At 42.8% G+C, this 106949-nt stretch overlaps 3 protein-coding genes across 4 annotated transcripts; 2 read left to right on the forward strand and 1 right to left on the reverse strand.

Annotated features, from left to right (window-relative positions):
- Nucleotides 1-6642: 6642 nt before the first annotated feature.
- On the reverse strand, nt 6643-15787 carry NKIRAS1 (NFKB inhibitor interacting Ras like 1). 2 transcript variants are annotated; one of them, XM_088463494.1, is made up of 5 exons: nt 15668-15787; nt 13164-13263; nt 11341-11582; nt 7241-7457; nt 6643-6828 (listed from the first exon to the last, which is right to left on the reverse strand). In XM_088463494.1, the coding sequence occupies exons 1-5, from the start codon at nt 15701-15703 to the stop codon at nt 6764-6766; spliced, it is 660 nt and encodes a 219-aa protein (XP_088319620.1). In that variant the 5' UTR covers nt 15704-15787; the 3' UTR covers nt 6643-6763. The 2 variants fall into 2 exon arrangements, with proteins under 2 accessions (XP_088319620.1, XP_088319627.1); XM_088463501.1 differs by lacking the exon at nt 15668-15787 and adding an exon at nt 15191-15259.
- A 9694-nt stretch (nt 15788-25481) lies between these two features.
- RPL15 (ribosomal protein L15) lies at nt 25482-32528 on the forward strand. Its single transcript, XM_088462734.1, has 4 exons — nt 25482-25566; nt 26053-26235; nt 26692-26828; nt 32174-32528. The coding sequence occupies exons 2-4, from the start codon at nt 26064-26066 to the stop codon at nt 32477-32479; spliced, it is 615 nt and encodes a 204-aa protein (XP_088318860.1). The 5' UTR covers nt 25482-25566; nt 26053-26063; the 3' UTR covers nt 32480-32528.
- Nucleotides 32529-46065: 13537 nt separating this feature from the next.
- NR1D2 (nuclear receptor subfamily 1 group D member 2) lies at nt 46066-80667 on the forward strand. Its single transcript, XM_088463504.1, has 8 exons — nt 46066-46356; nt 60844-61152; nt 63177-63265; nt 63967-64111; nt 64735-65429; nt 65766-65951; nt 67507-67717; nt 78060-80667. The coding sequence occupies exons 1-8, from the start codon at nt 46341-46343 to the stop codon at nt 78254-78256; spliced, it is 1848 nt and encodes a 615-aa protein (XP_088319630.1). The 5' UTR covers nt 46066-46340; the 3' UTR covers nt 78257-80667.
- Nucleotides 80668-106949: the final 26282 nt, after the last annotated feature.

The following is a 106949-nucleotide window of genomic DNA, read 5'->3' on the forward strand; positions in this document are numbered from 1 at the left end:
CTCCAATCAACAACTTCCCCAGTGCTTTTGTCACATATCCCATCCCCCCTATTTTGACCTGTGGGGCAGAATACCTGTAGTCCCTAAACAAAAGACACGGTGCAAAGCATCTGCATTGGCCAGTTGGCATCCAGGCCTGTGTTGCACTGTCAAGAACCATCTTGTCGTTCTCCCATTACTTTCTTTATTCTCAGACATCCATTTCAAAGGGGCATAATCAGTAATTAGCCTAAAATGTCTTTCTAATAGGTAGTACCTGAGTGTTTAATGCAAACTTAATTGCCAATGCTTCTTTACCTACTACAGTGGCATTTCTCTCATATACATTGATTCCTACTTCATTAAATAAGAGGATGCTCTCCATCATCTTTGTTCTGAGACAGAACAGCACCTATCCCTACAGCCGATGCATTTGTCTGTACTACAAATCCGCCTCTTGGTATAAAAGCTCCCCATGTTTCTCCCCAACACTATCTTTGCTGCCAATGCTCCTAGTGCCTTTTAGCAACGGACTGTGTGCTCACCCTTTGTTGGATACAAACTCATTGAGTGATGAACTACCCTCCTCTCTCAGCAACTCATCTCCACCTGCCTTTTCAGATAAAGTAAGTTTCTTCACTATCACCCCTTGTCTGCATCTGATTTTTTGGGGTTTATTGCTGTGTTTTATTCCAAATATAAGTTAACTGACAGTAAAAGTACCACAGATATGTCAAGTTACTTTGTATATACCCTGTACATCGTTAAAGCGCAATAGCTGTCATGGATACAAAACCAGATGATTCTATTTTATAATGAAACCATGTGATATTGAAACTTCAAAGGCTTTATATGCACATACAATGCTGACCCTTCTGCATACAAATGTTGGGTCATATTAAAATGTGAGGCTCCAAAAATGAAGGTTATGAGTAGTCTATACAAGCAAAGGTAGGCAAGTGATCGTAAGCTTGTGAGCAAGACCCTCTTACCTCTTTTAGGGGTATTCAATATGGGTGCGATAACATCGTTTTTTGCGTTAATATCGCACTTTTTAACGTTTTTGTGTTAATATCACTTGTTTTAGTTTTACACTGTATTCAATTTCAAAGACTTATCGCAGTTTTGAAAAGTCTTTGATAAAAAACGGTGATAACTTTTCTCCATTGAATAGGTGTCGAAAAAAAGTGCAGAATTGGGGTTTTGGGGTGCAGGCTTAAAAAAAATAGCCTGCACCCCTGAGATTGACATTTAAAAAAGAACTGTGTCAAAAAAGTTTAAAAAAAAAATAGGGACACCCCAAAAAATTAATGTAAAAATTGGGGTGCAAAAAAAAAAAAAAATAGTACAAATGGAGGTATATTGTGCACTGGACTAATGCAAAGGTAAGAGGTATGGCTGCACTTATGAAAGGGTGTCCGGCATTTCTAATATATAGAGAAAAAAACAGATATACGGAAATGCGCTCTATACCCCTACCAAAAGTTAAAGTACAAATGAGTGTAATGCATATGAGATTGACCCAATAGATTAAAAATATATATTTACTGGAAGAAAAACATACATGAATAAATGAACTATAATAACAAAGTAATGCAGTCTGTGGTAAATAAACACCAATATATACACATGCAGGTAGTGTGCAGTGTACAACTGTGTAGGGCAAGTCTCGAGGTAAATGCCTCTATATACCAGATTCAGTCCCCCACTAAAGAGTGGGATGGATGATGTGAAATTAAAGCACACTATTAGAATACCGGAGATGAATCAGTGGGGAAGAGTTAATGTGTGAGGGGGGAATATGTTGGTGCGGCGTCCCGCACGATATGGTTAGTGGACAGCGGTGTGTAGGAAGAGTATAGATGCCCGGGGTGTTGTTCTGGGGTAAGCAGTACGGGTGATTACCTGGATAGCAGAGGGAGGCGTAGGACGCTAACACCAGGTGCGCCCCTGGACTTTGCCGGAGGGCACCGGGTTACCCCCATGACCACCAGCGCGTCTCGTCGGGCAGGACTGCGCGGTGTACAGAGATGGATGAACGGAGGCGGCTCTGGTGGGAGACGATCCCCGTTCTCCAAACCTGCTAAGGAACTCACCTCCTCCTGCTTCAACAGGACTCCGCTCTTACCCCTGCCGGCTCGATGTAAACTGGGATCCTCCTCTCTGGTCTGGTGTCACTCGTTCCGTGTCCTGGCGGTTCGCGATAGTCGACACTGTGGGGATGGTGTTTCTCTCCAGTCCTCGTTTGTGTGCAAAATGGGGTAATGATATTGGTGACAACGCATTTCGACCCGCAACGGGTCTTTTTCAAGGCAATGTGGTTAATGTCCAGTCTCAAGGGTGTGTTTTTAAACGTGCAGTCCCAGTCACAAGCTGCATTGATTGGTGCTGGTGTAGTGGGGCGTGGTAACTAGATTGCTGATTAAATCCGTTCCCTTGAGTGTATATGGGCGTCAATTGTCAGCATACCGTGATTGCATGAGCAAGTCACAGACATAACTGATGAATACTGTATATACATAGCCTATGATGCATGTGGAGTAATAACCACTGAATGAAGATTAAATAAGGGATAATAGAGAACAATCTAAGGTTATATCTAATACAGACAGTATCTAACGCCAATCTAAAATTGTATAATTGACACAACATAAAGCGGTTAATATACTAATTCCTAGGAAATAAACAAATCAATTTACATATATATATATATAAATTTGAAGACAGGAAATCCCATAATTAATCATAATGGTAAACATAACCCTTACAGCATAAGGGGTTTGCGATAATAGTATGGGTCAATTATCGCATACAATCGATCTAATTTCGTTGTCCAGATTAAGACCCCTAGGGTGAAGAGTACCCATGTTGACAATGGTCCTAAATTCTTCCTTATTTATTTTTTTGAGATAATCACCCCCCCGCCAGTTGTGTCTGACTGACTTAAGTGCAGTGAACATCAGACATGTTGGATCTGAGTCATGGAATCTCTTGAAATGTAGCGAAAGGGGATGATCCTCACATCCTTTCCTTATGTTATAAAGATGTTCGTTCACCCTTATTTTTAATGAGCGAATTGTTCTGCCGATATATTGTTTATGGCAAGGGCATTGTAATAAATAAATCACCCCTTTGCTATTGCATGTTATGTTATCTTTGATGTGCCAAACCATGTTGTTACTTGTTGAATTTATGGTCCTGATGGGTTGGGTACTCCTTTGTTTGGTCGTAATGCAAGCTTATCATGTGCCAAAAAAAAATGGGAAAAAATTGTTAAACAATAGGCAAATAGGTTCAGGGCTATTCTGCAAGTATGCGGCAGATGTTTTCTAGAATAGAATTAGAGCGGCAGGTGCACAAATGCAGAATTTTTAAAAACTTACTTTAGGGACATCAAAATATGCTAGTACCCATTTTCATGTACTCCAAATTTGATGGGACCACTTAAAAAAACGAAAAAAATAACCTAAGTGCTCTTCTGCATCACTTCTTCAATGTCGGGAAAAAAATACCTGCTGCGGCTATTTAAAGCCCCGACTTTCAATTAAAGGCTAAAACGGGGGTACCCATAGTGTTCCCCCATGTTTTTACAACTTTAGGGGGGTCTTACAATTATTTTAAGGAAAAATTCGTAACTTTTACGCAAATCCAACTTCGGAGTTTCCCGTTTTCGTTAATTTGATATTGAATACGGGGATAAGCGGGAGCGCCCACCATACCTTTACACAGAAAAAAAACTCCGATATGAAACGTTAACTTCGCCAGGGAAGTTAACCTTTCATATTGAATACCCCTCTTTGTCTATTACCCAGTCTTGCTTTATTACGGTTTTGTAACCAATTTTAAAGCGTGGAATATGCTGGTGTTATATAAGTAAATAATAAAAATAATATACATAATTCTACAAGCTAGTATTCACGAACAAAAACACAATTGGTTCTTGGTGACCAACTGGTCACAAAAAGTTAAAATAACTCTTAAAAGGGATTTTGTACATGAAGTTATTTTACAACCTTAAACACTTGTAATGCAGGGTTGCCGACATTTAGCTCCCTTCCGGGAGGGAGCTGTCGGGCAACCACACCTGGGGGAGTTTTGCGGCAAAAAGAGGGCGTGTCATGGAGGATGACACACCGTTGGGTGTGAGATTAATGGCATTGTGATGCAGAGGACGGGGCTACGATGATGCAATCCAGCGCGAAACGCGTCACCATCCTCCCCGCTGCCGGGGTTTAAGCAGGTGGGTCGCTGGGGCTGGGAGACTTGCCTGTCTTTCCAGGGGGCCGGGAGCAGCACCCGATTTTCGGGAGGCTCCCGGCCAAATCGGGAGGGTAGATAATTGTAAGCTTGCGAGCAGGGCCTTCCTACCTATATATCTGTTTGTTATTACCTAGTTTTGTTCTATTAATGTTCCAATTGTAAAGCGCAACGGAATATGCTGCGCTATATAAGATACTGTTAATAAATAAATAAAATAAAGTATGTTGTAATGTCACTTTAAAGTTCCTTCCATTTCATATAATAGGCCCAAACATATGCTGTTACAGCAAAATACATGTGTGTGTTAGTGTAGAAGAGCCACCATATTGTTTGTTTGCTATAAATAACACACACTACAACCCTAGCACTGTATAGCCAACCCCTTCTTCCCTCCACTGCAGGTGTCAGATTCAGTTTACTAGGTAATGCAGCTTGGTACATCAGAGAGGCAGATACTGACAAGTGTATCTGTACTTGCAGCAGATAAAGGAAGATGTAGTCTATTGTCAAAATTATTGCCCGTATAGTGGTGATGTAACTGCAGGCCATCCTCCAACCAGAACTGTAAGACCACTTGTATATGGGAAGGGATTGCAGAAGTTTTGCATATTAAAACTTAAATGGACATTTCATGAACACGGTGGTGTTTGACACTTTTTTTTTTTTTTTTTAAATATTGGCACACCCATTTCGAATTTCAAGAGAGAGCGACTATACCATGTTGCTGGTGGTCCTCGACCTGCCCTCTTATCTCTCGGTGGTACCAGGGGGTAGACCACTATACGCTCATGGGAGGATCTACCCTCTACCTTGAAATTACCCTCCCGTGGTTTCACGTCCACCTGGCATAGTTGGCTGAGCTTCATACTTCAGATTATGATATGCACACTACCCCCCCTTCCTCCCTCCTCCCTAGGGTCTTGTTTGGCACGGGTGACTTGTCTCTCCATTTTTGCCTCTTCTCTTTTCCCTTTCTTTCCTCTCTCTTCTGTTTTACTTCTCTTTTCACTATCGTTTTACACGTATTTTTCATCTAGTCAGCAATGCACCGAATTGCTACCAGGGGACTTTCTATAGCCATGTGATTGTACTTAGCCCAAATGCTTTCTTTTTGTATCTACATTATAAAATATCTTAATTGTGTCCCGATTTGGGCCATTTCTGGCCATATGTCTGTTGTGCTGATTTTGATTTCAATAACAACAGATTGAAAAAAAAAAAACACATTGACACTTTAAATCAGGCATGTCAAACATGCGGCCAGACAGTGTGGGCCCAAATAAATTATTTATATTATATATATATATATATATATATATCCCCCACACCCCCTGCCAAGATCGGAGCAATAAGATGAGCCTGCGTCTGCCGCTCTGGATCGCCTTAGATCCAGTCTGCGGCAGCATCTACACGGGACGGTGGGAGTGATGACGGCGTGGACTGGAGCAATGCCCAGCGGCCATCGTGACGAAAGGCAAGTACTGCACAGGTGAGTGGGGCCTGTTCTATACTGGGAGGGGGCACAGAATAAGGGGCACTACTAGTGACATTACTGGGATACTGCATAAGTGGCACTGCATAAGGGGTACAGCATAAGGGGCACTACTACAGGAGGCACTGCATTGTTTTTTATTAATAAACCTTTCAAAATTGCATAGAAGACTTTTTTTGAGGTTGCGGACCACACACTCTTAGACCTTGAATATTTGGCCCGGTTGGTATTTTGAGTTTGACATGCCTGCTTTAAATCAACCAGCAAATATTGCATCCTAATAACCCCTAAAGCAGGGGTTAAAGTGTGGCGGAACTGCGTTCCGTCACTTGTAATTGGAGGCGGATCCAGTACAGCAGGCACTGGACAGCGCTCCTGTAATTGAAATAGGCGCTGGTTGTGAGCCAGAGTTCGCAGACTGGCAGCCAATCAGCAGCGGCTGCTGGTCCGCGACCTCTGATTGGCTTGCGACCGGCGCCAGATTTCAATGACAATGGCGCTAGGCTGAAGTGCCAGTGCTGCAGCAGCTGCCTGCTGATGCGGGTGTGGAGGGGCCCAACCTGAGAGAGCGGCATGCTAGGTAAGAGGCTGCTCGGGAGGGGAGGGGAGCATAATGTATGCATTATTATTATTACTGTGTAGCATAATGTAGAGAGGGGAAGCATAATGCTGTTTATTGTGAATGACCCCAGTACACACCTAGGTGATAAGGTTACCATGGTCCGCTTCACTGACAAGTACTGCATCTTATTATACCTAGTACACTAAGGATTTTGACATTCCTTTTATCAGAATGGAGTTCGATGACTACAATCCTGATACAAGATTGAGCAGATCTATAGCAGAGTGTGTATGTAGCCAGGATCTATACTGACAATGTACACAAATTACAAAGTGAAAACTTTATTCAGAGTTGGTAAATAATTTTACAGATTAAATCAGATGACTGGAATGATAAAATAGCATCATATAATACATCATTTCAAAGATGCACCATTGGATGATGCAGTCCATGCTGTCAAGAGATGCCAATCAGTGGGAGACGTCACGCCGAAACCAGCAGGATAGGCAACACCACAACCAGCAGGAGAGCCATGCTGTGAAAAGAAGGAATAATCTCTCTTGTAGGGAGCAGATACATGGAACTGTATTCTTTGTACCATGTTTGAGAGTCTTTTGAAGCATAAATATCACTTTCTACTGAATGCTACTTTTTTCCCCTCACTCTCTTTGAAGAGTGGGGAATGCCACGCTAGCATCCCGCAGATCTATACAGTCGTTGCCCAGCATAAAATGTTACGCAAAATATACAAAACCACTCTAGCTCAAACGGGCATGGAAGTGTCTGTTGAAATTAAGGCACAATGGTCAATGCGAGTCAGTGTCAACCAGCTCAAGCACAGGAATTAATGCAACACAGAAATGCCAGCTTGGACAATGGTTTTTCTGATCTAACAGAGATATACAACCTTCTGAACTAGTAGTTGTCAGTAGATGGGGTCCCCTTACTTTTTCTCCCAGGCAAAGGGAAGGAGGATTTGCTTTGGAGATGATTGAGCTTGCTAGCCAGTACTGTGAATGGCTCGATCAAGGTCGTCCGGTCTGTAACAGACACCTCCCACAGTTTTACTCTTTCACCTCTTGCCCAATGCAGCGCCATTTCAGTGTCCACTTGTCTCCTGTACTCTGCCACGTCCACTTTATTCCCCAAAACAATAGTCACTACCTTAAAAGTAAAAAAAAAACAAAAAAAAAAAACAAGTCACTGCAGACTGCTAAGCACAACCTGAGGCACTAATGTCCTAATTTTTCTGCGAGACTGAGGGTTAGACTGAGGGTTAATTACATACATTGCTGTATGTTGCAAAGCGCTAACTGGTTGTAATCGGTTACTGCACATCTGTTCCTTTCAGGCAACGGTTCTCAACTCCAATCTTCAAGTAGCACCAACAGGTCATGTTTTTTGGATCTCTTTAATCATGCACAGGGGAGTTCATCCATTTTGCTGGATCAGTAATTATCCGACTTGCTACCACAGACCGATATCCTCAAAACACGATATTTTGGGGTTGAGAATCACTGCTTTGAGTCATGCTCTGATAACCTTTTTGAGCTGTAGAATTTGACATTCTAATTCACCTATGCAAAGGGCAATGGGTAAAGGTGCATACACACGGGACGATTCGCTCCCCGAATGAAATCGTCCTGTGTGTCCCCGGTAGGGGTGTGCTCAGTGTTGTTAATGTTGGGGATGAGGGAGGGAGTCCGGCACTGAACAAAATCATTCTTGATCGATCAAGAATGATTTTGTTCAGTGCCGGACTCCCTCCCTCATCCCCGAACTTGTTCAACCTGACAATATCGTCAGGCTGGACAGGAGGTTCGGGCGATGAACGGCAACTACCAACTACAAACGGGAGCGCGCATTGGTAGTTATTGTTCATCATTTTGGGGCAGAAACTGGACGATTTTTTGAACGACTGAACGACAACAATATTGTTAACAACCAATCGTTTAAAAAAATTGTTCCGTGTGGTGGTGTTCACTAGTGCAGAGGTTTCCAAACTCTGCCATTAAAGTCCAGGTTTTAAGGATATCCATGCTCGCTTCCAAATGGCTAAATCAAATTGACTGATGTACTAATTAGGTCACCTGTGCTCAAGCATGGATATCATTAAAACGTAGACTGTAATGGTGGAGATTGAGAACTTCTATACAAAAGCATGTGTTCTAACACTTTAGGCACTGCATTCAAATTTTAGAATGAAATGCGTCTATGGGGCAGATTTACTAAAGCATCTAAAAATGAAAAGTGGGGGCGTTTCCCATAGCAATCAATTTCTGTCTATCACTTCTCTTCTGCATTCCAGAAAATATTATACAGAATCTGAGTGGTTGCTATGAGCAGAGCCAGATTAAGAAAGGGGGGGGGGGGGCGCCTCAGGGAGCGAGTACCGCCAGGCCCCCCTCTCTCAGGGGGCCACCCGGCCAGAGCTGCTCTCTCCAACTCTAGCTATTGCTGCTCCCCTCCCATGACAGGACCAGTCCAGTGATTGTGAGTGACTGGTCCTGGCCTGTGCCGCTGCAGTAATCAGCAGGACGCAGGTATTGAGTACGGGCCGGGGCCGGGATCACGTGACCCAGCTGGAACAATAAAGGTGTTTTTTTGCATTGCGCATGTGACGTCAGCGCGCTGAAGAAGAACAGAGAGACTAACTGAGGAGCCGAGCCTGCTGTCGTTACTGCTGCAATGAGGAGGACTCTGGAGGAGCAAGTAGAAGATTCATCATCCAGGTAAGTGAGGAAGAGGAGGCTAGAGAGACACAGGGGGCCAGGGCTGCTGTTATAGATAGAGACATGGGGAGGGCTGAGGCTACAGGGAGACAATAGGAGCAGGTTTGAGGCTATAGGGAGATACTAGGGGCAGAGTTAAGGCTCTAGGGAGACACTAGAGGCCAAGTTAAGGCTATAGGGAGACATTAGGAACAGATTTGAGGCTATAGAGAGACACTAGGGGCAGAGGTGAGGCTATAGGGAGACAGGGACAGAGGTGAGGCTATAGGGAGACATAGGGGTTGAGCTGAGGGCTAGAGAGAGACATGGGGGCAGGGTTGAGATTGCTGCAGAGACACGGTGTGAGCTGAGGCTATGGACAGACAAGGGGGGGAATCTGAGGCTATATTGTCCATCCAATACTGTAATGTCATCAGAAAAGCCAAATATGGGTCATGGCTATAAAGCCACATAAATGTACAGCTCACATCAATAAAAAGAGGTAAATGACTAATTGTTTACAGGTTGGGCCTCCCATATCCAAATATTCCAAAATAGGGAATATTCCGAAATACAGAATTTTTTTTTAGCATTACTGATGTAGTGAAACCTTTGCTTTTTGATGGTTCAAGTGCACAAACTTTGTTTAAGGCTTATCTTGTTTGATGCACAAAATTATTAAAATATTGTATAAAATTACCTGCAAACCGTGTGTATAAGGTGTATATGAAACATAAAAGCATTCTGTGTTTAGATTTGGGTCCCATTACCAAGATATTTCATTATATTATGCAAATATTCCAAAATACAGAAAAATCAGATATCCAAAATACCTCTGGTCCCAAGCATTTTGGATATGGGAAACTCAACCTGTAACATTGTAATAATAATTATACTTTCCTTCTTCTCTATGGCCGACAAGATTTGGTTGGTTATCGCTTAGAACAAATTAGAGCTTTGAATCTAGAGGCTAACTTGACAAAGTCTTAGCACTGCCTGCATCTCGCAGGAAACTACATTTGGGCCATGGACTCTAGACAGAAAGACTGAACAAGAAGGGGTATTCACCGATCAATCTCATGGCAACAAAGAACTTCAAAGTAAGAAGATTCTGTTTTATGATATGTGGACATCGTAGCAATGGCAATAGATACAGACGCCAATTAGGAGTTTAATCTGGGACATGTGGTTTCCCCAATTCTTATGTTTTTTAAGGTCCTAAGAAAAGCAAGACTAATGCTGGGTACACATTTAGATAACGGATTGGCTGATTGGTAAGTGACAGCTTATCAATCGGCTGCTCGATATGTCTGGACTGACATCATAACCAGACGGGCATTTCAATTTGACTGTCAGGTTGAGAGGTTAGTGTTGGATGGGCATTATTATGCGATTGGTTCAGCACCGTAACAAGGCTCAAATGCATCAGTAACAGGCATCTCAGGTCGGCCCTGCAGCACAGCCGGTGCTGATATATCTGAAAGGGGATGTTGTCAGCATAGTTCCGGCGTGGGGGATGCCGAGGGACGAAATACCAGCGTCAAAATATCGTTGTGATCCCGGCACCAGAATCTCGACTGCCAGCATCCCAAAGGTAAGTATCGGGGGTTAAGGGGAAGTTAGGGTGCGGGGCTAGGGTTAGGCATTAGGGGGAGAGTTAGGGTTAGGCACCAGGGAGGGGGGGGGGTTAAGGTTTAGGCACTGAGGTAGGGGGGGGTAGACTTACCTTGTTCCTTATGGGTGTCGGGATGCCGCTGTTGGCTTGCCCGTACACACGAGTTGCATCAACATTCTTTCAGACATATCGGCACCAGTTGTGCTGCAGGGCCTACTGAAGATGTCTGTTACTGATGCATTTGAGCCCTGTTATGGTGCTGAACCAATCACATAATCACTGTGTAAGGGGCACTGCATATGGGGGAACACTACTGGGGACCTGTATAAGGGGAACTAATTGGGGGCTGCATAAGGGGGGACCACTACTGGGGGTACTGTATAAGGGGCACTACTGGGGGCATTGTATACTGGGGTACTGTATAAGGGGTACTACTGGGGGCCTGCATAAGGGGGACCACTAGTAGGGGCACTGCATAGGGGGACTGTATAAGGGGCACTGCATTAAGGTGCAAATGGAAAGAAATGTTCCCAGTGACAAGAAAGGGGTGTGACCACACCCATTTTTCAACGCACGCGCCTGCGGCGCACACACATAGTGGGGGGCTCCATTTTAACATTTGCCTTGGGCTCCAAATACCCTAGTTACGCCACTGCTACATGTGACAACTAACAAATATAACCTACACAGGAAATACCCATATAGGGAACACTGACCATACCTCTTTCTTGTCTCTGAACCTGTCCACATCTCTTTTAAGCTGCTCAACTCTTCTAAAAGATTCCAGGCTGTCCACGCTGTAGACCAGAATGAAGCCATCAGCAAACGAGAAGTAGTGTTTTGGCAGCTCTGTGCCTTGCTGAAGTCCTTGTGTGTCATATAGACGCAGCTGCTCTATAACACCGCGCTCTGTTTCCACTGAAGCAATATATACATCCTCCAACGTGTCACTATTTTCTTGGCCTGTCAAGAGCAAAATAAAGAAGAAAAGTCAGTACTTTTTCTGCATTCATAGAATGAGCAAACCAGATGTTTCCTCCCTCACACTGATTATAGTGTAGCTGCTAATTATTTCACACTCTGAAGCTGAACAAGACTGACATCACTTCACCACCCCTGAAAGATTTCCAGCACCGTACTTATAAATGCCATTCCACTAGTCCTCATATAGGAGCATGGGCTAAGCTGTAATCATCTGTACAGCTATCCAAGTAGAAAAGTCTAGGCTTTATTAAAAGCAGTACAAAACAAAAAATACCGCTTTAAAGCTCCATGACAACAATTTTGCACCCGATGATAACAAATGTGCGAGGAGGGGGAACCCCTCTGAGCACTATTATAGACTGATCTGTGCGAGTGTAGAGCTCAGCTGCAGCAGGACGACTGATGGTTAGTCCCCCTGAGTTATGTTCTACTGTGCTCTGCATCAAGGGGAGGTGTAATACCACTCTGGAGGGGGGATATTATTGCCACTGGGGGGGGGGGGGATTCGTAATGACAAATAAGGTGTGCTGGCCCTGAGGGGATAGGGAATACAATATTTCCATTGTAGGGGAAGGGGGCTAGTGCCACAATGGGGACCTATGGTGTTTGGGGGAGAGGTTATGCCTCTGGGGATCTATTATCCCTAAAGGGGTGGGGGGTGGTAATATTACAAGGGGGACATATGGACACAGGATCGTAGGAGACAACCCCAAGGCACATTTTTTTTAATTTTATTTGTGTGATGGAAATTTGGCAGCATGCATAAAGCAACACTTATGCAGGGTACACACCTGAGCGAGCCAGCGACAGACCGTCCATCACGCAGACTGAGCGATTGATTTAGTAAGCATACACACTTACCAATGACAAACCCACCCTCCCCGCCCCCGACACACGGAGCCTACTGCTCCGTACCCACTGCTGATTACTTACCTGTTCTCAGCAGGGTAACACTGACCACCCATCGCCCCCCCCCCCCCTTAATCCGGCCCTGCAGCTGACACAATATATCTGACTGACGTTCACATATATATTGCATACCGGGGAGGTGAGGCAGAGCCTTTCCTGTCATACTTATCTATACTCCAGAGTTTTGACTCTATAAATAAGAAAAATGTAAAGGAAAAATTCTAAATATCTCCTTTGTATTATTCTGATCATTTTTATAGTCAAAACTCTGGAGTAAAAAGTGAGGCACTGCCTCCCGTCTACCTTTTCTGCACATCCCTGATCAAAACACACCAAATTTCAAGCACTATATGCTGCACCCTTGTATAATGCCCACATGTGTCTGTAAATCTGGCTCCGATACTAGCCAGTGCCTCCCCAGCCATTTACCTCGCGGCATGTCACTGTTGCATATACGCGAACTGACGCATTTAACGGTATTGTTCGTAGGATGTATGAACAACATATCGCAAAGTGTGCACCCAGCGTTGCACTGCTGCTTGCCTGCATGGCTAAAGGGAAATTCGCCATATACCTGTACAGGAGGAAGACTTCATAGGGAATGTGTCTCTGAACAGTCAGGCATATCTTACCAGTTGCAAAATAACTTACCAACAGTGTGGTTTCCGTAGAGCACTTGTTCCAGTATAGCTGTTTTTCCAACTGCAGCCTGTCCACAAACCACTACTCGGCTTCCCTTTCCCATCATGTACTAGGAAAAGTCAGCATATAAAACCATAGGTTATCTAATTTTTTTTTGCCATCTGTGAAATATTTGCATCAATGAAGGGCTCTAGTTAGAAATGTAAAAGTGGGGTCACTCAGGAGTGCTTGAGATCGATCTCTACCACAGTGACAGGTTTAAGTGAATAGGGAACAGTTCTGCCCTACAATAGGAGACCAGCATCTGCGCTGTCAATGTCACAGCAGATTCTTCAGAGCTGAACTACTGTACTCACTTCAGCTTGTCACCATTTATAATTTATTGTCTGGTTGCATTTGAGTATATGTCACAACCCGTGTAATTCTTCTTTCCTGCCTGGGGTGTCGCTCTCTGCTCTGGTGCTTCTAGCACACTCAGCTGATGCAACAAACTGCTGAGATACAGACCAGAGTGTGCTAAAAGCACCAGAGCAGAGAGCGACACCCCAGGCAGGAAAGAGGAACTGCACGGGTTGTGACAGGTGCAGTGTGCTAGAATGAACAGTAGTGTCCCAACATATTTTCCCTTTCATTTGCTGAGGGGGCAACACACAACAATAAATGCTAATTTCCTCTGAAAAATGAATGCAGGTTTGGAATTGAATTGCAAATGTAGTATGCAGTGCAAGATCAGAGCGAGACCTCACTCCTAATTGAATTGACCCTTGTGAACGTTCCCCCTCTACAATCAAACATCTCCATCAAGCCCATGTAGTTCAAATTTAAATTACCAACAACTACAACTTGCTGAGCTCCTCCCACAGAACACGATTCTGCACCCTGCAGATACCACCATTTTGATAGCCGTATGACATCATTACAGCTTAATTTGAGGCTGTGGCTATACACATTCATAAAGGACCCGTATTAAGGGGTTGTGTGCAATGCTGAATGCAGATTCCCGATGTGCAGAATGGCTCCTGCGTAATTGCACGCAGCCCCTTCTGTGCCTCTGCCTAATTGACAGGCAGAGGCATTTAAGGGGCTGTGCAGGGTGGGGTCGGCCGCCATTCCCGGAAATGGAGGCATGTCTGCCCAGTTTTCCGGGAGTGGCAAGGCCAGGGACTGCATCGACCAACGCAGTTTCCTTCCCTCGCAAGCCAGCCAGCCAGCCTGAGTAAGCCGAGGCTTACTCAGCTGGCCGGCGGCCTGGTGCTGTCCGCCATCACGACCCGGGGTGTCTTAAGATAGGAGGGGACCGTGTGCGCTCCCCGTGCGGGGCCCCCTCCTCTCTCCTTTGTGGCCAGCAGCCGACTGATGCGGCTGGACAGCCACCAGAGCATTAGTAGACTCTGGACACTAGAGTGTGCCCGGAGTATACTGCGCATGCGCAGAACACCGGAAAGATGGCAGCAGCAGCCATTTTCCCGTGTTCTGAGCAGCGCTGACACCCGACGTGGTACCACAGACAGGTGAGGTGCTGGGATCGCAAATGCAGCAGGGGTACAGGAGTCGCAAATGCAGCAGGGAGTTTGCATATTTACAATGACGGAATTGCAAAGCTGTCTGCATGCAGCTTTGCAGTTCCGTTCCAAGTTGGTTTTCCCCAGCGTGCAGCTTCTGACTAATAGTCTAATTATCCAAGACTGGCCTGATACAGGCAAAACAATATAGTTTACCCTCAATATATTTCAATATTAAAATGACTCATTTAATTGAAAAAAATAAAAATTATAACGTGTACTATATATAAAAAAAAAAAAAAAGGATGTGCATAATTGTTATTGTAACAAGCCATTAATGTTTATATGAAAAGAAACCAGAAAGAATGGATTTCAAAATAGACTATAGCAAATTAAATGATGGACCCTGCCCATGGCTAAGAAATAATGATAAATGTTAATATATTCTATATAAATATGAACCCTAGTGGTTTATCCCTCACTTTAAAAAAAGAGAAGCCAAATAAAAGCCAATAAAAAATAAATTCCCCCTACCACACAGGTTCTCAAACTCGGTCCTCAAGACCCCAAGCAGTGCATGTTTTCCATGTCTCCTCACAAAATCACAAGTGAAGTAATTAGCTCCACCTGCGGAACTTTTAAAATGTGTCAGTGAGTAATGAATACACCTGTGCACCTGCTAGGCGATCTGGAAAACATGACGTGTGAGTTTGAGAACCTCTGCCCGAACACAATGCCATTTTAGATTCTGCTGGAATCCTGTATCTCTGGATATTGACATTGTGAGGAACTATGCTTAGAAGAAGGTAGGTTTAAATGAGATTTACATCCACTTATTACAGAAGATATTTAAGTGAATTTTAAACCTCACACACGTTTTGTCTGCTTGTATATGGTACATGCAAATATTAGACTTTCAGAACTTAGTGAAGCAGACTTAACAAAGAATAGTAATAATAACTTTTTAGAATACAATTCTAATTATATATTTGTGTCAGAGTGCTGACTTACCTCTTTTTGTATACCTAAAATCTGTGTTACAGACATTTACAGCCAATATCTTTCTTATGCTCGTTAATCCCACCCATCATTAATCTGGCCTTTATTGGCTGCCCATGCTTAGGAAGTAATGGTAATGTGGAGAGACAATCCACTAGTGATCTGTCTGAGGGCTTGTAATTATATTATATATGCTCATGGTGCACTGTGTTCACCTCCCAAAATTGTGATCCATTGATTACCATGTGATATGGGGCTAAAGTTCAGAAAATGGGGTACACGAATCTTATGGTTCACTTATGGTTAAACGGTACTTATGAAACTAAAACTAACGCTATGTAAGCCATTCGTTTTCAGTAGTTTTCTCTATGCACAATATTTCCATTCAACTTTTTACAGTTCCTACAGTACAGTATGTGTAGTGATTGGGTTGCCAGGTACCAAACAAAATAGTTCCTGGCTACTAATATGGATATAATGGCATGTTTTGAGGCATATGGCTGATTATATATACACATTGCCCATCAAAAACATTCCTGTTTTTCAGCACTTTAGTATTTCAATGTAATTAGAAATTAAAGTATTCGACAAATGGCCAGATAAAAAAATAAATCATATAATCATTTTAACAGTATGCGTATGGCATCCCGGCTGTTAGTATGCCAACGCTTACATTACTGGTGCCAGAATACAGATGCCGGTCAGAATCCCGGCGCTGGCATCCCGACCGGCAGAATGCCGAAGGTAAGCAACGGGGTGGGAGTGAGAGTTTGGGGTTAGGCACTAGAGGGAAGGTTAGGGTTAGGCACTAAGAGGGGAGGGTTAGGTTTAGGTTGCGGGGAGGGGGAGGTTAGGCTAGGGAGAGGGGGAGGGTTAGTATACCGACCAACAAGTTTTGTTATGTTAACCCTGTCAGGATCCCGGCTGTCGATATTTCATACTGATTCCATTTTATTTACAATTTTACTCATCAAAGTAGCCACCTTTACAGATAGAACCGCCGATACACTTGAGGCATTCTTTCTACAATACAAATCATATACTGTTCAGGAAGTTCTTCCTAAAACTGTGCACTAGTAGGTTGCTTTGCTTTCATCCTTCTGCCCAGTTCATCCCAGCTTGTTGGGGGGTTTTAAACATTGAGACTGTGCTGGTCAGTCCATGATTTGAAGCCTACAGTCTTGTTCTCTTCCTTGAAAGTAGATCTGACACAGTTTGCAGGTATGTTTTGGATCATTATCTTGCTGTAGGATGAAGCCTTGACCAACTAGGCATAGACCAGAGGATATTGCATGGTACTACAAAATGCTGTGGTAGCCCTTTTGGCTAGGGATGCCAGTCACTCTGTGCAAGAAGCCGACTCCGGATCCAGCAAAAGAGCCCCAGACCATCTCACTAATTTAATTTACTAAGCAGTGACTTGTAAATTAACCATACATGCCTAATCTCCAGGAAGTCACGGGAGGCTCACGATTTTCCGGGTAACCCCTGCACCCCACATAGAGTAGGCATTTCTCCCGCATTCTGCCCACTTCAGAAGTGGTCAGAATGGGGAGAATTTCCACGGCGATTGCCGGTCCCCATGTAGGGGGTGCGGCTTAATGATGCGATTCTTCATGAATCGCACCATTTAGCCCTATCCCCTATTTAAATTTGCGTCAATTGTGGCAATTTACAGTAAAGGGGGCAGGGCTTAATGGTGCAGACCATCAGGCCCCGCCCCCATCGCAACCCATCTGCTTCTCCGGGGGAGGAGAAAAAAAAAGTAGTCAGGTGTGAAAGTAACTCCTGTGCTTCCCTTCATGTTTAAGCCTGAAATATAAAAGGGCAAGGAGTTTAATAATAAAACATGGTGTGTTTTGTTATTAAAAGTATTTCCCTTTTAATTCTCAGGATTAAGTACACCGATTGTAAATAAACTCACACCGAGGAACTACCACTCTTCCCCGAGAGATATATAATAAGGGCACAGTAATGCCCTTATATGAAGGATTAATTGAAAAAAAAAAACAGAATTCTCCCATAGAGAATTCCTGAGGGGGGGAAGGGGCATGGTGTTTAAGGGGCTGCACCTCAAAACCTATTGTAGGTACCAAGGTGAAATTTGGCATGGGCAGATAGAACTGTCACTCGGTGCTGCAAGCCAAATTTCAGGGAAAAAAAAAAGAAGGGGATTCGGAAGCTAAAATGTAACTGCGCCGCCCCCCTTCCCTTCTCTCACTCTCACAGCAGCAAGCACACAGCAGTCTCCTTTGACTGTGGGGGGAGCGATCACACTGATCGTGCACCCCCTGGCTTTGCGCCGGGCTGAGGGGCTTACAGCGCCCCCCACCCCAACACGCATATAATCCCCTCTGAGAGAGCTGATGCCTCTCACTCTAACACAGTTACCCGCCGACTTCCTCGCCCAGACTGTGAGAGCGCAGGGCCTGCTGGGAAGTGTAGTCCTCTGTCTCAACGCGGTATCCGTGACACTGCGGCCATTTCCTTCTGTTCAAACTACAACTCCCATGAGCCCCCGCAGCTCGGGCTCAGCCAGTGGCCGCACGGGAATCAGGATAGCCAGAGATCATGGCTTCTCATAATGACTGCAAGTATGACTATAAAAGTAGTGTAGTGGCCAGGCAGCAGGGGCTCCGGGGAGGGGACACTATTATATGACATGCAGCTGTTATATTATAGCAATTAGTAACATGGGCTTAAAGAGAAAGTTGTAACAGTGTTTTTTTATTTGTTTTTGCTCGAGGGAGCGTCACCATGCATCCCACGATTAGGCCACGCCCCCTCTGTACCTGGGCCCGCCAGGGCTCTCTACGGCCCTGTCTCCAAGTACCAGCATGTCGGGGAGGCTTGCTGGGACCTGTGGTTCATCTGCAAAGAAAAGTATATAACACCACACTTACATAAACGGGAAGCAATCGGGAAGCTGACTGCCTAAATACCGGCAGCCGGCTTCCCGACTGTCATATCCCGGCAAGGGTGAAATGCCGGGCGTCTATATGTAGACGCCCGCATTTCCCCGACGCCGGGAGACCGGCGCCCGGCATCCCGATCGTAGTGATGCTGGGCGCCGTGAGCGGACAGCCGCGGGGGGGGGAGGGTTAGGCACCCCCGGGGGGGACTTAGGGTTAGGCACCCCCCCGGGGGACTTAGGTTTAGGCAGCGGGGAAGGGGGTGGTTAGGGTAAGGCACTTAGAGGGGGGATTAGGGATAGGCACTTGGGGGGGAAGTTAGGGTTAGGCACCCCTAAGGAGGGTTAGGTTTAGGGGGGTTAGGTTAGTAGATGCTCACCTATCCACGATCGGGATTTCCAGCGCTGTCGGGCTTCCGCTGCTCGGAACTCTGCTGATGTCGGCCTGCCGCTGACGGGAATCGAACTGCCAGCCATGCGGCTGGCGGTATTTCATACCCATTCCACATAAACACAGCCCAGGGGTACCAGGGATAGCTCTGAGCTATCAGACCACGCCTGGGGTGCCCTGGAAAGTGGTACCCCTTTATTTGGGGGTCCCCACCTCCCCAGGGGTCCCCAGCCTGGCTGACTAGCGGTCAGGGTTAATGCTTTGCCTGGGGGACCGGATGAAAGGGTTCTCCTGGCTGTGGCATTATCCCCCCGATAGAAAGAGCTCGGTGCTGGTTATGGAAAATACAGGGGAACTCTACTAGTTTTTTTCCCTGTATTTCCAAAACTAGAACCGTCTCAGAGCCCAGTGCTGGTGGCGCTAAATACAGGGGACCCCTATGTCTTCTGTCCCCTGTATTTTGACAACCAGAACTGGCTTTAAAAAGCACGATGCATAGATGGATCTCACTGATACGTCCATGTATCTGTGTCTTATTGATTTTATTTTCTCAGATGCATGCCCTGCACCGGTGAGCCCTCTGTCGCCTGCTGATGCTCCTGTGCAATGCCCCACTGCTCCGCACCCCCGCTGCTGCCGCTGCCCTGCACCCCGCCCCCGCAGTCATGCTCACTCTGCACCTCCCAAATCACCTCCTGTGTGCTGGCCCCTCCTCTACCTGCGCTAGTGTACCATTTTCTTGCTCTTCTCCCCTGCAGGTGGCCCGGTTTGCTCCTCCAAACCCTGATAGTTAAGACATTTTAAAAAAGCAATGAAATTCCATGGACGCATATAGGGGAAGAAAGTGTACATGCATAGACAGAGTATAATAGTTTTAGCAATTAGGGAACTGAATGTGTATTCTAAATGAGATAGATGTATGGAGTGAGAAGGATGTTGCAACCCAGTGGGATTGTTGTGGTCACCAAATGGAAAGATTGTGGGCACTGAGGGCCTAATTCTGACCCGGTCGCAAGTGCTGTGCGCTCGCAACCGGGTCGATGGTGGGCCAGTGCACATGCGCACGACGGAGCCGGCTCCGTTGTGCGCATGCGCGAGACCCGGATAGCGACGGGCACTCCGTCGCTCCGGGTCTTTCAACAAAGGGGGCGTGCTGTCGATGTTGAGTGACAGCACGCCCCCTTTGGTGGGCAGGCCGGGGGAGTGGCTGCCCAAATGGAGGCGTTCCCATGGGAACAGCTCCGTTTGGGGGCGGCCCCACTAACATCACAAGTGATGTCAGTGGGGGAGATTTCGGCTCTGTTAGAGCTGAAATCTCTCTGGGGCTTGCGACAACGAAACCCTACCACAAGGGTCTCGTTGCAAGGCCGATGGTCGCGATGGTCTTGACCATCGCAACCATCTTCCTGGCTGCTCGCTATAGCTGTGGGTGATCACCCACAGCTATGCGAGCGGCCAGGAGGCCGTTCTAACGAAAAAAAAAGACCGGCCCTGAATCAGAGCGAGTGCTCTGTCAGAGCGACCGGCTCTGAATCAGGCCCTGAGTGGGATGTGTGTGTCACATAACTGCTCAGACCTCAGTTGCATAGACTGCATGTGTGTATTCCAATGAGCACACAATTCTGTGAATTAGCAGCTCTACCATTTTGTGAGTGACAGCAATCTCACTGTGAGAGTGCTGAATCTGTAGTTAACCACATGGTGTCATGGCATACCATATCTGTATTACGCGGGGGAGGGTAGGCTTGCTGGGAACTGTTGTTCCACAGCAAAAGACAATATTTAACTTCTATTTTTTACACCACGTTACACTATCAACCCAGTACCCACCGCATCAGGGGTGCCGGGGATAGCCCCAGGCTATCAGCCTAGGTCTGGGGTCCCCTAGAGAGGGGGACCCCTTTATTGGGGGGGTCTCCAGATCCCCAGGGATCCCCGGCCTGGGCTGACTAGCGGTCAGGGTTGATGCTTCGGCTGGGGGCTCGGTGAAAGGGCTCCCCTGGCTGTGGCATCAGCCCCCCACTAGAAAAAGTCTGGTGCTGGTTATGAAAAATACAGGGGTATCCTACTAATTTTTTTCCCCTGTATTTCCAGAACCAGGACCGGATCAGAGCCCAGTGCTGGCTGCGCTGAATACGGGGGACCACTTCGTTGTTTGTCCCCCGTATTCTGGCAACCAGGACTGGGTCACTAAAACCCTTGTGCTGGTTGATCTTTTAGGGGGGCCACAACGTTTTTTTTGTTTGTTTGTTTTATTTACAAGTTATTTATTTTGCACACAGATGCAGGATTCATGAGCTTGCATCTGCCACTGACGCCAGCTACCTCCCCCAAGTCCTACTGCCCAACCGCTTGCCCCACCTAGGCCGCTAACGGCCGCACCACCACCTGCTTTCTCTCCTGAGTCTCAGCCGACGCTAACGCCAGCTCCCTTCCCCCAGGTCCCGGCCACAGCAAACACCGGCTTCCTTCCGCCCGGTTCTGGCCCCCGCCCGCAGAGGACAGCCATCTTGCTGCACCCAAGTGAAGCCACAGTGAGTACACTAGCTGATTACACTGTACGATTGCACGATTACGACAGCGTAATCATGCAATTGCTCAGTAATCAGATGTAAATCGAGCACAAATCGTGCATCCAAATGTCAGAAACGACCAGTGATGCGCGTTCCCGCTAGTCGTTTCCGACGTCAATCATCGGCCGAACATGCAGGCCAATCTGCCGATAACGACAGATTGGCCATGTTCGGGGATGATTGATGTGCCTATACTGAACGATCAATCCCTCAGTGTAGGCAGTGCTCCCCCTAGGGGAACGACGGTACGATTACGGTATCATAATCGTACCGTCTTTCCCTGATCTACTAGTCGATGGGCACCTTAACTTTCTTGATTACCTGTACCCCAAAAGCACGTACCCTGGAACAATAGCTACCTAATAAAACAAACCCCGTCTAAATTCGCCCCGTACCCTGAGTTATGCCTTCCCAAAAATCCCCCATAGCGAATATCAGAAAAGTGATCCTGAGTGTCAGAAAAAACTGACACTGAGTTGGAACTTTAGATTACTCCCAAATCCTCATATATTTTTTTTTATAATATTATTTATTCAATAGATGAGAAAAGAAAAAACAAAAATTAGAAACATTATGGAGCCTGCACAGAGGCTCTAGATAAGCAAGTACAAAATTATTATCCCATATAAAATTCTTGGTAAATACAACTTTCTCATCTATATTTTTATAGCATAACAAAGGAAAAAAAAAAAAGAAAAAAAATATTTAGAGAAAAGGGCGTGGTGTGGCAGACCACATTGAAAGAAAGGAGAGAAAGGAAAGGAAGAGACAAAAACCCAAATGGACTATAGTACGGTACAATATAGGAATCCTTTATTGGAAAGCTGAAGGTGTTCGAAAGTTCGAGGTCCATGGATCCCATATTTTAATAAAACTTTTGGAAGAATTATGTAATATACTTGTCATATATTCCATAGAATATACGTGCCATATCTTAGATATGATCTCATGTATTGTGGGGACTTTAGATGTTTTCCACATTGTTGCGATACTACAGGTAGCAGCCGAAATAATATGTCTAATAAGTTTGTGTTGTGATGAGTGATATCTGGAGCATGAAGTGGTAATAAATAATATTGAGGGTTGAAAGGGATATGTACCCCGATCAAAGTGAGAAGAAGAAGTCTAACTTCCTCCCAAAAAGAAACAAGTTTTGTACAGGACCACCAAGTATGCAAAAAGTTCCAATGTCAGAGCCACATCTCCAACACAAATTTGAAGTATCAGGGAACATTTTATGTAATCTTGATGGTACATAGTACCGTCTGTAGAAAAGTTTATACGCATTTTCTTTTATTCGGACACATAGGGAACTAGAAGCTACATTAGCATAAATGTCTGCCCAATCTTCATTATCTAGAATTCCGTCTATATCCGTCTCCCATGCTAATTCATGCGGGTCTTTTATATCATTGTTGGATTGTGTGAGACCTGTGTATAACGTTGAAATAAGGCCTTTGGAACTAGTGTTACGGAGAGATAGTGATTCACAAAAGGTTAGTGACCTACTAGTGAGCCGATTTTTCATGGTGGAGTGAAAATGCCTTAACTGTAAATATTGATAAAAAAGTTTATGTGGGATATTAAACTTAGGCCCTGATTCAGAGCCGCTCGCTCTGACCAGAGCGCTCGCTCTGAATCAGGGCCCTCCTCCATTAAAATGGAGCGTCCTCCTGGACGCTCGTATAGCTGTGGGTGACCACCCACAGCATATACGAGCGTCCAAAAAGATGGTCATGATGGTCTTGACCATTGGACTTGCGACGGAAACCCTGCGGTAGGGTTTCCCAGCCACAAGCCCTGGAGTGATTTTGGCTCTATCAGAGCCAAAATCACTCCCACTGACATCACTAGTGATGTCAGTGGGGCCGGCTTCAGACGGTAGGCTTTCCCATGGGAACGCCTCCGTCTGGCCGCCATGCCCACCAAAGGGGGCGTGCTGTCAATCATCATCGACAGCACACCCCCTTTGGTGCGAGACCCGGAGCGACAGCTTGGCTGTCGCAGTCCGGGTCTCGCGCATGCGCACGACGGAGCTCCCTCCTTCTTGCGCATGCGCAGTGGGGACCATCGACCCACTTGCGAGCGTACTGCCGCTTGCGAGTGGGTCTGAATGACCCCCTTAGTCTGTATATCCGTAAATGTAGGGAATATTGAATTTTGAGTAATATCATTCAAGACCCTAATCCCCCTATCTTGCCAATACCTAGAGAAAACAGGACAACAACCTGGTAAAAACCCAGGATTATCAAATAAAGGAACTATGGGGCTTGGATATGGAGCGATATGAAACCGATGATTAGCAAAATCCCAAATTTCTAAAGAAAATGATACAACTGGATGGGTTAAGGAGAGTTTAGGTCTAGACACTCGAGGGAGCCATAATAAAGCAGAAAGCAATTCTACTCGGATGGCGTTTGATTCGAGCAAAACCCATATTCTTTCTGATTTTGGTTGGCTCCACATAATACATTAGGCAAGCCTGGCAGCGATGTAATAAAGTTTGAAATTTGGGAGACCTAAGCCACCTCCTGATGTATGTCTCTGTAAAATATCATGTCTGATCCTTGGACGTTTTTTGGACCATATATATTGGGAGGTAATATGTGATAAATATTTAAATACATATGGAGGAATCCGCACCGGTAATGTTTGAAAAAGGTACATCAAGCGTGGCAATAGGTTCATCTTAACTGCATTGATCCGGCCAATCCAAGAAATATAACAGCCACTCCACATATCAATATCTTTCTTAAATTGCGCCAAAAGCTTGGGGTAGTTAGCTTGGAATAGTTGATGATAATTTTTCGTAAGGTTTACACCTAAATATCTAATATGCCGTCTATGCCATTGGAATGGGTAATTACATTCTAGTATATGCTTAGAGTCTCCTGGAATATAGAAGTCAAGAACTTCCGTTTTCTGAGCATTAATTTTATAACCGGAGTGGCCACCATATTCTTCAATCTCTTTAAATAGATGAGGGAGGGAAAATATCGGATCAGAGACAGTCAAGAGCCAAATCCTCATTTTTTATGTTTTTGCCCTGAAATTTGGCATGCAGCACCCAGTGACAGTTCTACCCGCCCATGGCAACTTTGAGCTTGGTACCTTCTATAGCTTTTGAGGTGTAGCCCCTTAAACACCATGCCCCCCTCTGGAATTCTCTATGGAGATTTATTTTTTTCGAACCATCCTTAATATAAGGGCATGACTGTGCCCTTATAATATATACTGTGTGTGTGTGTATATATATATATATATATATATATAAACCGGGGTGGAAAGGACAAGCGCCCAAAGGTGTGATAAATTAAAAATAAATGTGCCCGTGCTCAAATAATATTGTGCGTACCAAATAAAAATTCTTTAAGGCTTATCTGAGAGTCCTGTCGGGGAGACGTGGACAATGCTGGACCCAGGTTTCTAGTACCAGAGAGGACCTTAATGAAAAGAGGCTCTTGGCAGAGCCAGATTGGAGAGAGAGACAATATAGTGTAGTACTTCCAGTACAAAAGAAACTGGTATTAATAATTGTGCGTACCCAATATATTCTTGTGTAAAGGTATGTAAATGTATCCTTGGTCAGTCATCCACGTTCCCTTTTCATCCTACCCCAGAGATTCCCACATATAGTGGTGACGGGCTTCAAACCAAACAAAGACACATCATCAGTGGTGATATATTCAAAACAAGGGGGCTATGGAGCTGAGTGTGTGTGTGCATGCTGGCATCATATATATATTATACACAACAAAGCAGCTACAAAATGGGGGTAAGGTGTAATCAGGGAGATTGCTAGACTCTTCAAGGAGTCAGGGAGATTGCTACTATCTCAGGGAGTCCAGTTGGCCAGTATGGATTGCCATCGCTTCCAGAGAACCAATGTTGAGAAAAAGCTCTCATCTATATTATCCTACAACTACATTTCCCAGCAGTCACCGCGTCTCTGAGAGCGGAAGCTGTCACCGCTCCGGCCTCACCATAAGGGATTCTGGGTAAGATTTCCCTTCCTTTCCGGCTGCCGAGCCATCAGGTAATGGCTGCTCCCTGTCTATGCTATGATACTATCCGCCTCCATCCTCCGTGCCACCCGGTGATCCGGTCTTGTGTGTGCGGGCACCGGCCTCTCCGCCCCCTCCCATCCCAGCTACCGGCCAGTCCGGGGTATCCCGCCCGCGCTGAGCAGGGGCTATGTGGGTTAGTGATGGCTGCCCCCGGAGGCCGCGGCCCGGCACAGTGACCCCGGTGTGATCACTTGGTGGTTGGACGATGAGTGTAGTGACTGGCACGGGGAGATGCCGGGGTGAGGCGGCTCCGTGCAGCGTGCACGTTACCAGCGTTGTCAGTGGCTCCTGCAGCGTGTGCCCGGTGACTGGATGACGCTGCTAATGGGTTCCTATTGCTTCTGTGTGCTCCCCGGCCTGTGCCTGTCAGGTCAGGGGTAGTGCTGCTTTCCATGTGACATACTGTAGCCCTACCATGCTTTGTGCTGTAAATAATAATACTTGCTCTCTCCTAGTGCCAGCCAGCATGGGTGCCTACAAGTACATGCAGGAGTTATGGAGGAAGAAGCAGTCGGATGTGATGCGGTTCCTCCTGCGGGTCCGCTGCTGGCAGTATCGCCAACTATCTTCTCTCCACCGTGCCCCACGTCCTACCCGTCCGGACAAGGCTCGCAGACTTGGTTACAAGGCCAAACAAGGTGTGTATGATTAATAACATGGTTCTTATGCTTTCTTCATTTGACATGAACTTCTAGATGTTGTACACTCTGATTGCACACTGATCTCCTAATGGCATGGAGCGCACTGTCATGTGAATCTGCATTTATAACTGCATTTTGCATCCTATGGGTTATCTTGTGTTAAACTTGTTGATTAGTGCAGTCAGTGGGTGAATTACAACCCTGTCATGCTATTAAACATTACAAATGTGTTATTGGGACCAATTGATTTCTATTCATTTTTTTTTTTTTTTTAAGCAAACCATTAGTTCTGTGCACCAATCGCAGAACAGCAAGCATACATTACTGCGTTATTTTCCTGATAGCACAGTACTGCAGGGTGTATTGGTGCTGTGTAAATATCCACATGATGCATATCTTCTTGTATCTATTAAGTGCATTCATCATGTGTTTCCCCGTTTTCATCCCCAATAGGATATGTTATCTACCGTATCAGGGTTCGTCGTGGTGGCCGCAAACGCCCAGTGCCCAAAGGTGCAACCTATGGCAAACCTGTGCACCATGGTATAAACCAGATTAAGTTTGCTCGCAGCCTACAGTCTGTTGCTGAGGTAAGGAAAAAGTGTATTAAACTGATGTTACATGACTTGTTAGTTGCTTTTCATCCTCTGCATGATTATTGCACATACTTTCTGTGGCTTTACCACTTGATGGTAACAAACCAATCGTGTTTTAATTGCATTTGAGGCAGCGCTGTAATTACTTCTCTAGTACAGTTGATGACCGTTTCAGCAATGTTAACATGGAGACTCTTAAGCACTGAAATGTAGCTTTAGTTTATTATATAAAATGGTTAATTCTCCCTCTGTGGCAGACATGCATAGCCTTGTATGCTTATTGGTGTAAGCAGTATTTTAGCCCTCATTACTAGTAGAATATATTATGTTCAATGTAAACTCTTAAACTGGCCTTTCACTAGCCAAACTTTCCTCCAACTAGTTGGTTGGAATGAGAATCTGGTAATGAATGGGAGCAAAATCAGCCATTTGCTCCCAAACACTGTAAACCGGACGAAAGCTGCTGTTCAAATCAAACAGATTTAACCAAATTCTCTGAGCAACCTTTTTCGTGTTCGGGAGCAAACTGATTGTCATTTGCTCCCAAGCTTTACTGGATTACATTCCAACCAACCAGTTGGATGAAAGTTGGTCTGGTGTATGGCCAGCTTTAGTATGGAAATAGGTTGTACTGCACAGGCAAACATCTGTATGGCTGGGAGTTACCCTTCTGCTCTTATAAACTGAGATTGAATTGTACATTAGTGTTTGTGTGACCAGCTAGCATGGTATCTACATTTACTGATCACGGCTTTATTAATGAAACACTCCAAAATAGTTTACAAACCTTAATGATACATCTTATAAACATTCACTAACAGTACACATTTACCTACCCAGCTTATATAAAATACACAATTTACATTTCATACACAGTCCACAAAATTTACCGAAAAGACAAGCCATTAAACAAGTTAAAGGACGTATCCGCTTGTATGGAGACTCAAACAGTGAATACCCTCCAAGATGGAACACACTCCTGATAATCTCACACTCCTGCATTGGTCTTTAGGTGTTTATGACCGATGGGTTGGTTATGGGAGGGCTGCTATATGATCCTTTTGGCCACATTTGTAGTGGTAACAAGGGATCCTGTTAAACTACACTTTACAAGTTCTAAGGCTAGGTGTACACTAGATGTGTTCCCAGCCCGACATCTGCAGCGACGGGGGAGTCTGTATCGGCAAGCACATGCATACTTGCCGATGCGGGCGGTGACTCTGTATTTGGCAGCAATGCCCTTGCTAACAACATCCCTCCCCGTCGGCCCGATTATGTGTGTACTATCCGCCAGATCGAACAACATCGGCTAGTGCAGGCCTGGCCAACCTGCGGCTCTCCAGCTGTTGTGAAACTACAAGTCCCAGCATGCTCTGACAGTTTTAGCATTCCTGAATAAAAACTGGCAGGGCATGCTGGGACTTGTAGTTAAACAACCGCTGGAGAGCCACAGTTTGGCCAGGCCTGGTCTAGTGTGTACCCAGCATTACTCTTGAATTAAGCATTTGACATGGATCTGGGCTTAATATGAAGTACAATATAACAGGTAATGTTTAATGCAGGTAGGCAGGAACTGTGCTCGTTGGCAAAGTAAATTCTTAATAATTTTTCTGGATATTTAAAGAAACTGAAATAATATGCAGGTGTCCTAAATTAGAGGCCTAATATAACTTGCAGAACAGATGAAGTCATACTTGACACTCAGACGTTGGGCAACTTGAGCCTACTGCTTTTACAAGACCAAATCTTTCCTTCTGAATCTGGTGATATATGAAGACTGCCCTGTTTTGTTACAATGTTTTGTAGTGTATCTAAATCTTGAGACACACACATTTGATTGTCATGATGAAATGTAAAGCTCTGAGTGTTTCCTTTCTGCTGTGGATAATGAGGATTAATGTTTCCACACTAATGCAGGAAGAGCAGCAGCTTTTTTTTTTCTTTCATATGGTGCATACGCACATAGCGATTTAAAAGGAAGATTTGAACGATATCGTTGCCGTCATCGTTCAAATCTTTCTTTTAAATGGTCCCTTCCAACTTACCTTCGACCAGCGATGTGCGGCCGTGAATGGACGATAGCGATATTGTCCATCGGCCGTGCATGGTGGTAAACTTGCTCGATATCAAGCAAGTTACTATAGGGACCCACGATCGCGAGTCGCTGTAGTCGACTGTAAAGTTGGTGGTTTGCTGGATGATCGATATTGATCATCCAGCATACCAGGGAGGGTGCATAACTATCTGTCAGCGATATCCCATCGCTGATCGCTACTTGTATATGCACCAATAAAGGGACCAGGTTCACTATTTACTGGCCAATTGGCTAGATTAGGTTCCCAACATCCTGGAGACATTAATGAACTTTATCTTTGTGCCATTGTTGTGATTGGGGTCTTTTTTTTTTTTTTTTTTTTTGTTAAAACTGCATATTTTATGATCCATAAAAGTCCTTTAACACTTGATGCTAAACCAATGGTCTATTATGCGGAGTACACACTACAGTGTGTACCCAGCGACTGGTTGATGCGATGGAATGATACATCGTGCCATCTAGGATGATGTGATGTGTTATTTCATGCGGCATGTAGCAGCATGGTATTGTATCGTCCCATCTCATGGGCTGCACAGCAGATGGGACGATGCAATGAACGACCCACCGGTACACTATGCGATCCTCCCAATCAGTGTTGGAACGATATATCATACAATGGATTGCTTAGTGTGTACACAGCTATACTGTATTAATGGGATTGTTGAATTGGGCCTTGGAGTTGGAGACTAGGTCATGTGATTAAATGGGAAACCTTCTAAAGCTAACTACACACTATGCAACTTTTTGATCAAACCGATAATTGAGACAATATCTGTACTAAACTTTAAATGAAATACCTGGTGAATTTCACAGTGAATTTGTATATGTACACCCACAAGGATGAGGTAATAAGAAAAAGCATAGGGAATATGAGCAGATTATTGAGAATCCACACTGCACGATATCAGGAAATTGAGGCTGAGATGTTTGGTCTTGACCAACAGTTCGACTAATGGAAGGAATACGTTTGTGGTGATGGCAGGGACTTCTGAAAGACAGGCCTGGTTCTTGGATGGATTAGTGGAGTCTGATAACCCATGTTAACTCATTTACCCATGCTGATTTTGTTCCAATGCAAATTGTCTTAGTGCTTGGCAAAAAGTGAGTTTATTTCATAACTTACCTTTGTAAAAGTCTGCCCCTTGGCAGTAAAATAGGTTGTGTTTTAACACTAAAGGTGCATACACCGATTTTTTTATTTTTATATTTTTTGAACGATTAATGATATCGTTGAAAAAATCGTTCACTTTCTGAGTTAAAATGAACGATTATTGTTCATGCATGTTCACGTTTGTAGTTCAGTCAGACTGACCAACGCAATGATTTTCAGTAAGGGAACATGCAAAAATCGTTTGTAGTTCAAAAAAATCGTTCATTACATTTTAGTAAATGAACGATTTTAGTAAACTATTTTCGTTCATTTTTCCCTTGGAAAAAATGAACGAAAATAGTTTACTAAAATCGTTCATTTACTAAATCGTTGTGTGTGTATGCAGCTTAACACAAAAGAAGCCAGTGGGAATGGCAGTGATTCCTAACTTCAGTCTACAGGGACATCACAAGTTAGTCTAAAGGTGCGTATGCGCGTAACGATTCTTTGAACGATTTAACTATAACGACGTCGTTATCGTTCCAAAAAATTGTTCAGTTTCTGAGTTATAATGAACGATTATCATTCATGCGCGTTCACGTTTGTAGTTCATTCTGACTGACCAACTGAACGATTTCATTAAGGGAAGCAACATTTAATCGTTCATTGCACTTGAAAAGTTAACTATTCTTTTAAGGGAAAATCTCTCAAAATCTGACAGATAATCGTTGGTTACAAAATAGTTACCTGTGTATGCACCTTAAGAACCACCTGTTGAGCTTTTAAAATTAATCAGCCAGTAACTAATGCACCTGTGCTCCAGCAAGGAGATATAGAAAACATGCAATGTTGGGGTTCCCTGGGGACTGGATTTGGGTAACACTAGAATCTGTGGCTTCACTAAAAATACACATTTAAAGAAAGCAGGGATTATAACCACTGGCAAGAAAAAATTATTCAAGGCAACTTCCCTACTATGCACCAAATAGTTAATCACTTAACTATTACCTCCCCATTCTCCCCGGGGGGGAAAAACCTGTCAAATTATTTTTTATTTACTAGAGTTCAGGTAGGATTTTTTAAAATGTAAATATTTTTTTAGAAAAAAATATGCCTATACGGTGTCACGTCCCCTCGTGTCCATGTTCCTGAGCCCAATTGTAAACTTACCCCCACCCATTGGTAATAACCTTTCTCTAGTGGTTATAGATTATTTTAAGTTCCGTGCACACACCTCTTTAGTAGTGAAAGATACTGTTTGATAACCCAAACTCCCCCTAATTTTTGCACCCCTCCTCCCCTGTAGAAATTAAACGTGTGAAAATATGTATCTATTTTGCAGTAGTCCTTGCTTTGCCATTCCTCAGGGCTGAGTTTCTAGGCTTGAACGAATCGTTAATCTTTCCATAAAGTGCATCTGTCTTAGTACTGAATGGTTAAGACCAAATTCTACTCTCCAGAAACCTGCTACGTTTTGAAGTCAAATGCAGAAAGACTGCTATATTTTAGCATACAACAGACATATACTATTACAATGTAGTACTTGAAAGCTTTTATTTTAGTAGACCCATTAATGCCTAGCTTACATGATGCAGTGTTTGCAATTTTCACCAATTAAAATTCACCGCACTAAAATAGTTCTTTAAAAACCTACCTACAGTATAAGCAGAAAATTAGTAATGGGATTACCAAATTCTCTAGCACAGTGTTGTCAGATGCAAGAATAAAACACATCTTGGTGAACTATTAACTTTAAGAGAAACCTTTACATAAATTGTAATGGCCACTAATTTATAGGATGATTTCTCACTGGTTTAATTCTCACTCTTCTGTCCTAGAAAATGAATAAAGGACTGATCTGCTAAGTCTATTTAGAACAGTAATTCTAGTACCTACTGTAATTCTGGGGGTCAATACAATTAATACTTTCCAGTGAGATGTATGGGAGATGTACAGTGTGAATAATTCCTGTATATATGGCACGCTTGCATTGTAAATTTTCTTGCGCACCACTATGCGGCTGCAAGGTAAAATTGTCAATGTTGTTGCAGGCATTTATACGCCATCACCGTGGAGCATTGCCGGTCCTTTGCTTTTAATTGAATTTCCCCATTTGTCTCTGTAAATACTTACCTGTTTTTATTATTTTACTAGGAACGTGCTGGCCGTCACTGTGGGGGACTAAGAGTACTTGCATCGTACTGGGTGGGAGAAGACTCCACCTACAAGTTTTTTGAGGTCATCCTTGTTGACATTTTCCACAAGGCAATCAGGCGCAATCCAGACACCCAATGGATCACAAAGGCTGTGCACAAGCACAGAGAGATGCGTGGGCTGACATCTGCTGGCAAGAAGAGCCGTGGCCTTGGAAAGGGCCACAAGTTCCATCTGACCATTGGTGGCTCTCGCCGCGCTGCCTGGAGAAGACGCAACACACTTCAACTTCACCGTTACCGCTAAGTGGGATTGTACTTGTAAATTTGACAATAAAATGGTCTTTTGGATGCCATGATGTTGGGGGTTTTTTTGTCCTCAAACCATGTAGTTTTTTTAAAAGTAGATGCTATTTATCTAAGCATACATTTATCACACTCTCTAATAAAGCAACGAAGATTAGAGGTATAACCTTTTAAATGGTGCTCTTGGATCATGAAGTATTTGCTTAATTCATACATTTTCAATAACTACTTTAGAGAGAAAAAGTTAAGATAACTAGGAGTAACTCTAGATGGCAATTCCATTAAATGTGATATGTTGTGTAAATGCTGGTAACAGCCACACATAGCAGGCTCACAATCTTCTTTTACCCTGCACCCGCCATAGGGGGTGCACAGTAAAATAAGCGATATTGTGCTATAATCTGTGATGTGCACAGCTGTCACACATTGCGGATAATAGAATCTGCCCATTGATTTCCCAAGCTGTCAAAGTGGATTCTTTGTTAAACAAAGTTAATGCTGGTTTTGAATATTCATGTAGAACCTTAAGCTGGCCATGCACAGCACGATATACGTGCCGATGTGACTGATCGGCACGATATAGGTGGTATATTGTGCCGTGTATGAGCATATCATCGTACGGTGTGCTTCCGTGGGATCGTACATCGCATCCCCAGATCTTCTCACAGGTTCATCAGATCTGGGATGCGATAGATGATCCCATTCAGATGGAGGAGGGGGGAGTCGGCATAATGTGCGGTCAGCGAGGATCGCACTGGGAAAGCGGTTGGCAGTTGCTTCACGTGGTGCATCGCACCGTGTATGGGCACCTTTTAGTTTCCCCAGATCTTGATTAGGAATATGCACATGTAAGATACTGTAAGCCAGGCATGTCACACATGTGGCCCAAATAAACATTTTGTGAGGCCAAACAGTGTGGGTATGTGTATATATAAATAAATGTTATTAAGCGGCAGTGTTTACTTAAAGCTGACAACGCTGGTCTCTAAACCGATCAGAAGCCTGATTGCTTTAGATGTCAGCGTTCCCAGTGATGCAGTGCGTCTCCCACGATGAGAGGAGCCTGTGCTCTGGATCTGATTAGATCCAGGCAGCGTCTACGCAGGACAGTGGGAGTGAAGACTGCGTGGACTGGAGCAGTGCCCAGCGGCCATCGTGAAAAAAGTTTATTCTAAACCTTTTAAAAATGCAGATGACTTTTTTTTTTTTTGGGCCCACACACTTGGGACTTTACCAGTTGGTATTTTGAGTTTGACATGCCTGCTGTAAGCAATGATATTAAGCTAGAATAATACCAGTGGAATATATAATGCTCTAAATTCACGTGTGTTCAGAAACTGCAATAATATAATTACATGTAGTGTGAGTTTATCAATTGACAGTTTTACTGGCTGCTTCAATCCATGGTTAGTGGTTTATCTGCAGTTTTAAAATGCTAATTGCTGGGAATCTGCAGCTGATCTCAAAGGGCCAATTCTGCCGCCAGTTTGGCTCAAGTTTGAGCATTCTCGCTGGCCCAAAGCTGGTTTGTATTTAGAACATTCAAAAAACTGCGACGTGTGTGTGTGTGGTGAGCGGTGTATAAAAATTGTGATTCCCTTGCTAGTTTCACCTAGAATCTCACGGTTTATAACTATCCCAAACAAAAATTAGTTAACTAGCAATCTGACCAAATTGCTGCTTCATGAATATAAAAAAAAAAACAATTTACAGTTGCTAAAATCCTAATTTTAAATTGCTGTTTATGCTGAACAATGTTCATAAAACAGTTTTTCAACCTTTTCCAACTTGTGGCATGCTGGACAAGATACTGAAACTCCTAATGTGCTACATTTGTGCCCCAAATTCATATGGTCAAAGTAATGCGTCCAATGCCTATCATCAGAGCCCCCTTATGCCAACCCTCTTGCTTACTTCATCTTTTGAAGTTCAGTCTTCAATTTGAAAAATATGTATAATTTCTACTGTCCATCCACAACTAGCTCTCTGCCTGGCTTCCAAGGGTCTGTATGCCACACACCTGCAGCCAGAAAGATCACTCTTAAAAGATGGCCATGGGGCCGAGTGGATGTAGAAAGAGCCAGTCCAGTTGCGATGGACTTAGGGATGGGGCTGCACCCAGTGGGATTCTTGTACACCCAGGTTGGATTAGGCAGCCATATATAATATATATAAACAAAAATATTGCAATGGGGTTGGGTCAGTCCATGATCCTGTGCCCAGCCTGGTTTACCATTTGTTTATATTGCTGCTTTAAATCCATTAATCAAAGCTTGCCATTGATGACTTTTGCAAACAGTGGGTTAGTAAATGTAGCCCATGGTCTTTCATTAACAGGTACTGTTATATCAGTGACTTCATACATTCTTGTAATGTCTAGCATTTTATAAAACTTTTATATCAGAACTTGTAACAATCTATTGATTATCATTTATATAATATATTGACACTAGTTTGTCTACCCAGCCAACACTATCCTTGAGAGAGAGGTGGATTCTAAGTACTTTCATAGGGTTATCACACTGTATAAGTACTCAGTAGGTGAAGGATGTTGCTTCCACCTCTTTGTCCTACAAAACCAACTGCAAATAGTGTCAGATGGAAGATATCACGCACACAACAACAAAATGGAAAACAAAAATCCAACTTTGTTTCATTATATTTTGTTGTTAATATATTTCTTCAGGGTCCATAGGGCTCCACAGGGAGACGATGGGGTGTAGGTGGTACTTGGAGGACTGGACATCAACAGCAAAGTTTTTTTTTTTTTTCTATCCAGCATGCTCTGGTCCTTCCCCCTATAACTGCCCACAGCCTGACGGCAACTCAGTTTCGTTGGTGTCCAGCAGGAGCTGGATCACCGTTAGAACACTGGGGCTGCTGTTAAGCAGCCCAAGCTTTATTTGTATGATTTATGTTCATACAGAGCAAGCAGCGCTAGGCAGTCCTCTGGACGTCTGCGCTGCTGCTCCATCACCCCTCCGCGGCAGCAGCCCTCGGCTAAGTACTCTCGGCGGGGCTCCAAGGGGACCTAGCTAGCAGGTCTTCGGACCCAAGACTGCAGCTGGGACTCAAGGGGACAGGTGAGACGGGGATCCGCATCGGTCCGCAGTCTTACCTCTGGTCTCAGGAGACAGACCCGAGGTGCTGATGTGGACACTGGTTCATCTGGGACTCCACTAGACCACCAGGGTATAACCTATACTGGCGCAGGGGACATCTAAGGCTAGGGCCCTGGTGGTAGATGTCAGCATAGGGGAGAAGGCCCCTCCCCCAGCTCATGGCACCATACTACTGCGGTCTTGCCGACCCTGAGCTGCTCCTCCCTCACCCTCTGCCCCCTCAAAGACTTGCTGCCACAATCCTGTGGGCCGACCCTCCAGGTACACCAATCTGGGAATCGCCCCCTGTGACTTTTACAGGTTACCTCAGCACATGTGGTTTTCTAAACCTGGTAACTGCCACCAGCAGAAGAATATAATGCTAACACAATTATCAATACTTGGAAAAATAGGTAACATGAGCCATAGGAGGCCTTGGGTCATAAAAAACACAGATCCAGATCTAGAATTAATGTTTAATTAAAGAATATCTTCAAAGCTTATGTACAAAACGTTACAAAGAACATAATAATGTTAAAGAATCACACAGTTAGTTACAGTTTCCAGAAAATCAAATAAAATAATGAAAGTGAGAAACAAACCATTCGGATCACTTTGGAGTAAATGGTTCTGGGATGAGGCCTTCTTCCCAGTGACTAATTAGAACTGTGTTTCATATCAAACACACATTTTTATGCCCTTTCACAGGCTGCTCCGGGTCACCCCCCATTGGGATAGTTTAACCATTCCATTGTTTAAATGACTAACACAGGCTCTCCTGGTCACCTGAGCAGGGGTTAGGTAATTGCTCACTCCATCCTGTTTGAAGCTCAGCTGGCTAGGAGAAAAATTTGACACCTTGCTGGTCGGTCTGTCTCTAGTTGTAAGCCTGACCCCCTGTGGGGTTATAAACTGACCCCAGTCTTTGATCTGTGCTTCAAGTGAGAAAACCACAGACATTAACAACTTGTACACTGAGCCTAGGGCTATAAGTAAACACTAGCCAGTCAATTACCTCTCAACTATACAATTTAAGACATTTTTCCTACAGAAAATAAACATTACATACAATGTAAGCAGTACAATTTGTTAATACGCCCATTTCAAGACAAAATGGGCTTTCCTGCTAAGCTCACAGCAGCCATTTTCTTCAACAGCCACAGGGCACTGGGAACGCTGGGTCCGGTCTCCCTGTATATCTCTCCTAGGAGCCAGGTTATACAGCGCTATTTCCTACCAGCCACTGCGGCCTGTGTAGTTGAATTTAGTGCTCACTACAGTTATATTGTATGCTTTGCATTGTATGTGACTTGTGCTAGCACTGCTGTTTATTTTTCTCAAATGTCAGCTTATAACTTTCCCTTTCTTTCATTATAACCCTGGAATACTGAGGTATTGTACCATTGTACCTCACATCTACCTATATTTGTGATAGCTATCACATACTGTATATCTGTGTTGCGCACTACACTGTGTCAGATTGTGTGCTACTATCTATTCCTACCTATCTATACACTCTAAATGTCGCTAATTAGCGTTGTAAGTCGCACAAGAAATAATTACTCTTCAGACTTTGATTGTGTTTCCAAAGCACAAAAAGATATTATTCACCAAAAAGCAGATAGTTACACGCTGTGATCTAAATACAATTAGCGCAAACAAATTATACAATCACAAGGTACAGTCGATACATCCAGGCGCTCTGGATCCAGATTTCCGGCATCAAAGTTGAAGCCTCCGTCAGAAGAACAAGCAGACTAACTACTGGAAATAGAGCGTCCTTATATGTACCCATACAGAGATAGGCAATACAATAGAACAAGTTGGCATAATCCCATTGGTTCTTCTTCCTGGTTCTTCTGTTACAATACAGTTCATAGGTCAGATTGTAAGATCACAGTCCAGCCACAAACAGCTCTTTGTGTCCATTTTCCCACTGAATAACAAGTCTAAAATGGCTGCATTACAGAGTACATTTTAATGCCTATCTCTCTATGATCCATAATTTGCAGACGTATGTTGCGATTTCCCCACCGATGGAACCGGAAGTCTGCAAATAAACAGTAGTTTAGAATAGCACCAAACACAGTCTGCTTATCATGTACTAAACCTGAGATCTCAAATACAGTCGCTTTATTACTTAATAATGAATAAAACCTTGAATATAAACCTTAATGCTAGAGAACCTTCCTATGTAAGTGTGCAAGGTGTAAGTGTAAGGATTTTAAGAAAAGACGCTAGTTAGCGTTGTGCGACTACGTGTTTGTAGTACACCGTGGTACGTGTTTTGCAGGATTGGTCATATATGTTTTAGTAAATGTCTGTATTTATATAATGAGGACTTTTAACATTGTTCTATTGCGCGGGAATCGCCCGACGCTAAATAATATCGCCGTATGTACTTATAATGTGTGAGGTTCGCTAAAATGGGGCTAAGCGGTCATTCGCAAAATGGCGTCGGGCAGATTTTAATTTTAACAGACTCTGTCTCAGCCAATTATCCAGCTTCGACACTACATTATCCTTGCAGCTATGTCTAGCAAAGGCAAGGATAACAAGCAACTTGCTGCTCTCACTCTGGTGTCTTGTAAGTCCTGCTCATCAGGCTAAGCTTCAGAGGACCTTGTTCAGGATGGTCTATGTGTATCTTGTTATACTCCCCTTGGCCCATCAGCTCCTGCATCCTCTCCTCGGATCCCCCTCTGGGCTTCTTTTTTGCAAGTGTTGGCAAAAATTGTGGACCATCTAGCGGTCCCTGTGGTAGCTCCCCCTATGGGATGGCCACAGCAGGTACTGCTTGCGAATCCTTTGCCTCCCCCATGAGTAGACGTACTTTCTACCTCAGTGCAGAATCTGGCGCCTATCTCTACAGCCTTTCAACAAATGCTGCAAAAGGAGAAACCCTTACCTAGTAAACCTACTAAGCATGCTGTGTTTTCTTCCCAGTCCACCCAGCTATCCGATTCTGAGTTATCTTCTGGGGAGGCAGAAGACACAGACCTCTCTCACTCTGACTCCCCGTCGGGAGAGGAGGAGCCCCCCTCTAAATAGAATATACCTGCACTTGTGACAGCTGTAAAATCTATTCTTAAATAGAAGAGGCTGAACCCACTCCTAAGGCAAAAGAGCCACTATATAAGTGACAGAAGGAGTTTTGCCAGAGTTTCCTCACTCTCATCAGCTATCTGATCTTATGTGTGAAGCATGGAATATGCCAAGTAAAAGGTATCAGCTGCCTAAACGCTTGATTTCCTTTTACCCACTTCCAGCTACTGATTGCACTAAATGGGAAGTTACTCCTGCAGTGGATTCCCACTGACACGCCTAGTTAAAAACGCTACCTTACCTATCCATACAGCAACCTCCTTAAAGGAGACTACGGATAGAAGGATTGAAACTTGCCTGAAGTTTATATACTCTCTTACAGGAGCTATTACTCATCTGGCCAGGGCTACGGTCTGGGTGGCAAAAGGCATTGAGAGTTGGGCAGAGGCCTTAAAAGATACATTTGCCTCTTATTCTTGAGGGAACAGCTGTCCTACATATCTCACATTAGAGATGCAGCCTCCTATTTAGGAGAGGTGACTTTGAATACTGGTCTAGCTTTCAAGGCATCTGCTACTTCCGTGGTAGCCCACCGTATTGTTTGGCTTTGCTCATGGAAGGCAGATTTGGACTCTATAAAGGCTTTGGAGTCTCTGCCTTATTCTGGGGACATCCTGTTTTATCCAGTATTGGACAAGCATGTGACTACCTTGGCAGCTTCCAAGACGGCGTTCTTGCCCTCTGCACCTACTACGAAGCCTCGGATGTCATCCTTTTGGTCCTTTCACCCCCTAAGAAAAGCTAAAGGTCAGTCCTTTCCATGGCAGTCGGCATCCACTAAGGTCTCCAAGCCTAGGACCAAACAGGCCTGGGCTACTAGATGTCCACCAACCAAACCTGAGGACAAGCCTTCATCCTGATGGGGTGAGCCGCTCCCAGGGTGGGAGGCCGACTTCTTCAGTTCGCCCAATTATGGCGTCAGACCACCTCAAACGCCTTGGTAAAATAGTGGTCTCCCATGGATACGCCCCTCATTCCTGTGGCACCCCCCCAGCAGTTCTTTTGCACAGGTCCTCCATCAGACCCAAGCAAACCTCTGCTCCTCCAGAAGGCCATTCAGTTCTTACTGCTCTCAGGGGTAATCATTTCGGTCCCCTCATCACAGCAAGGGAAGGGCTATTCTACATTTTCTTGGTTCAGAAGCCCAACTGGTCTCATCGGCCTATCCTGAACCTCAAGTATCTGAACAAGTTTATCAGGGTCCCCAGGTTTCGTATGGAAACCCTACGCTCCATTGTCCTGGCTATGGAGCCTGGGGACTTTATGGTGTGTCTGGACATTCGGGACGCTTACCTACATATACCTATAGCGCCTTCTCATCAGCAGTATCTCCAGTTTGCTGTCCTACAGCAACATTACCAATTTCAAGCATTGTCTTTTGGGCTTTCTACACCTCCTCGGGTCTTTACCAAGATCATGGCAGTTATGGCGGCCTATCTTCGTTGTCAGGGGATCAGACTGCTCCCATACTTGGACGATCTGTTGCTCTTAGCAAGCTCCCCATAAATTATTCACTGCCATCTACAAGTAACCATTGTTTTCTACAAATGCATGGTTGGCTGATCAACTGGAAAAAGTCTTCCCTGACCCCTTCTCAAAGAGTGGTACATCTGGGAACCTTCTTGGACTTTCAGGCTCAGAGAATCTTCCTGACAGCAGACAAAATTTCTGTATTACAGCACCGAGTGCGCAGATTACTCCACAGTCGCCGAGTGTCAATTCACTCTGCAATGCAGACCTTGAAATCCATGGTGTCCACCTTCGACATGGTGGAGTTCGCTCAGTTTCAATTCAGGCCCCTACAATACCTGATCCTCTCCAGGTGGAATGGACTGCCCAATCTGCTCAGATCCCAGACTATGGGCCTCTCTCTGGAGGTTCACCTGTCCCTATCCTGGTGGCTACAGACGTGCCACCTACAAAAGGGTCGCCCATTTTGGATCCCGGACTGGGCACTCCTCACCACGGACGCAAGCCTCCGCGGGTGGGGTGCAGTGACCAACCAGCACTCCTTCCAAGGATGCTGGACTCCAGCTGAGGCGATCTTACCAATCAATGTCCTGGAACTCTGAGCCATTTACAAAGCCCTCACTCTGGCTCAGGATATTCTTCAGGGCATACCAGTACAAGTATAGTCCGACAACGCAATGTCAGTGGCCTACCTCAATCACCAAGGAGGCCCACAAAGTCGGTCAGCAATGGCAGGTCCCAGAAAGCCTCCCCCCTATGCTGGTACTTGGAGAACCACAAGTACCAGCAGGCAGGGCATTAAGGGCCCGCTGGTACCTATAGTACCCCTGTAAAAGAAATATCAAAATAAAAACAACACCATATGTTTTAATAATATATTTTGCTGCACCTTTACCTGGGGGTCGGCGTCTTTTAAGCTCTTTTTCATGGCCGCCACCCATCCAGGACTTCTCCGGCGACTTTGATCTTACAGCTCTTCACTCCTCCGCCGTCGGACTGACACCCGCTGCCTCGCCTTGGCTTATATAAGCCAGCATAAAGGGGTGGGGTCAATCACGGCTCACCGTGGCCATATTGAATTTCAAAAATGGCGCTGTGATGCCATTTTTGAAATAGGAAGCCACGGGTCTTTTCCTGCAGGTGCAGGATTTTTGCTATTCAATTAGGTGCGTGGTTTTTAATTTTTTTGAGGGCCGGGAGGTTTTTTTTTTGCACACCTCCAGAGCTCGACTAATTTTATCCTAAAATCCATATTTTTAGAAAAATGGTAAGGAAATGCTTTGGAACCCTGGCAAACCCCCCCCCCCCCCCCAATGACTATTTAAGCAATTGGAAGTTTCCAATTAGCTTAGTCAGAAAATACTCACCTTACAAAGCACTGTCTTCTTCCTCCAGCATCTGGAACCAGTCTCCTGCAGCAGCGGTGTGTGTAAGTGATTGTGTGTGCTTCCCACCAGCAGCACCCTTCCCAGTGCAAAGATGGAGTGGCGGTGAGCGGGAACCTCAGAGACCAACAGACCGTGTGTGCATTTTTTAAAAATTGAATACCGCGGGTATCAGGAGCGCGCGTGCTCGTGGTATTCCACAAGAAAACCTCACTCCTAGTTGTATATGCCCCATAGTATAATTCACGAATCATCCATTGTAACAGGTCAGGTGGTCCCCACGCTCCAGGGTGGATGATATAAATATGTATTGTGTATAATATATATATATATATATCGTGTTTCCCCGATAATAAGACCTACCCCGAAAATAAGCCCTACCCTTACTTTTGAAACATGGTCCAAAATAAGCCCTACCCCGAAAATAAGCCCTAACAAAAAAAAAGGAAAAAAATAATGATAAGTAAAGAATTGTAAAGCAGGACTGAGGGCATGTTGGGGATAAAAGAAGGATTGAGGGCATGATGCTGTCAATGTTAATTAAAATAAGCCCTACCCCGAAAATAAGCCCTATGGAGTTTTTTTGACCCCCAAAAAAATAAGACCGTGTCTTATTATCGGGGAAACACGGTGTATATATATATATATATATATGTGTGTGTGTGTGTATATGAGTGTCCATATATATATATATATATATATATATATATGTATTATGCAACAACACAAAACGCGGCACTCGGAGGGATGGTATTAAGATGTGTTATGCTCTGTGCTCTCTATCGTTTGGGTTCTTATATGCTATTGAAGACATCAGAGCGATTAACTTTAATTACTGAACAGACAGACGACATTGATCATACTATGAGCGCTTTGACACTATTATGGTGATAGCCTCATGAGAATGTCAGCGCTCTATATAGCTATAGCGCTGACCAACTCCCGACAACGATTTGTTCATGACTTCCGGTTGTAGGTATGCGTTCCATTGCTTTGGACGCATGGAACTTCCGGTAATAGCGCTGGTTTCTTTTCGTTATATTTGCTGTTTTGATTCCATCTGGAAGCCGTTTTTGACCCCTTTTTTGGCGGTGGGACCTAGTGCCAATAAGGGTATCATCCTAGTGTCGTTTGTAATGTGTATATTCAGTTGTTTAGAATATGCAGTGATCATGTCCCAGCATACATTGTGTTTTGCGTGGGTGGAGTTTCACCTAATGGATGTGGGTATATATGTCAGCAAGTGGTGGTGGTATGTAGTCTGTCTTTGGTTTTCAAGTTGAAACATGTTTGCTGTGATGTCCTGAAGAAGGTCCTCCATGGGACCGAAACGTAGACTATGACTATTGCACTTTATGGCTCTATGCACTTTCTCCCTCAAGATGGGTAATTAAAAACCAATTTTCTGTCAGCCACCTGGTGAGTGCCAATTCTTCTGAATTATATATATATATATATATATATATATATGTATTATGCAACAATACAAAACGCGGCACTCGGAGACTTCCAAGCAGTGAACCCTGTGTAAGGGTATTTAATAAATGGTCAACGTTTCAGGGACCGCATCCCCTTCCTCAGGATGTGATCATTTATTAAATAACCTTACACAGGGCTCACTGCTTGGAAGTCTCTGTGTGCCGCATTTTGTGTTGTTGGATTGTAGTTTGGGGGTGCGTACCCAATAGGAGGGCAAAAGAGCAAGCTTTCCTGTGTTTGGTATGCTGGAGTGCCGAGGCTGACATTGGGATAAATATCATACTTGTCTACCCTCGGCTGGGAGCCTCCCGAAAATTGGGGGTCGCGCTCGGCCCCCCGGATATGCAGGCAAGCCTCCAGGCCTTCGGCAGCCTGTCCTGCGACCCCCCTGCGGTTAACTATAAACCCAGGCAGCGGGGGGGCAGTGACGCAATTCACACTGGATCGCGTCATCGTTGCCCCGCCCTCTCATTTACATTACGGTTAATATATCCCCCTTTTGCCGTGACACGCTCCCCCCCCCCCCCCCGCAGTGGAAGCCTGACAGCTCCCTCCCGGGAGGAGGGAGCTAAAAGTCAGTAAGTATGATTATATATTATATATATATATAAATATATATATATATAGATATAGAAAAAGGCAGCACTCACAGGTACATATAACAGGCTGTGTCAATTGCTCTTCTGTCCTTTAATGGACATTTATCAACAACATAAATACAGTGTACAATACATACTAATATAAGATATACCCCACTTTGAATGCCACCTGTTTGTACCGTCATAACATCACTGACGTGCGTCATTACATCACGTGTCTTCCGGAACCGGCAGTGAGTGGAGACAGCACCATGGCAACAGTAACCATGGCTCTGTAGCCTGACAACAATGAATGAATCAAAACACACAAGATAAAAACCACATTACCAAGAAATAAAACAAGAACATAAAACTAAAACAATGGACGAACAAATAGCAAACATCGCCAGGTGTGACCAAATAACATAAAAATTTAAGTAAAAGGACACCAAACAAAACCCTTTAGCAATAATCCAGCAGCTAAATAATATAACAGTATACAAAAAAAATTATATATTCAATACTAAAAGAGCAACACAGAGTAAATTCACCTCCACAATGATGAAAATTAAACAAATGTATGAATTCCATACCTTCACATTTGAGTATAGTTTTGAAAAAATCCACTGGGGTAAATTTACTAAGATGGGAGTTCTATTAAGAAGTGATGTTGCCCATAGCAACCAATCAGATTCCAAGTATTATCTTCAAAAAGGTGCTAGATAAATGAGAAGTAGAATCTGATTGGTTGCTCTGGGCAACATCACTTCTTAAATAGAACTCCCATCTTAGTAAATTTACCCCACTAGCTAGATATACAGTATCCAATTTGTGGAATGGCAGTGAATTAGATACTACTGTAGACTGTACAGTAAACTGACTGATCAAAATAGACTGCTACACGCTCATCATCCTTTACCTTTGAACAAAGGTCTTCCTTATCCCCAGTTTCTAAAAGTTTGTAGGATTATGAAAAATTATAATATTGCTGAACAGAAAATTGATATGCTTCAGAAATTTCAAGCTAAAGGCTATGACATCAGGAAAAGCTAGATCCATAGTACTAAAGATGAACCATACTGAATACTCCTAATCTTGAATTAGGCCCTCCTCCAAGGGACATATTATGCTGTTCATTAACAATCACAATACAGGCAATAACTATACTTGTCAAACCACCAAGAGATTGTGGCCTATCATCAATACAGATGAATCTATTAGAGTACTAAAAAATTGTAAGGTGATGTTTGGATACAAGAGGGGCAAGAACCTGAAGGACTGGTTGGTCCACAACTAATATCTGATGTCCCAGAAGCAAGTGTACATTTTTTGTCCAGGAAAGCAGGATGTTATAACTATGTTATAAATATACAAGTTGCTACATGGAATGGGAAGTTATATAGTTAGTCCGCATTCTTGGAAATGGATTCCTGGAAAGCTGTCTTAATTTGTACAAGTAAATACGTGATATACTGTACATTATCAGATACCCATGTGGCATGGCATATATTACTACTCTTCACTTCTGCAGGAGATATCAGTTTAAACTAACCTGTCCGTGGTCCCGCGTCGGGTGTCAGCACTGCTCAGAACACCAGAAAATGGCCGCCGCTGCCATTTTTCCGGTGTTCTGCGCATGCACAGTAGACTCCGGACACACTCTAGTGCCCGAAGTCTACTAATGCTCCGGTGGCTGGCCAGCCGCGTCAAGTCGGCTGCCGGCCACCGGGTAAAGAGGAGGGGGCCCCGCACGTGTAGTGCACACAGGCCCCCTCCTCTCTTAAGACGCCCCTGAGTCTCATAGTGTTTATGATGAAACCAGCAATCGCAGTCTCATAATGTATATAATGAAACCAGCAATCACAGTCTCATAGTGTATATGATGAAACCAGCAATCACAGTCTCATAGTGTATATGATGAAACCAGCAATCGCAGTCTCATAGTGTATATTATGAAACCAGCAATCGCGGTCTCATAGTGTATATGATGAAACCAGCAATTGCGGTCTCATAGTGTATATCAGTGTTGGCTAACCTTGACACTCCAGCTGTTGTGGAACTATATATCCCAGCATGCCCTGCCACAGTTTTAGCATGCCCTAATAGCAAAACTGTACCAGTGCATGCTGGGTTATGTAGTTCCATAACAGCTGGAGTGTCAAGGTTAGCCAACACTGGTGTATATGATGAAACCAGCAATCGCAGTCTCTAAATAACAGAAGCACTTGAACATCGGAACCGAATAGTAATGGGATTACTGTTGGCTGGGGGAAGATGGTCTTTTTAGCTTTATGTAAATAGTCACCGTTGTAGGAAGGACAGACTAGGATGAGCAGGAGGAGACTGGTACCTGATAGCTCTGCCAGCCGCTGCCATGGGCTGGCATCTGTGTAAGTGGCAGCCCAGGAGGCGGAGTGGCAGAGGGACGGGTGATATTTGTCAGGCACAGATTCGCCCCTGGCTAGGAGAGGCTGCGTCTATCATACAGGAGCAGCACTAGTACTGTAGGAGAAAGCTGGAGACCGGGGAATAGGGCAGATAGCGGCCGGGGCAGTGGGGGACACAGAGCTGCATACATCTGCCCACTGCCCGCACCGAAGTGTATGGACGCCAAGGCAGCCAGGAGGAAGCCGGGCATGCAGGGCACCCGCCGGGTTTACTCTGCGGTCGGAATGAGCAGCTGAGGACAGGAGGGAAAGAGGACGCCGCATCAGCAGCACCGAGCACCCGGGCAGCCCCGCACTATGGAGAGCAGCGCAGGTGAGCGCCTTTTATGACAGGTGTGCGGGGAGGTACATGTTGGGGGGCAGTACTGCGGGGGTCACTGTGCGCGATTGCTGCTCTCCTAGTACTGTAGAACTACAGGTCCAACATGCCCGGTAACTATACAGCAGTTTGGGAGCCGCGGGCTGCCCTCTCCGGCACTGTCAGTGGGGCGCAAGACTGTGGCTAGAAGGGCGGCAGAGCAGGCACAATGATGCGGGATAGGGGTGACCACCGGCTGGTCTCTGGCACTACTGGTCTCACATGGCCCCGGCGCAATAGCCATGTGCGAACACTATTTACGTTCGGCTCTTGACGGGCCCCCTAGCTGCGTGATGTAGCTATTACATAATGAAGGAGGGCGGCACAACACGTGAGGCTGCTGCCCTAGCTCTTCCCTGACCTACTTTCTCCAACACGTGGATTCCAGGCTCGCAGCTCCCAGCCAATCAGCACCTCGAAAGCAACGCCTCTTCCCTCTGCTGTCCCCAAGAGCTGCCGGCGGGAGACAGTGACGGTGGTACTGAGCGCACGTGTTATACGGGCCTGGGTCGTGCATGATGGGGGAGCCACTGAGCTCACTGATGTCATGTTACACATTGCTCACCACATCCCTGTCACCCGGCTTTATTATTACTGTTGGGAGTTGTGTAACTAATATCTGTCACAGGGAGAGACACAGGCTGTTTTGGAGAAACATAGTTGCTACCATTATGTACATCTGTCATTCCTTTCAGCAGAACTGTTATTCTTTTTAGTATCTTCCCATTGTTGTAACACAGTTTAGTAAAGCTCAAAAATAGCAATATAAAATGTGTATGTGTTTTAATAATACATTACCAGAGCTTTTACCATGACCCCCTTTCATTCAGTACAAAATGCCCTGCTCCCAAATGTCGCATTTACTGTCTGTTACCTCAATGAATTAATGTATAAATAAATATACTGTTTTTGTCTATGATTTCCATCATGGTAGCGTGCACTGCTGAATCAGGTTCTCAGTTTTTAAATAGGTCTGGGTCCCATAGGACGCGCTGTTTGCGCACGCACCGCAGAGCAGCCAATCACGGCTGGTGGTGCTTGGTTGGAGAGAGATGAGATGCTGCCGGCGGTGACTGACTGCTGTGGCACATACACAGCGGCCGCAGCAGCCAATCACCGGCGGCGGCATTCGTCCAATCACCGCAGACATCTCGCCTACCACTCACCACCAGCGGCATCACATCCAATCACTACCGGCGGCGTTCTCCAATCACCACAGACAGCATCTCACCTACCAGTCACCAGCGGCGACACCACATCCAAATGCTGCCAGCTGTGCGTTCCACTACAACCATTCCACCTGATTTCCCCTGCTTTCTTCTATCTTCCCCCAGGCCTCCCTTACCCAGGTAAATCATATTTATTATAGCACATTAGGAGCGGACCCTGGTGTCCTAATGTCATTGGGCAGAATTCAATTGATTTCGCGGCTCGCATCTCCCGTCTAAAGTGACAGGAGATCGCGGGCCGCTATGCAATTGTGCCAGCTTTTCACGCTGATCGCGCCCATAGAGGTCAGGTTTAGCCGCGTAAAGCAGCTAAACCCGACCAAAGTGCTGGGCGTGGTCGCGAAAAGTGATGTTTGGGCGCCCAAACATGTCACTTTTCGCACATTTCAGCTCTCATCCCCCAGGGGCTGCGAGCTGAAATGTAGCGCTTGGTAGCTGATCGCGCCCGACAGGAGCAAGAATAGAATAGCTCCGTCGGGCGCGATAGGTGATGAAAAGAATTGAATTCCGCCCATTGTGTTCTACAAGGGAGCATTCTCTAGTGCATTGTTATAATACAGCTGCAGCACCCACAAGTGCATCGGTATGATTACATGGGGAGACTGACTTGTGTCCTGTTAGTGGAGCAAAATCTTGTACATGCGGTGCAGCATCTAGGGTCCTCTTATTATAATAGAAGGAAGCAGGCCCTAGTATTCTGTAGCTATAATACTGATAGGGCAGGCTGTGGTGTATTGTAGTTACACAGCTACTGTAATACATGTTTATATTATAGCAACTGCTGTAAAACAAATATAAAATATTGTATATTGTACTGTCACCTTGTACTACGTTCCCCTCTCCCTATGTATGTACCCCTCCTGCTCCCCTATGTACTCTTCCCCCATCCCTGTGCTCCCTGTTCCCCTCTCCCCATGTCTGAACCTCTTCTGCTCTCGTGTACACTCTCTCTCCCATCCCTGTGCCCCCTGTTCCCCTCTCCCCATGTCTGTACAACCTTCTAATCTCCTGTGCACTCCCCCATCCCTATGCTCCCTGTTCCCCTCTCCCCATGTATGTACCCCTTCTGCTCTTCTGTGTACTCTCCCCATGTCTGTACCCCTTCTGCTTCCATGTGTACTCTTCCCCCCTTCCCTGTGTCCCCTGTTCCCCTCTCCCCATGTCTGTACCCCTTCTTCTCTCCTGTGTACTCTCCCCCCATATATGTACCCCTTCTGCTCTCCTGTGTACTCTCCCCATGTCTATACCCCTTCTACCTCTCTTGTGTGCTCTCTCCTCTCCCCATGTCTGTACCCCTTCTTCTCCCATGTGTACTCTTCCCCCGTCCCTTTGTCCCATGTTCCCCTCTCCCCATGTATGTACCCCTTCTGCTCTCCTGTGTACTCTCCCCTATCTCTGTGCCCCCCTTTCCCCTCTCCCCATGTCTGTGCCCCTTTTGCCTCTCCTGTGCACTCTGCCCTCCCACCTCTGTGCCCCCTGTTCCCTCATATCATTCTCTTTACAAAATATGTCCTACAGTGCATTTTTATGTGCTACAGGCAGTGAGGCATACATTGTGATGGGACCCAGAAACTGTGGAGTAGGACCCCAATTTTTTAAAGTGAGGGGTCCCTGGGAACTACATTTTTTCGTCGCACACCGCGTTCACTGTTAGTATCTCCTTGCTTTGCTACTAGACGTATTCAGTGGGTCTGGATTAGTGGTGACCTATATGTGAATGTATTGGGGACCTCTTCAACATAATTTATTGTATAAAATGCACTGCTTCCGAAATTCCCACTTAATTTAGAATTGCAATTTCCCAATGCTGAATCATTATTCACCCAAAATAATTGAAATAGTTAATGAGTATTACGTTTGGGAGAAAAATATTCTGTAGTTGTTGGTAGGGGTCACGTCATGTTGGAGGGTGTGCTCCAGAACTGGAACACATGGCTATGCACTGATGGGGAACAAGGAAAGACAGTGAGAACTGCAACAGAATGTCTACTACCATCTCCACACTTATTGTGCCATTAGCTGCTTATGCAGGTGGAAGGGCTTGGAGGGGTCAGGGCAGGATAAATAATGGGGCTGGTGGAGCTACAGCTCCAGGCCCACTTTGAAAATAGGCCCACAAGATCCCCTGCAGTGCAGACAGGCAGTGTTGACAGGAAAAAAAAAAACCTGTGAAGACTTTATGCACTTCACTTGATGGATCCGAAGACCCAGCCGTTCACCCTGTTCCCCCCCCCTCCCCACATCGGGGAAGCCCTTGACCATCTGAAGCCTCTTGGTCTTCCAAATACTATCCTTGCCGCCCAAAGCTCCACCCCATGCCGTCCGAAGCTCTGCCCCCATACCGTTCTAAAGCAACCCTGGCCCGTCCAAATTATTCCCCTCCTTGTGTCACCAGAAGCTCCGGTCCACTCGGCATCTCTGAAGCCTGTCCATTCATCCCCCTTGGCCCCCACCTGCCTCCCGCAGCAACTGAGTTGACAGCTGGGCGCAGAAATTATGAAAAAAGCTAGCCCTTCGGGTTGAGCGCAGAGGCTGAGCTGCCTTGCACAGGAGGAAAGGTGTCACCAGCCAGGAGGAAAATCCAGCATGCACGAAGTACCTTCCCACAGGTCAGTGTAATGTCTGGCAAATACATATATATACATACAGTGTGTGTATGTATATATATATAATATATATATATATATATATTTATTATATAAAAATACACACACACACTCTGTGTGTGTATATGTGAATATATATTTATGTGTGTGTATCTATGTATAAGTGGGGATATGTTCAGTATCCTGACAGCAGGGATTCTGGTGGTCAGAATGCCGATGCCGGAATCCCGACACGTATAAGAATACTGGCACCGGCATCCCGACTGCTGGGATCCCGAAGGTAAGTACTGGGGTTAGGGGAGGGTTAGCATTAGGCGTTAGGGTTAGGCACTAGGGGGAAAGTTAGGGTTAGGCACTAAGGTAGGAGGGTTAGGTTTAGGGCGCGGGAAGGGGGAAGTTAGGTTTAGGCACTAGAGGGGAGGGTAGAGAGAGGGGGAGGGTTAGAATACTGACCGACAAGTGTCGATATTCTAACCCTGTCGGGATTCCGGCGCTGGTATTCTGACCACCAGCATCCCGACTGCCGAGAGGCCGACTACATCCCACTCACAGCACAGAGGTCATGAATTATGAGTTATGACGGATCTGTGTGTAGTTTGTATGTCCTCCATGTTCGTTTGCATGGGATTCGCCACAGCGCTTGTCACACCCCTTGCAGCAGCACACAATAGGCCCTTCCTATGTTTCAGCTCCAGGCCCATGTGGACCTTAATCTGGCACTGGAAGGGGTGTCTGTTGTATAGATGCTATAATTAGGAGGCGTGAGTCCACCATTGTTCTGTCACCTTGGTTTATTATTTATATATAACATCTGGGTACAACTGGATGGGAAAATGTTTAATGTGGTATAGCAGAGAATGCTCTATATGGTATGATAAAGTACAATATTTATGAAGAAGGAATAAGACAGAGGTAAAGAAACAAAAACGTGTCGGGACATTTATCCACAACTCCCAGCGTCTTAAACTGTACAACATGTATGTTTAGGATTGCATAGCGATTCATGTGTCCAACTGCTACCAACAAAATGGAGTTCCAGCTTATTTCTGTTTTTTTTTTTTTTTTCTTTGTAGTAAATTTAGCCAGGGTGAGGTTGGTACCGTCCCCATCAGCCTTGTTATGTCTCTACATTTTACTTCCTCTCCACCACTTTATGCACATCTCTAGCTCACCTCCTGCATCTGTCTATCCACTGGCACATTCCTGTTCTCCTATAAATGTATTTATTTTATTTATTAACAGTTTCCTATATAGCGCAGCATATTCTGTTGCGCTTTACAATTGTAATCATTAATAGAACAAAACTGGGTAATAACATACAGATATATAGGTAAGAAGGCGCTGCTCGCAAGCTTACAATCTATAGGGATATAGGCATTGATACACAAGGATAGGTGCTATATATTGTTTGTTGGTTGGCTGCATGATCCAGTCACACAGGAATGTCGACCAAATGTCATGAGGATGTGAGAGAAAGACGATGTGTGAGATTGTATGTGGACTGTATAAGGGGATGTAATTAGATATGGAAGCTATGAAGGTTATGTGGGAGGTTCTGGAATCTGATAAGCTTGCCTGAAGAGGTGAGTTTTCAGGGAACGCTTGAAGGGTTGGAGACTAGAGAAAAGTCTTATTGTGCGAGGTAGGGCATTCCAATACATACAGTACTTCTCTCAACAATCCTATATAATCAGTCTCCATATTCTGTGTGCACAGTTTTTCCCATTGTCTGGAGCTCTAGTTACTATAATAATAACAACAATAACATTAATGTTACTGTTTAAATCCAGTAATTTCAGTTGATGCTGCAACGGTAATGTGCAGTACTTTTTGTAGGTCAAGGTCTGTATCTGGCACCCCTGACAAAATACATTGACTATGCTTGCCTAGTGTTATGTCCTGCATCCCACAGTTCTTGCTGTATAAAACCTTGCCTTCGCTGGTTAACTTTGAGTTTTTTACATATTGCCACCCATGTGACCTTCAGATAAATGCAGAGAGCTTTGTAAGTGTATCCAGAACATTGATTATACATCATTCCATCCAGTGGTCGAAGTGGGAATTTTGAAGTGCGGGTATGTAGGCACCATGTGTATGTACGCCGAAGGCGTGGCCAAAAAACAGAGTGGCCTCACATCATGAGGGGCATGGCTACTCAAAATGGGAGTCAGCATCCATCTCTCACCCTTTGCACCTTTTATGCGCTCCTTTCCTTTCTCGCCTCTGCATCTCTCACTCCCTGCTTTCTTTTCTTGCCTCTGCACCTCTCACTCCCTGCTTTCTTTTCTCATCTCCTGTACCTCTCACTCCCTGCTTTCTTTTCTTGCCTCTGCACCTCTCACTCCCTTCTTTCTTTTCTCATCTCCTGTACCTCTGACTCCCTCCTTCCCTCTCTCCTTACAGACTGTCATTGAATGCTATAGACACGTCATACACCCCTCAAAGTTAGTATACATGAACATACTCATTACCTGAATCACTGCAGTACTCCTGGAACAGCTGGAAGAAGAGGGATCTCCCGGGCTGTACAGAAACCATCTTCACATCAGCACATATAGTCATGTAGAGCCAGCAGCGCAGTGTTATATTATACTGCACAGGACAGGCAGCGCCACTGTATACATGACTGGACAGCTCCAAAAAACAAAAGCAACACACTTGGCACCCACAGGAAAAAAACAAACACATAGGCCCCCACAGGAAATAAATTAAAAAAACAGACGGGGAAATTAAATTGTTCTGGGTGGCATTTATGCTAATGGGTGCCCAATGGAGCAATTCAATTGCTGCTCTGTCAGGTACCCATTAGCTGTGGAAGACATTTCTTCTCATAGCCTCCTGAGGTGGCGAGAAGTAATGTGCAAAAAGTTCATGGTTTGGGTGCTGAAACAACTACTTTAGACGCACACACACAGGCTTTGCATGAAAAAAAAGCCCAGCGCATATTGTCATAGATAGGAAAATAAAGAAATACATAGACCCCTGCAGGAAAAAAAACACATAAACTTTGCATGAAAAAAAAACACACATTGGCACCTATTGGAAAATATGGGGTATGTGGTGGGGTACACAGGGGTAATGAGGCACACAGGGGTGATGGGATACACAAGAAATGAGGCACATAGATGTAATGAGGCACACAGGAATAATGAGGCACACAGGAGTGGTGGGGTACACAGAGGTAATGAGGCACATAGAGATGGTGGGGTACACCAGGGATGGTGGGGTACACTCTGCACATGAATAATAACTGTGGATTCTGGTTTTACCCACCAGTTTCTTCTGTACAGAGATGAGGAGGAGGTTGGCTGACTCTGACTGAGGGCTGTAAAGGTTGAGTGGAGAGGGATGAGGACTCAGAGGGAAGCAAGGAGCAGTGCTGGTGCCAGTGGATGAGTGGAATCAATTTGCAAATGCTGTACTAGGGAGTGGGAGAAGCCGCCCCCAGCAATTAAGTGGCCCCAGCAGCATTAACAGCTCCAGGACTCAGATAGCTGCACCAACAGTCGTCATAGCAGACCAGTATGGCAGGCTGTCCTGTCTTCGGCAGGGGGACAGGCACACACAGGCAGGCAGCCGGCACATTCGAGGGCTCCACAGCATGGGTGAGACTGAGTGAGGCAGACCCGTTCCGGCAGGGAATGGGCACAAACAAGCGGACCGGTTCAGTGCAGGGCTCCCCAGCATGGGTGAGTGAGACCTTTCAGATGGGACACAGCTACACAAGGCCAGCAGCAGTATCATGCAGGCCAGCGGGGCAAGAGTGAGGCTAATTTATGGCAGAAAGAGCCTCAGCCAGCCGCACAGACATTGACTTGTGCCGTGGTGGGCAGTATGAGGGGCTGCCTGTTAGTGTAGCGGGAGATGGGCGACACAGCAGGACTCCGGAGCATGCCTGAGTAGACTGTCTGTCACTAGGCATGTCCAGCTTTCCCACTCGGCGCTCAAGCCAAGCCTCCGCCCTCTGCTTTCAGCTCTACAGTCCTGAGAAATGATTAAAAAAAAAAAAAGACTAGTGCTTGAAGTGCCGGTATGTCATACTGTTGCATACCGGCACACTTCGAGCACTGATTCCATCTAATCAAAATGTACCATACACTTGCACTGTTTGCTGTAATCATTCAAAGACTCTGGAGATGACCATTAATAAGCTAAGATTAGGGTGAAATCAGCGAGAACTCGGGAGTCCTGGATACAGGAACGCTATGGTTATGCTATTTGGGGATTTATTTGAAGAACTTAAGTTGAATGCTCCTTTATGGTCTTAAAGTCATGCATCCATGTTAAGTCTGAGGAATCGCGACATCAAATTTTGACAAATTCAAAGTTTTGCTAAAAAATAGTTTTAAAAAAAATCCGTTTAAATATAGTTAAACTATTGTGCAACTGATGTTTCACAGAAAGCCAAAAACAAATTTCCAAAACTAAACTTTGAAAATTTCTATAAATGATCAATCAATTTTTAATTTGGAGCTTTTGGAATTTTACAGTTATGATTTCCCATTTGTAATCTCTACTGTAAATGTTTATAACGTCACTTTAGCCCCATTTAAACATGTTTCTAAAATCCTTTTTGATAATAATGCATGTGATTCATACTGTCAAGTTCTTGTGCTGAAATAAGGCTTCAGAAATGGAATCCATCTACTGTATATGTGTTTGACTGAATCAACAAAAAACAGTACAGTAAAATAATGAGAGTGCATGTGCTTAGAACTGAAGGAGTCACACTTTTACAGACACAATAGATTATCAGTGTTACAATGCTGAGCAGAAAACACGTGTTTCTGCAGCTGTGATCGCAGTTGAAGGAATCACAAAGACATTTGTGACATCTTGGTGGAAGTGTCATGTGTATAGCCAAGTGAGTAGGGCCCACACAATAATTAGAAGTTTAACAACAACACTGAAGATTTCAGCTAGCCAGGTTTTATTTAGAGCGGTGCGTCTTAAGCCACACATCCACTACCTGACCCAGAGAAGACAGTACGATTACAACATTGTAATCGTACTGTCGTTCCCCATCCCCTGCAGTGCCTACACTCAACAATCAGTCGTTCATTGTAGGCACCCTCCCATCATCCCTGAACATGGTCAATCTGTCCGTATCGGCAGATTGACCAGCATTGGTAATTAGATTAGGGAGAACCTGCGTTCCAAGGAATATGAATGTTCCTAAAAGGGAGCTGCTCCAATAAAAGAGATGTCCCTGTCTCTTTAGATTTAAATAGTCATCAAAAATAGATAACTGGAGCGCTTGACCCTATAGTGTATGTGAAACATGATAGTTGATCTTGCAGGTGTGGTATGAACAATGAATACTAAGTGATATGGTATAAACAATTTACTTAGATTAAAATAAAAAATGAAATGAAATAACATGAATATATTCACAATCTCTAGATTGATAAATCAATGTGCTGGATGGAAGAACAGCACATGTTAATGTAACGTTCTTGGAAATAATGATGAAGTGCTGGTAAATGGCAGCGTGACTTTCACAGATAACCGTCACAGTATGGTGGGTATTCCTGTGGACATGAATGGGCAGAATAGAGAATCCAAATCCAATGAGTGGTATGTCAGATGAGCGGCGTCCCGCTTTACTGAATCAGATGTTTGTCCAGAAAACGTGTGTGTGAAGTATACGTTGCCCCGGGGGGGATCTTCCCGGAGAAGGAGTACGGCTCTAATGCTGGGTAATGCGGGAGGTGAGAGTCCTGGGCATTGACTGAACCTCCCAGCTGTGTTGGATCACCAGCGTGTGAGCAGGGTGACCTAGCTCAATACCAGTAATTGACCCAGGGAAGATCCCCCCGGGGCAACGTATACTTCACACACACGTTTTCTAAATCCCGACGCTGGAAGACATGCAGACACCGGACCAATCGAGGTAAGTCCGGTGCCTCTTAACTGTTAACCGGGGGGGGTTGGGGGTCAGATTTAGGCACCCCTGGGGGGACTTAGGGTTAGTCACCTCCCTGGGAGGGTTAGGCTAGGGGAAGGGGAGGTTAGGGTTAGGCGCCACTGGGGGGAGGTTAGGGTTAGGCACCACCAAAGGAAGGTTGGGGGGGGGGAGGGAATGGTTAGAATACTTACCAGCCCCAGTCAGGATATCTTCCTGTGCAGTCGGGATTTGAACTGGCCGCCGTTATTTAATGTTTCGCCGCCGTTATTTCAATCCCATTCCCAAGAGAACAATGACTTGCAGTACAAAACATTGCAGGACAAGTACATACTTCCTCTATTAGCCTTAGCTGGTAGATCGCATACTGTGGTGATATTGTTACGATGTGGGTGATTTATTTATTTTATTTATTGCACATATTTATCTTTATTGAAGCAACACAATGATGCATACATGTTACACAGTATATCATACAAAGGGAAAAAAATAGATGTTTGCACACATATTCAGTTCACATGGGTGATTTTTATCAGTAGTGGATGCTCATTGTTCCTCATTGACTCTGGATAAATACAGAATGCATTTATTCATTACTTTGTGTATGGTGCTTGCAGGTTCCTGTGTCAGAGGTGCTTAACCCAGGCACTGCTGAGGGTTTTCTTATCCCTGTGCTAAGGCCATATTTCAACTTTTGCACTTGTAACATTCCAACATCACCATTTTTACCGACTCTCAGGTTCCCCCCTCTAGAAGGCTGCAGTCAGGTGGGAGTTGTTGGAGGTCCTTTTTCAATTGTGGATTCACTCACATGTGCAAGTGCCGTTATGGGGATGAGGTGCTCTCCCCCAATATGGAAAACATATATATTCCATAGTTCTGTGTCATATTTTCTGGTGACCAGACAAGACATATTAAGGGCCCCGTAATATGAAAGCGGGCACTTCCCTCTTTCAAATGTGGGTTCCCCTTAATGGATTCAAACCTTGGAGAGATCTACATCCATCCTTGGACTTCATGATTTTTTTTGTAGCGTAGGGGTTCTTAATCCTGGTGTTACTTTTCATTCTATTTTTCCCAGTAAGTGCCTTTGTTGCACATATGGTTGATGAAGTCATGCTCCTGCAACGCCCTTGGATAGCCATTTCTCCCAAACTGTAATCAGGGCTTTTTCACCATTCAAGCTTCATTTGATAGCAATCAGGTCATGATGACGTCGCATTCTCCTCAGATGTGTATTGACCAATGAGTGGGGCAAGTCATATTATTAGAATATTAACTAACTCCTGTATGATGTTGGGTAGAAAGTTTAAAGATGGAAGCTCTATGCCAACATATAGGGATGTAATGCTGGTGTGAAAGTGGTGCCAGGGAATGGAGGTGTCAAGTGCAGCACTATACTACTTAAAAGATAATCAAACCTATATATTAGTAGCAAGCAAATCATACTAAAACAGCCACTACCTCCCTCTACTCCAATCTGTCCTCATTGATGCTACCTAGCTCATTTTCCTCTCCAACGTACTATATCTGCCTCCTTGCTCCTACAAGCCATACACTGGCTTCTCTTCCCCTTTAGAACCCAAGTCAAACTTCTCACACTCACAAAACCCTCACCCAATCCTCTCCTGTTTACATCTCTGACCTCATCTCCTTTCATACTCCCTCCTGTCCACTTCTCTCCACAAATTAATGCCGTCACTTTACTTCTGCCTCCAAGATTTTGCACGTGATGCTCCCTACCACTGGAACTCTCTCCATCTCCTTATCAGATTTTCCACGTGTCTACAAAACTTCAAACTCTCTCCCAAGACTTTCTTCTTTGTCAAAGCTTTCCAGCCCTCATCCTAACCCACTGCTCAATGCTCCTTGTCACTGTCTCTTCCCTGTGTGTCACCCCTGTTTGTCTGCCACTCCCCTTTAGACTGTAAGCTCTCACGAGCAGGGCCCTCTTCCCTCTTGTTCTCTTGTGCTTTTCCTTCTCTCGCTTCATTTCCTCACTGCCAACAGCGGCACTAAATCTTTGGGTTCAGCCTTACCACTGCTGAATTGGGCTTATGACTGCTAATGCAGCAATGTTTATAAACCTTGTCCTTGTTCTGCAATGTTTTGTACTGTAAACCATGTTTTTTTTTGTGTGTTTATACTATACTGTACCTGTTTATGTATGGTGTAAGGTGCTATGGACCTTTTATGGCACCATATAAATAAAGTATAATAATAATACACTACTCGTTTCCAAATTTTACTAAAATATTTATAGTGTCCAATAAAATATTGGCAAATGTTTGCCCTTTGATTGCCTTGAGGAGTATGCTGGTATAATCACAGAGCAGCTTCTGTGTGTTGTGATAGTTATTACTAGTGACTTAACGGACAAAGTAACTGCTGACACTGTGTGTAGGCAACTTTTTAAAGTATTTTTGATAACTGAAATGAGAGGTTGAAGATTCATATCTAGTGTATAAAATAATTGTCAGTTATAAATGTATATGAAAACAAGGCACATCTTTTGTATTATATGTGCTGCAACACTTGAGATTTCATGAGTATATGGGTTTAAACTCTCTAGTCTTTAAGCACAGCAAATGGCCTATACCTCTTCTCCTCTTTGATAACTACTGTTCCTTCCTGTGTTCAATTTGTTTCTCGTGCTGCTCCCCACTCATTGGACTAGGGCTACCGTCAGAAATTGTTAGGCCCAGTATAAGTAACACAAAGGCCACAGGTCACCTCCGCCACTTGCTCCTAAACGTCTCCACATGCCAGTCCCACATGCCCTTAGACTCAGACAACTCCTCAGATCCCAAATGTATTCCAGAGCTCCTCCACATAGCCATCTGATGGCTCCACATACCATCAGACCTCAAATTAAATTTACATTCCCCTCACACCTTTCCACTTGCTAATCAGACCTCCGTACATACCTCTTTACTTGACCATTGCACATGTCACTCTGAGCTCCCTGCATGCTCATTAGAAGCCATCATACCTCACCACTTGCCTCCCTGACCCTCCAACATGCAATTTACATTCACCTTTGACTCCCCTACATTCTCCTCCTTCTTCTTCACATGCCAATCAGAACTCCCTACATGCCATTTACATTCCCCTTAGAATCGCCTACATTCCTCTGTCCTCTTCATATGCCCATCAAACTGCTTCACATGCCAATAGACACCCTCACGTGCTCTTGACATGCCCAGTATTCTCCATATGCACCCAGATCTCCTCTAAAACCTATTACATGCCCCTATTCCTCGCATGTACCAGAGACCCCACAGCATCTCAGATCCCACGTATATTCTAAAATGTTCCCGATTGCCCATCCGACCTTACCTCAAGCCCATCAGACAGCTCAACTTTCCATCAGACCTCACAATATATTTAATAATAAAATATTTAAATTGTCTAAGCTAACAACATAGAAACAGATCCTGCTGATACATGAGAATTATAAGAGATAATAAAAGAATTGGGTAATGTATAACCACTCAATAACATATTAAAAGGATTGAAGATAAAGCACAGCCTTATTTTAATGTATTTTTCCTTTCTGCTATTTGATTTTATTTAGCTGAATTTTAATCTATACTATCTATAATGATGTGTTTTTAATGCATATCAATAAATATATCTTATAAAAAAAATCTGCAAGATAATAATGCACTCCACTGAACAGATTACTTATTTTAAAATTCTGCATGTATGGCCATTAGATCACTTTGCATACCTATTAAATGTCCATTAGACACCCCATATGCCTTACTGACCTCCTCCCATATACGCATTCCGCTCACGACTCTTCCACTGCCTCTCAGACCTCTTCCCATTGCCCTTAAACCTCCCCACATTCCTTTTACTTGCTTATCGCACCTCCCCATATGTCCTTTTACATGGCTCACAGACCTCCACACTTACTTATCCTTTACATGCCATAAAACCTTCCCTCAATTAATGTACCCTGTCATTTCTCTTCCTCTCCTGCTTTCTTCCTTCTTGACATGATATAGTGGCTTCTAGTCACTGATGAGATCATCGTTTACCACGCTTCCTGCTTATTAGTTAAAGATAGATTAAACTATTCAGCCTTGGATTAATAATCCAAGGCTGCGGGGTAAACAAATCACAGCAATCTCCCTATTCAGTGCATGCCCCTTATACCTATGCAAACCAGTACCCCACTGATGGTAGCCATGTATAGAACTCTGTAGCCTGTATTATCAGACTCTCCCCCATCAATCAATCTTCCAAGCCATATCTCAAATTTCTTCAACATGGCCTATCCTAACCCCGACCTGATACTACTTCATCTGTGTGTTCTACCAGCTTGTTCCATGCTTACTTGGCGTCTAATTCTGACTGTCCGAATGTGTTTGACTTTTGTGTTGCCTTGCAAATAAGAGACGGTGATAATGAAGCTTAAATGCCCATGACCTGCATGCCAATTGTGAATGTTTTTGTAATGGGGTAGATACCTTGTACTTGCATTGAGGTGGTCAGTGAAGGACACTGCAACTCAAATGCAAGTACAGTTGTGTTTATGTGCAGTGGAAACAATGGTTCTAATTTCGTTCCCTTTACATGTTTTGTTCTATCTTTAAGTCCGCCATTAAATGCATGTATTTTGACGCTCGTAGAGACTTAGCTTTATACAGTTTAAAATAGGACTTAAGAATTGGTTATGTGTTGTTTTACTTAGGTGGTGTCATTGCATACATCAGTTCCTCAAGCTCAGCCTCCAGCCCTTCCTCCTGCCACAGCGAGAGCTCCAACAGCAGTTTCCAGTTTTCATCCTCCTCCTCTCTGCCGTCCTCCCCGAGTAGCTCTGCTTCTGAGAGGAGTAGTGGTCGGAGCAGTGGGAAGAACAGCAGAAGTGACCTTTCTAATGGAAGTCACCATTCCAGCCTTGAGGAATCACAGAGGAACCAGCAGGTGGACACACTGTGCATAAAAACAACCTATACAAGTGCAGAAATCCTGACCAAAGGCCATACAGGAGTCACCTCTAGTAAGTGGCTCTGCAAACTTTTAATAGTACAGTAATTTTGTGAAGTCTGATTTTGCTTATTTGTATTAATTGTTGCAGTAAAAGTATGATTTTTACTGCCACAATGGAATGCAGTAAAGTTGAAGTGTATACATAGGGGGCTAAATGTCATGATAGACTGCGAGCCGTGCCTTTGCAGGAATACATGCGAGTATGCCCATATTATTAAAGCAGCAAGCATGTTAAAGGCTAAACCAAGCTGTTTTAGCCTTTAACTCAATTATACATGAGTGCCACTGCAACGGATTTCGGCAACTTTGGAGATCAGCCTACCATATTGTTTTTATAAGCGCAGTGCGAGCAGCCAGTGACATCTTATGTGTAATTTAGTCTCCCCCATAATATTTCCCTGATTTCATCTTATTACTGGATTCAAATATTTATATGATCACTTACATTAGTTATACAAGAGGGAATGTTGGGCTTTCCTTCTCTGTGCTGCCCAAACAGTATATTCCTGCTGCTAAGCTAGTGCAAAATACTTTCCAGTTTTTGTTCATAAAGGAGAATATATGCTTTTACTGGCCTATTGATTAGAAACAATAAAGGAGAATATATACTATTACTGACCTATTTATTAGAAGCAATGATTGAAAATAGTGCAAACCCACCGAAAGAGTAAATGTCATATAAGTAGTCATTCCTCAATATTTAAGTTTTATACATCTTATTTAGTTTTATACATCCTAAAATAACATTTAAAAAGTCTTAGTAATTTTGTAGTTGCAACGCGTTTCGTTGACAGGTCTGCTTCCTCAGACAAGACTTTTTTGAATCTTATACTTTATTTTTATTGCTTGTTCCTGATATTTTTATATATACATCTACATTATTTTTAGGATTGTATATTATACCGTTATATATATTCAAGTTTTTATAAAAAATTTTGTTTTGTTTATAAGTTGTTAAGTAAATTGAATTAATTGCGTGTCTATTATAGGAGTTAACATACCTCCAGGACACTGTGATATTCTATATATTTTTAATAAAACCACTTGGTATTTTATGATATCCATATGGAATGGACATTCTGTTATTTATATATAGCTCATTATTGAGTAAGGAGGACTGCCAAATAAGAATAGTATAATACCATATTAGTGGTTTCAAAAGGGATGTTGTTATCAGACCGGCGGATGGCATATTTTAGAGTTCAGTGGAATGATACTCCTTTGTCTGAATCCCGACACTGACAGTCCGACACGGGACTTAAGATAGACGTCGAAATACCGACGCCTATCTTATACCCGACACCAGAATCCAGAAGGACGGCAGCCCGAACGTGGTAAGTCCGGGAAGCCCTTAGCGTTAGCTGCATGGGGGGGAGTGTTAGGTTTAGGCAGTGTAGTGGGGTTAGGGTTAGGTTTTTTTGGGGAGGTTAGGCACCCCTACGGGGGGGCTTAGGGTTAGGCACCCCTAGGGGTGAGGGTTAGGCACCACTGGGGGGGGTTAGTGTTAGGCACTAAGGGGGGAGGGTTAGGTTTAGGCACGAAAGGGGAAGACTTAGGGTTAGGCACTAAGGGATGGTTAGGGTGCGGGGTGTGGAGGGTTGGGGTTAGGCTACAAGAAGGGAGGGTTAGGGGGAGGGTAAGTATACTTACCCAACCCTTGCCAGGATACCAACCATCGGGATGCCGCTGTCGGTATTTTGACAGGAGGCATCCCGACACCTGGCATTACACATCGATTCCGTTTCAAAACACTCTAGGTAACCCCGTAGAAATAACCTATTACTACAGAAATTCAGTGGGGTTGTTGCAAATCCCTTATGTTTTCCTTGGCTGAAGGTAAATTCTTCCAATACGACAAGCACCGGTCACTAAACTTTCTGTGTGCCACATAATTCTGACTGGCAGAAGCTGGCTTTTAGTATTAGAGAGATTACTTGCACTGCAGTTCTATTATTATTTGCTGTTGTCTAACATTTCTTTGTTTGAAAACAGACTGTGCATTATATTTCTAACCATGATGCATTGACATTTTAGAGTTCAGTGGAATGATACTCTTTTGTAAAGTGTGTGGAGATGTAGCATCTGGCTTCCATTATGGAGTACACGCCTGTGAAGGCTGTAAGGTAACCATTATAACTCTATTCTTTGCTTTTTATTGTTTTCCAATTCAAACAGTACTGACAAAACTCAGCAGTTTGAAGCCTCCACAGTTTGCTTTGTGATGTAAAAAATATATATTTACTTTGCACACTGTCACATATTGGTCACAAATTGAGGTTGCTGTCATAGGCTGTGGGCGTTTTGACCCTCTCTGCCACTAGCAGTTGGTGCTTTCTTAGCTGAGGCGCGTATTTAATTGCTATCCGGGCTTCACCATGGGCCTCTTCAAGAAGGCGATGGGCTTTGCTGCGAGGCACCCACTAGTTGGGATCCCCAGGTAAAAGGGACAAGACATTGAACACATGCCAGAGATCAGGACGGGTAGCTCAGGTTCACAGCTTGAAATTGACTTGGAAAACAGGGTCACAGGAAGACAGGGATGGCCAGGAAACAGGCTGGATAAGTGATGGTGAAGATCAGACAAGTACTAGTAATAACCAACACTAAAACAAAGCAGTGCCCAATGCCTTGGGGGAAAACCTAGATCTTGGGGATCATCACCATTTGTGGTATGTAATAGACACATCATAAAGAATTTATTTTTTCAGACATATAAACTTTTAAGTATAAAAATAATTATGTGTATTAAAATAACTCGCTTGCACTATATGTTTTTGTGTATGGTTTAGTACAAATATTAAAGAAAAGGATTATGTGCCCTTAGGGATTTTTTAGGCGAAGCATCCAGCAGAACATCCAGTACAAAAAGTGCATCAAGAATGAGAGCTGCTCTGTAATGAGGATGAACCGTAACCGCTGCCAGCAATGCCGCTTCAGGAAGTGTCTGTCTGTCGGCATGTCCAGAGATGGTATGAAACCCTAAGGCATATTTTTCATATGAATGACCCTAGTTTAAAATAAAATTATTATATTTTATAGCTGTATTTGTACCTATTATTTGATGTTATAGCCTGCCTATATTTTTGTTTTTATTCCTCTTTGCATTCTTCTGTCTACACATTATGTAATTTTATAATCTGAATGAAAGAACACATTGTAATGTTCCACTATATAGCTACAGTATAATGAATTACGCAGAACATTGCACTATAATAAAGTTTAGAGGCCATTGGCTGTATAATAAAAAAACAAAACCGTAAAGTTAAAAATGCATATGGTAATCTACCATTCATGTTTTCGCTCATGACTTTTACACACTTTGAGACTTGGTGGAAATGCAATTTTCTGGGCTACTCTTATGTATACCATCTTATAACAGATAGAAAAGTTCCCTAGAACAATGTATATAGATTTGTCAGTGTCAATGGTACAGGTGTTCTTGTGTCATTTGGAACTGTTTTTAATATACATCATCCCCTCTAGGTCAAAGGTACAGAATATGTCCAGTTTAAGTGACATTGTCCTATTTCAGGCTTTCAGGCCTGTCACTGAATGTTTCACCTCTATTGTTGTTCTGTCCTCTCTTTGACAGCTGTTCGTTTTGGTCGCATTCCAAAGCGTGAAAAGCAGCGAATGCTGATGGAAATGCAGTCTGCCATGAAGACCATGATGAACAGCCAGTTTGGTAGCACGAGACACCAAGAAGCACTTCCAGATTACCAAGCCTCACCATCAGTTGTGCCACCAATGCCCCATTCGGTTCAAGAGAAATTGGGAAATAAGGCTCAGCAATATCCAGAAAAAAGCCCCATGCCACTTCCTCCTTCTTCTGCCACGCCACTTCCTCCTCCTTCTCCTGTACCACCTCCTCCATCTTCAGATGTTAGCAAAGAAGATGTCATTGGTACAGTAACTAGAGCTCACAGAGAGACCTTCATGTACAACCAAGAGCCTTCTGAAAGTAAAGCTGAAGCAAGCCGTCACATTGAAGAAAGAATGAATAATGTAAAACACATTAACAATAATAACAGTATCCACTTCAATAATGGTTACACTACTGCTCGCTGTCCTATGAATGTAAGCCAGAATTATATAAATGGACAGCACAGGGGAAACAACTCAATGGGCTATACAAGCGTCCATGCTGTTTGTTACTCCAATGAACACAATATAAACATTTCTAATGGTTTCTTCTACAAAGGGTGCAGCAAAGCAGCAATGTTTGGTGTATCTCCGTCTGATTACTTGAATGGCTACGCATGCAATAGAGGAAGGCGAATGCATCTGGTACAAAGATGTTCTTTCTTTCGTTTTTATTTTTTTATTTTCCACCACTGCGTTTATTAAAGCTTGAATTTCTAATTACATCTGCTATTAATTTGTCCAATAGAAAATATGATCAAAAGTACTAAAACTAACTTTAGTAAACAGAATTAAAATGGCGCTTCCATTGTTTTTTATATAGCAGTTACATTATGTTTTTATGGGCATGGGTTAGTAGCTTGTGAGATATATATTAAGAATAGCCAAAGCACCACCAATTTATTATATGTAATTCTATAATATCGGGTCTATTATTTTCCCCAAATTGTGTACTCACCAGGTCTTTAATACATTGTGCAGGTCTGTCCGATGAGCATGACTCCATTCATGGACCCAAATAAATCAGGACCTCAAATCTGGGAGGAGTTCTCTATGAGTTTCACTCCTGCTGTGAAAGAGGTGGTAGAATTTGCCAAGCGCATTCCAGGATTTAAAGACCTTTCCCAGTACGATCAGATCAACTTGCTGAAGGCTGGAATGTTTGAGGTGAGACTTAGAATATAAACCTGTGATCCTTCAGCTACATGTCTTGAATATATGAAATCTAGCTCTTGTTATGAAATGTAAAATGTATATTGCACAGAAACAGTAAAATGTACACTTCCTCTGTGCTAGAATAGGGAATTACAATTCAATATAGTATTACCGATTGACTGCACCTCCAGACAGATCCCCTGTCAAGAATGGATCCCAAAAATTCAATATATAGAAAAAATGTTCAGGTGGCGCCACAAATGCAAAATACAGAATTTTTAATCCTTAAAGAGGCCAGTACTGGTGGTACTTTTTATACGTAATTTATTCCCACACTTTGGAGTTCACCCGTTGGGGTAGTGGAATGGAGAGGATGGTATCTTCAGTGAGGAGATGACCACAGATGGTAGGTCTTTATACAGTCAGGTCCTATAATGAGACCTTATACCAGAGGCACCCAGAGAGTAGTACAACAGTTAGTGTGAAGTATTGCAAATTTGTTTTGCTTAAAAAAAATAACAGACAAAGATATATACATAAAAAGCTTACCTCAATTAATAATAGAACACCACCAATGGTATATTGGCAACACTAATCCTTTATCTGGCCCTATTATTGGGGTAAATGCTCTTGGTTGATAGCAGACCAATATGGCGGTTCCATATAAAATCACTATGTGCGCTTCTTCCATAGGACTTCATCAGGGTTATAGCAAGCCATAACAGGCTATTCATATGAAACAGAATTCCTTTTGCTCAAAACACGTTTGGTGTTAACAACAATATGTATTTCAACCAGGGGATCATACATAGACCACTGGTGAGTGATGTGAACTCCAGCTAAGATGTAGATAGATATATAATTTGTACTTCAATTCTATTATATTTTTATATATATGGTATCCATATAAATAATAGGATCCAGTCAACCTTTCCTTAAAGTGTGCAGTTTGATTGTATAGAAAGTGTCACATTACAATGGCCATGAGTCCTAGCCAGACAACGACCTTCTGCGACTCTAAAATGTTGTGATTCGGCAGTATGTTACATATATTGTTATTTTTGGTGATATGACCTTGACGGCTGGACATGAATATGTTTAGAAATAGATTTAGTAATTACTTGGGGTTAGCCCAATGTTAATATAGAAGCATATATTCTAAAATATATATACTTTGTAATGGTGTTTATGCACCTGTTATGTAGACCAGAGGCAGCTATTTTGTGGTTTGAACAGATCTTCATTAAATGCATTTCACAAGAGACCATACATTAAGAACACAGATTACTGAATTAATAGGATGCATTATTCTAAATACTGATTCAGCCATAATGTCACTACCTCAACCATATAGAAAATAGCTGTCCCTTACAACCTTATCTGGCTCTTGCATCTAATACAGTTACTTCTAGATTGATGGGTTTGCAGTAGGAAGTACTGTACTTCCATTAAGGTTTGCTTTGCACAATAATGTAATGGAAACCGTGTTCTTTAACTGTAATCAAAAAGTAATTTTTTTTACTCTATCTGAAAAATGATGTTACCATCTTCTCTTTTGTTTTGCCAGGTACTGACGGTACGGTTTGCGTCACTGTTTGACACAAAGGATCGTACTGTCACCTTTCTTAGCGGGAAGAAGTACAGTGTGGATGAGTTGCACCACATGGGTGCTGGGGAGCTGCTAATTTCTGTTTTACAATTCAGTGAGAAGCTTAATGCTCTGCAACTTAGTGAGGAGGAGATGAGTTTGTTTACAGCAGTTGTCCTCATCTCTGCTGGTAAGAAAAGAAGGAAACTTTCTATTCTTCTCCCTAAATTACTTGTGATTTCTATCATATCCTGTGATCTAGAACCTCACTGACTGCTAATGAGTTTTTTTTTTTCAGTCCATCTAATCACACATGTAGTGTTATTGGGTTAATCAGTGCAAATCCTATTCTCTAAACCCAGTTACAATGTCTGCATAACCGTCTTCCACTGCTTCCACCTGTAGCTGCCAATAGAGAACTGCCATTGTCTAAATCGCATGGAGTAAATTAGTTTTTCACCTTTTTAGAATTAAGAAACCTCTTTAATTTTCCTTCCCTGGTAACTCCACCATTTGTAAAATAAAAGTATTCCGTAATGATATTGGAGTACAACTGGGGGGGGACCAGTGCATGGATGGGAAAGGCAGCCGAGTCCTGACGAGTGCTGTGTACATCCAGTTACTATCCGGATGTTATCTCTGTCTGCGCATTGGATCCTTCAGCAGTGACTTGCCATTATTGAAGCCTGATAGCAGGGGTCTCCACTAATAGTAGGTAAGAGACCTGACTGCAGTGAGTTAACGGCGGCAGTCCCAGAAAAGTCAGCCTACCAATATTCTACTATGGAAGAACAGCCTTTCACCTTAGGTGGAAACCCTGTTTAACGTTGGTCAGTGAAAACAATGCAATTTTTATGTGGGAAGAGTAATGTCTATATGAGTGATCATTAGATATCACCACAGAGTGATGGAGGGAAGCCGTGACCACACCCTGCTGATCACCAACACAAGCACTAATATAAATAAGAGCAATACATACCAGGGTGTAATAGTCATAATAAGTGGTCCAATTGAAGGGAATCGGTATGAAATACCGATAGACGGGATGCCGGCTGCCAGTACACTGAGAGCGGCATTCCGATGGTTAAAATCCTGACAGGGGAACGGTAAGTAATGTTCCCCTGTCCTATTTACCCCTAACCCTTATACTAAACCTCCCTACCCCGCACCCTAACTTTCCCGGTAAGCGCCTAACCCTCCCCCTTTAGTGCCTAACCCCCTCCCCCCTTAGTGCCTAACCCTGCCCACCGCTTAACGCTAACTCCCCCTGGGGCCCTTACCTGAGTCGTCGTCGTGGCCTCCCCTCCCCACGGCTGGTACTTACATTTACCCAGTGTCCTAAGATCGGGAAGCCGTCTGCAGGGATCCCGACATCGGCATCCTGAGTCATGTCGGGATTTCGGCGCCGGTGTTGTCTCGGTGATCGAGATTCTGATGCCGGGGTTCCGCCAGACAGCATCCCGCTTGTCTGGATCCTAACTGCATCCCAAGAACACATATCTTATTTATTTTTTTGTGTTATCAATATTTTCATACCTCCACCACTCCAAGGACCCTGCAGTACAGACAAGTATTAAAGACAGATCTGGATGACATACATGAAAAACGCTTTATACCTAGGCAAATACCCATCACTTTCTCTCTCTCTCTGGGCCTGATTCAGAGCCGGACGCTGTTTGCGCTCGCTCGTTCAGAAAAAGGGGCCGGCTATTTAAATTGAGCGCTTGCTCTTTGCGGTCTGTTGACGCCTCTATGTCTGAGCGAGCGAACGAAACATGCGCTCGCTATTTTGTAAAGACGCCCCCTGGCCGCTCGCATCCTACATCATCTCCGCTATTTATTTGATTAATCGAGTACATCGAAAGGCATCTGAACTGCTCGCAGTGCTTGTGGTAGGATTTTCCTACCGCAATCATGCGAACAGTTCAGGCTAAAAGACAACCAAGTGACGTGGTCGATGACGCTGCTTTGTTAATTATGCACACCCTTAAAACGCCCGTTTTGACCGTTTGGCACACCTGCGTTCGGATCACCACTCCCCGTTTTCAAGCACCTTCCCCTGTTACCACCCACAAACGCCTCATTCTGTTACTCAAATTAGCAGGCAATCGCTATTTTGCGAGCACACGAATTCCGACCGCACTGACTGGTTGACGCATGCGCATTACGACCCATACGCATGCGCAGTTGTGCGAACATCGCTCGGAACGAATGAGCGGCCGCTTACGAGCGGCTCTGAATCAGGCCCTCTGTCCTCTGCAGCACAATAAAATGTCTCTAGCTAAGCACGCAGAATGGGGCTGACTGCTTTTATACTTGCTATCCAAAAATACGCTGTTTGGATTAGTTGATGGTACCAGAATCACAACTAGTCAAATGCCTACCTACATACATACATAAGGCCAGTCATAGACTGCAGGATTAGTGCAGGTGACGCGGCAGGTGGACAATGGTAGGAGCAAAGCCCAAGAGTGACTCCAAGATTGTATGGAGGCAACCTCCGTTCACAGCGTGGTGTTAGCTGATTGGTTGGGAGGATTGCGCAGGTTTGATCACCAAACCAAATTATCCAGACCCATTTTTCAGCCATTTTCAGACTGTGAACAATTATAGGTCATGTTAATACACTGACGAATAATCGTTCAGAATAGTCCTTTTATTGGCTTATAATATGAATGACTATTATTCAGTGAATGGCCAATACCTGTATGAGAGATCATTAGTATACCAGGCCAGTTGCATTGGCATATCAGGGTAACACTGAACAATATATTTTACCTTCATAATTACAGTTTTGCAGTTTAAATAAGTACTACAGTTCATTGTTGTAGGCGAGTCAGTGTAACATAGCAATTAACTACCAAGAATGCATTTTGATGATGACAGAAACCGCATTATTGTTATATTGTTACACAAACTGCTTTTGACCCATAAAGCCTGTTATGTAGCTTGATAGCTAGAGGTTTATCAATTAAATATAGATTTCCTTACTTAAATATTCTAGGACCTAATGTAGTAACTTAGTGGTACTTCTTAATGATAAAGTACAGGCTTATGAGGTGATGACAAGCAATTCCATATCGATCCTCTTCCTATGAAACTTGATGTGTACTTGTCCAGGGGCGTAAATTCATACTAGGAGCCCGGAGGCGAGATAGTTGTTTGTGCCACACTCCCCTCCTCCGCTCACATTCACTACCAACATCCCAGTCTCAGCAGCACTCTCATACACTCCCTCTAAATCACATTTACTAACAACACCCAAACGGCACCCAGACACACACTCTGATCCCCCCACATTCACTTCTAACAACCTAGCACCACCCAGACACAACCTCCCCCCTCCATTTATTGACAACCTCCCAGCAACACCTAGAGACACACCCTACCCCCATGCATTTATTACTGCCAACCTAGAAGCACCCAGACACATCCCCTAACCCCCTGCATTCACTAATAACAACTTAGAAGCACCCAGACACGCACTCTCCTCCCCCTCCCTGATTTCACTGCCAACACCACAGCAGCACCCAGGACACTCCACCCATCCCCTGCATTCACTACTAATACCCTAGCAGGACCCAGACACGCTCTTCCTGCATTCACAGCCACTACAGCAGTACCGAGACACTCTCCCCACCCCCACATTTACTACTAACAGCAGCCAGACACACACCCTCCCCCCTGTATGCACTATCAATATTCCAGCAACACCCAGACATACTTTCCCACACTGCATACAATACTAACACCCTAGAAGCATCCAGACACACACTCTCTCCCACTACATTTACTGCAAACACCACAGCAGCACCCACACATCTCCACACTGCATTCACTGCCAACATCCTGGCAGCACCTAAACACATACCCTTTCCCCCTGCATTCACTATCATCACCCTAGCAGCACCCAGACACAAACAGACTCTCTTCCCTTGCATTCAGTGCCAACACCCCTGCAGCAGCTCACAGGCACACACTCCTCTCACAAATAACTACCCCAGCACACACACACTACCTGTTGCTGATCAGGGTCTTCCGTTCCGTGTGAGGGGGAAAACCAATAAACGAGTGACGGGCCCTGCACTCCTGCTTCTGCCCTGCCCCCTTTTATGTATATTGGTGTGGTTTTCTTGCTGGAGATCCGTCCCTAGAGACCGGACTTCAGGGTGGGGGCCCTGGGAGAGGAAGGACCATGGCACATGGCCCCAGGGCTTCCTGCCTATTTTTCCTCTGGGGGCACATAAAGTAGAACCTGGAGCAATGGAGACGGTTAGTGTGCCCCCTTCAGGGCTGGCGCCCAGAGGCAACCGCCTTCCATTGTCTCCTGTGTTTATGCCCCTGCACTTGCCACAGAAACAAAAGAGGAATTTTTAGGAGTCACAAGGTACATCACTTGCCCTCCCTTATTGCCAGCGCTTATGTGTAGAATATAAACTGATAGTAACTGGCATGCAGACTAATGTTAGTTCCAATGTTCCTATTTCTAGTCGTGTGGACTGAAAGTAGATGTCTGATTCGGGCATCCTCAGTCTTTCTCTAGCTGCCGGCCACTCACTGTTTATTTCTTTGTCTGTCTCATATATGAGTGCTGAGAGTTAAAACATACAGCAATCAGTTCTGAATGCTGTTTAATGGTTCTTGGCCCAAGGCTGGCCCCCCACAAACTGTGGGATGTCTAGAATGACTGTTTATAAATGGGCTTGTGTCTTTTATAGGGCTTGTCCACTTTTAAATAACCCTCCCCTAATATAACCTGCACCTCTAATTGAGTGAGCGGCAGCATAACCTAGCCTCTTTGCTTCAGGTGAAAAGGGCTCTGGGGGAAGGACCTCCATATATAATGAGCTAAAAAACCTCTTTACCATTTTTGTGATTTTTGACAGATAAAACACACAGTTAATCTTATTCTATTAGGCTTTCCCTTGAAATGCACATAGCTTTTTTTTGTTATTTTTTTGCTCCTTTACATTTCTTATTTTGCTGTCCATGTTCTAAATATGGTTTTGTCCGTTTATTTTTATATGGAGACGGGTGGAAAAAAAAGACAGTATGGATAGAAAACGGATGAAAAACTGATCGTCCACAGCTACCAGAGTTTTATTACACATTGACCCAGTCTGAGGGGGCTAAGCCTCCCAGCCATGCTGCTGGCCTGGAGAGATTACTATTGTTGCTTCTTAATTTTATAATGGAAGTGTAAACAACACGTTGCATGAATACCACTTGATGCCATCTCAAACTCACTGAGAGCCATATACCTAGTGGCTCTTGCTGGCCCACACTCTTCCATGATGTATTAAAAAGAAAATACATAATCCTGTGGGGAAAAACATATTATTACTTCCAATCTTTACCTTTATATAAAGTATTAGGTAAGAAATGTAGGTATATGTTTTACAGCTTTATTGGTTATAGTTATTTGACTCAAGCAGTAAAATGTATTAGTAAAAGATTATTTTGGGAGCATACACATGGGCAAGTATTGTTCATTGTGCATTTCATGGTGAAATTAAACATCTGTCCACTGCAAAGCATGCTAATCATACATATCATACCAACAAATAAGAATCATGCCATGATCCATCATTGCACAACAAGTGCACAACATATCATTGCACAACCAGTTCCCGGCATATCATTGTACAACGAGCTCCCAGCATATCATTGAACAACATATCATTGCACAACAAGCTCCCAGCATATCATTGCACAACGAGCTCCCAGCATATCATTGCACAACGAGCTCCCAGCATATCATTGCACAACATATCATTTCACAACAAGCTCCCAGCATATCATTGAACAACATATCATTGCACAACAAGCTCCCAGTATATCATGCACAACAAGCTCCCAGCATATCATTGAACAACATATCATTGCACAACAAGCTCCCAGCATATCATTGAACAACATATCATTGCACAACAAGCTCCCAGCATATCATTGCACAACAAGCTCCCAGCATATCATTTCACAACAAGTGCACAGCATATCATTGCACAACAAGCTCCCAGCATATCATTGCACAACATATCATTGCACAACAAGCTCCCAGCATATCATTGCACAACATATCATTGCACAACAAGCTCCCAGCATATCATTGCACAACAAGCTCCTAGCATATCATTGCACAACAAGCTCCCAGCATATCATTGCACAACATATCATTGCACAACAAGCTCCCAGCATATCATTTCACAACATATCATTGCACAACAAGCTCCCAGCATATCATTGAACAACATATCATTGCACAACAAGCTCCCAGCATATAATTTCACAACATATCATTGCACAACAAGCTCCCAGCATATCATTGCACAACAAGCTCCCAGCATATCATTGCACAACAAGCTCCCAGCATACCATTGCACAACATATCATTGCACAACAAGCTCCCAGCATATCATTGAACAACATATCATTGCACAACAAGCTCCCAGCATATCATTGAACAACATATCATTGCACAACAAGCTCCCAGTATATCATACACAACAAGCTCCCAGCATATCATTGCACAACATATCATTGCACAACAAGCTCCCAGCATATCATTGCACAACAAGCTCCCAGCATATCATTGAACAACATATCATTGCACAACAAGCTCCCAGCATATCATTGCACAACAAGTGCACAACATATCATTGCACAATAAGCTCCCAGCATATCATGTACAACAAGTGCACAACATATTGCACAACAAGCTCCCAGCATATCATTTCACAACAAGTGCACAGCATATCATTGCACAACAAGCTCCCAGCATATCATTGAACAACATATCATTGCACAACAAGCTCCCAGTATATCATACACAACAAGCTCCCAGCATATCATGTACAACATATCATTGCACAACAAGCTCCCAGCATATCATTGCACAACAAGTGCACAGCATATCATTGCACAACAAGCTCCCAGTATATCATGTACAACAAGTGCACAACATATTGCACAACAAGCTCCCAACATATCATGCACAACATATCATTGCACAACAAGCTCCCAGCATATCATTGCACAACAAGTGCACAACATATCATTGCACAATAAGCTCCCAGCATATCATGTACAACAAGTGCACAACATATTGCACAACAAGCTCCCAGCATATCATTTCACAACAAGTGCACAGCATATCATTGCACAACAAGCTCCCAGCATATCATTGAACAACATATCATTGCACAACAAGCTCCCAGTATATCATACACAACAAGCTCCCAGCATATCATGTACAACATATCATTGCACAACAAGCTCCCAGCATATCATTGCACAACAAGTGCACAGCATATCATTGCACAACAAGCTCCCAGTATATCATGTACAACAAGTGCACAACATATTGCACAACAAGCTCCCAACATATCATGCACAACATATCATTGCACAACAAGCTCCCAGCATATCATTGCACAACAAGTGCACAACATATCATTGCACAATAAGCTCCCAGCATATCATGTACAACAAGTGCACAACATATTGCACAACAAGCTCCCAGCATATCATTTCACAACAAGTGCACAGCATATCATTGCACAACAAGCTCCCAGCATATCATTGAACAACATATCATTGCACAACAAGCTCCCAGTATATCATACACAACAAGCTCCCAGCATATCATGTACAACATATCATTGCACAACAAGCTCCCAGCATATCATTGCACAACAAGCTCCCAATATATCATGCACAACATATTGCACAACAAGCTCCCAACATATCATGCACAACATATCATTGCACAACAAGCTCCCAGCATATCATTGCACAACAAGCTCCCAGCATATCAGTGCACAACAAATGCCGAACATATCATTGTACAACAAGTGCCCAACATATAAAATAACATTACATTATAGTTGCTAGCTACACAGACCTGCCAATAGCAGGCAAGCAATGTCCAGTGGTTGGTGCCAGCCATGGTCGTTACCTTTCTGATATATCACACTCCATGCTTTCTCTGTGTTACCTACTTCACATTACGCTTATATAGAAAATGTGACGGTGGTATGCTGAGTCAGTTTAAAAATTTTAGTTAGCCAAAGTGAAGGTGAGGCCCCCAGCCCATTAGATTGCAGAGCCTAATTAAACAGATGGGGTTGAGATAAAATCAATGTGCACGATAATTTAACAGATCCTCTTACTGGCACAAAGTGAAAAGGACCTTTCATTATTTGTAATAGTAGTTGCTGAAGTTCAGTGCTCAGTGTGGTGCGTACAAGTTGGTACACACTAGGACGACAGATCGGCCACCCGGCGATCCGCCGTCCTTTCTGACAACGTACGTCAGGGTAGCAGCACGCGCCTGACAGCGTGTGTCTGATTTTAACAGTCTTAATCTATATGACGATATTTCTCTAATATATGTGATGTTACAGCATGCTACAACATATGTTTAGTAGCTATACAGGGTCTGATTAAGGTCACTTTTGAAACGCCACAAGGGCTTTACATTTAGAATTGTTACTGTGAATGTCCGTATTTTCAGATACAGAAACTGGGGAGAGACGCCAATCACTCCACGTGGTTTCTCCAACTGTGTGTGTGTGTGTGGACCCTACAGAGGGTTAATTAAATGCCCATAAGAGGCACATGAATTCAAATGGGTTTAACATTTACACCTAAAGGATAAGGAGACATTTTATGTGAATAGTGGCAACATTGACACACTGTGCTATTGTTGCTACAGTATAACAAGAAGTGGTTACACTGAACTCTCCTTCAATATAAACAAATTGAAAACAGTGCAATTTTATATGATTTGTGAATAACCGTTCTCACAATCTGATCACAAACATTAGGGAGAGATGTGAACTACCCTATGTGAGAAGTACTGTATTATATCTAGGGACACTAAAATACCTCTGTATATGAATAAACAGTAATAATATTATACTGCTTATGACTACTATACGACAACTAGACATATGATTATATCTAACTATACTGTGAACATGAGATTAACTAACAGAGGTGCAGCTAAAATTATTTAAGCGGCTATACACAATCCCGTTTTGAGGCACTATATAAATTGTGCAGTTTATTATTAATATCACTCCGACTTGTGCACTGTTGGAGATTTCATGTGTCTCTGGGGGATATACCACACTGCACATGGAAAATAGTACTATTTTAATGTCATAAGAAATGAGATATACATCTGTAACTGGTAACTCTATGTTACATTAATTCCAGTAGAGATTCCTGTGACTCCCCAAAACATTCCTTCTAATGAGACAACTGACAACTGAGTCTCCACGGAGGACACGTGTGTTATATATTTTTCTGGCTGTGATGGCCGTATTGTGACCATTTGTTAAATGTGGACCCATATTACCAATGATTACGATAGGATAGTCCAGTCACCAATATTTTGAGATCTGTGAATCTCACAGGATCAGTCAGATCTCAACAATTTTTCATTAATTATTGTATATCTGTATCTGAGGGTTTTCATGAAACCTATTAAAATCTTAAAACACAGTATAACATATGATCTTAAACAGAGATCTCACATATTATATTATAAATAAGACAATTCATTACCAATTTTGATTTTTTTCAATTCTTAATATTTCGCTTGCTTTTTAAAATAAATATGGAATAAAAGTTATATTTTATGCTATTTGAGCAGTAGTCTTTATTCTTATACTCCAGAGGATGAATTAATTACACTAATATAGTATATGATCTTATGAGTGCCCCAAATAGGAATACATTTTTTTCTTGCCTTTTTTTGAATTGGTAAGTGCATACACACTTACCAATCATCGGTCTGATGCTTTGTGATTGAAGTTACTACTGGGTGGGCATTTACATGTGCCCGCCTTGTTCAGCTATCAATTTCCGGCAGCCTCTGCAGAAAGTGTACAGGTGGTCGGCAGATATATTGGGCACTTGTTTGTGCAGCACAGCCGTTGCAATATGTCTGTGAACTACGTCGTTCAGACATATTGCTGGTACACACCCGCCAACGAGCCCCCACAATATATCGCCCATTCAGTTGAATGGCTGATATGTCGGCCAGTGTGTACCCAGCATTATGTTACCCAATGTTGTCCTGGGGCTGTAGAATCTGGAGAAAGGGAACTTATTGCCTGTGAAAGTGCAGATCTTTTGGATAATTATTTATCCCAATCATAAATTATAACAATAAATGACATAGTGAAAACATAAGCCATTTTATTAAATATTTTTGTACACTATATAGACAAGAAATTGCCCCTAAATTTGAAAATTAGTTAATTGGATTTTTGTGGGTGCTTCCATATAGATATTGTGTTCTGTTTTTAATCACCAGCTTGAAATTTTATTTTTATTTTATTTTTTAAGAATTTGGTGCACTATTTTTCTATGATTAATCACGAGAAAAGGAGTAGACATATTTTATACACCTTTCCTTTCTTATGAGCATTGTACTTACAATAATATTTGTAATGCATTATCCTTTGCATATGTACTGTTAAAAAAAACTTAAATACTTTTTTTTTTCCCCACTTTTATAGATCGATCTGGTATTGAAAACGTAAACTCTGTTAAAGCATTGCAAGAAACGCTGATCCGCGCACTGAGGACTTTAATCATGAAGAACCATCCCAACGAGGCCTCCACCTTTACCAGGCTCCTCCTGAAGTTAGCAGACCTGCATTCTCTTAACAACGTGCATTCAGAGGCGCTTCTTGCTTTCAAAATTCACCCATAGGCCTATAAATGACTGATGTGTTATAACTACTGTGTATTATGCGACATATGAGATTTTCCAAGGGTTATGTTCAGCACAAGGTAACTATAATAAGTCCTTTAAAGTGGGCCCAATCATTACACTCCAAGCTGGCGGACATTTTTCTGGTCGACGTAATGCTGATGCTGATAATTGACTGGGAATTAGTGACATCATTGACACATTAGAACCCGGTGGATTGACCGGCTGGATAGCTGCCTACACTACTCATATTCAATGGCTACATTAAGCAACTTGTGCCGCCTTACACAGTCCAACGCAGACTCCTCAAGCCTTATATTTCATTATGTACTAATGTTGTAATATAATGTAGAAATGTAAGAATATAGTAAAAAGCTACCCACACACACCTCTGGTGTGCAGCAAAATAAAGCAAAGGGCTGCATCTCTAACAAAGGCAGAGAGATTCTTAGGGGGAGATTTATCAAACCAAGTGGACAAGTGGGGGTGTTGAATATAGCAACCAATCAGCTTCTAGCTATCATTTGTCTAGTACATTTTATAATATGATAGCTAGTATCCAATTGTCCTCTTTAGACGGTTTAATAAATCTCCTCTTAGGGCTCAAATGATTTCAATGCTTTAGAGAGATAAAAACCAAATATTTATTGCACCAAATATGTTTGTTCGGGGAAGTCATTGTTATTTTGCTACAGATCATCCTGCTTTATCACAGTGTTACTAAATACATTGTTAGTACATGACTTTTAGGTTCTATACAGTATATATGTAGACATCAGATAAATGGTTGAGAAGCTTGTATCTCATCATTTTTGAATGCTTTATTGGTTTAATATGTGCCTCTGCCAAGATCTGGATTGTTGTCTGTCACACAGATTCTTAGCAGGTGTGAGTTGTGTTTTCTCTGTATTTATGTGTATATTATATACCTTATACTGACATGGTATATGTTTAGAGACTGTAAATATTCTTAGTTAGACAGTTACCGATAAATATGTGTGTCGGCTTTCTCACAATATTTTAACCTGTGAAGGGAGCTGCTAAAAATATTTAAAAATGATATATAAGATTTATACATCTAAAAACATTTGCTGAGCTATTGATAAATTGACTAATTGTATATGTTATTTTAAAAAAAATGTAACTAGTAAAACATGTCATGCTGCAGACATTTGTGACATTGACCTCACCCAGTAAAATTGGGTCTTTTGCAGCCCAGCTGCAACTTTAGAAATTTTGCTGTCCAATAGAACTATAGCACAAGTAACAGTATTTGTCCAGGTAACCCTTAGAGTCATGCCCCATTTATCACGTTCCTTTTTAACTACAAATGCAGCATTTAAAATATTTTTTTTATTATGTAGAGAAAAAGCCAGTACTTCTTGGCACGGTGGCAGTTTTTAAAACTGAGTAGATGATGTATGCACTTTGGCCCTCATTCAGAGCCGTACGCTCTGAGCAGAGCGCACGCTCTGAATGAGGGCCACCCTCCATAATTATGGAGCGTCCTCCTGGACGCTCGTATAGCTGTGGGTCACCACCCACAGCCTATACGAGCGTGCAGTTTGATGGCTGCGATGGTCGTGACCATCGCGACCATCGCCACTGCGAGCCGGAGCCTGCGGTTGAGGTTTTCAACCGCAAGGCCCGGAGTGATTTTGGCTCTATCAGAGCCAAAATCACTCCCACTGACATCACTAGTGATGTCAGTGGGCCGGCTTCTGACGGTAGGCGTTCCCTTGGGAACGCCCCCGTCAGGGAGGCACGCCCCCGGCACGCCCACCAAAGGGGGCGTGCAGTCAATCAACATCGACAGCACGCCCCCTTTGATCAGACACAACGAGCGAAGGAAAGTCCTTCGCTTGTCGCGTCTGGCGCATACGCACGACGGAGCTCCCTCCGTCGTGCGCATGCTCAGTGCAGACCATCGACCCACTTGCGAGCGGACAGCCGCTCGCGAGTGGGTCTGAATCAGGCCCTTTGTCTGGAAACCGTTATAATACTGCTTTGCTTAATATGGGCTGACCTTTAAAGGTCTGTTTGTGTTTTCTAGCATTGCTACTTAATCATAAAAAGCAAAAATATCACCTAAAAAATCATAGCCGTAATAAGGGAGGCGTATGGAATTCAGCAGTATCTGTTAGATTATACATTACAACAGTAAATCATACATGTTATCTGCTGTGAATGTTTTGACTTTTTAGAATTTTTTTGTTTGTTTTTGCTGCTGCATAAATTATTTTATATTTTTCTTTTGCAACCATTGGGTTCACAGACTACTCGATAAAAAAAGCTAATCTTTCTTGGAGCTGCATTCTACCAAGACATTTTTAGGCTTTCTCTTCCCAATGGCTGTTTTTGAATGTTCTATAATTACTATTTTCTGTTACATCATCAACATGTGATTCTTTTTATGCTCCATAATAGCATTACATTAAAGAAATTATGATGCAAATCTGGCTTATAAGACTACATTTTTAAGGTTAATTTTAAAAGCTTATGTCTCACTGGGACCCAGTTTTAGGAATAAGTGCAATGGTTCCACACATGTTTAAAAATAGCAGAACACACTTTGATGCTTTGAATGTGCTGCACGAAAAATGCTTATATTTTACAAAGATATATTGATTACAAAAGTGTAATGTTGAAATTAGAATTAGTCATTTGTGGATTAATCTCATTAATGTGTTCTTATTAATTAATGATATTTATGTTTGTCCTCTCTCTTCATTCAAGTGACATATAAATCCTAATTACTTTGTTTTCTAATCTTACAACAGTTTCATATGCTTTAAAAATCTATATTTATTCTATTCTGTAAAACATACAATTACAGCACATATATTTTAGGACTGCAATATAATTTGATGCTTCAAACCAGCAGAGCTGTTAAAGTAGAATCTTGTTAAATAATATACAATAAGTTAATACAACATTTTGTGATCCTCTGTGTAAATCTGAGTTTTCAGCCAGCCACTTGAGGTAAATATAATTCCTTCCTGGCTCACTAGAGGGGCACCTGTTTCTGTCACACAGTGGAGCCAGCCATTTTGTAAGCTGACAAGAATTCACTAGGATCCAGTGCCATTTCTTAGTGTGAAAGGTGCAGTCTATTATTTTGCCTCAGTGACTGATTTGGTTCCCACAAAATATATGTATTCTTATCTCACAAAATGTCCGCCTTTAAACTTTCTGTTATAGATGCACTTTAATTACAATGCTAATACTGTAATATGCAGAGTGAGCATGCCCTGAAGTATGCAGCTAACATTCCATGCTAGGAAGTATTTGGGCACGTTTACCCAGTAGACCAAGCACACTATTTATTATATATGTAATATCTTTCATTAATGTAAGAGGCTTATTCATTGCTATGATAACCATTATTTTGGATTTACCACCAACAGTAGCTAAAGTATTCTCTACTTTAATAGACATTTATTTTCCTTATGCATTAAACCATTGGGGGTTGGGGAGATCTAGTGAGGTTAGAGCATTAAAACAGCACAGTTTGCGTTCTAAATGTCACACTATTTCACTATATATACTGTACAGCGGGTAAAATAAATATTGAATACATCAGCATTTTTCTCAGTAAATATATTTGTAATGGGGCTATTGTAATTAAATTTTCACAAAATGTCAGCAACAACCCATGCAAATAAATCAAACCATATATGTCCATAAATTAAGTTATGTGTAATAATGTGAAATGACACAGGGAAAAAGTATTGAACACATGAAGAAAGGGAGGTGCAAAAAGGAATGGAAAACCAAGACACCAGCTGAAATCTATAAGTAATTAGAAAATAATTCTGTCCCTTGTCAGTGCAAATTAATATAAGCTGGTTCAGTCCCGACCAGGGTTGCATAAAATAGGGTTTTTAAAAAAAATCAAAAACTGATTTACTTGATTTAAATCAGATTTTTTGGATTAAATAGGATTTTTTATTAAAAAATGTTTTTAAGTAAACGTTTTAAATGTGTGCAAATGTTTATTTAAAAAAAAAATTACAAAAAAATCCTATTTAAATCAAATAAATCGTTTTGAGGATTTTTTTTTTTAAAAAATCAATTTTATGCAACCCTGGTCCCAACTGATGGCCTATAAAAAGGTGTCTCATTACCAAGGTGTCACACATGAAACATCTCATGATGAGTAAAAGCAAAAAACTCTCTCAAGACCTTTGCAACCTTATTGCTGATAAAATACTAATGGCATTGGTTACAGAAGGATTTCTAAACTTCTGAATGTTCCAGTGAGCACTGTTGGGGCCATAATCCGGAAGTGGAAAGAACATCATTTCACCATAAACAGGCCACGACCAGGTGCTCCTCGCAAGATTTCTGACAGAGGAGTGAAAAGAATATCAGAAGAGTTGTCCAAGAGCCAAGGACCACTTGTGGAGAGCTTTAGAAAGACCTGGAATTAGCAGGTACAATTGTTTCAAAGAAAACAATAAGTAATGCACTCAACAACCATGGCCTGCATGCATGCTCACCACGCAAGACTCCATTGCTGAAGAAAAAGCATGTTGAAGCTCATTAAAAGTTTGCTGCACATAATTTGGACAAGCCTGTGAAATACTGGGAAAATGTAGTCTGGTCAGATGAGACCAAAATTGAACTCTTTGGATGCCATAATACACACCATGTTTGGAGGAGAAATGGCACTGCACCACATCACCCCAAAAACACCATAACAACAGTGAAGTTTGGAGGTGGGAACATAATGGTGTGGGGTTGTTTTTCAGCATACGGTACTGGCTTACTTCATATTGTTGAAGGAAGGATGAATGGGAAAATGTACCAAGACATTCTTGATAAAAATCTTTTGCCATCTATCAGGATGCTGAAGATAAAACGATGGTGGACATTTCATCAAGACAATTATCCCAAACACACAGCCAAGGACACTCTCAATTGGTTTCAGAGAAAGACAATAAAGCTGCTAGAATGGCCCAGCCAATCATCTGACTTGAATCCAATTGAAAATCTATGGAAAGAACTAAAGATCAGAGTTCATAGAAGAGGCCCACGGAACCTTCAAGATTTGAAAACCGTTTGTGTGGAATAAAGGGCCAAAATCATACCTGAGCAATGCATGTGACTAGTTTCTCCATACAGGAGGGGTCTTAAAGCTGTCATTACCAACAAAGGCTTTTGTACGAAGTAATAAATACATTTCAGTAAGCGTGTTCAATACTTTTTCCCTGTGTCATTTCACAGTATTACAAATATCTTAATTTATGGACATCTATGGTTTGATTTCTTTGCATGTGTGGATTGCATAGGTTGTTGCTGACATTTGGTGAAAATTTTATTACGATAGCCCCATTACAAATATATTTACTTAGAAAAATGTTGATGTGTTCAATACTTACTTTACCCGCTGTATTTGTATGGTGCTTGTATGTGAAAATTGATTGTAATTGTGTTATTCATGAGAAACTGTGAGCATTCACATGTGAGACAGAATTATAGTAATTTGTATTGGTCTTGAACAACCTATGGCACCTGTGCTGGCCTCACAGGATGGAGCACCCATTTTGTAGGCTCAGCCAATACTGGTGAGATTGCAGTTTATCCGCATGACACCATGGAGGCAGCTCAGCAAACTGCTACTTCAGTTTTGTGTCAGCATGTTCCTACATGGCCAAACAGCCCCGGATACGACCCCTGTTTATTTTCAGAATTTTAGATATAATTTGCCACATGTATAATAAAATAGAGTTTATTTTGCCTTGTTGTTTAACCTCTAGCTCAACAAAATATCTCAGGAAATATTTGGTTACCCAGAGGCCTGGAGAACAGCTTTATAAAGTTACATTTGGAATAAAAAACTCTTAGTCCCAGCCATAAATCAGGATTTAAAGAGAAATAAATATGATAACTGCTGCATCATGTATAGCACGGGTGGGGAACCTTTTTCCTGCCGAGGGCCATTTTGATATATATGACATTATTCGCGGGCCCGGTACAGATCACGCCCCCTCCGTGTGATGTCACATGGGGCAGGGCCACAATCGCCGGTGATTACAGCAATCCGGGGAGTTGTAAGGGCAGCGGTGTGACCCTCTGAAGCGTCCTAAGGACTCTCCAGACGGCACTGCTGCATAGATTCTGGATGCAGGGTGCCATTCTAGGCACCCTGCTAGCCAGATGAGGCTAGCAGAAAAAAGCTCTGAGGGCCAGACCAAATGATTTCATGGGCCTTATACGGCTCCCGGGCCTGAGGTTCGCCATCCCTGATCTATAGCATTATACCCGGTTTACTGACCCTATTGCCCGTGCTGCTATTAATCTCTTTAATAGTATTTATTACTGGTGCCACTTTGTTCTGGTACATAAAATAGCTCAGCATTTCTACTGCTGTCAACTGTGACTATTAGTCCTACCTCTCTCACCTTTTACAGTCTACTTTTTTATTATTGTTATACTGTTGTGGGGCCTCCTCTGGACCTTCGTCTTCATACTGCTTTATATTGTTTCTCCTCACAAGTGTACATATGCCCAAGAGTGGTGCTAGAATATGTTCTGTTATGTCTCTTGAAAGCAAGTACATGGAAATGCAGCTGCTGCCACTTGCGGTTGTGTTTAGTAGACATACAGTAAAATAGCACTGAATTTTATTTTTTATTAGGTACCATAATTGTATGTGCTTATTTTTCACAAGGGCCCTAAAACACTTTCAATGTTTCAATGTCATTATATAACTGTGATAAACTGTCGACAAAGTGCAGCATTTGCATGTTAAAATTTAAGTATAAATGTGATTGTGTGCATACAAGTGAAAAATGAAGGGCTCCAGAAGATTGTGAAATATATTTCCAAACAGAAAACGATTTAGAATTGGAATGGGCATTTTTCTAGCAGAATATTTTTATATTGCGTAATTTACAGACCCGCAAACATGTGCCCACATGAAGATCCATGCATATATCTATATATAAATAAATATATCTGTGTGTGTATCTATATGTATATATTATGTAGCCATAACCTACATTACTGGTCCAATGTGATCAACATATCACAAAATCTCATGGTAAGAATTGCGTCATCTAAATGGTACAATAATATAAGCTAGCTCTATGTTGCGTTTAAAGAAAACCAAGTTATTGTAGTTGCTGGCAGCAGTACAAGTTTTCAAAGAGCTACTACATGAAGAGCTTTTTTGAACAATGCAAAAAGTGTTGTTATTTAGCTGTTCCAGTGACAGTTATCAGCTAGCTCAATGACCATTAAGAGAGAGGTTACCATTAAGAGAGTGAGTTAAGTTTTGTAAAACAACAATAAATACTGGACATTAAGTCATCATTTACCTATGTAGTTTTTCATAATGTTTCTGTCCTTTACATGTAATTGTGTACATTGTAGTAGAAATATAATAAAATGAACAGGGAAAATCCAAAATTGGTCACTAATTAGGCTATGTGATCTGAAGTTCTGCCATTATTTTACCCATACTCTACAGTGTGCAAAACTAAGCAGACAACGAGGTCATATTGGTGCCCCTGCAAGATTGGCTCCACCATGCAAACTAACCCTAGAGCTAGCCATGATTACACTCACTTGTCATGACTGGGACAAAAATACAGCGATGCCAGAAGCTACTGATGTCCTCCAACAGAAGAACAGGCAAAAAGTCTTGTTGTATTGTCTTTACTCTGTCGTTTTGATTTCTGCAAATAAGTAAACCCTAATTTTGAGTTGCATTTCTGAAAATGATGTACTATAATATAGAAACATAACCATTGTTACCTGCAAAGATGCAACACAAGATTCCCTGTATAAAAATATGTTAGGATATAGTGATTCTAAGCTACATATGGTCATGTGCTTTGTTGTGCACCCTCCAGCAACTAGAGACATCAATTTTAAAAAATTTGAAAATGTATAGATTTAGAATTTAAAAATATAGTTTGGGTACCATTGTTTTAAGACATGGTAAAAGGATTTTAGATATTTTTTTAATAATGTGTTGATCTGCCTGTGCTGACTGATGAATTGCTCCTGAAAATTAAAAAGTAACTGATGATATCTGTTTGAATGACCCAGTTTTACGTCCGTGTGGAAGGTATGGTTGGGGCAATGAAAACAACCACTAAACGTTTTGACTGGACATGTGACCCATTAGCTGTACGTTCTTGCTACACAGAGATGTCTGTACACGGTGTGTGTTGTTAGCTTTTTTGAATAAATAACTTTGCACAAAATAAATTTTATGTTTTTGTCATATCTTTGCTTGATGAGTGTAACCAAATCAAGGGGAACCCTTATCAGCATGTGTCTATAAATATTTTCAATGCCGCTGCATCTTAAACTGTTTTAGTTGCTGGAAGTAAAGGGGAAATAATATTAAATACAAAATACACCTGGTTTTGTATTAAATATAAATGTGTCTTAAAATCCATCAGCTGAAGACTTGTCCGCTTTGAAAAAAGCACTGCATAATAAATGTCTACTAAGTGTGCATTTCCAATAGCGGTAGAGTAGCAGGAGTCCTGTTGAAGTATAAGTAGAATGTTGTTATCACTTCTGGGTTATGGTTTAAAGATAGTGTCATAGTTTGCTGCATGGTTTAAAGATTCGATAAAATGAGAGAGATCCATGAAAGGGTTACTCAGAGAGCAAAAGTAATCACAATTTAGATTTTTCTCATGCTATGGTTGATCTAGAACCTTGGGGATATAGAGTCCCAGCCAGGCCATTGACACCTAATTTAAAATTGTGCACAATGTTTCAATCTCCTCCTATATCTCTACCCTGTAGGCAATTGTGACCTGTACAGAGGGAGAAGGTGCCGATCTGGTCAGGTGGGGGCTGCATGACATGACAATCCCATTCTTGCAACTGACTTGCGTTTACATGGCTGTTGTCTTGGACAGTAGTCATGTTGTTTCTGGGCCCCGGAGGAATACCTGCAGCTTATAGGGAAATAACCCCTAGCAGATCCATAGGGAGACAATCACCCCCAGCAGACATAGGCTACCTGTGGTCACGCACTATAAAGATGTGCATGGTAGTCAAAAGACAGAAAAGATTCTGACCAGCTGCTCCAATTTTGTTTTAAGCACATTGCAGCAGCCAGGAAGCATCCTGCTTGTCCAGCTCAGCCATACCGTGTGCAGCCGCTGTACCTCACTGATTGATTGTCATTCACAAATTAGAGTGCAGGAAGGGGCTGATATATTCCAAACAACCCCACTCCCCCAAATGCCACCTCTAAAGACTTATTTATACCTCCCTAGTGAGGATATGGAAAAATGGGTCCCCTCGCAAGATGGATGCTCCCATAGGAAGACCACCACTATTCCCAATGCATTGGTTGTTAAGGAAGGCACAGACACAAACTTTGAGGCCAACCATTAGTTTATATATCTTGTGACCAAGGTTTCTCTGGCCCATCTTAGCTTGGACTAACAAGGTGGAGAAAGAGTGATTACAGCAGCTTTTTGGAAGACATGCAGTCAGGAATAAGCCAGACAAATGTTGATATGAGTCCAAATATCTGTATGTTGTAGTAGCTGATGCTGGACTCGTTGGAGCTAGGATTTCACCCTCAGTTACTCCTACAATTCTTATGCTCTGGTATAAGACCTAGGAAGTAGACACAGAATCGAAAAGCACTCTCTAACCCTTACATTTTTCAGGCAATATCTTATTCAGTCCAGAACTGGGTATGATTATTAGCCTTGCCATGGAAGGAAAGCATTCTTTTCTGGCAGTCAATGCTCTAAAACCTATGGGTACTATGTTTCAGTCCTCTTATTCTTCAGCAAGCGCAAGGTGTCCAATGTCCAGGGGGGAATTCTCTGCTGCTCCAGGAGGACAACAAAGAGGAGAGAGGCTTGGTTAGCTAATGCCGGGCATACACTATACAATTATCGGGCCAATCCGCCCTATTGGCCAAATAATTGCACAGTGTATGCGGACGACCAATCTGAAAATATCCGTTGGCCATGCCGTTTCGTACAGCATGCCCATTCAATCCGATATTTTCAAAGTGACAGTCGGCCACATTGGGCAGTGTTTGCCCAGCCCCGGCCTAACAACAGATATTACCCCTGTTCCTTCACAGAGAAGGAACAGGGAAAAATGTCCTCACTTGTGGAGGAGTGTAGCTATCGGGGCCAATACACTGTGAGATATCTCTGTGTATGTGTGTGATATCTCCTGGGTGTCAGGCTGCCAGATAAAATATCTGTCGATCTGACAGGTATTTTATCCGGTAGTGTATGCCCAGCATTAGTGACAAGCTTCAAAAACCTCAGAGAAAAAAAACAGTTGACATGATAAGCATCTGCCTACCTGAAACGATCTTCCAGTATCAGTGCTTCAGTTCCATTCAGATACCTGTGTGAGAAGAATCATAGACTTGGGATGTATCATATATCTCCTCCCAGACATTTTTCACTGTTTTTTTTTTCCTGTAGACGTAACAAGTTTGCTAGCTTTGCTGGAAGCTGTTTCATTATTAATCACCTTAGGAGTGGTCATTCCAGTACATGAAGAACAGAAGGGTTTGGAATTTTATTCAAAGTCCTTTTTTGTCCATATCCAGATGGATAATTTTGGCTCATTTTAAACCTAAATCCCCTAAACATCCAAGTTCACAATGGAGTCTCTGCAGACTGTCTTAAACTGCAGAATGAGTCCATGGTATTTATAGCTATCAGAAATGTGCACTTGCATGTTCTGATCTGGGAAGAGCTTCAATGTCTTGTCAAGTTCACAATTCGTGCACTTTTTTCCAACTTCAGGGTTTATCATTCAGCATCGTGGAAGCACTGAAGGTGTGCAGGAAGATCATTACAGTTATGGCTGCTCTTCTGTGGTCCAGATGGTTGAATATCATTATATACATGGAAGATCTGTTGATAAAGATGGGTTCCCTGATCTTGCTCCAGGACCATGTGTAAGATACAGCCCAGACTTTAGAGTTCTCTTGGTGGCAACTACCCAAACTTCAACTTAATACCTACCCAGTGGAATGCTTTTCGTGAGCTGCTTTCAATACCATACAAGAGAGGTTGTTCTTGCTGGAAGACTAGATACTCTCATAACGGTGAATAATAAAGTATCTATTGAATATCAGATGGATTTCTATTTTATTTTGCATGAAGGTCCTAGGTGGTGTTGATCTTTGAAGCGGAACGATGTGCATGTTTTTACTTGAGGGCATTCCAGATTGTATTGAAAGAGAACAAGTCACACCATTTCTTGACCAGTCAGTGCATCAGTTCTAAAGACTGTACTAAGAGACAAAGCTTTTGGATAATTCTGGTGACTGATCAAGAAGATATATGAACTTTCTCAAGATGGCAGAAGGCCCATCATGGAATCTTCCTCTAAGGCAGGACCTGTTAAATCAGGGGCCATTTCATCTTCAGTGGTTTGTGCAACTGGCTTTAATGGCGAGGTTGTTGAGGCCATGATTTTATTCTTAAATCAAAGTGTTTGTCTCACACTTTGGTGGGGCCATGCTCAAGACTATGCGAAAATCTCAAGACTGTGGCCAGTCTCCACAGTTCTTTGGATCTCTACTTACATTAGAGACACTGAAGTATTCTGGTGCTACTTCAATCAATGACTAAGCTTCATCTAGACTTCATTCTGCTGTCACTTGCATCTCAGACTACATTGCAGCACCTTGGTACTCTTCAAGCCTGGGCGTAGGCTCCACTGTTTCCTATACTTTATCATTTTTAGATTACCTGTTCTGTCTGGCTACCAAAAACTGGGATACATCTACCAACATATGGGTAATAAAATTCCTGTTCATCCTAGTATTGGCATTCAGTGTAATTTGTGACAGTCCCCCAGTGGATTTGACAGAAAAATATTTAATGGCAGTATAGTCATCCTGTGTTATACTTTTTCAAATAAATTATCTTAACCACTTGGTTTGAAATAACAAAATATTAAATAATATTGTATTGTGCTGTTGACAACTGATACGACTTTCAAGATCTATTACTTAAAGCTAGTTTATACGTCTAGTCCTTCTAATACAACAAAATGTTATTTCTATTGATTTAAATTTATTTAGACAATTAATATAAATTATTTATCCCTTTAATGTTCTTACACGCAAATAAGTGTACTGTTCATTAATTATTTCACATCTGGAATGCCATATTCATTAATAAGCCTGATTCAGGTATACACACATACAGACTAAGGTGGTTATTTATCAAAGCTGGGAGAGAGCTAAAATTGTAGAAAATAAATTACCAACCAATCATCTCCTAACTATCATTTTATAAACACAGCCTGCAAAATGTAAAATGGAAGTTGATTGGTTAGTACTTTATCTCTCTCAATTTTATATCTCTACCAGCTTTGATAAATACCACCCCTAATCTATACTTGTACAACTACCTAATAGTGTGATTTTCCTTGAATTACTCTCAGAGATCAGATGCATTTTGTATGGATTCTTTAATTACAATTCACCTTTTCCTAATGGCCTCAGATGCTTGTTATTATTGCTTCAAACCTTCAAATACATTGTCTTCGCTTAGACTGTTAGGGCCAAATGTAATAGGGTGAGAGTTTAGAGAATCTGAGTTTAGCAGTAAACTCTCACATTGGTTGAGTTTTATCTTCAAAATTGGAAAACATCTGGATGAGAGTTTAAATCTTAAGAGTATTTTGAGTCTAAAAACATGAGTTTACATGTTCTCCGACTCTATTACATTGGCTGAGTTTAAAAAGTTCGAGAGTTTTACTGCTAAACTCTCATATTTTCTAATCTCCCACCCTATTAAATTTGGCCCTCTGTGTCAGATCTATTAGTTACTCACCTCTTGCATATTAAATCGGCAATTCGCGAGTATAATCGTGTATTTACTTAAGTTGATTCAAATGATGGTAAATGGAAAATTAAGTCTGAATTACTAAATTACTTTAATTCTCCAAGCAAATACAGTATGAAATGTATATTTGCTTGGAGAACAGCGTCGTGAACTTGTTACTTTTATCACTGATATAACTGGGTTCACTAATCCATTACCACTAATGCTGACTAAAATTTCAATCTAATTACTTAAAATATTATTACTTAAAAACTGAAATTCTCCTGGAGAGTGTTAATGTACTGTATATATTTATTAATAAGATTTGTTTTCATATGCTCTGGTTTTCATTTATAACGCTAACTGTAACTACAGACTATGGGGAGAATTTATTAAGCAGTAATTTGGTCAAATGACAGGGCTTTGATGATTGTTTGGGGGGCAAGTTACAAACCGCTACATTTATTTGAAACTTACTTGAAAAATCACGAATTTCAAATATAACTTGCCGCAAATCACTATCCCATTTTCTTTGTAACATTTTGAATACAGTCAGATTTTTTAAGGTGCAATTTCATAAACAGCCACCAAACCTGCTGAAGGAATCGTCAAAAAAAGAGGTTCCTCTGGCCAACATATGTAATAAGGAGTCAATACACTTAATATATTTAAGGAGCACAATTATTTACTAGTAAATAATAATAAAAATTTAACATTTTGGGCACTGCCTCCATAATTAATTAATATGGTCTCAATAAATAGAAAAGTTATTGCCCCACTATTTGACTTAAAAAAAAATATTGGCCTCTTAATATTTATTACATTTTATATTGTGCTCTTTATAGTATATTATTTTGATTTTGTTATGAATTTTCCACAAATATTAATTATATAAATAATTGTGCCTATATAAATATATTTGTAAATAGTTTTTGTCCCTTTATTAGTTATAGTAAGAGAAGAGAAAAAGAAAACTCTTTTTGGGGGCACTCTAGTACAATTCATATGTTTCAAAAATTCATAATATTAATAATTAACTTTTATTCGGTATACATTAAAATACATTAGCAAGTTCAGACCCACTAATATATACCCCTACTAAAAGAACAGTAGAGGGGTATGAACCAGAAAAAGGAGAGCAAAAAGACATGAACATAAACATATAATAAAATAAAAAGTAATATCTCAGATCTTACGAAGCTAAGTTAAATATTACAAAATGGTATCACAAAATCAATATACAGTGGTGGTATATATATCCACATAAGTATCTGATTATTATATTGAAATGGTATATATTGTAGCAGCACAATGGCTAATCAAAGTAAAGTACAGCAAGCACAAAAACATAAATCAGCTCAAATACAGTATATGTTGGTTTATACCAGGGTATAAAATAACAATGGAAAAATGTTTGCAATATTCACACAGATAGAGATTACGCATAGTATCAGGGAGATGTGCAACAGATGAATGGGAGCATCCTTAAATGTAATTACCGTGTGGCACAGTGACTAATCAAAAATGTGACAGACATAAAAAAATAATTACATAGAGGTCAACTAAGTTCGCTGTGTGTGATAATTCTAAATATGGATATAAAGAGTGTGAAGTACCACTACAAATTATCTCAGTATTCACACAAGCAAAAATTATGCATCACATAAATATGCACCAATCAGTTTAACTATCCCTTAATACATTCATATGTGTAAATATCCAAAGGCAGATCATTCATAAGTCGCTAATAGAGTTACCCAGGTAACCTTTATTAGTTAGTAATAATTACTATCTAAACACATATGCTTTCTGTACCTCCTTATTAGATTCTAGACAGACAGATAGCTGAGACTGCATGCAGTTTAAGCAATATGGCCAGATTTTGGCAGATTTATCCCTAAATTTGAAGGGCAAAATTGATAAACTCAACCCTATGGGGGTTATATAATAGGTGCTGATTCTACAGAGCCGTATGTTTTTCTGCGAGATTGCGGCTAAATTTAAAGAAGCAATCGCTTATAAGGCTGGTTCAGCCTTATAACTGATTGCTTCTTTAAATTTAGTTGCAATCTCGCAGAAAAGCAAACAGCTCTGCAAAATTGCTACCTATTATATAAACCCCTATGTATCAGAACAGACTTAAGTACTAGGGTTATATTTACTAAAGTGCAGATGTTTAGAAGTGGAGATGTTGCCCATAGCAACCAATCAGATTCGACTTTACATTTCTGTAGCACCTTCCAGAAGATAGTAGCTAGAATCTGGTTGCTATGGGCAACATCTCCACTTCTAAAAACCTGCACTTTAGTAAATATGCCCCCTAGTCTGTGTTTGAAACTTTCATGATTGAGCTCAATCACATAATTTGCATTATTGGTCTAGCTATAATCTATTTGATATGTTTGTGATTACTTAAAATAATAAATATTTTCAAATGTGTTTTTATGTTTTGGTTTGGGTTCAGGGGCGTAAATTCATCCCAGACGCCAGAAGCAAGTTATAATTTGGTGCCCCCCCCTAAAACAAAAAAAGGGAAAAAATTAAATATGGTGCATATCTATGTATCTATACATACGCACAAAAACACTAATATAGAATATGTGTATTTGTTTCTATTAGGCCTATTTACTAAAGTAAGTTTGCAGGATATCCCCCAAAAACAGTTTTTCGGGAGATATCTTCAAATTTTATAGGGGCATATTCAATTGAGTGCGAGAATATCAAAAATCCCACACCTGCGAGGTTTTTCCTGTAGGTGCAGGATTTTTATTTTATTATTGACTCACTTAATTTTCTTAATTTAAAATGATTTATATTACATTATGTACATGAATATTTTTTAAAGAGAACCACTCATATTAGATTCTCAAGTTACTCATAACATTTGAATTCCTTTATGGCCAATATACAGTCTGTTACAAAAGGGTGAATGTTCATTTTAATGGATGATCATTTATCAAAGTGAAATCCCTGCAGTTTATTATGTTTATATAAGGAAGGGATTTAGAATAGAGCGAAGGGCCATTTCAATTATATTAAACTCCTTTAAACATCAGAGGGTAATTTGTCATTTACATTGGATGTAACATTTTAGTCTTGCATTTGAATTAATTTGGTCTGGCCAATTACATAAGGGATAAATATCAGTGATACATTCTGATAATATAAATAAAGTTACTAAATACACAGTAAAGGGAATTTACATTTTCTATTATGAATTTATATATTTGTGCTTGTCAAGTTCTAAATCTATAAATACTAATTATAGGGAATTTATATAAAAATACCCTACAATTCATAAAAGTGTTTTTTTTTTATTAAAATAAAATTATGCAAGATGTAATTATTCTAGTGTGATTTACTTATCTCCATAATAATCGTGAATGGCTGTCATCTTTCCAATTCTGGAAAAAGGATTCTGGATGGCAATGTGGTAAGTACTTACTGTTGCCCTCCAGTATTGCTGGGTAGCTGAATATCGCTCAGCAGTCCCTGCAACTTTTTTTTTTTTATGCCCAAAAAATATTTTATAACTGTTTTTTTGGGTCTGTTTGGTAAACTATATCACTTTCAGATCAAAGCCGGGGCTTCGACTCCGGCTTTTTGAAAATGGGTTGGACCATGGTACCAGCTCCAAAACCCCTTTCACATTGCCGCCGACACCTTGCATTGAGAACACCCCTGCACTGCCGACACAGTCAGCAAACCTGCAATGAAGACACCGCTGGCACCTCCGCTCTGCCGACACCGCCGGTACCCTTCACTGAGAACACTTTCAGCACTGCCATTCCATGTTCTCAGGACACCGCCAGCAACCCCGCTCTGCCGACACTGCTGTCACAGTAAGTGCACTATTGGTGTATCCAACCCACACTGTATAACACACTGTATCCACGTTGGAAATTAGAAACTGAACTGCAACATGTTAATGCCGTCCACTGTGTCACTTAGCTTAGTCAGCCAGCTTGCTGGAAGCAACCTTTTGGCCTTAACTAGATTAAACAAATAATAATGTTAGGTGGTCAAAATTGATTGAAAATTACTGGAAATAAATGTTATTGAGGGATGCAATAGGGAAACCGGCTGACATGATGCTGACAGCCGGCTTCCCGTCTGCTTTATCCCGGGGTGGGTTAAATGACAGGTGTCTATATCTTGACGCCTGTTAGGCACCCCCCCAGGGGACTTAGGTTTAGGCAGCGTGGAAGGGGGGGGTTAGGCACTTACAGGGGGGATTAGGGTTAGGAACTTGGGGGGGAGGTTAGGGTTAGGCACCCCTAAGGAGGGTTAGGGGGGTTAGGTTAGGTTAGTGATTACTTACCTTAGGACGATCGGGATTTCCACCGCTATCGGGCTGCCGCTGCCGGGTTCTGTTCAGCTGTCGGGCTACCTCTGCCGGGAATTGAGGTTAATTATATTGTAGGAACAAAAACAGGCCCATTTTATGTGATTTTTAGCTGTTTTTATGATTTTTTAAGAAAAAATCCAAATCCAAAACCAAAACACGGAGGTGAGGTTTTGGTAAAACCAATCCAGATCCAAAACCAGGGTAGATCCAGGTCCAAAACCAAAACACAGGGGTCGGCGCACATCTCTGCTTTAAACAGTGAAAACAATTACTATAAGCATACGCCTGTTCTAAAGTGTACAAACAATTCTCCCCCATTATAAGCACATCAATGGTCTGTCCCATACTCCGTTCTGTTAAGATCTACACTTCCTACTTTGTGGAGTAGGGTAAATGGTTCCAGCGCTGTCTTTAGTTTATGGGTAGTGGATTGCTCGGATTAATTCTTCCAATAATGTTCTTAAATTCCCAGAAATATGTGGATGACAAACATGCAATAATATTTTGTAACGTACTAGTACCTTGGTTCACAAGAGAGTACATACAAACGTACTCTTTTTAAAAAGAATGGTAGGCGTAGGACAAACTCTTACATTTGTCCTGCAGTGGTTGCATGAGCAGCGTAGATGTCATTGGGATGCTGTTGGTTCTTATGCCGCAGGAAGAAAAATAAAGTGCCAGTAGAGTGCAGATCAGTGTATCCAATAACACTGTGCTATAGTAATTATATAGTATACTCACCTTCAATAGGATGGAAGAATGCTTTGGGCATTCATTTAAAAACCGGATGTCCTTCTGTATTATGAATAATGGGATCCAATATTCCAAAGATCCAATGCCAATAAATTAAGTAGAATAAAACTAATTTAATGATATATGGCAATATACATTTAAATATCTTAAAACAAGTAAATACTTTCCTTTGGGTTTATCCATTAATGTATCAAATAGAGATAGTTAGGTGATACCAGTAAGTGGTTGTAACAACGCATTTCATAGAGCCTATAGGGTCTATTTACACAGCAGTGTTAGGAGACAGAGTGAAAAGTGATAAGGTGCCAGCCAATTAGCTCCTAACTGTCATTTTTCAAACACAGTCTGTAAGATGGCAGTTAGGAGCTGATTGGCTGGTATCTTATCACTTTTCACTCTGTCTCCTTAAGGGGGGTATCCACTTAGCGATATACAAACGAGAGCACGATTGCGACATTGCAATCGTGCTGTCGTTTGTATAGCTAGTGATGTGCCGGGACTGAACGTTCACTCGTTCAGTCCCGGCACATCCCTCATCCCCGCACATGCTGAACCTGACGAGATCGTCAGGTTGACCTGCATGTACGGGCGATGTCGGATGTCGGAAGCGACCTACGGGCACGCACATCGCGGGTCGCTTCCGTCCAAAACATGCACGATGCATGCGCGATTTGCAAGTGATTGCAAGATAACGACATAGTTATCGTGCAATCGCTTGTTTAAATCGCTAAGTGGATACCCCCCATAACACTGTTTAGTAAATAGACCCGTATGTCTGCTTCTCACGCTGATACTTCCTTCTTTGGTAAAATCAGAAACTCCTATCACTTCCAGTACCACATCTATGCTAATGATGCTGAACTTCATATCTGTAAATCCCTGCTCGTTCTCTCCTTACTAGGGGCCTGATTCAGAAATTAATGGAGTGCCGATATTTATAGCACTAACACTTAAGAAGTGGTCTGCGATTTCAGGGTGGAGACTGGGAGATGACCTAAAGTGATTACAAAAGGGCCTTGTATGACCCAATCACACAGGAATGTTGGCCAAGGGTCAGGAGGATGTTATAATAAATAAAGAAAATATATGTAAAGTTATGTGTGGACTATATAGAGGGGATGTAATTGGGGAGAATGGAGTCTGGACTTAAATGGACATTGAGTAAGTTTACTAAGGGTCAATTTTGGTTCCATTTAAAATCGACTAAAATAGAACCAACGTCCCCGCAAAACTGACCACAGTGTTTCTATTCAAAATAGATCATTTACTAACAGTCGATTTTGGGTTCCATTCTGATTTTGATGGTGAATTGGTTTCTATTTATAGTTCTATTAAAAGTTTTAAATGTGTTCTATTCACCCTCAATAGAACCCAAAATTTACCCAAAATCATATATAAGCATTGCTATTGGAGAAAACATGTCGCACTTTATTACCTATCTCTAACATGGTTTTTCCATCTTATTGAGTTTTCAGACAATTCTAAATTATTTAAATTCAAATAAAACTGTTTCTCATGGTTCTATTGAAAATGGCGATTTTGGGGTGATTTTGGATCGATTTTGGGTTCGATTTTCAAATCGATTGTTAGTAAATAAGCTTTTTCTACTGATGGCTATGTGGAAGTACTGATGGTCTATTTTAAGTTCTATTTGTGTGTGAAGTCAATTTCAGGGGATTTTTAGCGGATTTTGAGTTGGTTTTGCCTTGTTACCTGATTGATAAAATCACCACCAATTCACCTCAAAATCACCACTAAATAGAATGGAACTGAAAATCGATTCTTAGTAAATTTACCTCATGACGAGCAAGGCAACGCTCATTTAAGTCTCGACCCATCCTCCCCAGTGTTGGGAGGTCCAGCTGCAGAGATGCGTACAGCTATACATACAGGTGAATATACACATTTAGGGTCTCATTCATATCCGCTCGCAAGCGCTGAGCGCTCGCTAGCGGGTCGATGTTGACGCACTGCGCACACGCAGCGGCTGCACTGCGCCTACGCAAGCCCCGGAGCGAGAGAGACATTCTCTCGCTCCAGGGCTCACTACAAAAGGGGCGGCTGTCGATGGTGATCGACAGCTCGCATCATTTTGTAGGCTGGGTGGGGGGTGGCTTGCCAAACGGAGGCGTTCCCGAAGGCGTTCTCGTGATGTCAGTGGTGAGCTTCCTGCTCTATTAGAGCCGAAAGCTCACTGGGGCTTGCGGCAGACGAGACCCTACCATAAGGGTCTCGTCGCAAGCCCTGATGGTCTTGACCATCGCGACCATCATCCTGGCCGCTCGCTAAAGCTGTGAGTGGTCGCCCACAGCTTAGCGAGCGGCCAGGAGGCCAGCTCATTATAGAGAAGTGGCCGCCCTCATTCAGAGTGAGCGCTCGCATTTTGCGAGCGGCTCTGAATGAGGTCCTTAGTTCTATGCATACAATGTATGAGCAAGTGCAGCCAACTCCTCATCAGCCCCACATTTGTTTTACCTTTTTAAGCTCTCATATGATTTATATTCTCTTTGGTTTGTTTCAGTATGTTAGGTCTGTGAACCTCAAATGAATTGTATAGCACTTCATAATTTGTTGTTGCTTCAGAAATACTGCATATTTACAGCATTTGCAGTAGCCATTTTGGAGCCTGAACAAATTCATGTAATGTAGCCTGTCAATTCTTTGTGAGCCAGTGACATCACAGTGGCTTCCATAGGTGTTCCCATTTCCTCATGAATATTGGTTTAACTTCTAATAATGGCAGCTTCCACTCTGTGTCACATTTCAGCGACTGCAAATATTGTCATTATCTTAGAGACACTCCAAAGGTGGCCACAAGATGTCACTATTAGAGTGATGAAGATGTGCTGAAATAAGCTTTATATCCCCTTCTCTGTAAGAAGCAATACATTTAGTTTTTAATAATTTGCTGAATATTTTCTTTTAGTTAGTTGAATCATTTTTTTGTATAAGAGAATATTCATAAATATATGGAAAAGTTGTAGAACAGAGGAATTTGGGAAAAGGCTTTGATAGAATGACTTATACTGCACCATAAAGAACCTTTGTGTTTAGACGTCCTCACAGGTTTGCTATTTAAGAGGTAAAGTGTTTAGTAAATTTAACCTCCAAAGTAAACAAACATATTCACATAATTTATAGTAAACCAACTATTCACATTTACCATCATTCATTAATGAGCCTTTAATCAGGTGCCAACTGTCTACAGTATAATTTCCAGAAACAATATCAAGTTTGAAAGCATTTTTCCTGGAACATTTATCCTTATAGTTGTCTCTATAGTTCAATGTTAGCCACTTAAAGAAAAGTAAATTTTATTGAAGTTTTGTAAATTGTAAGTTAAGATATCCATGCTATGAGATGAAGGTCAGCAAGCACACTGATGTAATGAGGGGTGTGCCACTGTCCAGGGCACAAGGCCAAAGGGAAGGCACCATCGATGCCCAGATGTCACTGGACTCCAGCATGTGGGTACCTGGTAGGGCCTGATGCTTCCTTACCTATTCTAATGTCATATTGTGCAAGGAGAATAGGTAAGAAACCATCAGTCCCAGGGGGAGAAGTACCTGCATTGTGCATCTGGCCGAGGGGGAGAAGTACCTGCATTGTGCACCTAGCCCAGAGGGAGAAGTACCTGCATTGTGCACCTGGCCGAGGGGGAGAAGTACCTGCATTGTGCACCTGGCCGAGGGGCAGAAGTACCTGCATTGTGCACCTGGCCGAGGGGGAGAAGTACCTGCATTGTGCACCTGGCCGAGGGGGAGAAGTACCTGCATTGTGCACCTGGCCCAGCCGGAGAAGTACCTGCATTGTGCACCTGGCCCAGCGGGAGAAGTACCTGCATTGTGCTCCTGGCCCAGAGGGAGAAGTACCTGCATTGTGCATCTGGCCCAGGGGGAGAAGTACCTGCATTATGCACCTGGCCCAGAGGGAGAAGTACCTGCATTGTGCATCTGGCCCAGGGGGAGAAGTACCTGCATTGTGCACCTGGCCCAGAGGGAGAAGTACCTGCAGTGTGCTCCTGGCCCAGCGGGAGAAGTACCTGCATTGTGCACCTGGCCCAGAGGGAGAAGTACCTGCATTGTGCATCTGGCCCAGGGGGAGAAGTACCTGCATTATGCACCTGGCCCAGGGGGAGAAGTACCTGCATTGTGCACCTGGCCCAGGGGGAGAAGTACCTGCATTTGTGCACCTGGCCCAGGGGGAGAAGTACCTGCATTTGTGCACCTGGCCCAGGGGGAGAAGTACCTGCATTTGTGCACCTGGTCCAGGGGGAGAAGTACCTGCATTTGTGCACCTGGCCAGGGGGAGAAGTACCTGCATTTGTGCACCTGGCCCAGGGGGAGAAGTACCTGCATTTATTTGTGCACCTGGCCCAGGGGGAGAAGTACCTGCATTTATTTGTGCACCTGGCCCAGGGGGAGAAGTACCTGGATTTGTGCACCTGGCCCAAGGGGAGAAGAATCTGCATTGTGCACCTGGCCCAGGGGGAGAAGTACCTGAATTTGTCCACCTGGCCCAGGGGGAGAAGTACCTGCATTGTCCACCTGGCCCAGGGGGAGAAGTACCTGCATTCAAGCACCTGGCCCAGGGGGAGAAGTACCTGCATTGTGCACCTGGCCCAGGGGGAGAAGTACCTGCATTTGTGCACCTGGCCCAGGGGGAGAAGTACCTGCATTTGTGCACATGGCCCAGGGGGAGAAGTACCTGCATTGGTATTGAGCAAGTATAGAAGTCTCTATATTTAGAGCAATTGAACCTTTTTCTGCTGCATATATTTCCTACAGTGGGGTAACTTCATCTGCCTTGAAAAAAGAGCTTGATTAATGTTTCAAGCAAAGTATTTTTATTTAAAACATTTTTATTTAACAAAGTGCATGTACAGTCTTAATACATCTTGCATAATGTATCAATGTAGAATAACATAACAGTTCTGGTCAAGTACAACAAGAAAGAGGTAGATTGAGGAAGTTGTTCTTAGCATTGTAAAGAGAGAAGGTGGACAAAGATAAAGTACCAACCAATCAGCTCCTAACAGTCACTTTACAGGCTGTGTTTTAAAAATGACAGGAGTTGATCGGTTGGTACTTTATCTCTATCCACTTTATCTTCTCTCTTCAAGGCGTAATACATATCTACCATTTTCTTGCTCTAATTTTGTTCTGTGTGGTTGTGCGTGTTAGGCTTAGCCGCACAAGATACAGCAGCAACGCAAGTTTCAACCTAGTGCTGCCCGACTCCAGTCATCATCAATCAGTGCTCTGGGCCCAAGTTGTAGACCTGAAAAAAAAATAAAACAAATAGTGTATTTTTTATTTGCTCTAATATTGTTCTGTGTGTATACGTGTTAGGCTTAGCCGCACAAGATACAGCCAACAACTCCAGTTGCAACCTAGTGCTGCCCGACTCCAGTCATCATCAATCGGTGCTCTGGGCCCAAGTTGTGGACCTGTAAAAAAATAAAACAAATAGTGTCTTTTTTTTGTAAATTTTTTTACTATGTGCGCACGACTGCACGTGTGTGAATTTTGTAACCGCACCTTGGCTACACTATTGGTGCTTGTGACACTGCTTCAAGATCGCAGAAGATATGGAGGGCTGTCGCATAACAGGAGAGCAAGGCCAAGAACCACATGTTGTAGCTGCCGCCAGCAGTCATCATGATGGTGCAAGGCCGTCAACTTCCTCGTCCTCTATGAAGGCCCATGCCCCAAGGCTTAAGTCACCATGGATATGGTAAAACTACTTTTACTGTAGTAAAGAAAAAAAATTGAAAGGCAGGACCAGCAGTATGCCTTTATATCCGGAAGTAGGGCTATCCTGTCTGAGCTGTATATTTTTATTTCACATGTGTGCTCCATTCTGGATAATTTGAGCAAGTTCGGGAATCTGGGGGTGCACAACAAAAACCTTGCACTGCCCTGTACAGATTGGTCTCCTTATGTATTGTTTAGTGTATTATTATACAGTATTAATAATTGACCCTTTACTGTAGATCAGTGGTGTCAAACTCGGGCCCTACAGTTGCTGTGGGACTACATATCCCAGCATGCCCTGCCACAGCTTTAGCATGCCCTAATAGCAAAACTCTGGAAGTGCATGCTGGGATGTATAGTTCCACTGCAACTGAAGGGCCCGAGTTTGACACCACTGCTGTAGATGGTCTATATCAGTGCATCCCTAACAGTGCATGTTTTCCAGATCTCCTGGCTGGCACACAAGTCTATTCATTACGGACTGACACATTTTAAAAGATCAACAGGTGGTTCTAATTATTTCATTTGTGACACTGAGGCATACTTGCCGACATTCAGCTCCCTCCTTCCGGGAGGGTGCTGAATGCCTGCATAGTGCGGGGGGCGTGGCTGGGCTATGATGCCGTTTTGGGGGCGGGGCTAGGGGCGTGACCGCACAATCGCGTCATCATGGCCCCGCTCCCTCTTCACAATGCCAAAAAAGGCATTACCACTTTTTACCACTGCGGGGGTTTCCAGTAGTTGTCCGGTGGTGCAGGCGGCAGCCGGGAGGCTTGCCTGCCTTTCTGGGTGGTCGGGAGCGGCACCCGATATTCGGGAGGCTCCCGTCAAATCGGGAGAGTAGGCAAGCCTGCACTGAGGGGATCTTAAAAACATGCTACTAGTATTATATGCTATTTCTATTGTGGTTATCATAGTGTAGGCTAGAGAGTGGGGTTTGCAGGCAAATAGGAACCCACCCTGCGTTTGCCTATGAGCATAATACACATGAGCATGCAAGGATCACCCAAGGCAAAAGGATCCCAGAGGTAAATATCAATGGGCAGATCATCAACATACTGTATATGCTTGTTTTGTACCAAGTAGTTTTATGGAAGCATCGCCAGATATGTTCCTTGATTGGACTCAAAAGGGCAGGAGCTAAACTTTCTCTGATACTGAATAAGCATAGGATGCCGTGGGCAGATCGAGAAACTGCACCTGCCATAGGGCTGGTGTAATTTTCAATTGTGTAACCGATGGTGGCATATAAGAATGCACCAATCAGTATTACAGTGTGTGCGGGTGCTAAAAGTGAGCATCTCAGTCCTTGCATATTCGGCCGCACAGATGTACACAAGGAAAGTTGTTCGTTGCCATGGGCGACTACCAATAGATTCTGCTGCATTCCCTTTTGTGTGTGACTCAGAATCAGGCCCTTAGGGGCATGTCCATTTGCAGATGGGTTATTTGAAATACCCAGTACCGTGGGGTAGTGGGGTTTTGCTATTCAATTAGGTGCCTGAAAATGGGACGCGGTGAATTCTATAGAGATCACTGCATCTTTTTCCTTCCATCTCCAGAGCAAGTCTGATTTTTTCCTTCGTTAATTTTAGGAAAAATCAGCAAAACTTGCTCAGGGTCCCCGGCGGCAGACCCCCCCCCTTCCCCAGGACTAATTAAACAATTGCAAGTATCCAATTAGCTTAACTAGTCCTTAATTACTCACATTCCAAAACAGTGTCTACTCTACTGCATCCAGTGTCGGGACCCAGTCTCCTACAGCAGGGTGAGTATGTCAGTTTGTGAGTGAGTGTGTGTGTGTGAGTGACCCCCGGTGTGTGTGACCCCCCCATGTGTGCCCCCCCTTTAACGGGTGCTGTGAGAACTACATCTCCTAGCAGTCCTTGCTCCTCCCATCAGCACCTGGAACTCCGAGCAGTCCCCTACCCAGTGACAAGATGGAAGGGAGTCCACTGGGAGCTGCGGAGACCACTGGAGACCCTCAGGAAGGTAAGTGTCTATTTTATTTTTACGTGGCATGGTTTTCAGCTCTGAATATCCCACAACCACTTTTTCTTTATTGGATACCGCGGGTATTGGGAGCATACACATGGTAATCCAAAATTGGGTGCAAGGTTTTTTACCTCGCTAAACTTTGAGCCCAGTTGGATATGCCCCTTAGTGTGCGCCAATTAGATGGCTCTCCAGGAATGTCCAGTATTGCACACAAGAGCAGCAACATTTCCACACATATTACATCTCTTATACAGTCTCTAACAGATCTCAAAATGTTGCTGCTGTGCTACTGTGGTGTGCAATACATTCTTGGAGTGCCATCTGATCTTTTCTTTATTACTGTGGTGATACTGGCACCAGATAATGCTGTCTTCAGGGTGAGTGACCATTTCTGCCTAAATTGGGACCAAACAGTGATAAAACAAGACTGGCTAATACCAGACAGACATAGAGGTAAGAGGGCCCTGCTCGCAAGCTTACAATCTATAGGGAAATAGGCATTGATACACAAGGATAGGTGCTACATATTGCATACCGGTCCAGCCAGATTGTAGGGGTTCATGGTTAGTTGTGTGATAATGTTGTAATAAAGCAGTGATTAGATCATCACAAATGGGGGCTCATATATTTTAACACTAAAGACCAGATAATTTCTTAAAGTAATAAATATTTATTATTCAAAAGTTGCCCTCTGAGGAAACTGTCAGGGTATTAGGACGGGGTAATGCATCAAGGGTAGTACAGACTCTTAGGAACTGGCGGCTGGGAAGCATCTGCCGGCTCTAACCCCTTGTTAAACGCTGCTATTACAGACAAATATCTCCCGATTCAGCCACTGCTGATTTTGTACCACGAGCTCGAGGTAATTGGCTTAAGATTGCTTGATCAAGTGGAGAATATACATACCAAGGAGGTGGCTTAAAGTGAGAAATGCGGCAAACCGCCCCATATAACTATTACTGGACCACACTCTTTTGGATGCTCCAATTTACTAATATATACAGCGACTCGTAGATTTTACCAACCAACAGCTAATTTTGAACACTAATTTAGATTATTAATGAAAGACTGGTGACATTGGTTAATGAATAATCGTCAACTGCAGTGGTGGTTATTAACTATTACATCCTATGGGGCATATACAATTGTGTGCGAGAATAGCTTTAAACCCGCACCTGCAAGGTTTTTCCTGCAGGTGCAGGTTTTGCTATTCAAATAGGTGCATTTTTTTCTTTTTTATCGCACTGGGAGAGTTAAAACCACGCAGCTCCAGAGCATGTTTGATTTTTCCTAAAATCAATAATTTTTGGTAAAATCAGAGGACTTGGCTGGTGCTCCCCAGCGGAACCCCCCCCCCCCTTTAGACTAATTAAGCAATTGGAAGCTTTCAATTTGCTTAATTAATCAGTAATTACTCACCTTCCGAAGTGCTGTCTTCTTCATCCAGCGTCAGGTCCTGGACTACTGCAGCAGCGGTGAGTATGTCAGTGTATGTCAGTGTGTATGAGTGAGTATGTGTGTGCATAAGTGTGTGTGTGTGTGTCCCCCAGTGTCAGTGTGGCCCCCCAGAATGGGTGCTGGGAGAACTACATCTCCCAGCAGCCCTTGCCCCTCCCACCAGCCCCTAGAGCCTCCCAGCAGCCCCCAGGACTCCCAGCAGCCCCCTCTCCAGTGAGAAGATAGAGGGGAGGCCACCAAGAGCCGTGGAGACCACTGGAGACCCCCAGGCAGGTAAGTGCTGTATTCTTTTTTTTTTTTTACACGGTGCAGGGTTTTCAGGGCTGAAAACCCCATGTCCACTTTTTTAAAATTGGATACCGCGGATATCGGTAGTGTGCACACCCGCGGTATTCCAAAATTGGGCACGAGGGGTTTTATCTCGCTAAACCTTGCGCCCAATTGAATATGCCCCTATATGTTTTAACTAAATCACTATTTTATGTGCTTATTGTCACCATGGTAAATATTTAGTCTTTAGTGTTAAAATTAGGGATGTGCGCCAACCCCCGTGTTTTGGTTTTGGTTTTGAATCTGTATCTCCTTGTGTTTTGGATCTGGATTTGGTTTTGCCAAAACCTCCCTTGCGTGTTTTGGTTTTGAATCTGTATGTTTTTTTCAAAAATTTATAAAATCTGCTAAAATCACATAATTTTATTTTTTATTTCCACATGTTTCCAGTCAATTTTGGCCACCTCACAGCTCACAATATTGTTTTCAACTGGTATAGGCACAAAATGTGTACCAAACTAGCTGGCTGACTAAGCTAAGTGGCAGCAGTGGGTGGCACAAACACGTGGCAGTTCAACTTCCAACATGGCACATGAGGAAACATATGTTTTCATTAATGAAGAGGCCTGAGGGAGTTGAAGTATGTATGTAGTTGAAGGAAGAGATAGGGACAGGGAGTGTTGATGGTAGTAAATTTAATTAAACTTTTTGATTCCGAAGCAAATTTATGAGGGAGGAGCGGAGAGCATGGGTGAACAATATGTCTCATGTTTTGCCCACAAAATCAACTTGGTGGTTCAAAATATTTATTTAAAATTAAAAGGGCATGGAGAAGATGCTGTCTGTGCCCATAAACATTTCTGGACATTTTTGGCATTCAGCAGCCACATGTCAAAGATTGCAGCAGCAGTGGAAGTTCAACTTCCAACATGGCACATCAGGAGACAAATGTTTTTATTATTCAAGAGGCCTGAGGGAGTTGGAGTATGTATGTAGTTGAAGGCAGGGAAAGAAAATTTTGATTAGTAGTAAATTTAATTTAATTTTTTTATTCCAAAGCAAATTTATGAGGGAGGAGGGGAGGCATTTACAAAAAAATATATTTTACTCATTCACATCAGTCCTTGCCCCAGAAGAATCATTGAGCGCAATAAAAGGATAGAGGAGATATATTCTGCACATGTCAATCTTAGATAAAAAGTATTTATATAAACTCCTAATGTTACATTATTATTATTATCCTGTATTTATATGGCGCCACAAGGGTTCCGCAGTACCTTACACTGTACATAAACAAATGAGCACAC

Source organism: Taudactylus pleione, unplaced genomic scaffold (assembly GCF_031769625.1).
Source record: "Taudactylus pleione unplaced genomic scaffold, aTauple2 ptg000053l, whole genome shotgun sequence".
Lineage (NCBI taxonomy): Eukaryota > Metazoa > Chordata > Amphibia > Anura > Myobatrachidae > Taudactylus > Taudactylus pleione.

Bases quoted from the DNA above. Each gene is read 5' to 3' on its own strand.
- NKIRAS1 (XM_088463494.1), bottom strand. From the start codon at position 15,703: ATGTCTGTAACACAGATTTTAGGTATACAAAAAGAG. The intron at 13,264-15,667 runs GTAAGTCAGCAC...GACTTTTCCTAG, and splicing joins TTTTAGGTATACAAAAAGAG to TACATGATGGGAAAGGGAAG. The intron at 11,583-13,163 runs GTAAGTTATTTT...TGCTCTTGACAG, and splicing joins CTACGGAAACCACACTGTTG to GCCAAGAAAATAGTGACACG.
- RPL15 (XM_088462734.1), top strand. From the start codon at position 26,064: ATGGGTGCCTACAAGTACATGCAGGAGTTATGGAGGAAGAAGCAGTCG. The intron at 26,236-26,691 runs GTGTGTATGATT...CATCCCCAATAG, and splicing joins TGGTTACAAGGCCAAACAAG to GATATGTTATCTACCGTATC. The intron at 26,829-32,173 runs GTAAGGAAAAAG...TTATTTTACTAG, and splicing joins GCCTACAGTCTGTTGCTGAG to GAACGTGCTGGCCGTCACTG.
- NR1D2 (XM_088463504.1), top strand. The intron at 61,153-63,176 runs GTAAGTGGCTCT...TTGACATTTTAG, and splicing joins CCATACAGGAGTCACCTCTA to AGTTCAGTGGAATGATACTC. The intron at 64,112-64,734 runs GTATGAAACCCT...TCTCTTTGACAG, and splicing joins TGTCGGCATGTCCAGAGATG to CTGTTCGTTTTGGTCGCATT.